General features: G+C 34.7%; 3 protein-coding genes across 6 annotated transcripts in view; 1 reads left to right on the forward strand and 2 right to left on the reverse strand.

The window, feature by feature from the left end:
* Window positions 1-12,096, reverse strand: part of LOC149786205 (uncharacterized) — a 47,560-nt gene extending 35,464 nt beyond the window's left edge. The window contains exon 1 of the mRNA XM_089976572.1: window positions 11,871-12,096. Within this exon, the coding sequence (XP_089832698.1) occupies window positions 11,871-11,872 (2 nt within the window). The 5' untranslated portion in view covers window positions 11,873-12,096. The remainder of the gene's footprint in view (window positions 1-11,870) is intronic.
* Window positions 12,097-38,348: 26,252 nt separating this feature from the next.
* On the reverse strand, window positions 38,349-75,798 carry LOC149786206 (putative neutral sphingomyelinase). 2 transcript variants are annotated; one of them, XR_016424890.1, is made up of 8 exons: window positions 75,674-75,798; window positions 69,978-70,080; window positions 64,864-65,127; window positions 56,346-56,549; window positions 53,998-54,127; window positions 50,056-50,172; window positions 38,937-46,924; window positions 38,349-38,888 (listed from the first exon to the last, which is right to left on the reverse strand). XR_016424890.1 is itself a non-coding variant. In XM_089976574.1 (7 exons), the coding sequence occupies exons 1-7, from the start codon at window positions 75,712-75,714 to the stop codon at window positions 46,596-46,598; spliced, it is 1,188 nt and encodes a 395-aa protein (XP_089832700.1). In that variant the 5' UTR covers window positions 75,715-75,798; the 3' UTR covers window positions 38,349-46,595. The 2 variants fall into 2 exon arrangements, 1 of the variants encoding a protein (XP_089832700.1); XM_089976574.1 differs by having other exon boundaries at window positions 38,349-46,924.
* A 13,757-nt stretch (window positions 75,799-89,555) lies between these two features.
* LOC149786207 (uncharacterized) lies at window positions 89,556-104,678 on the forward strand. Of its 3 annotated transcripts, none has more exons than XM_089976577.1 (2): window positions 89,556-89,901; window positions 103,154-104,678. In XM_089976577.1, the coding sequence occupies exon 2, from the start codon at window positions 103,157-103,159 to the stop codon at window positions 104,357-104,359; it is 1,203 nt and encodes a 400-aa protein (XP_089832703.1). In that variant the 5' UTR covers window positions 89,556-89,901; window positions 103,154-103,156; the 3' UTR covers window positions 104,360-104,678. The 3 variants fall into 3 exon arrangements, with proteins under 3 accessions (XP_089832703.1, XP_089832702.1, XP_089832701.1); XM_089976576.1 differs by lacking the exon at window positions 89,556-89,901 and adding an exon at window positions 98,056-98,112; XM_089976575.1 differs by lacking the exon at window positions 89,556-89,901 and adding an exon at window positions 99,756-99,907.
* The last annotated feature ends 33,004 nt before the right edge of the window (window positions 104,679-137,682 follow it).

Genomic DNA, 137,682 nt, shown 5'->3' on the forward strand with positions numbered 1-137,682 from the left:
ACCAATACTACTATTTCATATTGCACTAGGTGTTCTATACAGTTATATAACCAATACTAATATTTCATATTGCACTAGGTGTTCTATACAGTTATACAACCAATACTAATATTTCACACTAGCACTAGGTGTTTTATATATTTATACAACCAATACTATTATTTTTTTCTAACACTAGGCGTTCTATACATTTATATAACCAATACTAATATTTCATAAAAGCACCTGGTGTTCAATACATTCACACAACCAATTCTGTTATTTCATGCTAGCACTAGATGTTCTATACATTTATACAACGAATACTATTATATCATGTTTGTTGACACAAGTCTTTTTAGTAAGACTATATAAACAGCGAAATTGACTCTCGTTTATTCTGCCAAATTTCTACTAAACTTTTTAGTACTTATAACATTCATCAAATGAACACACACCAGGTGCATGCAGATACTCCTAAACAAATAAGATACAGTATAGTAGTTATTGAGGACCGGATGGATCCTGAAATGCTGGTATAACTGGTACGATCAGTTGACTTTAAAACTCTCTCTCTCTCTCTCTCTCTCTCTCTCTCTCTCTCTCTCTCTCATCATTTGGTCGGTTTGACTTAGCTTTTACCATCACTGATATGTTCAGAGACAACCTGGGATGACACAAACGAAAATCCTTTACGCTCTTCTTTTCATAGATTTTCGCCCGTATCTTGCTACGATGGTCCAGAGAGAGAGAGAGAGAGGCCTTGCGACATTTTCATAATTAATTAATACTTTTATAAAACATTATAATAGGTTTAAGAAACAACAACAACAAACATTAAATACATCACAGTATGTGTACCACGTAACCGAGAAATTACGACAGGGTTTGCAGCTTTGTAGATGAATCCCTAGGAAAGTGCACACATACCATTACAATGAACCATATTCTTGTAGGTTAGTTGGTGTAAGTTCAGTTTCAAGATTTTCACCCAACCCAAAACCTATTTCTCTCTCAATCCCGATTTGTGCGTAGTTTTTTCCCGTTATGTATGAGATGGAAGGGGGAAACAGAAAACAAACGATTGCGATGAAATTGTGTACCATATTAATTTCATTTAGGAAACGGGGATTATTAACACTTTTTGTCGTTATTTTCATACATCACTAATGATTAATGTGTGGAAATTCATTATTGATTTAGAATCAATAGCACACGGTTGTAAGAATGTTTATATATGTGTATTATTGTGCAATGGGCGGATTACAATTTGATATACCAACAGTACTGGTATATCAATTTGCTTTATACCAACACTTTAAATGCCATGTTTTTTTTAATGTATGTTGTGTGTATATATATATATATATATATATATATATATATATATATATATATATATATAGACACATACACACACACAGAGCTCGAGAGGAAGAGCAACAAGACACTGTCACTTGCTCACTTGTTTCAACTAGTATTAATTCCAAATTACAATGGGATTAAAACCAAATGGACTTCAATAGTTTGTTTTCTATTTAAGCTCATATTCGTAACTTCATTTTAATATCGGTATGTTGTGCTGTTTCAAATGTAGATCATTGTTCATTGGTTTTACGCTATTCTTAAATTAGTTAAAGTGCCCACGCAAAATCGAACATTTTAGTTAGTGATAAAGTACATGTTGTACTGCATTCTTGTTGATCTCCTGATTGAATATGCGAATATTTTTCTCGTAACATGTTTATTTCTGATAACCACAGTAGCTGTGGAGAGCAGAATATCACAAATTTGACTCTCTTCGGCAACTTTTTATTATATGTGAATAAACTTGATTTCGGTTGGGTAGCTAAGAGCACAAAATTACATTTAAATTCTTCTAAATTTCTTGTCGCTTTGGTAAATTATGGTCTCCTGTTATTTTATTTATATCGATTAGTTCTCATGCACTGTTTGTTTGACAGACCTGAAACTTTATAATTAGATAGGTATTGTGCTGTATAGAACACCAATATCATGCCAAGCTGAGCTTTATTGTATTTTCCTCTGTGTTGCAGATTGTTTTATTATTTGGCTATTACTGTCTATTTGAGTCTCAAGATCATCTGGATAGGCAAACTATTTCAAGGCACAATGCGAGGGTGCAGAAGAAGAGGCAGACAAAAAATGAGGTGGGAAGACAACATTAAAGATTGGACAGGCATGAGTTTTGGAGATTCCCAAAGTGCAATAGAGAACAGGAAGAGATGGAAAGAATTGGTTGTGAAGTCATCTACGGTGCCCAAACGACCTCTTGGGTTACGGGATTGATGATGATGATGATGATGATGATGATGTTCATTACCAATGCAGAGCATGGTGAACGCAAATGCGGGAAGAAAAATAAAATTTTAATGGACGAGTTTTCAATAGGTTACCTCCATTTAGGAAGCAAACTATTAAACACGTGTTTAGTCTGATCATCCATCATCACCTTCTGATACATATCCTTCCATATAAGAGTGAATATTTCGTCAATCGCCTATTTGAGTCAGCTACACAACCCGACTTCAGAGCCTGTAGGCATTTGAAATCCAGCTACACAACCCGTCTTCAGAGCCTGTAGGCATTTGAAATCCAGCTACACAACCCGTCTTCAGAGCTTGTAGGCATTTGAAATCCAGCTACACAACCCGTCTTCAGAGCCTGTAGGCATTTGAAATCCAGCGGATCTTAGACCAAAAACTGACAACTTAAATAATAATACGAGTCCACAAGATAGAAGAAACTTGGTCCAACTGCCTATACTGCGCAGACTGAATATCGTCCATAAATTTTGAAAAGCACAAAAATGCGGTATTGCTTGACAAAGATGATATGTAGTTGGCGTATTAAAAAAATATTGTAATATTCCTAGGGGATTGGTTTCATTAACTCATTAAGGCTACAATGGCTAACGAGAAAAATGTGCAGCTTGCATTAATGTGTTGCGGATTGAATACACGTTTCATTAAAAAAAATTGACATAGATATGATAATGACTGATCACACACACACATACACAGATGAAAAAGCAACCACACTGAAAACTACCCGTTTGAAAACATCATACAGGTATTTCTCTACCCTACAGACGTACTCAAATTTCAACTGTTCAGATAACTTGCGCTTTTTTTCTTTTGAAAATACATTGCATAACTAAAGTATTAGATTATTAATGATATCGCCCAATCCTATTCCGCAGGTCAAAATATACAAAACTTTCTCCATGAAAACTGCTAAAGTCCCTTTTGACGAGAGAGATAGAGAGAGAGAGAGATGTATCATGTTTCAATGTTTAGAAATAAAGAATAAACAAAACTAATTAAGATTAAAATTGAACTTTTTCATCTATATGTTTAAGAACGAAAGATGCCACAGATGTATATGTACTAGTTCGTTCAGTCAACGAGGTGAATCATTTTGGAAAGTATACATTGAAATGTATCCAATATACGATACATGTAGAAATATACGATTGCGATATATTTATATATAGCCACTGTGTTGCCAAAGCGACATAACTAGGCTACGTCTGCTGCTCGTTCCAATTGAAAGTTTACTCTTAAAAATCTATTTTGTCTGACGAGAGTCATCAAGTTTTATACCAACTAATATTTCCAAGTAATTTTAAGAGGAAAGGGGAGTTGGATTGTTTTTGCTATTATCCTCAGAGCTGTTTTCCCTATGCCATATTTACAAACATGTTTATTTATATCTCAGTATCCCATTCCATATATAACAAAAAAGATAAAGACAGCCTACAGAAAAAGCAGTTAGTATTTTGTATTATCACTGTTACAGTGTACATATAACGCACTTTGTATTATCACTACATGTTACAGTGTACAGATAAAGCATTTTGTATTATCACTGTTACATTGTGGGGACAAAGCATTTATTATTTATCACTGCATGTTACAATGTACAGATAAAGCATTTAGTATTATCACTGTTCGTTACAGTGTACAGATAAAGCGTTTTGTATTATCACTGTTACAGTGTACAGATACAGCATTTAGTATTATCACTGTTCGTTACAATGTACATATGAAGCATTTATATTATCACTGTTACAGTGTACAAAGTATTTAGTATTTATCGCTGCATGTTATAATGTACAGATAAAACATTTAGTATATCACTGTTACCGTGTACAGACAAAGTATTTATTATTTATCGCTACATGTTACACTGTACAGATAAAGCATTATCACTGTTCGTTACAGTGTACAGATAAAGCATTTTGTATTATCACTTTTACAATGCACAGATAAAGCATTTATCATTATCACTGCATGTTATAGTGTACAGCTAAAGCATTTAGTCTTATCACTCTTCATCACAGTATACAGATAAAGCATTTTGAATTATCACTGTTACAGTGTACAGATAAAGCATTTTGCATTATCACTGTTACAGTACAAAGATAAGCAGTTTGTATTAATACTGCCTGTTACAATGTACAGATAAAGCATTTTGTTTTATCACTACCTGCTACAGTGTACAGATAAAGCATTTTACATTATCACTGCCTGTTACAGTACAAAGATAAGCATTTTGTATTAATACTGCCTGTTACAGTGTACAGATAAAGCATTTTGCATTATTACTGTTACAGTACAAAGATAAGCAGTTTGTATTAATACTGCCTGTTACAGTGTACAGATAAAGCATTTTGTATTATCACTACCTGCTACAGTGTACAGATAAAGCATTTTGCATTATCACTGCCTGTTACAGTACAAAGATAAGCATTTTGTATTAATACTGCCTGTTCCAGTGTACAGATAAAGCATTCTGTATTATCACTGTTCGTTACAGTGTACAGATAAAGCCTTTTGTGTTGTCACTGTTCGTTACAGTGTACATATAAAGCAGTTATTATTATCACAGTTCGTTACCGTGTACAGATAAAGCATTTGTATTATCATTGTTACAGTGCACAGAGAATGCATTTAGTATTAGCACTGTTCGTCACAGTGTACAGATAAAGCATTTTGAATTATCACTGTTACAGTGTACAGATGAAGCATTTTGTATTAATACTGTATGTTACAGTGTAATGATAAACCTTTTAGTACTATCACTAAATGTTACAGTGTACAGATAAAGTATTTTGTATTATCACTGTTACAGTGTACAGATAAAGCATTTTGTACTATCACTGCCTGTTACAGTGTACAGAGAATGCATTTAGTATTATCACTACATGTTACAGTGTACGGATAAAGCATTTAGCGTTAGCACTGTTCGTCACAGTGTACAGCTAAAGCATTTTGAATTATCACTGTTACAGTGTACAGATAAAGCATTTTGTATTAACACTGTATGTTACAGTGTAATGACAAAGCTTTTAGTATTTATAGGTTACTGCATTTGTATGGGGAAAATATGAACGAGTTTTTTGGATGGAATACTGCACGACCTTGGGAGTACAGTATATCCTTCCGACAAAACGAGTTCATATTTTCCCATACAAATGCAGCAACCTTTTTATTATACGCTCATTCTTTTTATTCTACCTAAGGCTTACTTATATAAACAAAATACACTACAAGAAACAACGTAAATGAATGCATGCCGTATTTCAAACTAAATATCCAAGCGCATATTTATCATTACACAATAACTTTATTACTGCGCACATAACTCCGCCCAGATAAATTTGAACTTAGTCGCGCGCTCGACATAACTTTCGAAAGAAAAAGGCGTGTCTAGTTAAAACTGAAATTTGGAGTCATATTGTGAATGAATGTTTATTGCGACAACTTTTCCATTTGATCTGGAATGGATAGATTTTAGTATTTTTCTCGATGCTAGGAAATTTCGTGATTATGGACTGGATTTGTATGTGACAATACCATATGAAATACATTGGATTGAAGAAGCTAGGGAGAAGCGTGTTGACATCTGCAAATGTGTTTATGTTTCTGTCATTGAATGTTTGAAAAAATAATGTAGGAAAAATATGAAGTCTTTCAATTGCTATTATCAAAAGACGCTATGGAATTTAATGCTTATTTCATTTTGAGTGCAGTAAGGAGGATGTGATTGCACTTATCATCGAAATTACAGTACAATTCCGAAATGTGTAATCCAGATTGAGAATCTATGGCACGGCTCATGTAATTCGGATTTGCAGAACAAAGAAAGTACATTTTGAGGAAATTCAGGATATAAAACTGTAAGTATATTTTTTGCCATTCTAAAGAAGACAGTATATGAATTGTCACTTGTATGTTATTTGTAAGGACCTTATCTTGCGTCTGTTATATATTGTAGCTAGCCTAAATCCGAAACATTGTATCAACGCGGAATGCGCCAAAGCAGCTGGTATGTGGCAGTCCACGAAACGTCTGAGTTCATTCAGAAACAAATTTGAACAACCACAACGTAAAGCGCCTCTACGCGAGTGTACATGATTTGTTTACAATTCAGAAGTGCTGGCGTCTGCGTCCATTGTTTGTTTACAGTAGAAAGTAGTTATTTTATGCACGTGAATGCTATATGTGTATTGGCGCGCGGGTTCAATATCGGGTAATATTGCACGATTCTGACAATGTAAAGTTAACGGGGGAAAAATGAGCATATAATAATATCACTAAATGTTACAGTGTACAGATAAAGCATTTTGTATTGTCACTGTTACAGTGTACAGATAAAGCATTTTGTATTATCACTGCCTGTTACAGTATGATGATAAATCATTTCGTATTATCACTGTTCGTTACAGGGTACAGATAAAGCATTTCGTATTATCGCTGTTCGTTACGTTGTACATATAAAGCATTTTATGTTTATCACTGTTACATTGTACAGATAAAGCATTTTGCATTATTACTGCATGTTACAATATGAAGATAAAGCTTTTTGCTAATTGTATTATCACTGCCTGTTACAGTGTGCAGATAAAGCATTTAGTATTATCGCTGTCTGTTCCAGTGTATAGAAACAAATTATAGTAGACAATAGCTAACAGATGTTTTTAATATAAAAGCATCTTCTTAAACAATCGAACAATTCGCATTTATCCTAACTGTAGAAACAAAGAGGTGAAGTTAGAAAATAAGTTACCCTCACACTCTCTTGAAAAAATAAATTTCGAAGGAACAAGTTGCAGCATATGATGAAATTTGTGGGCGTGTGGGTGCGTGTGTGTGTTTGTGTGATTATGATTTTTAACGTAGCTTTAACAATTGTTCAGTCATATCGCTACGATGTCTGCAGTGTAGCAGTTTATAGTGATGTCTAGCATGTAGCATGATGTCCCACCCAGTCACATTATCCTGACACCAGGCCGACCAGTCCTAACACTAACCTCTTAATGCTGAGCGCCTAACGAGGCAGCTGTTAGTACCATTTTTTAAGTCTTTGGTTTGACTCGGCTGGAGATCAAACCACAACCTTCCGCTTCCGAGGCGGACGCTCTAACCACTAGGCCACCAGAGCGGTCGATGAAATTTGCATTTTGGGGTTAAATATATTCCTGGAAAGCCAATGAAATAAATATATAATATATTCATGCATTGAATTGATTTTATTCTGTAAATGAATGCGATCATGTTTCGGGGCCTCCTTGTTCAGGGTCAGGTGTGTGCCAGCATAGCTCAAATTGAGCTTTAAAACTATAGGAATGATGGCTCTATGGGTATACTGAATCTAGCTTTGCATTTTATTTTTCCTGTCTTTGATTTCCGTTCCTTTCTAAGATGCTTTCAAAAGAAAAAATGTATAAGTACGAGATAAATCACCAGTTCGAGTTTTTTATGGAATTAAAAGCATACGCGTAAGCCTAATTACTAAATCCCGTAGAAACCGTGCCCCAGATTATATATTCCACTTAGACCACGGGCACCACAGGCGTTAATCTGGGCTAAATGGATAGTGCCTTCTTCGTTAAAATTAGCACACCTGTGTCTTTGTGTATAAACGCAATGTTTCTGTGTCGTTTTGGGTTGGAGGTGTTTAGTACGGCACAGAAACACAAGCATTTTCCTTCAATTTCGAAACTCTTCAATGTGCTAACAGTCAGAATCAGGTGGTATTTAGAAAGGCTGACGTGACCGCAATCGGTAAACAAAATTGATTGCATTTGAAACCAAAAGACTGAAATCAGTTGCTTTATGCAGATTTTGCAATTTTAAAGCGCTTGGAACTAGAACAAATTCCTATTATATTTTCCAAATCGATACAGAAAAACTGTCAATCTATCCCCAACCGCCAGATCGCCCTGTTTTGGCAACTCTGCCTGAAGTTTCAGCAGCTATTGTGGATGTCAAGCATGTATTTTAAACATATACTTCAAATAAGCGCACGAAAAGCCATACATTGTAAGAAAGTATAAGTGCTGGTAGTAAAATGTTTATGGTATTGTAATTACGACTGGATACAAACATATTTCATGAACTGCCACTAGAATACATAGCATATATTTTGCTACATTTTTAAACTTCACAAAATCTACGATAGTCAAAAACGTTTATATTCATTTCTGAATTTCAGTCCTTAAACATGTAAATTGTAAAGCTGGGGTTACACACCCCACCCCCCCCAACATTTTCGAGATGAACACTATGGAGTGAAGACCTTTTACATCTGCTCTCCTGTATGGTTGTAAGGGTTGTTTCCGAATACCTCGAAAAGGTTTTGAACTTTACTAAAGTTTTAACAAGTACAAATTAAAACAAGAAATTGTTTGTTGTAGTGGTAGTTTATTAAATAGTTTTACTTGTAAGCGATAATTATAATATAATCTAGGGACCACAAGCAGTAAGAAATAGCTATAGTGTAATCTAGGAACAACAAGCAGTGAGAACTAACATTAATGTAATCTAAAGCGCTGAGAACAAACTATAGTGTAATCTAGGGACCACAAGCAGAGAAAACTAACTATAATATAATCTAAGGACCACAAGCAGTGAGAACTAACTATAATGTAATCTAGAGTACTGAGAGCTAACTATAGTGTAATCGAGGGACCACAAGCAGTAAGAATTAACTATAATTTAATCTAGGGACCACAAGCACTGAGAACTAACTATAATGTAATCTAGGGACCACAAGCAGTAAGAATTAACTTTAATTTTATCTAGGGACCACAAGCACTGAGAACTAACTATAGTGTAATCTAGGGACCACAAGCAGTAAGAATTAACTATAAAGTAATCTAGGGACCACAAGCAGTAAGAATTAACTATAAAATAATCTAGGGACCACAAGCACTGAGAACTAACTATAATGTAATCTAGGGACCACAAGCACTGAGAACTAACTATAATGTAACCTAAGGCACTGAGAACTAAATATAGTGTAATCTAGGGACCACAAGCAGTGAAAACTAGCTATAATGTAATCTAGGGACTACAAGCAGTGAGAACTAACTATAATGTAATCTATGGGCCACAAGCAGTGAAAACTAACTATAATGTAATCTAGGGACCACATGCAGAGAGAACTAACTATAATGTAATCTAGGGTCCACAAGCACTGAGAACTAACTATAATGTAATATAGGGACCACAATCACTGAGAACTAACTATAATGTAATCTAGGGTCCACAAGCACTGAGAACTAGCTATAATGTAATATAGGGACCACAAGCAGTAAGAATTAACTATAAAATAATCTAGGGACCACAAGCACTGAGAACTAACTATAATGTAATCTAGGGACCACAAGTACTGAGAACTAACTATAATGTAATCAAGGGATCACAAGTAGAAAGAATTAACTGTAATTTAATCTAGGGACCACAAGCACTGAGAACTAACTATAATGTAATCTAGGGACCACAAGCAGTAAGAAGTAACTATAATTTAATCTAGGGACCACAAGCACTGAGAACTAACTATAATGTAATCTAGGGACCACAAGCAGTGAAAACTAACTATAATGTAATCTAAGGCACTGAGAACTAACTATAATGTAATCTAGGAACCACAAGCAGTAAGAATTAACTATAAAGTAATCTAGGGACCACAAGCAGTAAGAATTAACTATAAAGTAATCTAGGGACCACAAGCACTGAGAACTAACTATAATGTAATCTAAGGCACTGATAACTAAATATAATGTAATCTAGGGACCACAAGCAGTAAGAACTAACTAAAGTGTAATCTAGGGACCACAAGCATTGAGAACTAACTATAATATAATCTATGGACCACAAGCAGTGAAAATTAACTATAATTTAGTCTAGGGACTACAAGCACTGAGAACTAACTATAATGTAATCTAAGGCACTGAGAACTAACTATAATGTAATCTAGGGACCACAAGCACTGAGAACTAACTATAATGTAATCTAGGAACCACAAGCACTGAGAACTAACTATAATGTAATCTAGGGACTACAAGCAGTGAAAACTAACTATAATGTAATCTAGGGACCACAAGCACTGAGAACTAACTATAATGTAATCTAAGGCACTGAGAACTAACTATAATGTAATCTAGGGACCACAAGCATTGAGAACTAACTATAATGTAATCTAGGGACCACAAGCACTGAGAACTAACTATAATGTAATCTAAGGCACTGAGAACTAACTATAATGTAATCTAGGGACCACAAGCAGTAAGAACTAACTATAATGTAATCTAGGGACCACAAGCATTGAGAACTAACTATAATGTAATCTAGGGACCACAAGCACTGAGAACTAACTATAATGTAATCTAAGGCACTGAGAACTAACTATAATGTAATCTAGGGACCACAAGCAGTAAGAACTAACTATAATGTAATCTAGGGACCGCAAGCAGTGAAAACTAACTATAATATCTAGGGACTCCAAGCACTGAGAACTAACTATAATGTAATCTAAGGCACTGAGAACTAACTATAATGTAATCTAAGGACCACAGGCAGTAAGAACTAACTATAGTGTTATCTAGGGACCACAAGCATTGAGAACTAACTATAATGTAATCTAAGGCACTGAGAACTAACTATAATGTAATCTAGGGACCACAAACATTGAGAACTAACTATAATGTAATCTAGGGACCACAAGCAGTGAAAACTAACTATAATGTAATCTAGGGACCACATGCAGAGAGAACTAATTATAATGTAATCTAGGGTCCACAAGCACTGAGAACTAACTATAATGTAATATAGGGACCACAATCACTGAGATCTAACTATAATGTAATATAGGGACCACAATCACTGAGATCTAACTATAATGTCATCTAGGGACCACATGCAGAGAGAACTAACTAGAATGTAATCTAGGGTCCACAAGCACTGAGAACTAACTATAATGTAATATAGGGACTACAAGCAGTGAGAACTAACTATGATGTAATCTAGTGATCACATGCAGTGAGAACTAACTATAATTTAATCTAGGGATCACAAGCAGTGAGAATTAACTATAATGTAATCTAGAGATCACAAGCGTGAGAATTAACTATAATGTAATCTAGAGATCACCGAATTTGCACGTGCTGTAAAATTGATGTAGCCTATATACGAAAATTAACAAGCCCGTCAAGTTTTGACCCCCCCCCAAAAAAAAAAAATTAAAATGACGTCCCTGCTATTGCTATCTCTCTCATCTGTTACTCAGCCAGAGCCAGCGCGTTGATATTTGCCTAATCAAGTCCCCCCATCCTCCATCAAGTTGTGCCCCCCCCCCCCCCGAGAAAAGTTGAAATGGCGTCCCTGGATTTAAGTGATCACCAGCTTTCGACTCCGAGTATGCAATATTCGTCATCCAATTAAAATGTGTGTGTGTGTGTTAAGTCTTCATCTCTTCATCTAAATTCATTAAAAAGGAAAATCACCCCTGAAAATGACTATGATATACAAAAAAATAGTGTAGAATTACAACATTACCAATGTAAATTAAACTGTACTTACATATGCTTGATTTTCCTGTTTCACTCTAACCCGTTTTAGCTCGATTAATTCGGTCAGGAATTTCCATAGTCACTACGACTGCATGATTGTCTAAACAGTTTTGTTCGTAGATATTAGAGACTTGTAAAAATTTGCACAAAACCCTTGGCTGTCAAACCTAAAAGCGCCTCACTACATAAAATTAAATCAATGAAAAGAAGTATATTATTTCCACACCTTCGAAAGTCGACAACTTTGATAAAATTCAAATGCACTGAACTGAAACTTGCTTTCCAATAGACTATCTTTCTAGAGTTGTAAAGGAGAAATTCGATACTCTTTTCACCACATGCGTGAAAATAAATTATTTGTAACGGGGTTTCCAATATCTATTTACCGTTAAAGTAAAACATACTTGACGACAGATGCGTTTACCATCTGACTTATCATACACTAAAACAATCGTAATTATTATTCATAATTTGCTTAACCATGGTGTTTGTTTGACTTTGTTCTTGTCCCATTAGGTAATATTTACACAGATTTAAAAGTAAGTTTGATAACCAGAGTGATATTATTTCGAAAATTAAAGTTAAACTCGATTACAAGCGGACCAATTAGTATAACTGATCACGTAAACTCAGTTACAATACGTGATATATCAGTGTTTTAAACAATGGTACTACCTTGTTAAAAACCATAGTATACGAGGCTTCCTAGGTGAAGAAAGTAAACAAGGACAAATTAGGAATCAGCTTGTCAAAAAATTAAAGCCCACGGATTTAAATTAGATGACCATGACAAATGCCGATTGTCGATAGGGTCGTATCTTCACTACAACAACAACAACAACTACTACTACTACTACTACTAATAATAATAATAATAATAATAATGGGGGAGGGGACATGCAACAGAAAGCTTTAAAACGTTTCAGAGGCCATTGCACTTGCGCCAAGAGGCCTACATTAAATTTATATGTAGGTATTTAATGGAGCTCCGAATAGGTAGATACGATAAATGATCATGGAAATAGTTTCAAGTCCAGGCAGCTTTATATAAAACACAACATTTTCGCATACAGGGACTACAAGGGGGGGGGGGCAACCGTGAGGGGCCAGGACCGAACAACACTTATTAAGTTTATAAAAGACAAATTTTTTTAACAAGAACTAGGAGAGGCCTGGGTGTTTCTTACCCCATTGCTCTTGGTCGCTCTCTACGGCCCTGTCCTCATATTATGAGACGAAAGACCAAGAATCAAAAGTATAATGATATTATTCTCTCTCTCTCTCTCTCTCTCTCTCCATATACTTTGATACCAAGCCAGTGTAAGATGAAGCAATGTATTCATTAACATTATTGAAAGAAGGCATTAAAAAAGACATATTTAGCTGAATAATTTATTATTAATTAGCAGCAGACCTAGTACAAACGTCCTGCATCTATTAATTCTGAAATGACACAAATACAAATAGTGGGATAATCTGGCCACAGCTCGATAAATCTCAATAGTTTAATAATGTAGAACCCAGGAGATGAACTGAGAGCATACACTAAGGAAACTGGACACGCAAGGTACCAAGGGTCACCAGTCAGCCATGGTGTCAGGCATGACCGGCCTTAGGCTAGTTGGACCCAAGTTCACAGGAACCGGCACGTTAGTCGTTTTTAAAAATATATCTTTAGAGAGAAAGTAATTTTTAAGCGACGGAAGAAATTTTAAAGTTCAATATCTTATGCAAGTTGTTTAAAAGCTTATTTCCAAATTCCGTACTCACAGGTGGCCCCGCCAAAATGATCCTAATCGGGCCCCGCGTTTGCTAGGGCTGTTACTGGCGCCAGAGGTTGTACAGGATCAAGACGTGCAAGTGATTATCATGCCCCGTTAAACAACTGCCTGTTATGCTGCCCTTGCAGGCAGGCAACTCTCCCCGGTACCAGAGGTAGAGAGGGCTCGAATAATAATAAAATACACACGTTTTAAAGTACTTTAAGTGTTTCTGAAAACTTATTCATAAATGTTTGATACTGAGGGTAATTTAAATTTATCTCCTCGTAAAAGGATATCATTAGTAATTAAGGCACACACGCACTTTTTAAGTGCTGGTTCTATTACTGACATGTTTACATAAATATGATGATTTCTTGACGTCAAACATTTATATTGATTTGGTGATGACCCTTAAAAGCTTTTAAAATGGCCGGGACAAACAGCACATTTTTATAATGGCTGTATCATGCATAAAACATAATCCAAAATAAGCGTTATCTACACCGTAAATTTTGAGTAGCATGTAGTACTAATATTACTACCCCTACTCCTACCTCGTGGACGGGGTACTAACATGAGCATATGTGTGTCAATGGAGCCAGCCGGGTGTGATTCAACCACTGGATTTGGAAAGTCATTGACTTTACCTTTTCTCAACAAAAACTGGTTTCCACAATTAATGCAAGTATCCATTCTCCGTCTTCGCGCGTTATGTCATTCAAAAATTAATAACATAGCGTAGAATATCCACATATGATCTGGCAAGCCTTCCTTAGAAAAGGGGTCACAGCGAGAGTTTCGCGTTATCTGTCATGGCGGAACGGTGAGGTTAGTGTTACCAGTCCAAGTTTTTTTTTTATCGTTTAAGGGCTTAAAACATTCAAAATAAGCCAAACTTCTTTCCCCAACACGATTATACTTATGTAGTAGATTTCTACACTATTTGTTTTTCTAATTTAGTGATGATTTTTTTGGGCTCCACTACACGATATGGGATCAGTTCGTAGCCTCAACCACAACAAATCATGTTGAGGTTACGACATCGTAGCTAAGTAACACGGGACTTTAAAAACTTGCAAGTGGGAATAACTTGTTACTTTAGAAACGTACAAATGGGAATAACTTGTTACTTTAAAATCGTACAAGTGGGAATAAATTGTTTAATTCTGCAAGAGATTCTATCAGATAGTACAACTTTTCCTTTCTCATTCTGTTTTGTGTTATTCGTTCTTTTTCTTTTTAATATCAACACTGAATACTACATTCCATGAATCCTATAGATTTCAGGAAATATCAACTTGAATATTTTTTTCCTCTCCAAAAGCCATCTCTTTTAAAACCATGTTTTTATTTTTATTTTGACACACAGAAACACGATTTGAATTTGAGACGAATTATTTTCACGCATCGCGCTTATTTCATCATGTTCGTAGCATGCAGTATCGTTTGGACCAACGTTTTAAGTCTATTTTTGTACTATACGAGAAGTAAGAAAATCTATGACGTTATTTTATTCTTCCCCAAAACTTCAAACTTATGTTCTGACTACAATAAACATCAAGGCAGATGACAACTTCCATTTCCCATTATAAGCGTATGGTTAAAAAGGAACGCAAAACGTGACATTATCAGGCCTGCTAATGGTGCCCGCGCGTTCCTGCTCAACAGAACCAGAAAGGTATAAGGATGAAATATTTGTTGTTTAATAGAAATGGTTTTTGTCAGACATGGAAGAATGATGTCGAAAAATATTTTGAACCTTTGCTCGGTACATGATCTGATGATTTCATAACAGTGATTGATGTTTATGGTGATACCGTTTATTAATTCATATGGAGTCCCATTGGCTAGCGTGACAGAGTTGCGATCGAAATGATGCGGGCTCGAATCCTACCATCGGACTAACCTGGATCAACTGCCGTGGTGTGTCCTTTGGCCAAAACGTTTTATTCCAATTACCGGGAAACTAAATAATCACTTGTGTTGCTGTGCCGAAAAACACCAAAACCAAACATCAAATCATTCATCTTTCCTCGATAAGGAAAGTTTCAGAAATATAATGGACATTTACAGTTAGGAAGGGAAACAAATATCAGCATATGCAAGAATTAACTCAAATAAATATGTACCGTATGTAATCGGTTATAAGTCGGGTCCAACTCCTCAAAGAACAGAACCTGATATGCCTTCGCGTAGTGTGCCAGTACATCTGGATCTATGTTATTTGTTCCAGCACATTATGACGGCAGATCTGGGTCTGTGCAGTTTGCAGTTGGATCCGACTTATAAGCGAGCAAAGACGGTAACAGAACCTGGAGATTTTAATCAGGAGTGATGAAATTATTCTGAAGAGATGCTGGACAAAACACAGATTAACAAAATTTATTTGATTCCAAATGCGTGTTCGAACACGGTTTATTTAATATTGTTTACATATTAAGTATTCTTATTTATTTTTTTATTGGTTTACAGTCTGTCCACAAATACGGATTCCGAAGATAAGAGTAATGACGAATCCCCCATTAAGGTTCCCATAAAATACTGTGTACAGTTTCTATGTGTCCACTAGTACGGATCCTAGCACTAGTATGCATCCTCAACATACTCTTCCCAGTGAAACAGTCACATCTAAGTGTTCGCTAGTACGGGTTCTGATGACAGAAGTAATTTTGTTTAGTGTCATTAAATCATTAAATCCACTAGTACGGGTTCTAATGGTGTTACTAACGTTTCCCCGTAAAGAGGTCCCATCTATATGTCCACTATACTATTCGCCAACCACTCTGGCAGGTGTGTACCCCTCTTTCGATTCTAAAAGCCAAAAGCATAAAGGAAATTAAAAAGTGCACAAAGCACCCATTGTATTCATTAATTTCTAATTTCTAATCTGATAGTGGCCAGAGAGACCCCAACTCTGTGATCGTCTTTCGATTGAAACTAAGCGGGAGATTTTTTTAGACAAATATGGCGCCTATATTTACGTGGGCGATTCTCTTTTGATGAATCTGTACAACAAAGTTACAATTATTCAAACTACTTACTGTGCATGTTTTAAATTTATTTGGTTTTTATTATTTTCAGTTCTTTTTATGAAATATTTGATCCATATATGAAAAATACTGGATGCAGACGGCACAGGGACTTTTTCTCTTTTTTTAATCGGAACTTTTCCGTCAAGTCGAAAAGAAACCTGTGATGTAATTTGCTGCCTTTGAAAACTATATTTGGAATCATTTTGTTCACATGGCTCAACATGGCGACGGAAAGAGACAAATTCACAATCGGAAAATTGTTTTTTTTTCTTCTCTCTTTCTGTCGTAACATATGTGGTGCACTCAGACTTAGGCGAATCACCAAGCCATCCAGTTGATGTGTATTCTTACAACCACTTTCGAGGTTATTTCTCAACTTGACGGAAATGGCCGCACGATTTGACCGATCGCATTTTCTGTTGAGCCTCCATACTTCTGTTCGTCCTAAAGACGTTCTGATTCCAGTCTGGTACGATTACACAAAAACCACATGACTTAAACAAATTAAATTTTTTCGGTACAGTATATGTTTATATGGATCCTTGTAAATAAAAGAGTTTACAATATCCTTATAACGTTAATTCGATTGTCTTTTTCTTCAGTTTTACGACTTTTCAACGAAATCCTTTTAGCACGATGACCCAGACAACAACTGATTCAATTAATTAATTGGGTAAGCATTTTCATATATATTTCTAGATGACCGGGTAAGAGCGTCATTCCATTTAGGCTTTATTTTTGTATTTTAAATTAATGTGTTTCAGCTTTTATTGAACTTGGATAATTTTAGTAAAACCTTGTTAGCTCATTTACTTATAAACCGCTTGACCAACGCAAATAAACACCGGAAAGCCTGTTTATATGATTACGTACATTTTATTATATTTGTTTGCCATTTCAATAAATTGTTTCGCTTTTTGTTTTTATTGAAGTTTTGATTCCGGACATTTCCAACTTAGGCCTTTTTTTTACAGCGGTGTCGGACTACGTGTTTCACAAACACAAACCCGGATTTTGTTTAGATATATCTGTTAATGTATGTTAATTTATACAATGAAAATCTAGAAGATAAATCTGACAATTTGTACAAAACCCAGTGAACAAAGAGAGCAGTAGACAATGGATTATTCGGCATATAATGGACAGATTTCGATACCTTGATTGTCTACATTTGTTAGTAAGTAACAAAGATTCAAGCAATCATGCATGCCTGTCAGATCGTTTGCCATAAGCACATGGATTAAAATGTAGATTGTTTGCATCAAGGTTGTAGAATATGCATAAGTATCAAAGCTGTCCAATATGCAAACGTATCAGGGTTGTCCAATATGTACATGCTGTCCTATATGCACACGAATTAAGTTTGTCCAATATGCCCGTGCATCAAGGTTGCCCAATATGCATATGTATCAAGGTTGTCTAATATGCATATATATCAAGGTTGTCCAATATGTACACGTGTCAAAGTTGTCTAATATGCACATATATCAAGGTTGTCCAATATGCACATGCATCAAGGTTGTCTAATATGCATATATATCAAGGTTGTCCAATATGTACACGTGTCAAAGTTGTCTAATATGCACATATATCAAGGTTGTCCAATATGCACATGCATCAAGGTTGTCTAATATGCATATATATCAAGGTTGTCCAATATGTACACGTGTCAAAGTTGTCTAATATGTACATATATCAAGGTTGTCCAATATGCACATGCATCACGGTTGTCCAATATGCATATGTATCAAGGTTGTCTAATATGCATATATATCAAGGTTCTCCAATATGTACACGTGTCAAAGTTGTCTAATATGCACATATATCAAGGTTGTCCAATATGCACATGCATCAAGGTTCTCCAGTATGCACATATATCAAGGTTATCCAGTATGTACGCGTATCAATGTTGTCTAATATGTACATGTATCAAGGTTGTCTAATATGCACACGTATGAAGGTTGTCTAATATACACACGTATCGAGGTTGTCCAATATGCACACGTATCAAGGTTGTCTAATATGTACATGTATCAAGGTTGTCTAATATGCACATGTATCAAGGTTGTCCAATACGCACATGAATCAAGGTTGTCTAATATGTACATCTATCAAGGTTGTCCAATATGCACATGTATCAAGGATATCCAATATGCACACGTATCACGGTTGTCTAAAATGTACATGTATCAAGATTTGCGAAAGACATTTTAGCTATTAGTTGAGTTATTATTATATAAATTACTTTGATCTCAGCAAAGAGAAGGAATCGGTACGTAAGATTTTTTTTTGGTCCGCACTGTGTGGCCTATTTTCCTAAGTTGATTCGATTTAACTTTAAAATATTGACTTGTGCCACAGAATAGCGCATATTTTTCTTAACTATTTAAACAAATTTAATACTTACAACTCGTCCTTTCAATGCGCAGCTACAGATGTCCGAGATCTTTCTTGTAATACAAGTGTACATACAAAAATTCTCCCTTTAACTACATATCTAAATGAAGTCATTGAAAGACTAAATGATATAAATCATTACGGTAATCTTAAAGAGGTTCAAAGTGTCAGCATAGGCACTCATTATCCCCTCAAATACACCATTATTCGTGGCACGATCATACAATGTAATGGAGCATCAATATAATTATGAACACGACCTTGCCCTATTTTAGATCAAAATAAGTGTAAATTGTACAGTTAATATGTGGTCTAATTAACATATACATGGACAAATAGATTTTGCAGATGTTGATTTTATCTTCGATATGTTTGCAGAAATAAAAGGATATGTTAAAGTCAAATATTTTTCCATGAACAATATCGACCACCCTCAAACATATATGCTTTAATTGAACTTACACAGGGAATGCAAAGCAGAGATCAACCGCGCGATTTTAGGACAAGAACAGCAAAAGAATGGCATGGACATAGGCACGTAATCGATGAATACTCTGCCTCACTTTCTTTGACTTTGCGATGGCTTATTGTGCATTTATTAGACTATGAATAAACTTGATTTCGGGCTTTGTAGACTTTTCCTTCAGTTATGAATTTAAGTAATAAATTAAATAATACATTTCTACTGGATTCTATTAAACGGCTAAAATAACGATTATGAATGAAGTACATATTTATATTCTTTACACTTCTTCTCATTTATACGTATCGGTGTGACCATGGTGAGACAAAGACGAGTCTTTACCATGACAAAAAGGCGAGCAACCAGCTTAGGCTTTGCAGTGAAAGATCATTCTGCTTAGTATAAAATCTTTATATCTTTATTTATCTTGGCTTTATTTACAAGTCCAACTGCAAACAGCATAGTCACTGAGCAGTCGTCGCAAAATGCGCCTGCAGATCAGGTTCTGTGTTGCTTGCTGTACTGATTAATCCTAACAAACTACATTGACCTATATTTACTAACTCATTATGCGACGGCAGATCTGGGTCTGTGCATTTTGCAGTTGTATTCGTCTTGCAAGCGATTAAATACGGTAATATTTGATGTTATCAGATGTCTTCAAATAAAAGACCTTCAAAGCAGAGTTGATATAAAAAACCTTGATACTCGAAACAGCCCGTTGGCTTTGAGGTGCAAACTCCAGACCCACCGGTTTCGAGTCGGACGATCTGTCTGCTGAACCAATTTTGTCTTCATATAGTACGTTGTACAAGTAGTAGATGTTTATCGACATTCTTTTTGTTCTAATTTAAATGCTGACAGAGATGAATTCAAAGTAAATGTTTCTGATTTGGCGTAGGGATGGGGGATACTTTAAACGGTCAAAAATTGCGGCAAATTGCTCTACTATCAGACCTCGTGCATCATCTTATTTTATTTACAAAGAAAATTGCAATAAACGGGCTAGTTCTCAATTGTAAGAGAATGTCATACTCTGTTGACGTGATCTGCTCTCCTCAGTACACAATCTAAATGTGGCAATCCATTTGAAGTACTATTTTCCAATCAATCATTCAAATGTCCCACGCGATATGCATATCGATAGTTTCCACTTATTAACTACCACCATGGTCACCATATCGTATCGCAAAGTTGATTTAATGAACAACTGGGTACTAGGCTAGTGCTTTACGTACACAATTATTGTTAGAAATGGAGCACAACTGTATCATTCTATTTCTTAAACTCGTTTTGAATAATATAGTGCATTCCAATCTCGCAATTCTCCTGCAGTTCCAAGAAGTTACTGTAATTATTTATTTTAATTGTTATGACGACCCTGGCATTTATTCAAAGAGTGGAAATGTGTTAAACATGTGTAGTTACATTTACCCCAGTACAGTATTGTTCTGATCAAAATATTAAAAACACAACCCGTACAGGATGACAAGTAACGGAATCCCTTTGATTCTAATTCTGTTAATCAAATGTTTTTTGACAGACAAATTTAATATTTTAATATTTAAAAATGATTTTAATATACAATTTTGTCAATATTAACTTTTAATATCAACTGTTTTAATTTTAAGTTGTTTTTCTTTAATTTTAACAAATTACAGCTATATCCCCCTTAGAAAGAACACGTTGTTATGGTCATTTGTTTATTCAAGTATTTTCCTGTACTTGTATTTTCAGTAACCCTTTACTAGGTTCAACAGTGGAGCACATTCTTCTCACCAGCGGCTCTTGTCGCAGAACCCCTCCTATCCCGCCATTTACATAAGGGGCCCATTTTTGGTTATATTTTTGGTTACTTTCTTTTAATCATTACTTATATTTTAATAACCCCATTGATTAGTTCATTTCATATTTAGAGCATTATATCGTCGCATACTCGTCTTTTGTTAAGTATCACTCCTATTCACGGAATCTACCTCTAGATATGGACATGGAATCAACAACTATATTGTAGCCAAAGTTTTTTTAATTTAAAATCCAACACTAGTAGCTTTGTAACCCCTTAACAAATTCATGTCATATCCGGTATATAATATCATCGCATATTCTGCTTCTGTCATTACGCCTCATGTCCCTGGGTTCGGTCTCTTTAGTGGTCATGGGGTCAAGACTTATAATGTAGAAATTTTTAATCACTTGTTTTTCCATTGCCTCGTAGTCATTTCTTTTCATTTTGTGAACATAATATTATTACCTACCCTCCTTTTACCAGTATCACCTCCGTTCCAGGGGACTGACCCTGGCTAGATAGAATGCGCCTTAGAACTTAATTTGTGAGACATATTGATAATTGATTAAAAAAAGTTTCTTGTAGTTTTGACTCCTTACCTAACTTACTAAATATACGGAATATAGTATCATTACATGCTCCCTTCCCCCAGGGCCATTCCTGTCCCTGCGTCATCTCTTTGGGTGGAGCCGAAGTAAAGAATTACATGGGTGACACGTTGTGGTTACATTATTTTGCAGCTTTTGTAGCTCCCTAATCCCTCGCTTGATTCACTTAATATTTCGGATATGATACAATTAATATTCCCTTTCCCTTAGTACCTTTCCTGCCCCGGTGTTCTGCTCTTGCATGGGGCCATGTGGTCCAAAATTATACTGGGGACACATATTGGTTACAGTTGTTTCTTCACATATTTCCATAATACCTCAATAAACTTCATGTCTGGAATATGACCTCATGGATTGCACTGCTGTTACCACTGGGTTTTTATCCCTGATTGAGGCTATGCGGGCTAGAATTGGGCGTTGAGTTGTTTTGTTTATTACTTATATATTTAGAACTCCTTTACCAGTCCACCTCATATTGAGAATGAAAAATAACACATTATCCTCCTCACTTGACCACACCTACCCCTGTGTCAATTCGCCGGGTAAGGCTGTGGGGTCAATATATAGATCACTTTAAATTTAACCATTTTGGGATTTAATATCTTATTTTAATAAACGTTTATCAGAATTTGAATATCATATGATCAAAAAATTATCTTTCTCTTTATACTTCTGTTGTCCAATGATTATGTCTCCTGATGCGTCCAATTTGTGATTTTATGTCCCTGAAAGGGTTCCATGGGTTTAAGAGATAGGACACGTTTTGAATATACTTTTTCTTTTATGAGTTTATTTCAATAAAGTGTCCCATAATTCAATGTATATTTAAAATACAACATTATCTCCTACTTGACCGCTCCGGTGCCCTAGTGGTTAGAGCGTCCGCCCCGGATGCGGGAGGTCGTGGGTTCGAACCCCGGTAGAGTCATACCAGACTTCTAAAAATGGTACTAACAGCTGCCTCGCTAGACGCTCAGCATTAAGAGGTTAGTGTTAGGACTGGTCGGCCTGGTGTCAGGATAATGGGACTGGGTGGGACATCATACTACGTGTCTGCGGCATGATGCCCCAGTGCTAGACATCACTTTTTAACTGCCACACTGCAGACATCGTAGCGATATGACTAGAAAAGTGTTAAAGCTACGTTAAAAATCTAATATACACACACACACACATTCTTAATAGGACCATTGAGTCTGCAAATTTTATTACAAATCTTACTTTCGAGATTCAGATGCTCTGGTCTCTAACCTTTTATAGAGTTTCGTTGACATGATGGTATTATTAGGACAGAATTTTTTTAGTACAAGTAACAAGAATGAAATTTTCTCTAAATGGTATTAAAAGTAAGTTGATAAATTATATTGAAAGTAAATTTCTATTAAAATATATTGAGATTGAATCCATTTATTTCGGTATTACAATTATATACTACTTAATACAGATTGCGCCCTTATGATCAAGTACGAACCGTCTATACATACATTTCCCTTGTATCCTAAAGTCGGCACACAAAGAAAAACTACATGTAAAGTACCGCATTGCGGAAACCTAGAAAAATCATAAGCTATTACTAATCGCGCTGACGTTGTAGAATTGTCTGTCTAATGACGTACATAAATCTAGACGATAATCTGTAAGAGACTACGAAGCCTCACTTTGAGATTCTGGCCAACGCAAGAGCTAGGAGCGCGCCATATTTGGCGTTGTCTTAAGAAACGGGTATATAAGCCCCAGCCACGGGCTGACATCAGTTTTGCTGGCCAGAAGCTCAAACAGACTTTTGTCTTTACAGGTAAGATTATGATCTATGTACAATTTTTCATAGCATAAGACTTTTAGTGTTATAAGAATTTTTAGTGCTAAGATGTTAACCTAATATCAGTATGTTTAGATTATTTTAATATTTCTTTACTATTATTTAACATAATGTATTAGAAAGTTAATGTGATTGAAGAACTTGTATTTGCTTGTAATTATATTATTGATTATAGTAAAAGCAACGTTCGGTACCAACTTCATACTCAGTAAAATATATTTCAATTACGGCATTAGTCTGAAATATTGAATTTTAGATTCTTTTGCTATTGTGAATTTATTCGATATTTAATTATCTGTATTACATTCTAAAACGGCAGTTATTATACAAGTATGATGTTGGTAAGTGAAAGAATATCGTAGTTTTATATGTATTTCTTATATCCGTAAATTGAGCTTGTTGTAGTTTGATATTGAAATGTAAGTTTATATGTTGAGTATTTCAATAAAGTTTTGCTGGCCAGAAGCTCAAACAGGCTTTGTCTTTGCAGCTCGACCCGTGTACTCTCTCATGCCAAGCTTCCCCAATATGTAGCTGTATTTCCAACATCATCAAGTGACACCTCTTTCAAGAGGATTGAACTTCCTTTCTTTCTTCTCTCTCTCTCTCTCTCTCTCTCTCTCTCTCTCTCTCTCTCTCTCGATTTTTGGAAACAGATTGACTTAGAGTTTACGAAGCAAATCTCTTCGTAAAAGTTGGCGGAAAAACTTCATCGTAAAAGTATTACTGCTTCATATCGTTTGCGTAATTCTTGTTATATAAGTAATTTAACGCTTGTAGATGATGACTATTATGCATCTTTCATTGGTAAACATTATTAAGATCATACAGAAAATAGACAAACCTTGGTATAACAATCCATCTCTAAAACGATTGTATGCTCGTAGGTGAACACAATCATTTTGTTATTCACAGAGTTGCATTATTTATCTTCCGTGCGCAGACAAGAAAATACATATTATTTTTACTATTAACATTTATTTATGGGCGTGTTTCAATTGATGCCGTAACACTCGCTTATAACACGAGTCCAACTGTCAACTGCGCATATTCAGATCTGCCGGCGCATGCTGCGCCGGAATATCTGGGTTTGTGCATTTTGTTTGAGCCGCGAGTTCAGTAAACAACATAAACCCTGATCTGCAGGTGTATTATCCCATGGCAGATCAGAATCTTTGTTGTTTGCAGTTTGACTCTATTTATAAGCGAGTACATACATGAACGGCGTTTGGGGTGGCAAGTGGGGCGACCGCCCCAGGCCCAGCTCTTAAGGGGGCCCCACGCTTCAGGCCTAAGGTCGTCATGTTATTATTTTGATTAAAAAAACTCGTTGTCCACAAACAGGATTTTTTAAAACGAATAATGAAAAAACTAAATTCGTGCGCAAAATCGAGTAAGTTGAGATAGTCTAGACATAATCAGTGTTTGCAGCAGCATACCAATCGATATACCGATACTCTGGCCCCGCGCGGTCATGATCGGCCCTAGGCTCCGCATACTCCTAACGCCGCCTCGGAGTACATACGATATATTTTGACAAACTCTCTTTCTCTCGTAGGTTCGATCCTCGGCCGAGTCATACCAAAGACTTACAAAAATGGTACTAACAGCTGCCTCGCTTGGCGCTCAGCATTAAGAGGTTAGTGTTAGTGCTAGAACTGGTCGGTCTGGTGTCAGGATAATGTGACTGGGTGGGACATCATGCTACATGCCTGCGACATGATGCCCCAGTGCTAGGCATCATAATAAACTGCCACACTTCAGACATCGAAGCGATATGACTGAAAAACTGTTAATGCTACGTTAAAAATCAAAATCACTCTCTCTCTCTCTCTCTCTCTCTCTCTCTCTCTCTCTATATATATATATATATATATATATATATATATATATATATATATATATATATATATATATATAATTTTATTATGGGTGGCCAAGTGCACATTTTACAAACTATTTAATCTCGAAAAATGCAATGCAAATTACATAACTGTGTTCTTAAATCGTTCATAAAGCAGCACAGCTCAGATCTAAATCTAATGGGTCTGCCATATTAAGTGGGTCCTGAATCGGCGCAAGGCGTAGTCGACATTGGCAGTGAACAGTGACAATTATTAATGAAAATATCTTAATACAAAATGCTACTAATAGTCAACATCAGAGGTTTCTGTGTTCACCTATTTTGTTAATCCTTCAGTCTAAAAAAAAAAAAAAAACCTGCTTCGTTGTTTGTATACAATTCTGATAATAGCCTGTATTTGCTACCTTGAGAGGTCACACAGTTCAACGTTCTCCTTAACTGGTCCAGACAATTATGAACTCATCTGATTTGAAGTCATTCTTAGACATAATACTGTACACTTTATTCAGAATTGTTAAAATGTTGTCCTTCACTTTCACTGATCGCAAACAAGCACCTTAGGTCGGGCTGGACATTTTTTGGGGGTGAATTTTCATCTGACAATGACCTATTATATAAATACTTTACATTAAAGATGCAAAAAAGCTCAAACAAAAACTAACAAACGATTTTTGTAGAAAACACTTGTGAGATTTTGCTTGAGGTATGCAGGTTAATTCCTTATACAATTGGTGGATTTGATACTGAACCGACACTGTCGTATGCATGATTGAAGTTCACTAATACCGTAACAAATTAGGATACTTTTCATCACCCATCAACCATCTCGATTTTTATATATTTAGGGGGCAGGGGGCAGTTTTTATGTACAAATTTAATGCCGCTATCAGCGACCTAGTATAAAAAATCATAAAAAATCAAATACACAAATGAGTTCTAAAAGGTCCATAAGTTTAGATACCTATATTAAAACAAAGCATAAGAATATTATTCACTTGACCAGAGAAGTCAATGGCAGTTCATAACAGAAGTTTATGGACCCCAACCCCTATTTTAGACATGCATTTTTCACATCCAAAGGCCATTTTTAGCAGCATATGGTGCTCACAGTGCAAACGCAGGCCCTTTCCCTGGATGAAAATTTTTAAAAATATTGTCTACTAAGCAGTTTGATACAGTTCAGAATAGTTGTCATCCAATCCGTTTTTGAGATATTCTACTTGCCTTGAACCTACGTGTCTACTGCTATGGGAGGCTAGCTCTTCTTCTTAACCGACTATTGGTATTTCACTATCAACATACTGCAGAGCAACTATGGAAGGTGTACATGCCTGACAACAATTTCAAACAACACAAGCCCGAAACACCTAGTTCACAAATATATCCATATCTATAAATAGTAAACAATAATAGCTGAAAAAGTCACACTATAGCCTTAAGTTAAGAAATTTGACAGGGGCCAATTTAGGAAACTGGACCCTGCCACCTTACCTCTGTAGCAGACATACGTGAATACGTAAGCCATGTCGGCTGTTCATTTGCAGCCGATTTTACGCATTTGATCTCAAATGCTATTCTAACTGTGACAGGAAGTCACCAAACAAGCCAATTCAATTTCAAGCCTAACTCAGAGTAAATTACAGATTTAGCTTTTGTGTGAATTTATAAATGCTAGGCTTATGATAAGTAGGCTCATGCCTTATATCTTCAAAATTAGGGAGGTGAGGACTCAAAATACAAAAATATCCAGTGAGACTTTTGAGGTACTGCCACAAATGTGTTACTCAGTAGATTTCTCGGCACATAGACAATATATGGTTGGCTGTCAAATGACGTGCATTTGATTGTAGCACTGTTACCATAGGAACATTCTCTGCTGTTTCTACGAAACAAATATATGCCTCGGATGTATGTCGATGCACTATGTTTCAGAAAAATCATATTTTGTTGAACGAAATTTTTTCAGCAAACAAAAGAAACCTCACTGTATTAGGACCACGTTGGCTTTTTATATGCGTGGATTGATTGTAGGATTGACCGAGAGGCTACGAATGAATAAATAATTCGATGCACTCCCAACTTTTCACAATCGGAACGTTTCCGTCAGGTCGTGAAATAACATCGGAAGTAGTTGCAGCCGATTCTCCTCTGGCGGAGTGCACCATATATTTTGCAATCCAAAACCGATGTTATTCCGATTTTGACTTTGTGCCCTTAAAATAGTTCAGAATATAGTTTTAAACGGCGCCGAAGTACATCCGAGGTTTATTTGGCGACCTGACGAAAATGGCTGGACGATGTTTCTGTGGAAATTCTCAGTAAATTCTTGTCTTGCGTACCTTCATAAAGCGTACGTTCATAAAGTTGTATCAGGTATTATCTCCTCCTGATACATGTGCTGATATGACACATCAGAACAACCTATATCACCCAGAGTAGAGATGGCAGTGTAAAGGATTCGCGACAGTATATGCATTTAGCAGTGATCTTGTTGAAACTTAAGAAAGTGAAACTGCAAATGTTACACATGTCAACATAGTCATCGATGACTACAAGATTTTTGTTTTTAAAAATTGTTAACTGACGAAATAGAACCATCTTCGTTATAACGAAAACTTTGCATTCTAATGTATCAGCGCAAGATATACTTTTCTAAAGGATGTACTGTCTTACCTCTGTATCAGTTTATAATCTTGGCCTTTTTATGATGCATAAATCAAAAAGAGAAAAAAATACGTAAAGGGCCCACTTTTGATAACAATTATCGACAACGAGCAAATTCGGTGAATTTTTGTCACCAATATACTGTGGCAAGGTCACTAAAGCAATGCAAAGAGGGACAAAAAAGTGAGGTAATCTGGCATTGATTCTTACAACAGAGCTGCATAGTTACTAGCTAAAAACAGTTTCATGTCTTCGGCTCAAAAGGCATTAGAGGAAAAGTACAGAAAAGGGGAAGGAACCTTAGTGACCTTGACCTTAGAGGTAAAATATGTGATACATGAGATGTCATAAATTAGAGAATAATAAAATAAAATAGAGACAAACAATCATACATATAATTATACTGTTATAAAGTATATACAATATATAAATTTTTAAAAAATTATACAATTTTATATAGTGCATTGGCATTAAGGCCATCAGGATAACTTATGACTCCAGTAAGTTTCTTTTATGAGTCTATTCATGTCACCATGCATAATATATATTGGCATGAAAGAAAAATGAGTAGAGAGTGATTATTGGTGTTAAAGTGTGTTGAAATATTAGAGGAATACTGAGGATCTCTATAATTTTTAATATGAAAGCGATGATTATTCATTCTCTTAGAAATTTGTGAAGTGTTTGTCCAACATATTGCATGCTACATTTTTTACAGGTTATCAAATAAATCATCCCAGTTGATATGCAGTTAGTGTTATCACGTTGAGAAAATACCTCTTTTGTATTAGCGTTACTGAAAGAAATACTTTGTCTTATGTTTGTACATTGAGAGCACCGGTGTCTGTTACATTTAGATGACGAAAATTGTCTTTTTTATTTTCGGTCTGTTTAGTTCTAATTAGAAAATCTTACAAATTCTTGGAATAAATTAGAAAAACCTGCGTGTATCATGGTTTCAGCCAAAGAACTTTTAGGAGGTGATGCAGAAACAAAAGCAAGCATGAAGTATATACACGTGACCTTGAAGGCAGGACCCAAAATTTGGAATGCGACATATCTTCTAGCGACATGTACAACATTTAATTAAATTATATTAGCTCAAAAATATTATAATGGAGCGAAAACTGGTACTGAAACCTACAACCTTGCCTTGTCATCTTGACCTTGAAGATATGACAACCGTTGTGTTACATAACAAATATGGCAAGTTTAAAAAACAAATCTCCAACAGCTTCTGGTGCTAAAGAATTCAGAGGATAAAGGAAAACTTAAAATTTCGACCCATGACATTGATTAAAGAGATTAGACACCCAATATGATATGCAACACACCTGTTAATAATGATATATAAGCAAACCCCGTTTCATGTCTTCATCTCAAGAGCCGACCTTAGGCCGATTGGACAGAATTGGCAAAATCGGGCCCCTCGCTCACAGGGACCCTGCGCGTTAGTATTTTTTTAAAACAAAAATATATCTACAGATAAAGTAATTTTAAATCAATGGAAGATTTTTTTTAAGTTTAATATCATATAAAACTTGTTTAAAGTTTATTTCCAATGTCGTGCTCACAGGAGGACCAGCGCGTTAGCAGCAGGGGACCCCTCCACAATGATCCAAATCGGGCCCCGCGTTTGCTAAGGCCGTTACTGTTGATCTCAAACGGTTCTTAAATTATAGGGAAGAATGGAACGTGTGAAGGAAAATGTCAAATATTCACCCATGACAATAACCATAAAACTGTAACCAGTGTCGTATTTGAGACACTTTCTAATGTTAATATACACGCATACATGGCGTCATCCCTACAACTGTAACGGTCCTTAAGTTGAAGAACAGGATGGAAAGTATGAGGTTAAACTTCCAATAGTGACATGTAACCCTGATTTTAAAGATAAGACCACCGGCATAGTATAAAACACACACACACACACACACACACACACACACACACACACTATATATATATATATATATATATATATATATATATATATATATATATATATATATATATATATATATATATATATAGATATAAAGTGATATATAGTGATATAAAGTGATATATATAGTGATATATATATATATATATATATATATATATATATATATATATATATATATATATATATATATATATATATATATATATACGAGAACCAAGTTTCACCCATAATCTCTTAAAGCTCTAAAGTTATAGACAGAAATGAAAAGTGTGACGAAAAATGAAAATAATAAGTCGTGACCTTCGTCTTGAAGATATGGTGCCTAAAATAATAGACAAAATGCCCTCTAATAAGGATGAGTACGTATGTAAAGTTTCAACCCTTAATATCAAACAGTCTAACGTTACAGTGTGGAAAGTGTAATGAAAAACATACTATATTTAGATGTGACAATGATCATGAAAATAGGGCCCCTAATCTGGTATGCGTCATACTTTCTAGCGATAATATGCAGCTATACCAATTTTCCTCATGTAATCTCAAATCGCTATATAGCTTACATAAATCTAGGTGAGGGAAACCTTAAAACAGTGAGCCGTGACCTTGACCTTAAAGAGTGACCTACCAATAAGGTTCGCGTCACACCTAATAATGATAATGTATACATATTCCAAGCTCCGTTCCTTAATCTCAAATGGCTTGAAAATTATAGAGCTTTAATGGTAAGTATGAGATGTCAATATTCAATATTGAGCCGTGACCTTGACCTTGAAGATGCAACCCAAATGTAGCATGCGATACACCTGCTAGTACAAGATTCCGTTCCTATGTTTTGGAACACTGCTTAAGTTGGGGAAGGCGCTGTGTAAAGTTGCTTGCTCTACAATTCTTACACTGTACTGCAAACTTAACATGCACTTACATATCTGTCACTAATATGCTTTGACAGTTATTTTTCTTCAGTGTTACGAAAATCATGTATAAGACCTCATCGTTCAAGTAAAGAAAATTGCAGATTCCATAATTTCCATTAGGTTCCAAAATTCTTGTCAAAAACAATGACTATAAGTGGTAAAAATCCGTGAAACTGTTCTTCGAATTTGGAACCCTGCGCAACGACGCGTAACTACGTGACGACCAGCGGAGTCATTGATAATGTATAAAGTATACCATGTTTCAATCTATCATTTTATTTGTTACAGAGTGTGAAGCAAAGTAATGGACACTTAAAAAGTGACCATTGACAGTAACACTGTAACTTCCCATATGGTACATGGCACAGTTTCTAATGATGTTGTAGCAACATACAAAACTTCACCCTTTTCAATCTTAGATGGTTTTAAAGTTATATCGCGGACAGGAATTTGTGAGGGGGAACACAAAATATTGAACCGTGACCTTGACCTTATTGATGGAACACCCAATGCGGAACGCGACACACTTGCTAACGATGATGTATGGAAATATACTAAGTTTCATTCGTGAATTTTAAACTTAAAATATTGAGCTGTACCAAGTTTCATCCCTTAAATGGCTTTACTGATGTGGAGGGAAAATAAATTGTGACGGGAAAATGTAGGAAACGCGGATATTGTGTCTCCTGCTCTTCGCAAAAACTTTCTGAGAGTGCAGTGCAGTTTAGATAACGCACCCCACCCCCAATCCGTTTAAATGTTACTTCTTAGCTTCTAACATAACGTTGATACTGCTGTATATTGCTTTCCGTTTGTAATTGGTAAAACAAAATATAAAATAAAAAAATTACCTTTCCATTTAATCAGTACTCCCTAAGACTAACCTATTGGCGTCGGAAACTCCTTATCTAGCCTTCCAAATATCGCATGTTCCCATATTGTTATGTAAAATATACTCCCGGTACACTGTAACATTGTAACATGGATCTGTTCAAGGGGCCAGTAAAGTACACACATGAGATATATGTGTAAAACGTCACTGCTCCTATAGTTCATTATTAACATTGGAAATAAAGATATCGTTTAATTGGCAAAAGCTTTTAGGATGCATTTGTATAATTTATTTGGAAATTGAACAGAAGTCTTTGGAAAAATTAGAAGTAAAAGATGCATTTTGAAAATTGGTCTCATGGCTTTTTTGTAAACCACTTTACAAATTAGAAAACAAAATATACGATATAATTTACATTTATTAAATGCTCTCAGCACATCGAAAAATGCACTGCTACTAATTTTAACTCAGTCACGTAGTCCATTAACCCATTTTGATACTTTCAAATTGAACATCAACGTTAATTCAAGAGTAATAAAAATAGATCTTATCGCTGATATTATCTTTAATATTATCATGACATATCATTACAGATAATATCAGAGCCAAGATCTCTTTCTAGTACTCTTAATTTAACTTTGATGTTCAATTTTAAAGTATCAAAATGGGTACACGGACTAAATTATTGAGTTAAAAGTCTAGCAGTAGTACATAAAACGAGATCTTATCGTTTATATTGTATTTTATACCATCATAAAATTACCAAAAATAAATTTATCAGAATGGGGGGTAAAGGTTCATGTTTTTATCGGCACTGATATTTGTAAACTATTAAATCTTCATATAATATAGGAATAGTAGAATATGAAAATTGGTTTACATCAGAACACCGTTCCAGTTAGCCTCGAAATGTAAATGTGGTAAGCAGGGCTAGGTTTCTAGTCTGAGGGCTAATTGTCCCGGCATCCACCCCCACCCCCCCACCCCCCACCCCTTTGCCTTTTATCTGACTGCGCAAGGGACCACACTTGGAACTTCATCAAATTGGAACGCGTGATATCTGGCAGCTCTCTGAAGTTTACAATCCCTTGTATGATATACAATCATTGCTATGAAAGGGGTGAAACACTTTTAATAAGTCGGGGAGGGAGGTTCATGTAGATAAGTACTCCAAGTAACTGTGTCACCCTCTTTAAACAGAACAATAAGTAGTAAGTTATGTCGCATCGCACACCCAGGTTAGCTAACTCCTTTTCACTTCATTTCTATAAAGAAATTGGCCGTTCAGGGCATCCAAGAAGGGTTGTATTCAATATAAAAATTGAGTTGCTCATTTTTAACCAGTTTAATCCTTAATGCTGTCATGAATGAATTTTTTGTTTTCAAATAGCACTAAAAACATTGTTTTATATATATTCTTGCAATTCAAATATGTATTATTTCAATAAAGACTGTAGATTTTATGTAAGAACTTTAAAATACATTGCTTAGTATAATCATATGGTACATTTCTTACTATATTCTAAGTCAGCGAATTCAATATTCAGTAACGTTAATACAAGAAGACGGAAACTGAAAAAGCGCATAGTCAGGCGATTATAAGATGAGGGATGCACCGAAGGATAACCCTTTTTGGTATTGAGTTATGCTCTCCACATATAAATAACGCTGGGGCTATGACGTGCTAGCTCGATTCCGTCAGACTTCATGATAGTTCACCTTTCTTACAGGTACGACACTACCATCTGTATTTATAAGATTTTCTGTAAGGCAGCAATGCAAGGATTTGAATGTCTTTAGACGTTAGGTTTGATATATTTTGGTAACTGTTCTATCTCGACATATTTGAAACATTTTGTATTCTTGGATACATATAATCATGTACTGGAAAATTAAGTTGTAGTAGGAATTTATATTTGTCTGTAATGGTAGTATTGATTTATTGTAAAGACGACTTCGCTTATCAACTTCGTGCGTAGTAATACTTAATTTAGAAAAAGGAATTTGTTAAGCCATACAACATACTATTTTAGGTATTTTAAAACAAACATTTTAATTGCAATGGCCACAAATAAACTTAATGTTCATTCTTGAATCAAAGCACTTGATAATTTTGTGTAACTCTTTTGGCAGAACCCTCATGCCAAAATGGTCACCGTGCCCTACACTTCACATTTTACTAAGTCAAGTTCATGCATTTGCCTCATGACCACGTGCTTTGTTGCCATTCTTTGTACATTATGTTGCATGTAGAATGACGAAACTTGGTGAGGGAGGAGGGGGGCATCTTGATGACCAGTGCTCTTTCATTTTAGTAGAAATCATCACAGCTCATATTTTACACTTTTCTGACATGGATAAAATTTTATGTTTGTTCATTTTTCAGGCTCTATTTTTATTAGAATTGTAAAATTGAGGATGATATGCATCTCTGTAGCTTCCACACCCTTGCAACAAAAGGAGTTCACTGAGACCTATATATTCAATCTTATACTGGTTTTGACTAAGTTTATGCATTTAGTACATATTTAATCTTATACTGGTTTTGACTAAGTTTATGCATTTAGGTAATGATCATACGAGTTTCTGGCACAATATCTATGTAGAATTATGAAATTTGATGAGTGAGTGCATATTGATAATGTTCTAGAATCCTATTGCAAAAAGAGGTCTCTGTGACCTGTATTTTATGCTTCAGTGTCTTTGTCAACATTTTGTTTTGGGTGTTGTTTATGTCTGAATCATGAAGCAAGATAACTGGCTGCATCTGTTGCAACCAATGAAGGTAAATGAGACCAGCATTTCATGCTTTACTAACATGGGATAATTATATAAATTTATGACCAAAGAAATTCTTCCATATTTAATACAATCAGCCTATGAAGAAGACCCTTTCTGATTAGTGCATTGATTCATTCAATGATACAATTTTCATATTAATGATTTTACATTGCATACTTTGACTGGTCACTTTCAAAAGGTTAAATGTGTATTGAAATGTACATGTGTATTGAAATGTACATGTGTATTGAAATGTACATGTATTGAAATGTACATGTGTATTGAAATGTACATGTGTATTGAAATGTACATGTGTATTGAAATGTACATGTGTATTGAAATGTACATGTGTATTGAAATGTACATGTGTATTGAAATGTACATGTGTATTGAAATGTACATGTGTATTGAAATGTACATGTGTATTGAAATTGGGCGAGTGAACTGCATGCACTTAGAAGTTACTCAAACCACTGACTTCAACCCAGTACAGTCTAGGGATTGACAATGCTAACAGGCGAGTCAACTGCATGCCTTTCATGTCAGGCCTCAGTTGTAGTGGCTAATCAAGTCACACCATGTGACATCCACCCAATACAATCTAGAGTTTGACAATGATAATAGCTTCTTAAGCAGATTTTAACGTCAATAATTTAAATACAAATTTAATACAAGACAGACCAAGAGGATTTTTATCAACTAATTATAGTGCTTCTTCTTTCATATAATATAATTGCTCAGATGCTAGAATTATGACTGATACACTGAGAAAAGAATAAAGCAAGAACTGTTGTTTAAAAAAAAACCCACAAAAAAGCAAAATGATATGCCCTCTATACAAGCTGTCAATATATGCAAGGCATATCCCCATGGAACCCGATGATCCTACCCATGGGACAAGTCTTAGAGGCAAGAATTCTAAAGGTAGAAAAAGAAGTATGAAATCTTGCTATGTTCCAAATATTGTGTAAATTAGATGACGAAACATTAAGTACAAGGAATGAAATAAGAATAGAAAGGACAATGGCTTGAGATCTTTCCACTGGTTGACATTTTCCTATGGCCATATGCAACAATTGTCAGCCAAGAAATCTGGTCAGGAGAATGCTTTAAGTAAATATTTGTTTTAGTAATGGCAACCTTATTTTCATTGGAACAAAACTGAATGGTCTTTATGCCAGGATGCTTTGTGCCAAGATCTGGTGGTTTTCGATAAGTTTAAAATATGCTGAAGAAATACTGCATGGATGGGGCACATTAACTGAATTTTACCATAAACTCTCTTGAAATTATGGCCAGGGGATCTAAAAGTCTCTGGTTGAAATTCAACCAATTTTAAAATTATACCAGTGTGTGATTCAGTTACTCAAAACATTTGCCCATCATAACCTGAAAAGATATTACATACATACATACATACATACATACATACATACATACATACATACATACATACATACTTATGTACGTACGTATGTATGTACGTACATACAAACATACATACATAGATACATACATCATACTTATGACTGATCTGGTGGTCTAAGTGGTTAGCACATCTGCCTCAGATGCATGAGGTTGTGGGTTTGAACACTGGCCAAGTCATATCAGACTTGTAAAAATGGTACTAGGCAATCAGCATTAAGAGGTAAGTGTCAGGACCGGTTGGCCTGGTGTCAGGATAATGTAACCAGTTGGGACATAATGCTAAATGTTTATGGCATGATGCCTCAGTGCTAGACATTACTTTAAACTGCCACACTGCAGACGTCATAGCGATGACTAAACATTGTTAAAGCTAATTAAAAAATCTAAGTCACACATACACACGCATGCACACACACATACATACATATATTATTAAGGGTATTGTATTAAAAAAGTGCAGTATAACATTCATCCTACATAAATTCTACAAATGTACCTTCAAATTAAAATTGTCCATATTCCATTTAACAAATACAGCATATCAATATCTCCCAAAGTGTGGTACGTGAAAGGGTTTCAAGGTTTAGGCGGCAGAAAAATAAAGCACTAACATTTGCACTAAAAAAACCACTATGGCACTGAGAGAAGGGGTACGCTGATAAAACTGATGTCCTAAAAGGGGTATGTGAATGTTATAAGTTTGGGAAACACCGCAGTATATGGAACACTTTTTCTTCCTTACCTCACTCAAGAAAATGTTGGTATCATGTAGACAAAGTTATTATAGCAAAACAAATACGAAAATCACACTGACATGGATTATGTTCTGCCAACCACATGTAAATAAAACTATTTATTTTGTTAACTGTGATGGCAACATTAAGTATTAGCAGACTTAAATATGGAAAACACATAATGTATACATGTATTTTGAACAGAGATGGCTTTGAAAATAAGTTACTACTCATACAAAATTGTTTTTAAAGTACATTGTGAAATACATATCAGACATCAACATTCTTCTGCATGCATCTATGTAAATTATACTGTATCAGATTTTACTGTGGGCATACCCTTAACAAATTGCACCAACCCAGATCTGCAGGGACATTATGCAGCAACAGATCTGGGTCGGTGCAGTTTGCAGTTGGACATGACTTACAAAGTGAATATACAGTTTATAAACTGGGGAAAAAGTACAAAAATAAATGGATGCTAGCATGCCTACTTTACTAGTATGGATGAACACTGGGACATGCAAACAATGGAAAGAAAAATATTGTTCCTATTATTTTAAAATTCTCATTTAGATCTGTATCCTTCATAACATTGATACACTAAGTTAATCTGGGACAAGACTTCTAACTGCAAGTGCATACATTAAGTTAATCTGGGACTAGATTTCCAATTGCAAGTGCATACACTAACTTAATCTCATGCTAGACTTTAATTGCAAGTGCACATACTAAGTTAATCTGGGGCTAGACTTCTAATTGCAAATGCATACATGAAGTTAATCTGGGGCGAGACTTCTAATTGCAAATGCATACATGAAGTTAATCTGGGGCTAGGCTTCTAATTGCAAATGCATACATGAAGTTAATCTGGGGCTAGACTTCTAATTGCAAATGCATACATGAAGTTAATCTGGGGCTAGACTTCTAATTGCAAATGCACACATGAAGTTAATCTGGGGCTAGACTTCTAATTGCAAGTGCATACACTAACTTAATCTGGGACTAGACTTCTGATTGTCTTCAATCCTAATTGCATGTGATGGCGATAGCAAAATTAAGTCCTGCATCTCTGGAAATGCAGTGTATTAATACCATCACTCTGACATCAGTGTGAAAATGTCATATTTCTGAGATTTGTCATATTCATTTGTAGCCATTTCACAGTCCAGGAACAGAATTTAGGTAAATATTTTTTATAATTCACATCCTGAACATATTGTACTTCAAAAATGCAGTAAAATCTGGCGAGTAAAAGAAAAGATTCACCAATATTATTCTATTCCAACACTGTATTTCACAAAGTAATCAAAGCGATCTACATTTCCTGTTGGTCTATGATCAACATTTCATTTGACCTAAATTGTCCAGACAAGCCAAATGGCAAATACATGGAAGAAGGAAAGGCGGTAACATTTCTCTGAAAATAAATATGACTCAAGACTAAAATATTTTACCAAACTCTTTATTTTAAGACCTTCTTATATTTAACTGACATCATACTTCCTTATTTTAATTTTGTTAATATATATGTGATGTCTTACAGAGTAAAGAAACATTCACAAAATGTAAGACCATCTCAAAACCTCTCCAGGGTCAATCTCTCCTAAAATGACTTTCTTATGCTAACATTTTTTTCCTGTGTCATTTTGTTAAACTGACTAAGTCAGAACCAAAATATCATACATTGCAAGTATTTCCAAAACAAAATGCATGTTGCACAAACATATAAATGTACATATACACTCCCCATAACCTGCAACTGATTGAAATAGGATAAAAGTGAATCCAAACACATTTTTCATTATTATATATAGATGAAATATGAAAAAAATACAATCTCACAGAGGTTACTATAATCTCATGGAATATTTTGTCACATTTTATTACAATCTCACAGAGGTTACTCTAATCTCATGGAATATTTTGTCATATTTCAGAAACTAATACTCTGAAAATATCAGAGGCATGTTGTAAGATGACAGTAACCTTTGTATATAACTGCAAATATCAGGCATGTTGTAAGATGACAGTAACCTTTGTATATAACTACAAATATCAGAGGCATGTTGTAAGATGACAGTAACCTTTGTATATAACTGCAAATATCAGAGGCATGTTGTAAGATGACATTTACCTTTGTATGACTTCAGAGGCATGTTGTAAGATGACAGTAGCCATGACATTAATTAAAACATTCAATTTATATCAGTCCCAAATTTATCATGTATATGTTTAACAACTTTTACATGCTCTGACAAGAAGTTGAGTGAATATGTTTTACCACTGTCAAGCATGGTGAGGTAAAAACAAATTCATAAAAGTGAAATCTGATGATGACCTTTAAGACATAGCTGTAATGTTAGAGTGAAGACATGGAAAATAACCAAGTCTTCTTGCTCTATCCCAAAGGAAATTTGAGAAATGACAATGAAGGTCAAAAACTGACTGTTATACAACAGATGCCATCAAACTGAGAAGAATTTATCCCTTGTACTGTTTTAGTGATGTAAACCAAGAAGAAGAGAAACCTTAAAATACTGACCGAAAACTTAACGTTGGGTACAGGACCATGTATCTATAGGATACCAAGCTTCACCTATGAATCTTAAGCAAAATGGAAAATGTGACTGAAACCTAAAGTGGTGACCTGTGACCTTGACCTTAAAGATAGTACCCCCACTGTCATAAGTAACACGGCTTTCATTGATTAATAGAGGATCTCAAATGGGTAATGATCTAATATTGAATTTATGACACTTATTGAATAATGTCCAGCTTTTGGGATCCTTGGTTCACAAAAGCTGGACATTATTCAACAAGTTTCATAAATTTAATATTAAATCATTACCCATTTGAGATTCGTATTGTCAGTTTCAGTAGAAATTGATTAGATAGAAAGAAGAATTAATAATTTCATTCATTCTGACAGATGGTGCGCTTTTCATTTGTTGTGCATAAAATATAGTCCCAAATAAAGTTGAACTAATACAAGGAGATTGTATTTTTTTACAAACTTAAAATCAAAGAACAAGCGTCTATCCAAATAAGCAGAACATTTTGTAACGACAAAATCATTTTTTAAAAATCAGAAGGATCAATGCTTGTGATGTCACACTGATACAGTCCACAGCATGTCTAGAACATATGTTTACCCTAAAATGTCACTTTCACAACTAAACATTACATTGTTGTAATTTTTATGTGTAATATGATTACTGGATGTAAAATATTCCATATCTACTCTAACATATTTATGACTGGATATTTGACTATACAGAAGACATAGGTTTCTTTTTGAGTCAGATTTCCATCACATATATACTGCGTAAATATGCTGTGATTGGATAAAGTTATGTAAGGTGGGAGACTGGTTTATATCCATATTCTTCTGTGAACAGAGGTGAGTTTATTTACTTCTGTAAGTTAACATTTAAACCACACTTGTATATAGGTTGGATTCTATTTCTATGTTTCAAATATACCGCCCCTCTCCCCCCACCTGCTGTCAAATGAGCATTACCCTTAGTTTTACTTCTTCTTCTTGTTCTTTTCTTGGAGTTTGACACCATTTTTCTTATGATGATATAGTTATACATGACATAACAAACCCCTGTGTGGGTAAATTGTCCATATTCAGACAGCCGAGATAATTTTTCCTCAATTTTCTTTCGCAAGTCGAGTTGAAAAATGGCCACCAAAATGTTCATTGAAAGCAAAATATTCCAGAAGGTGGGGTTAAAAAAAAAATCCCATCATCGCTGCCAATCAGTAAAGAGAATACTTCACAATAATTTCATGGGCTTATTTGGACCAATTAGAATCACATAAAGTGATATGTTCACATGTTATAATATTAAAAATATTAAACTGCACACACTTTAGTCAAAGTGTACTGACTATGTGATAATATATATTTAGGTATACCAAGTTTCATCTCGTCATCTCAAATGTCTCAAATGACCTTTAAGTTATGGAGAGGAAGGGAAGGTTATGAAAATGTAAAATATTGAGCCACGACTATCATTACGATATATGACACACCTTCAAAAGATGATACACAAGTATGGTATACCAATTTGTATCCTATAACATTGAACAACTTTAAAGTTATGGAGCAGAAATGAAAACATGATGGATAGATAGAAACATGGGTACTATGTGCTCAGCTTTTCTTCGTAAGGTGGGGGATAAAACTAGGTTAAAAAAACATGTATATTCCTTTTTAAGAGTAAAAACACAATACAGAAAATTATACAATAAAACTTCATTCATGGTTCCTCAATTCTACATAGAAAAAACTATCTGACCAAATTATCAAATAATGACATTTTGGTTGTCAAAAGATGATTTCATGTTACCTTTCTTAAATTGTATAAACTGAGTACAACTCAGCTTCCCACACAACATTTTGTACAAAATACTAAAAGCAAGATCTGAAATTGACTAGTTTAAAATTGTTTTCAAATAAAATCTGCAATAAAGCAACATGGTCCCTGTGTTTTTCTCATTGCTTTTGACTCACACACCCCCAGTCCTACCATCTTCCTTCCCACACCTGCTCCCAGTTCTACCATCTTCATCCCCACATGCTTGTAACCACACTAGTGAATCAACAATTAAGCACAAGAAGAAACTATTTTCATAGATATGTCAAGTTGTAAACCTCTAACCAAATGATTGCAGGAGGACTTGCATGATAAAATGCAGACATACAAATTGGAGATCCAGAAGTTCTGATTGCTCTTGTCTGACATTTAAGTCATGAAAATTAATATGGCCGTTGGACGTTTGTGAACACTGTTACTGAATACATTAAAAGGGGGTATAAAAAGTTTAAATAAATAAAGAAACCACTGATATACTTAATTATTAAATGTACCAGGAAAATGTTATTTTTGGTTCTGGATCAGCTATACTTTCACATTTGGTATCATCCTTCCATTCAACACTAGTCTTCTACCAAACTTTGAAAAAAAAGATAATTTTTTTTCTTTCAGATATCAATACCATAGAATTGCACCCTAGAACAGTATTATTTGCAACTTAACTGTTTTAAAAGTTTGTGTCTGGACAACAGACTTGCCACATTAAAAATATGTAACACTTAACTCAAGGCCAATGCCAATCAAGTCCAAAATATTACCTGCCCAGGTCTTCAAACATGTGCTTGGGGATGATAATAAAACAGTTGTTGTTGCTAATGTACTTCTGTTGTGTATATTTTGGTTCTAAAGGTCTGCTCTGTGCTGACACAACACATTATTAAAACATACATGGTATCTGGGAGTGATAATTAATTGTACTGTCTTGTATATCTTTTTATACATGTTTACATTTATTTGGAAGGGGTTAACCTTCCTAAAGTATTTGTATAATCCTTAATATTAAAACATTATCTTTAGTTTGTAGCACATAGCCACTATTGTGCCAAGGTGCCAATACAACAATGTCTGGCAAGTAGTGAATTCAGGATCCCTTACATATAAAAAGAAAACACACACACACACACACACACACACACACAAATGAATGATGACAGCAATCAATCCCAATTTTCTCAAGTACAAGGCTGATAAATTAAATCTATTTCAAGCAAAAATACCCCCAAAAAGTATCATTATTTACAAAAAATGGGAATAAGACTTTATTCCAGATGACAAAACCTGGATAAAATTGCACTGATGGAAAATCATGGTTCCCACAGGTGATCAGACTTAAATCAAAGGTATTTTCCCTGGCCAACCAATGGGAAACCAATGTTTCTAGTTAGACATGTTTATTCAATAATACTTACTCTATCATAATACCTTAGGAGAACTACTATTACCTCACAAATCCAGCCTTCTCATGTTAAAACGTCTTTTCTAAAAAAATCTAGGTGTCAGAGTGATCTCCCTCTGACACAGGGACTGGCACTAAATCCCATGAATACTACATGCTCTCTATATGGATATAACTATGGGGAGGCTGGGAGGGTGTATGTGTATTATGATCAGGTAAATATTAAGAAAAAGCTAGCGGAATTTTTTTTCCTTCTTTTCAAACACATCATAATAACTTAGGAAAATAGGTAAACGGTTGAGAAAGATACATATTCTTACCCCAGGAGTGACCATCTCCAGTCCCCTACCGTATATGAGATAGCTTCTATATAACCTGACTGGAGAACAGACTCCATATATTCAGGAACGACTTCGAGGGGAAAAATTTCCCTTCCACAAATCCAGTGGAAGCCATGAAGCAGCATCCTTATGAAGCTGTTGAATGACAGGAAGGTAACCAGTTGCACCATGGCTATAGGTCCCACAAGATAAAGTTTAACCTTTTAGGCTGAAAAATCTCAGAGATAAGATGGAGAAGTGGTCTCTGATCTCCATCCCATGGCATGGTTAATAACAGAATTATTCCATTTAAATGAAATGTTTGTTGTGACTGCCCTAACTTCATGAGCAAATATATGAAGCAAATTGATTTGCTCTGGGGTTATTTTTTCATATGCATGATCAAAAAGCCCCTTTATCAAGGATGAAAGTATCTGTACTAAATGTCATCCTTTCCCTCTCTACGTACATGATTGTGGTGGACTATGTACATGATTGTGGTGGACTCTGTACAGCAATAGAATTGAGTTTTCTGTAGCAGACATGACAGAGACACATAAAAATGCACCACTGAAGCAGCATTATTGATAAGTGGAAGCTATTATATCGATTGTAGGACAGTGTTTCCTCAAGGAAAGGTCAATTCACGGCCTATACCGGTAAAATCAGTAAAGAATCATGTATATGACTAAAAAGTGGAAGCTAAGACTAGATTAGTATAGAAAATCTACCTGTATGTATCCAACCAGTGGAAATTTATAGAAGGAGTATATACTTCCCTTTTTTTAGAAAAAACACTCCTCTAACATGCTTTAAAGTAGAAAGCTTCCAAAATACTAGCATGGGGATTGTGAGGCCTCTCTGTCTGTCGAGAGTGTGCTACTCTGCACAAGTAGAAGTAGTAACTTAAGTATTCATGGGATTTAGCACCAATCCTTGTATTAAGGGGAGAACATTCTAACTGCCACCTTGGTGGGCAGAAAATTTTTAACTTTTTAGCTAAATGGTTTAGTCTGGCAGGGCTGGATTCATGAGGCAGTAATAGTTCTCCTGAGGTATTATGACCGGGTAATGTATTTAAAATAGATACCTGTATATACTAATGCTCATGGTGATCAATTTCAAATAAAAAATACTCTAAAAAATCACTTCAGGTTTGCTTGGCACCTTTTATCAATAAAAAGAAAGTAATAATACTATTAAAAGTTACAAAGCTGCAACAACAACATGTTGCCCATCATGAAGTTATTCTAGTCACCAATCATACTCTGGACTAGAGTAATGCAATGCATTGATGAAATTCAGTATTCATAACAAAGAACTTTTAATACAACTCTTTGATCCAGCAATGTCACACCTTGATAGGCATAAGAAGTCATCGCTAACTGCGACTGAACCAGGTTCATATTTTATAACAGGAAAAAGGCATGCATACCATGACACAGCTCATAAATTGCTGTCAATATTGTGATTTTGACTACCTCCAGGTCTCCTTGATTCACAATATGGCATCAAGTATGAAGAATGTCCAAAGTATGAGCAAATAAAAAAACTGTGACCTGAATCATCATTGAGAATAATCTTGACCCCTTGGTAAAAACCAGTAAGTGTTTCACAGAAATGATTGTCTTGCTTCATAATGGAATATTCCAGGTTGTAACAAAATCCATCATATGGCTTGGAAATACATTAATCAAAGCCGCTACTCAAGGACTATGACTTGGACCTGAAGACAAACATGGTCAAGTAAATGTGTTGCAAATAAATTGTCTTTGCTTCTGTGTGAAATATCCCAGTTTAATGAAACACTAATCAAAACCTTTAACAGTTGACAGCGCTGATGTAAAAGTTAACACAGCTATATCTCACTTTCTACTAATTTGGGTTAAACAAAATCATAAAAATCTATAAAAACTCAATTGAAACTATGAGCATTTAACTACATATACTGTATTTCGTTCTTAAATACAACAAAAATTTACCTAAAATATACCCTAAATACTCGCTTATAAGACAAGTCCAGATCCAAGCTGCATATATCTAGATCTGCCATTGCATAATGCACCTGCAGGTATGGGTCTATGCAGTTGGTTGGGAGTAATCAGTAGAATAAACAACATAGAACCTCCCTGATATGTCACTGCATTATGTGCCAGCAGATCAGGGTCTATGTTATTCACAGTTGCACTAGACTTACAAGCAAGTATGTATGGTATGCATAGCTAACAGAAAAATGTTATTTTTGATTTCAACAGAATTATACAAATCAAGATATTATGAGTGCCACAAAGTGACTAGAATTTCAATTACTATTTATGCTAATCTACAAGTCAGATCAAACTGTAAACAACATAGGCCCTGATCTGCTTACACTATGAACCAGCAGATCAAATCTATACTGTTTTTCTACTGACCGATCCTACTAAAGCAGATCTGGGTCAGTGTTGTTTGTAGCTGGATATGACTTAAGTACATATGGTATGGTAAAATACTACTCAAATTATTTATATCCAAAAATCATTACTACAGAAACGAAGTAAAGATTGGATCATAACAAATACATCAAAATGAGAACAGTGGGGCATCAATGAACCAGTTTTGTCACTAAGGACATCAGTGCAACGTGCCCCCCCCCCCCCCACAGAGCTTACACTGGATCTTATGGAATTTTGTCCTCAGTAAGAAATTTTTACATTTTATCCATTTCTTACATCGTGACATTTTAAATAATTTACCAAGATATCCTGAATGGTACAATGAAATACAAGAAATGAAATCTGTGTCACAATGCTAAAAATAAAACAAAAGTTTGTTTTGGCAAAATGTAAATAAAAGTGTATTGAAAACAACAGAGGTAACAAGAAAGAGTGCTGAATTTTCTTTATTTCCTGAAGTATACTGTATATACTTGTTACAAGCTGAGACCAAATGCAAACTGCATAAACCCAGATCAGCTGTCACATAATGCACCAGCAGATCTGAGTCTATGCACCTTGTTACGAATAATCAGTAAAACAAACAACACAGACCCTGGTCTGCTGGTGCATTATGCAATAACACAGCAGGGTCTATGTTGTTTGTTTTTTAACTAAACTTGTATGCAAGTATATACAGTAAGTAACATGATCAATAATTTTCCCTTACTTTAGGGTAAATCAATTGAAAAAAACAAATTTACAAATGTAATTGTGTAGAGAAAAGCTTTGACATTTAAAAAATGTGCTTTCCTAAAAGACAGGCACAACTTGGGACCATTTTACAGTTTGCTGTAAAATGGCAACAAAAAAGTCAGGTTTAATTCAAGGATATATTTCATTTATTAATTAGTTTATGTTTGTAATTATCTTCTGTCGTGAACTTAAGGGTTAAAATGCATTTGTAAATGTTTCAGTTGTGCTATAAAAAATGCAGTAAACTGATCATTTGCGAGTATACAGGTGAGACAGGTGTATTTGAGTACACAGGTGTGACAGGTGTATACAAGTATACAGGTGTGACAGGTGTATACAAGTGTGACAGGTGTATACAAGTATACAAGTGTATACAAGTATACAGGTGAGACAGGTGTATACTGACCTGCTACCTGTGAAATCTATTTTGGAAGATTTTGCAATAGGTTATTTATATCTTCCTTTGATGACATCAGCCCATTAACCTCCGATTTGTTCAGGACAATGTTATTAATAATGCCATATCCTGCTGACACTGTCAATGCAATCTTAAAAAATGTGATGATGAAATCAAACGGATATGGTATGTGAACCACTCCAATTACATAAAATAACAATGCACATATCAAAGCTAATGTGATGAAAAAATGTTTATCATTTTTGGCTTTTTCTAGCCCTTTGTTCAAGACTACTATTGATTTTTGTAGCAACTGGTCCAGGTTTTCTTCAGGTTCAGATGATGGTAATGGATCTGAAAAGAAAATACAGAGAAACATTTGTGAAATATATTAAGATTGAGAAGAAAAATATTTAGGATAACACGTGTCGTATATACTCACTTATAAGACCAGTCCAGCTGCAAAATGCACAGACAGATCTGGGTCTTTGCAGTTTGTTAGGTGTATTCAGAAGAACAAATAACATAGACCCTGCTCTGCAGGCACATTGTGCTATGCCAGATCAGGAACTTTGTTTTTTGCAGTTTGACTCATCTTATAAGCAAGTATATATGGTACACAATTTTTTCCTCAGATATATACAATATAATTATAATTAGTCTTGTGTGTGTGTGTGCGTGTGTGTGTGTGTGTTTGTGTGAGAGATTTGGATTTTTTTAAAATTCAGTCACATCGCTACCATGTCTGTAGAGTGTCAGTTTACAGTGATGTCTAGCACTGGGGCATCATGCAGCAGACATGTAGTATGATGTCCCACCCAGTCACAATATACTGACACCAGGCCGACCAGTCCTAACACTAACCTCTTAATGCCCAGCACCTATCGAGGCAGCTGTTAGTACAATTTTTTAAAGTCTTTGGTACAGATCGGCCAGGATAATTATTCTTATCAAATGAGAGAGTGATGTATATTGATAACGCAATGTATCAGAATTCATTAATACTATAAAATTCTTGCCATGGGGCAGTTAGTTTTCAAACACTTATAACATATACTTGCTTACAAGGCAGCACCACTCTGCTACCACAAATGTAAACAAAACCACAAAACAAAAAAACCATCTTACTTGTTGGTCCATTCAATAGACAGGGAAGAACAGTGACTATAATCAACCAATTCCTTTTTTAAAAATGTACCCAGATAAAATAGTTTGCTGAAATTTCAAAGAAAACATTACTTTGAAGCACCATCTGTTATGAAAACGTACTAAGCAAATGGAAAAAAATCAGTCTCAATCATGCAATACAATAATTTGATATTGCCACCACAATAACAAATGGGCATTTGTTTGGTTCTCCAAAGCTGTCCTTTAGCAGTGACTTCAATAATGCATGCACATTTCATCAAAGAAAGCCGTCTACAATCTTTAATATAAAGAAAGAACTTTTCTTCAAAGGAAGTCAGTACCAAACTTAAAGCAATGGAATCTGATGAATTTGTTCATTTTCCAACATTACTGGAACACATTTACTGTGCCTCAAAAGTTTCCTTTTTTCAGGGAAAAAGTTTATGCTTATGAACGCTACCAGTGGCAGCTTAAAAGGCGAACTAACTTTTACTGACCTTGGACGTACTGAAAAGTAAATGTGCTTCATTATTCGTTACGTGATTGTGTTATGTTTATCCACTGAATTCAGACTTATATATGACCTGTGACAAAATTATTGAATATTTTAAATCTGTGTTTGTTTATATTTTTGATGGAATTACTTTTGTATTGTGGATTCAATGTATGTGATGAGATTCATGGGTGAGTACACGGTGTTGATACTCTATTCATGCTATACATTAGATATGTAGTTATAAACAGTTACAGTATATGTACCAATCCATGGTTCTCTAAATAAAGTAAAATGTATATGCCTTCTCTGTTTTTACTACAGGTGTATTTCCCATTTAATATGCATCGATTTAAGATGGTAACTGTGCCAATGAAGCACGTATTTTACTGCCTGCATTTATTACCTACACCACACCACCCCCACCCAACACAATTTTTTTTGGTACATAAATCATTGTCTTCAGCTAACTGACCTGGTTGCTTATAACACAGTTTGGTCTATAACATGGTCAGGTTCTATGGCTCCTAACTACTGTGTTATAGCGGGGCTCACACTGTACCATCAATCCATACATATAAACCTCCATAAGAGATTGGGCATCGTAAATCAAACTAATGACCAAAAATTATTATACAAATTTTGAGTAACAAATCTTAATCAAATCACATTTTGTACTTGTGAAACATCTTCATTCATGTTGCTAAGAATGCTGCATTACTAAAAGTTTCATAATTGCTTTAAATATTAAATTAGCACTCAAGATCAATGACTGAAGAAAAAAAAAAAAACCAACATAAAATGTTGGAAATATTTCCAAAATATAAAGTTCATTAAACCTGTTATAGCAACCACCTTCATATAATGATATCCTGTAGCCATAAGAAGTGGTTAAATTTTGAAAAAAGTGGATGTTTGTTACATGGGAGTGAAATGATTCACCTATGTATCGATTATTTTGTGGCCTTTATACAGACATTAATGCTATAGGTGGAGAATCAATTCAAAATGTTAAGTTGCTGTTAATCTTAAATGGCCATGGAAATCATTTGTCTCTGTTCTTGATGTGTATAGATATGTATCAATCTCACAGGTTGTATACAGCGATGTGAATCAATATGTGGCACAGATTTATCATTTCACCACTACTGAGTTTCCATCTCTAGTTTTAATTTCATGATATCATCTATTATTGTTACTGCCATTGTTAATTTTTCCAGTTAGTTTTGGACATATCAATGAGATTGCATAGAAACTTTTAAATAGAATTCACCAACCTAATGACTTTGGCAAATAATTATTAATTTTATTAATGAAATAATAAACTGGGAGTAGTTGTTCATGCACTAACAGCGTAAAAGACAGAATGGCAACATAACGGTAGAGTTTCTAAACTTAACAATGCAAGACCAATGATCTTCAAAGACTTAGAAATTGCACAGTCGATTACAATACTGAAGTGGTGTTTCTTTAAAATAAAATACTACTATTTAAAGGTTCTGTTAACAAGCATGTTGTTTAAAGATAACCAGAATAGTTTAGTATTATCAGTAAATTAAACTGGCAAGCAATGTTGCACAATGTGTGCTATAACCAATTCTCTTCAACTTCTGCTTTTTGTGACACAACATTCGATGTGAAGATCACAGATACATATCTTACAAAATGAATTAACAGAAAAATACTACAAAACAACCTTCTTATGATGGAAATATATAATTTATTTTGAAAGGGTAGTTCCTTCCACCAAAAAAGCCACATGCATGTTTGTTTATAGCTTTAGACAGAATGGTGAAATAAGGGCTTAGTTAAGAGGTATTGAGAATGAAGTTTAGCAAGGATTTTTCAAATATACAAAACTCACTCTTTTTATCTTGTATACAAATGTGTGCCATCACCCCTTCATGGTCGGAGTAATTGTAAGATCGACCGGAAATTTTTCCCATCACTAACGAGCACTCTTTAACTTCAGCAGACAAGCCTGAAAAAATGGTGTGAAATTTGTTTAAAGCAATAACTTTCTAAATTAAATTAACTTTATGAAGAATTGCTTAAAATACTATTTTCTACAGCGACTTTCCTTGAAATATTATTTTCTACAGCTGACTTATCTTATGTTACTTTTTTAGGCTCGAATAAACAGTAACAAAAGAAGAGTGAAAACAAGCTTTGAAAAATTTAACAAATAATTTATTTTATCTTGAAAAATACTGTAAAAATGAAAAATTAAGAATTTACGGTTTTAAGAATCAAATCCAAAAATAATCGAAGAATAATCCACAAATCAAATTTTAGAAGTCCTAATAATGTAATGTTCTAATGAATTCAAATTCTAGTCCTGATGAAAAATCCAAGATGGAAGGCGATGACGTATACTGTATCCTTTGTTGTGTTGTAAAGTCTACATTTCTGTGTTATTCACAAACAATAATCTGATGTCTGAGTTTCCCAATAAAATATAATGAAATATCTTTGTCCAAGAATTATGTATGAGCACTCACATTTTTTCCAGGAAAAAGAATTATCCTTTAGAATCCATATAATTTAAACAAACATTAAAATGTAATTCCCAAAATGACACAACAAAAGAAACACCTTTATGTCCCAGTGTTTAGAAGCCCAACTGAGAAAAATTTCTATAAGAAAAGATTATACAGTAACTTGAAATGCATAACAGAATCCTGGATGAGGGTCAACTTTCCAGAATCTTCGAGAAGTATTTACGTCTAAAAGCATGTAGCCCCAGAATGACCATGACAAAAAACAATATTTTTACTCTGAGAATAAGATAAAAATAAAAAGTTGTTTACTTCTCTAACTGATTTTAAAAAAGGTCGAGAACTAGGTCAGCTTTGGGTGTTTACAACTTTTGAGTCAAGGTCAAACAATTTTCTGAAAAAATATCAAGTTCCTAGTAAACAAAACTACATTATTTTGATATATAATGAAATAAAAAATATAAAGATTTTAAAACTTACAAACAATTAAATTAAATATAAATTAAATCAAATATACAAAACACTTACAGCTGGTTAAAAACTTCAGTAACACATAAATCAACACTATTTAATGACACTATATTTTTCTTACTTACTGACCATCCTTATTAAACTGCCCTGAAATAAATTTTTGTTTTGGTTGGTTCTAAACATCATTTTCTCCAATAATTATGCTAAGAACTGAACAAGAACTGCATTGTCCCTAAGCTGAGCTGTGAATATATCCAAAGGCAAAACTGCATGATCCCATGGTTCCAACCAGAGGCATCGCCAAACTAGTCTAAGGAATGTTATTATGCTAATAACTACAATTTCATCATGAACTGTGTTGAAAGAAACATCTGATATGCCCCTCAGATGAGCTGTCCATATATACAAGGCCATAACCAAGTGATCCCAATGGGCCCCAACCACGGTATGACCCAAAGGGAGGAAGTCACAAAGCTAGAGGAAGTGATGGAATTTTTCACTGCTGATAAATGTTGAAAAAATACCTATATTATGGTAAACCTTTTAATAAATAATGTATACCACCTTAATACATCCAAATATATCAAAATCCTCAATGGATGGACTAAAAAGTAGCACAATCTCCAATGGATTTTGGGAGGTGAAGTGAATGATGCTGTCAGTTCACAAGTCAAAGCTTAAAACTAGCATCACCAGTAGGTGTCAAGGGGAGGTAATAGGCAAGAATTATTGCCCCTTGTCTATATAACATACCAGAAAAAAAAAACATTTCATTTTTGGAAGGGCTGAATTTGGGAGGTAGTATGGCTTATAACCTCATGTAAATGGGATTGGAGTACATATTTGAAGGAGAAATGTTCCAGTGAAAACCCATGCTGATATGACTGTATTCAACAGGAGCAACAATACCAAGCTTTTCAAGATGGTTCATGTGGTGGCCATTATTGGATGTTCGATTAGCACCAATTTCATGCTGAACCAACTAGGCACCATAAGAAGTCTTTCTGTGATAACCCCATGTTGATATGAATATCAAGCAACAATAACAACATTTTCAAGATGGCCACAGTGGCTGACATATTAGATATCCCGGCAGCAGCAATTTAATCTTGGAACAAAACATTGTAAGATGTCTTCTGACTAAAACTCCTTACCGATACGACTTAACAGTCAGAAGAAACATCAACAAGATTTTCAAGATGGCTATCAAAGTGGCCATTTTGGATACCAGATTGGCGCCATTTTTATTTTAGACCAATCAGACATCGTAAGAAGTCTGCTAAAGAGACACTCATGTTGACATGGCCATCAGTTGAGGAGGAGTGGCAACAGCAATAATGTCAAGGTGGCAACTGTGGTGGTCATGTCCAAGAGGAACTAAGGTTCAAGATACGAACGGCATACAAATAAACAGCTGAAAATGTGAAAGTCTTTCAAGCCTGAAAATTAGGTCAAACCAACAAAGTTTTTACATTACTGAGTTACTTTGATCAAGAAAATCACATACTAATTTTCAAGTATGTAGGCAAAATTGCATCCAAGATATCTGGGTGTAGCAAATGAGTAGAAAATACAAAAGCCATTTGGTCTTAAAAATTAGGACACACTGATCTAGTTTTGGTATGGCTGAGTTACTTTCAGCGAGAAGCATCCTCGTGCCAATTTTTCACGAATGTAGGTGATTTTGGGTCCAATATATTGGGGTGTAAATTCAAATGAACTAATGAAGAAACAAGACACTCATGCCTGCAAATTACACACACTGACCTAGTTTTAATTACACTGAGTTACTTTCATCCAGATGTACATAAATACCAATTTTCATGAGTGTGAATGAAAATATGTCAATCAGATCCGCAAAGTGGGTCAAAGTGACCCAGCAGGATGGCTTGGTTACTAATTCTGAGATGCATCCACATACCTTTATTCATAAGTATAAGTGCAACATGGTCCCACATATTGATGGGATAACAAGTATTGAAAGGATAACAAACAAATATAGATAAGTAAATGAATGATTAAACACATCAACAAATGTGGAATACAACACATTCTCTCCAAACTTTGTTGCCAAGATAAAAAGGGCAATAACTCTTTCAAAATCTGACCTGAAAAGATGAAACATTTTAATGGCACATCTGCATATAATAAGCAATTCACCCACCAAATGAAATCAAACTATACGTAAAGGTTGCAGAGCTTTTCAAATTACAACAACATCTCATAAGAAAATATGAAGTTAATTACAGTAGGCATTAACTCTATTCAAAATGGATTTGACAAAACAAAACCCATAAAAGGCAAATCATGGTCTATGAGACAAAGGACACACCAAATTGCATGAAAATATGTTGAATTGTTCCTGAGCTATGCTGGTTACATGGTTCTGTGATAGTAGAGATGGAACACAGATATAAAAAGGGGAATAACTCTCAAAATTGGATCTGAAAAGACACCTTTCAAAGAGCACATATACATGTAATAGGCAAATCACCTACCAAATGGGGCTATATTGATTACAAGATGTGTGAATGGATGGACCACCAGACATGAAAAGTGAAATTACAAAAGGACTTGCACATCTTGATGATGGGCCCTAATTATGTAATTCATTAAATGGACTTCCTTTGTTAGAAAAGCCTCTTACTCTCCTACAAACAGCATAGACCAAGATCTATCATCTTACTATGTGCCTGCAGAAAAGGGTGTACACTGCTTCTTCTACTTTGGATTCTAACAGAATAGACCCTAATCTGTTGGCACTTAATGCCATACCTGGTATGAGTCTAATGTCTGCATTTGCAGTTCCTAAATAGATGAGAAAATATTATAGTTACTCTCTCTGGCATTGTACAAAATGTAGTCAATTCTTTTTCCATTTGGAAAATGAGTCAGACATTTTGGATCACAAAAGCTATTGGATGGACGGTCACAAGTCATTCCATCTTCAAGTCCTCTTGTACTTTGCTGAAATTTGGAAAAAGATTGGTACAGAATCTTAATGTTGACTATTATGATCCTATCAATGCCAGAAAACTGGTACCATAAAATGAGTAATTTAACGAGTCAAATGAAAACGGAATGCAAACGAAATGCAGATACAAGGCTAAAAGTATAAAAAATAATTCAAGAATAAACCAAAGAAAAATATAATGAAGAATGAATGTCAACAAAGTGATGTATGCGTTTTTTTAAAAATGGAGAGAGCAAATGCAAAATGACGAATGACAACAGACTCAAATGCATTTCATGAATAGATTTGAAAATATGTATTATTTTCAAGCTGCCACTAAATTTCCAATTTAAAACCCCCCTTTGCATGATAATCCAGGATCAGATTAGTTACAAATGATAATCCAGGATCAGATTATTTACAATGACAACCAATTATTCCACCCTTACAATCTAAGAATTCACCAATGCTTACAATAGCTACAAATCATTTATTTTAACAAAACATAATAAGGAATAAAATTTGCTTACAAATACTCTACAACTATTTTTTTACACTTATTGCTGTTGTAATTACATTTTGAATTACAATAAATTCAATGCTCTTTCTTGATAATATGTATGCAAATTTATAGATATTTTGTTAAATCACAATTTTAATAAGACAGGATATGAATGCTATGGTCATCTCCCTTTAACACTGTTTGCAACTGGAGAACCCAACTTCAGTAACTGGATTTCCATTTGATTCCAAATGGAATCAGGTCACAATTAGTACTTCCAGTTCAGTAACCATGAATGTAGTTTTAGTCTATTTTTAGAACATATTTTCCTCTCTCATTTTGATGGTGATAAAAGAGTTATATTTATGCATTTTTGGTAGGGATTTAAAGGTTACTTTTTATCCCTGAGAATATGAGCTTAGGGTGTGGTGTTCCATGTGTATTTTGGCGACAGTGCACAGTGAGTAATAAGGCCTTGGTGATGATCCGGAAGTGAAATCTGTGTTCTGTTTACATGCTGATCTGTTGACAGTCCAGCCTCTCAAAATAATGCAGGTCAACCTTTGACAAGAACTTCACCGTGAAGTCATCTTTGAAGGTATTTTGAATTAACTTATGATTTGTATTGATTGTCACAAAGTGGAAAGGTCAGAGAACGTATAGTAAAATTAATTGTGTTCTATGTCCAAATGAGAGTAAATGAAAGGAAACAATGGATAAAAGCAATACAAACAAAATATTTCCAAGACCATAAATTGCTATTGCTGTTGTCATTACATTTTTATTTACAATAAATTCAATGGTCTTTCTTGAAAAATTTTATGCATATTCATAGATATTTTGTTAGAGCACAATTTTAATAAGACAGAATATGAAAACTATAGTTATCTCCCTTTAACACTCTTGCAACTGGAGAACCCAATTTCAGTAACTGGATTTCAATTTGATTCCAAATGAGAGTAAAAGAAAAGAAACAAGGGATAAAAGCAATACAAACAAAATATTTCCGAGATCATAAATCAAAATCAAGATAACTGATGAAACACAAACATGAATGGGATTCAAATCAAAATCCAAGATTTGGTAAAATTACCTCTTTCAATTGTTTGAACATGTCTCACTCTGTGTTAACATAGAGTAGAAATAAAGTCAACATATGAAATTTCAACATACAATTTTTAAATACTAGCACAGGGGTCATTTTTAAAGTCTGATACTTTGATTAAAGACACAATAGTACAGCTGAAAACAATCTATGTGAATAAAGTAACTTCCAGCGCAGAAAAAGGAAACCAATGACTGCACATGCATACAAATGATTAGGCATATCTGTAAAACTTCCTTTGATACCAGATTCAACCATGGCTACTGACATAATATGAGCACTGCAAAATCCTTGGCTGCAAAGTTACAGTGGAAAAATAACTTATTTTCACAAACAAAATATTTAGTTTAGCTTTCTAATATCAAATTCCTGACATTTTATGACAAAATGAAATTTTCAATGATGTTCCCATGATATTTTTGTTGAATTCAAATTCCAGTTGGATTCCAGGACTTCTTTAAAAATCAGAGAGTACAGGAATCCTCTTCACAACAAAAGTTAATGTGATGCTTCCGCTATACAGTGTAACTGACAAGATCTGCAAAATTTCAGGACATAATCGAAGTTAGTTGTGATATCTTATCATGGTATGGACTGAACCACCACACACATCATGTATACTAACTTTTTCTACCCAAGCATCCCTAAGTCCTGTATTGACTCTGATAAGGTTGTAACCCAGGTCTGTTGGCTCCAGGTTGAGATCTCCACATAGAATGGTGACATCAGCAGCACTGGAGGTGTATTTTACAAACTGGCTCATATCGAATGCCTGCGACACCCGGTGGGCTAGATACTCATCATCATCATGGGAATATTCGGCATGAATCTGGGGAAGATAAATCATAGAGCACCACAAAATAATTATAATGGTTCTGTGTGCAACAGTCTTCCATCAAATAGTACCATGGTAAACTGGCATTGACACAGTCTGTCACTGACATGGCATAAAAGTGATACCATGTATTGATATCTGCAACATGTTTGAAAACAATACAATGTAATCCTTTGCAACAAAGCACTGCAGTATAACATGGTCCCTGATGTAACACAAGTATTGTAATGAATCCCATTTTTGGATCAACATTGTTTTGATATTCAAACCTACTTCTGTATAAGGTGATATTGCTTATAAGGTTCTGTAGTTTCATGAGTAGTGCTTTAATGGGGGACAACTAAAGCTATTGATGTTTATTGCTGTTTTTTTTCTTGTTTATTTTATACTTTAAATCAACAATGTACAACAAGGTTTGGAACACAATACTTTATACACAGACACAATGAAGTGAAAATGTTATCAGTTACACCAAGCCCAAAATTAATGGAATTTATGGTTCAAACCAATATATATGTCTCTTCTTAAAATTAAACTAGTTTTCCTTTACTGATAATGGTGCACATGACTTAATTTAATCATTATATATATATATATATATATATATATATATATATATATATATATATATATATATATATATATGGTGTAGCATTGTGTCTTCTTTGGTGGTCATGTAGTTCAAGAAAAAGAAAAAAAACTGTTGACATTGATGGCTAAATAAGTAATAATACATAGTTAGTATGCTGTATGTTGTTCTGCCTGAAGTGTAAGTGTCACCTATTCAACTGTGTTTATTCATTTGACAAAGATATAAATGTAAACCTATCCCTCACTAACCTGAAAGTGATGGGGTCATTAAATATCTATTGAAGCTGAAGCAAGGGTACAAAACAGTGAGGGAATCTCTCAAATGTTTCATTAATATTTGAGGGAAGGGTGCTCCCAAATTCCAGTGATATGAGAACAATTATCTCCCTTTTCCTACACATATCTTTATCAACTTGATTTTAGTATTAATTTATATAAAATCTTAAAAAGTCAATAAATACTAGAAATCAAGTTTGCATATAGTACTCACAAATTCATGGATTGTTTCCCTTTCAACATCAGCACACATGTATTCATTGTAAGTAAATGCAAATTAATCATATCTTCATAAGCAATGTACTCAGAACTGCCAGAGTTGAATCAATATGTTGCATGGAATAATTCCTCAAGATAGTGATTTTAAATTTTAGCATGTACTTTTGCAAGGATAGCAAATGGAAATGACTGAATACAACTCAATGTTGTTTATACTAGTAGTCAGCAAAATACAGTTGCACATTATCAGAAAACTACACCTGGATGAAATTAAAAAACTGACAAAAATTCCAAGAAAAACAAAAGCATGTGCCTTTAATTAAAACATAAAAGTATATTCCAATGTACCACTGCAAATTCTGAAAAACAATTTAGAGATAAGCCAAAAGCAAAAGCTTGGAGAAGGGGTGAAACGATACACCTGTGCTGCATAAAAAAATAGAAATTACAAATTTGTTCCCCATGTACAATTTAAGGAGAGATGATGACAGGATTTTATCTTAAAGGAGACTCCATCCCCTTTATCAAAGAAAAAAAAGGGAAGAAACAGTCATAGATCAATATTTATCTAAACTTCAATATCTGTCTCTTTCTTCCTGCTCCCCTTTCTTAGAGCTCAACTGAAATCAACATCTTTGACAGATGTCACCTCTATTTGTATAAGCATTAATCTGTTATTTCTGAGCACACTCTGCTTCTTTCCTCTGTATCAATATTGTTCTATGCTTATTTCTGAAGTAGCATATACAATGCTAGCTTTGCCAGCCTGAATATGTTGGGAAACTCATCTTTATGACTGTTATGTACAATTTTCCAGAGCTCACAGATATTATCTTTTGGATACATTTGCTCCAAAATAGGATTTTTCAATAACATAAAGTTCCTTTATTAAATCTGTAGTTTTCTGACTAATACACCAAATTTCTTATCTGCGCCATAATGCTGTATTAAGTCTATCAATGGTTGTGCAAACAGAGGTATTAAAATAAATATCTTTACTTATTAATTAAATTTTTTACCCTTATTTCAATTTGTTTTAACCCTGTCATGGATACATGTGGTTTTGGAGCATATGATTCACAGGGCAAAACTGATTAAAAAGATGAAAACTGCATTATCCTTTTAAATTGTTTGTATTTTAATTTTCTGCCCTTTATACATTTAATTTCAAAATACCACAGAAAGGGTAATGCCATCTATTTTTTGTCAATCCAGCATGTACATCTGACTTGTATTTAACACCATTTCGGGCTCAAAAAAACTCACTGGTATCTCCATTAACATTTTCCCATCTCCAATAATACACTCATAGCTTTAAATATTATTGTCATCATCACTCTCATCAGCAAGTATTTGCCAAACAAAAATCGGAATGAACCATACCAGGAATCATACATTTTGGGTTTTCAAGGTAGGGCGTATTTTAAAAACGCATTTGTAAAGCTTTCTTCATAAATGGTTCAAACTACGACATAATGCATATTCCTGGGCACAATGTTCTAATTAAATTCAGTCTCACAACTATTCATGTTGTGCTTGAAGAACTCAGATGTAGAACAGATGCTATCAGAAAAAATAGATGTCATGACAAGAACAGATAAATAAAAATGTATACATCACAGAGCATATTTTTATATGTGGGACTTTCAACTAATTTGTGAGAGTTCTCATGTTTCACTGTTCTCCAAGTGCACAAATTCGTAAAAACTTTGCATGATGCGTGCAATGGCACACCCTAACAGCATCTCCACTTAAGGTGGCGCTCACCAGATAATATGTACTTTTGAGAGAGTGACGTATGTAAGGTGAAGTAGTTCAAATTTAAAACATGCACAGTGGAGAGAATGTTTGCATACCTCTATGCTACATTAATGTAATGTGGATGATATTTCTTTTGGATATTGTACTTTTGGAAATTTTACATGATTTAAGCACAATGCTAACTAAAATGACTGCTCCCTTGTGTTAAAAAATCAGTCTGAATTAGTCTAAAGTACACTATACATAGCAGCTATTAAAATAGGGAAAATGAATTTTGCCAGACTAGACAATACCAGCTTCTGAAAGTACAATGAATGAATTACCAAATATATAAAATGTAAAAAAAGTTATCGGCTCTTTTTTATACAATTGACCTTTGAAGTTCAGGAAGTGAAAATGACCAAGTAGAGCTAGCACTTTTTTGAAAGGTGCACATTTGAAGTAAGGCCAAGCTGTATACTCTATAACCCATAGTACACCCATCAATCATACACCAAAATAAAGGGAATTAAAGGTTCTTTGCATTATACCTAAGATATACAAGGTCTTTTTTAAATAGCCAGTATAACCAGTGAGGAAAGCCGGGGACATTCTTTTTCTTTAAAATCCTAACCCTATGCAAAATGCGAAACTGTATAGCGCCACCTAAGTACTTGACATATCTAAATGACTTTCCTGCAAAGTCTCTCTCTTGATCTGCCAATACTTCCTGTTTGTCACGCAGAGAATAAGCTACATTGACTTCTGATTGGTGGTTATTGTTTAACCTCTACCAGAAAAGCAATAGCCACAAATGATAATTCAGTGTATCCTATTTCAACAAGCAACACAATAGTAGCATAGCTTTCAAACTGACCAAAAAAGTCAAGATACAATTCAAAGCAGAAACTTCGCATGAATGTGGTTACTAAATGATGAGTAAAGTACTTGATTATACACGTGAAAAAGGTTTGGAATGTACAGTATATGTTGAACATACTTGTAGGTTAAGATAATTAGCATGGAATGGGGGGGGGTAGTGCCAGATTACAAACCATGTCACCTTGTTAACTTGCAGATGGCGAGTGGGTATTCTCAAACAGTCTTTTTCATCTCTACATGAGTGCCTGTGACTGGAAGTGCTGTTTCAGATGGATTATAATTTTACAGAATAACGAGGTAACTAATAATAATTATGTATGACTGCTGAAAACTAAACTAAATTGCATACGGTAAGTATCATTTTGTTCGATTCTCCATCTTTTGTACCGATGTGTATCGTATCAGCAGAAGTATCGATGCATTGATATATCGATGATTTATTTCACCCCTAGCTAGGAGCCATCTGTGGTGTGATTTTAACATGAAATTAAGCTGACTCAATCAACAAAATATAATCATTTGCATACTGATATGGTCTCATGTATTCCCTATTAATATAAAAACATAATAGGGCATTTCAACAAATTGCCAACTTAATGAAATATGGGATCCATTGATTTTAAAATGCTAAAAGGCATTGGAGTTATCCAGGTGTGGATTACCAAAGGAGTCAAGGAAGCAGTGCATACAGATAAAAATGTTGCAGATTTAAGCTGAATGATCTTTTTACCTAACATAATCAATGGCGTCTTTGGTGAAGTTTGGAAAACCTCTAGAATTTCGAGGAGGAAAGAGTAACTTTTTTATTATAATACCTAAGAAACATATTACGATATTTACTAGATCTGTCAGGGAGTGAATGCTTATGGAATAAACACAAATATAAAAGATATATACAACCTAAACACTTAAATCGCAAGAAAGAAGTTTTATTAAAATGCTGGTATAGCCATCCATTTCTGGGAAGTAACTGTCTTAAAATTATTTTTTTGGGGCCCCGAGTGGCCGAGTGGTCTAAAACGCTCTCAGTTACGGATCACTGCCATCTCACCTCTGTCTGTGTGGGTTCGAGTCTAGGATTCGGCCAATGTGGGTATGTGAGAAAGCTTGCCAGTAGCTTCTCGTGGGTCGTTGGTTCTTCCCAGGGTTTTCCTGGGTTCTTCCTCTACCATTAATACTGGCCGCAATGGCGTCTTTGGTGAAGTTTGGAAAACCTCTAGCCTATCATGTGCTGAAAAATGCTGTTTAGCCCCACAACAACAACAGCAAAATTTTTCCAGTTCTGGAAGGTCACATTGGCATCATTTGTATTTAGGATCAACTACAAACATTGAGAAGTGTTTTAGTGAAAACCTCATGTTGATATGACCATCTCTTCAAATGAAGTTGTGGCACCAAGATTTTCCATATGGCCACCACTGTTCAGCACAAATTTCCTTTAGGATTAACTAGATATCACAAGCAGTTTCTTGGTGAAAACCCACATCTATACAGGACCATCAGAGGTAGCTATACCAAGATGTGTAATATCACTACAGTGGAACCCCGCTATAACGCGCCCCGCCATAACGCGAATTCGGATATAACGCGGTCGTAGCATGGCTCCCGAAATTTCGTATATTCATTCACACATGGAGAAAAAAAATTTGGAGAAAAGTAAAAAAAAACAAAACAAGAAATTAACTTCATTTTGGGCATGAGATTAGTTGTGACTTTTAAAATAATATGATCGTGGCATGGTTCCTGAAATTTGAAATTCATTTACGTGTATTTTTATCGGACCGTGAAAATATTTGTTTAACGTACGAGAAATAGTGTGTAAAACGTTTATTATAATTTGGTGGAAGAATTTGCGTATGACTTTTAATAATAAATGATCGGAACTTAACAAATTATCCTGGTTCTTTAAGTGATTTTGGAGAAGTGATCGTGTATGAATTCTAAAATAATACGATATATATAACGTACGAGAAATAGTGTGTACAACGCTTGGCTTCTGAAATTTATCAATTTGAACAGGTTGTGGTGAAGCTCCGTATTCTACTCTAGAAGAGAAAACTGGTTTCATTAGGTTTTTGAATTGTTAAGCCGAAGTAAACATTATCGGAAGTGTTACTTATTACGGATCCATGAGTAAAGCCAGTAAATCGTCTTTGTGATTGTCTTCCATGAATTCTGTATACAGTCGTTGCTCAAACAATAGCCGACATGGGCTTCTTATTTAACTGCAATCACAGCCAAGCAGCAGACAAAGTTGTGGTTGATACAAGAAGTCGCACAATTTAATAAACATCAAAGGACGAAAGCCGCCAACATGTATGCTGTGCTTGGCGGTGTGATCAAACAACAAACAGTTGAAAGTAAATAATATCCACTTTATTATCTGTAAATTAAAAGGGTATGAAATTGTACATCCGTTCAGCTTAATTTTGTTTTATATAAAAAGTGATTTGTAACCATTGCAGGCCTTCATTACTTAGTTATTGAGCTTTATCTGTGTACGTTGTTTGCTTATATAAAAAAAATATTTTACTGTTATGGAAAAGCAAGTTCAAAAACTTAAGTCGTTTTCTGCTAAAGAGACTGTATGCCCTAGATCAACTAAAGAAGGGCAAACAACATTTCAGTACACTAACAGCAAGAATGCTTGGATGAATAGCTCCATATTTGACGACTGGTTTCACAAAACATTCGTTCCAGATGTTCGGGCTCATTTACAAAAACTCAAGCTGGAGGAAAAAGCTCTCCTCCTGCTGAATAATTGCCCTGCCCACCCCCCAGCGGAAAATCTTGTCAGCAGTGATGGCAACATCAAAGTTTCGTACCTCCCGAAAAACACTACGTCAGAAATCCAGCCACTTGACCAAGGCATAATTTCCGTATTTAAACAAAATTATCGCCGTGAAATGATAAAGGGAATGGTAGCAGATAATAACGCATCCGTCGACACATCATTGGCATTACTCAACTTAAAAGAAGTATTAATTTAGCAGTTTTCACATGTTTCTTTTGATGTTCACAAAATCTGAAATAAAAGTTATTTGCACGCTGAAATCATGCGTTGATTGTTAATTATTCTTGCAGTTGTCGCATATGATAAAATTTTAGCGGTATGAAATTTGTACAGACACCGTATGTAGACCCGGGAATAGCTGCATGCAATGACCGTACGATATCAGACGGCAAGTAAATGGTTTCAATATTTTGTTCATCCTATATTTTACACGACGAATTCAGACTATTACAAAATTATTGAATATTTTAAATCTGTACGATTTTCAATGAAATTACATCCATTATGGATGAACTGCATGCCACGACGGCACGGTAGCATACGGTGTTGATACACTTTTCATGATATAGCGATAGTCTGGTATTATCGGTCAATCTGTATTATCGTTCAAACAAATAAAAATTAGTAAATGTTTTTAATGCACAGTAATAACCTATAAATATATTAACCTTCGATTATTTTGAATATATCTTAATTAATGCATTCCAGTTAATATTCATCTGATGATAAGCCGACTTTTGATCATTGTACATGTATACACGTATATGTTCTCGGAAAAAAAAGTTAAATATTGTAAAACCCCGCATTAACGCGACCCCGCTTTTAACGCGATCCGATTTTATGGACCCCGATCATCGCGTTATAGCGGGGTTCCACTGTACTATGATGACCATACTGAAGGTCTATATTTATCTTGAGCCAACCACATATCAAAGGACATCTTGTAGTGAAAACATCACATCACTTTGACCATCAATTCTGGAGATGTGATGATTACAAGAATTATATGACAGTAACTATGGCCATGATATTGGATCAGCACTGTTTTTATTTCGGACCAACTAGTCTTTTAGAACAACACATGCTGATGCTTTCAGAAGGAGTAGCCTTAATAAGATTTTCAAGATGAATGCCATTGCACCCATACTGGATGTTAAACTGGCACAATTTTCATTTAAGACACAGCATCATGAATGACCTTTTTGTTATATTCCATGTCAAAAAGATCATTTATTCGGTGGGAGTAGCGATTACAAAATTTTCAAGATGGCCACATAGCATGAGAAATTAGCACCATTTTAATTTAAGACCAACTCAACATCATAAGAAGTCTTTTTTTAAAAACCCAATGTTGATGTGTCTATCCATTTAGAAGGACTAGTGATAACAAAATCTGTAAGATGGCCACCATGGTGATCACGTTGGATGCCAGATCAATACCATTTTCAGCTAGGACCAACCAGTCATTCTTTAAGTCTTTTAGTGAAAACCCTATTTTGACTGTACCATCCATTCTGGAGGAGTTTCTATTACAAGATCTTCAAGATGGCCATAATGGGTGGTCACGAGGCACCATTTTCGTTTAGGTAGTAATACACCATGTAAATCATCTGTGTGTAAAATTTCATGGCAGTGATCCAAGTCATTCAGGAAGAGTAGTGCTAATCAATGGAATATGAATGGCAGACAAGGTACCACACCATAAGATCTTCTGGTCCAAGATTAGCAGAAGTAAAACAAAAACTTATCAAAGGTCAAAAGATCACAATTATTTCCATATTTATTATGAGAAAACAGGAGACTCACATGAGTGATATATAAGTACACAGCAAGATCCTGTATCTTCAACTTGCAAAGCCCTACCCCCTTTCCACCAAACCAGTCCCCATGGTAAATCTTGTGTGGGTAGCCATTTAACTGGTACTGGTAGTAGATGGAGTCCAGAATGGTAAACTTGGAGAAGATACACATTCCACTACCGACATATCCACTGTAGAAGTAATGGGCATATGGATAAGATTTGCTACAGAGTTTACTCTTCAGGATCTGGTAGTCTGCTTTGAGCCAAACCTAAAAAAAAAATTGAAATTTTACATGAAACATCTTTTGACATTCCCATTTAATCTTAAAAATTTCACCTGGTGTCTGACTGATACGGCTGTTTAATAAACATCTCCTTATCACACACGCAGGGGCCCCGAGTGGCCGAGTGGTCTAAAGCGCTCTTCGTTACGGATCACTGCCATCTCACCTCTGTCTGCGGCAGTTCAAGTCTCGGATTCAGCCAATGTGGGCATGTGAGAAAGCTTGCCAGTAGCTTCTCGTGGGTCGGTGGTTCTTTCCGGGGTTTTCCCGGGTTCTTCCTCCACCATTAATACTGGCCGCCATGTATAGCCTATCATGTGCTGAAAAATGGCGTTAAACCCCACAACAACAACAACAATTATCACACACCCAGATTCAAGCTACACAGGTGTCTTCTCTGATGTCTGTGCATACACATTTTTAGAAGTGAATTTGTTCTGATTTTCATTCATAACAATATAAAAAGTATTTAGAAAGTGGCAAAAGGGGATAGGTAATAAATACAAAACTGCATTCACAGTTAATTATGAGTCACAGTAAATTACTTGTTTGATATGGTTTATGAATATGTTCTGGCCTGATGGCTTCCATGTATTTTGATACTACATCAAACTTGTATTTTTTTCCCACCAATTCTGAACAAGAGGTATATGCAGTCTTGTGAAAATTATTTTGTCCGTTCAAGGAAGTGGATCACTGGGTTCCCCATCTTCGCTAGCCAAGGTTCCAATATGATAATCCTATCTATACATTGGCAGATTGAACCGTATTTTAGTGCTTTGTTCTAGTGACATCTATTGGCTGTCATGAGTTGCCTCCCTTAGTATGAAATGCCAACTAACCAATAGTGTGTAACAGTGGTGTATTGTACATCTGCCAACAATGATGGAGGTAACTGACCTAAAATGGATACTTTGTAAGTTTAACACAGAAAGTATGAACATGTACCAGAGGGAAGCCATTACAGGCATATATGAATGAAAGGTATTTGTATACACATGGACCAGCAGTGGAAAATTGCTTATTTATCAGTCCATTTAAGCTGTGTGCTTCCCTTATCTCAATCATGTGGGTACAGTGTTCAAATTTGAACAACTTAATTTTGATTGGATGTGGTGGTTTGCCGCCGCAATCAATGAAATTCACAGAAATATCTGCTTGACACGCTAAGGTGAGAATAGGGTTATCATATCAGAACCTTAGCTACAAAGATGAGGATTCTCATGCTTTTTATAGTACACCTTTCCCAGTCTTTTCCAGGAATTTTTCTTGGTAGAAACTAATATTTTCAAGGATTATGTATGACCCTTACTGAACAGAACAGAAATATTCTGGTTTAGAATACATGCATTTTTAAAAGTCAAAAGCCATTTCTATTTTGAGATCTCTATCACATCTGAAAAAGACATACAGTATGATGATGTACAAAACACAGGATGTATCATATACACAAGTATTGCTAATGAAATCCAAGTCCGAATATAACTCATTTAAATTACAGAATCATTAACTTTTCTCTGCTTAACTGCATATGTTGGCATTAAGAAAATCTTTTAGGCAAGGGTCGTTTTGAATTTGGAGAAAAAAAACTTAAAAATCATATACCTTTGAATAAAAGAAAGGATGGATTTTTTTTAAAGCCAATTTATGTCAAAGTGGTGACCTACCATCTACTTTCAATGCAATCTATGGACTGTATATTTAATGCAGTCATTGTCAGGGACATCCAAAGCATGGGATTCTCTATTTAAATTTTCCTCCATAGTAAGTGGATTTCTATGTACAGGGATGATTTTGCTATATTAATTGGGACTACTCTGAGGTCCCAGAATTTTTAGTTTGAAATATTCCAAATGAATGTTAGTAAATCTTGCTTGCCAGAACTTTTACCTCTTTCCATTCAGCCTGGCACTGATTTTAAGTGCATGTAATCATAATAAGTCATAGTTCAAAGCTGAACTCCAACATTTGGGCAAAATTAACTTTCTCCAGCTAGAATCGAGCAACATTGACAAAACTACTCATTTCAGAATAGTCATATACAACTAATGTTTTGCATATTTTCATGTCAGATCATTAGCTAACGAAATAATATTAGAAGTTTGTAAAAACTAGTAACACTTATTTAATATTGTCAATACAGTTATTGTATAATATAAAATGGCAACCTCAAAAATATGTTACAGTAGAAAATCAGCAACTACTTCCATAACAGAAGACCTCTTTTCATATGCATGTATGATGGATTATTGGATAAAAAGATTATTTATATTACTAATATACCTGGATACATCCACTAAGTCATAATTTGCTTCAAAATGGGCTACTCAAATTCATTTTTCATGTTTTTCATGGACTGTGTGTGAATTTTTGGCAGGAAATCCATAGAAAGCAATGTCATTTCTGTATTTATGATCATCAAATTAAAACCAAAACTGACTTAAGAACATAAAAATTCCTCTTCTGTATCTCCACTTCCTTCTTTAACAGAAAATTTATTTTCAAAAACGTTGACATTTTAATTTGATTATTAACCCTTTACCGCATACAACCGTCTTTGGACGCCTCTACAAAAGTCACATCGAGGTAAAGGGTTAATTCACTACACTGAAACAAAAGGGGGTGAAGGAATGTCTTGATATCAATACAAGACAAAGAAAACTTCACATTTTGGGCCTGTTCAGGTGAAATGATATTCTAAGGTGACTAATTTGTCTGAATATCACCTCTAGCATGAACCCTGTCAGTGTACCCCTAGCATGGACCCTATCAGTATTTGGATTATTCACTATATGTGAATTGTTAATGGCTGACAACACATAATGGTAGCAATTGATATGCACATTTCAGGCCTTGAATTACTTAAATGAAATACAATGTCCAAGATTCATTTTCCAAGATATTCTTTTCAGTCAGGTGATCTACTATTTTTACTAATAATGAACTAGATCAGGTATTTCCTTAACAAACAACAAATTTTTTTATGACATTCTATTTCATGCTTTTTGCACTCTAAATGGAATTTTGTTTTTAAAAGTGTTCAGAATTCTAAGCTATTGATGTGCATCTGATTGGTAAATATGCTGCAAAGATTCCTATCCTTTAAAACTGAACAGAACTTTAATTTAATGATAAATTAAGGGTGCCACATAATCAAAGGGCTCTTTATTCTCTTAACACCGTAAGTAACATACAAAAATTATTATAATGCAGCCTATAATTTATATTATGTTAGATGAATTTACAGATAAATCTGTTTCATATTAAGGACTTTTAAAAAAAAAATCTATTTACATGCTATGAACACAAAAACAACATCTACTACAACTGCTATTTAAGAAGGCAACTATTCTATAAAACAACAAAATAATGCAATTAAATTTGGTTTACACTATACACAAATCCTTATGACAGTCATTTTAAAAGGGACATATGAAAATAAATTGCAAAAACAATTGCAAGTAATCATGGATACGTTAGAAACCATGAGACTATGTCTTAACAATTTTCCAAATACTAATTTCATGCAAATAAATGATCAATTCTAAGGATAGGGTCCCCAAAATGTTATTGTTCGAATCATCCCTTAATTTCTGGGGCAAGGTCTGAGAGTAAAATTCACCAGAAAATGCATCACCATTGACAATAATGCTTAATATCATGTTCCCAGTGTGTGAACTACCAAGTAACAAGCAAAGTTTTATCAATGATAATACATTTTTAAAAGGAGAACTAGCAGAGGAAAAACTGTATTACTTTGCTCTTACACTCAACAGAATCACAAGTCACAGCCATGTTGACATGCTGCAACACTAGACCAGTCTTTGTAACTTCTACATAAAAAAAAATAAATGATACTGACGTGGTACAGAATAAGAAGTATCAAGTCTGCTTGGCCTATCAAATCGCCTGAGCACATAGACTGAATATACAAATATGTTTAGGGTGAGTATCCAACTGATTTATGGAGTATCCCAACATAGTGAATAGTTCAGTCACCTCCAAATCTGTTTATTTGTCTTAATTCTGTGGGGCGTTTTCTACGATCAAGTGAAAATTCCTGGTTTTTTGGCCTGACTTTGATTAACATTTGAGAAATTATAGGGCTTTTCTGGCAGCCTTTTCTCCGACTATTCAATTATGGTACTACATGAAATAATAAACTGAACTACTTGCAAAGTTTTTTTTCCATTCCTATCAATAATTCACTTTATGCATTTAATAACTGAATAAGAATAGGAAGTCCAAGTTGCACCATCCTGTACTTAGCTTAATATTCATACCACGTTCTTCATAATTCTCATTTGGGTCATAAATACTGTCCCTATCACATATATGTACTTACTCAAAAAGAGTTAGTTCCCTTTGTCTATGTTGAGAACATGCCACTTTGGAGGTTCATTCCGTCTCCATGCATTGTGCCCACTAAATTCCCAAGTAAGATCAATATTTTATTAGCTGGTGCAAAGTGAAAGTTTAAAAGAAAATCAATCATGATGTTCAAGACAGATTTTGTATTGCATATGCGGCATGTTGAAATTAAGACATAATCAATCAGAAAATTTCTTTTGTGAGTTCTAAAGTGCATGTACCTATAAGGCATGTGTGGGTACCATGTCAAATACAGTATAAATGGTTGCTTAATATAAAACAAACCCTCAGCTATCATCAAACTCAAACTGAAAACCGAAACCAGTCAATATCATGGTCCATTGAATTAGGATATCAGAAACTTAAGTCTTTAAATTTTTCAAAATACGTAGAATGTGGTGTGAAGTGATTATATATGTATTAAAAATCTACATGCTAGTGTTACATTCTCATTACTGTTTTACCTCTTGAAGAAAAATGATATCATATTCTCCCGCTGAAAGCTCTTCAGCAATAGCATGCATTCTCTCTTTCCTCTTCTTACATACCACAGGCACAGGAACACCCCTATAATCAAATGGAAAATAATTCATAAAACCAGGTAAGTTGGAAAATCTTGTATGCTGGATAACTTACTGGGTTCATGATCAATAATGTTTTCTAACATTTAAATTAAATGAGTTCAAAAGTCAACTCATAGATATTAGAAACAATGTAATGTGAATCTGGTCTGGATTTAAAATGATTCAATGTCTCAGCATCTAGCATCATCATCCAGTTTATTTTGCTATAACTAAATATAAATAACAATTTCAAGGATCAATTACTGTATATAACAAGAGCATCATAATATGTCTGACATACAGCAGACAGTATTATTATACTTATCTTACAGAAAAACCCTCTTTCATTGGTTGAATTTTTTTGCTACTTTTCACTTGACCTTCTGAAGCTCAATTCAACAGGTTTCTTCTTTTTCCTAAATAAAAATGATCTACAAAGTCTCAACAAGGCAAACTTGACTTATTTTGCAGATACCATTTTCTTTCTTGGGGTTTCTCTGACCTTGTCTTTTAAATATTTTATTTTAACCTTTAAACCACAAAATCAACAGGTGAATATCTCCAGAAAAGCCAACAATGAAGTTAAGTTAAGGCATGTGGTACAGAACTTACAAAGTTTTGTGGAAATCATTAATATAAGTTTTATCACATTTAATTTCACAATTTACATTTGATTTTTAAATGAAAATATTAAAATATTTTAAATTTAGTTACGCCTTTCTTATTTCATATGTGTAACTCATACCTGTGTGATCCCCTTTTGAAAGATCACCCCCATGAAAGACCACTGTGAGGCGGGAAATTTCTGTCAATCTATGAAAAGCACATTAGTTTGAGCCATAGAACAATTAATTAGACTTATGGGGACAGGCGCTTGTTAAATCACTATACTGCAGTGATTCCAAATGTCTAGTCGGTAGAGGTAGAGATTTTTAAATTAAGCATTCGTTTACTTAACCGCGAGATGGACTATTTGGGACACGACTAACTTCAATTTCATAGTGGAACTATCAAACTTGAAAAATTTCCAGAAATGTTAGTCGAAAACCTGAAAGGTCAAGTTGACCCCAATTTTGGCACCTAGAGGAAAAGGTGGTAAACATATTTCATCCTGATTAGTTACGCTAAATAGGGGTATGTTTCCCACACTAAATTTCCTAGCTGTAAATATTCCCCCAATTGAAAAAATCTAATTAGTCTAAGCTTTGCTGCAAGAGTAAAGGTACAGGGGACTCCAAGAGTAAATTTGGAAGAAATTCTCTCATAAAACATTTGTCCAAGGGACCAGATGTCTGGAGGGTCGACGGACACAATTTTGGCGGTATAAAAATGAACATTGTTTGAATGTACAAAAGGGGAAAATAGCTCTTTAGTCGTATTCCCAAAAGTATCATCAGATGTACCTATGCACTGACGTATCCATGTATCTGTGTATCTACATGCTTACATATCCACCTACCCAAACAAAGTTTGAGGGTCTAAAGGAGGCGAGACAGTAGGAAGGTTGTGAGAGAAAAAGAAAGGAAAAAGGCAAAAGGACAGAGAACTCATACAGTGGAATTGGAGTGAACCAGAGCTAAGCAGGTTATGCAATTGTGCAAGGCAAAAACTTTGATTGTTCACTTGATCATATGATGAAATAATTCTATCAGTAAAACAGATCAGCTATTTTTATAAATATATTTGTGTTTTGAAATTTGGTGAAAGTTTTATTCCAAAAAGAAGTATATCTTCCTAATATATTGTTATCACCATTGTTTATGTAATTGATTAAATTTTGATTTTCCATGTATGGGGGCTCGAGTTGTTCTACTCTATATATCTGCTCAGATCTCTATTTATTCTAAATATAAGTTTACTCGTTCCGGGCAATAACAACGAGGGCGATCATCTCCTAGATAATGAGAACCGAATAAAGAGGCCACCTTGAAAGAAGGTACAATCTGCCAACCCTCACCCTTTACAAAGAGAGGGTGCACTTACAACCACCCATCTTGAAAAACCACCTCTACCTCTCATACAAGGCTATTTTTCTGCTGCGTAAGGAGTGAACTTATAATAAAGGGACCACTATATCATGGCTTCTTGAGAGCAAGGAGAGTGGATTATGCACATACGGAAAAATGGATCTTATCAATCACAATCTATTCACAAGAATGCACGATCTCCATGGCAATGGTGATTTGTTATACTATTTATAACATTCATCTGGCCCATGGTAGCTCAGAGACAGTGGAAAAGGTGTTCGACAAATGACCAGAAGAAATTATTCATAGCTCTCAGCTACAACTAAGGCTGCAAAATTTACGTGTGTAAATGGCTTAATTACATTTACTGCCTGTAAAATAATCTGCAAACATGTAAATGAACATGAATGTGACTGTCACTGATGTAGGAATAATCTTTTCCAATGAAAATATATATTACCACATTTTCGCTTAAGATACTTGTTTAGCAGGAATTTTATTTGAATTCTTTTCCTAAAGCATGTAATCGGACACTATTTTGTCCGAAAGCTCCATTATGAGATAGGGCCTCATCTGGTTGATCTCTGCTACCAGAAATGTTGAAAAGAAAAGTGCCAAGATCTCACTGCATAAGTAATCAGGCCAGATGTCAGAATAAGCAGATTATGATATAACAATGCACTGTTAAGATGGTTTCTCAATATGAACAAAGAATTTTGTTTATCTAACAATAAATTCCAGTGCATTTTATATCACGTTTGTGGCTTCTTTTCATGATGCCTCTGAATTTCTTCACTCCAAACCCAAGGTTGTATACACAAGTTTCAAGTCAATAATGTCTGGAAAAAATCGCCAGATGGTATATTTTGTCGCCAGTAAGGAATAAAATCGCAATTTGTGATTGCGAAGCCCAGCATGATCCCTGAATAAACTTTTTACACGTTATTTTTTTGTACCTTTAGGAAGAAAAACTTTTTTCAAGTACAAGAAAAATACATGTATATGAAATTCCAGGAGTCATGCCACGATTGCCTTATATTAGAATAGATACATGATCTCTTCCCCCAAAATGATATACTTTTTACATGTTACTTTCTGTATTTTTAAGAAAGATAAAAAATAAATTAGAGTATGAGAAACATACATGTATATGAAATTTCGGGAGCCACGCTATAACCATGTTATACCTGAATTCATGTTATAACGAAGCATGATCTAGTGGGGTCACACTGTAGATGGATCAAATGTGGTCCATGATGGTCTTTGAGTCTTTAAATAAAAATCTGCCATTTGGGAGGTGATATTAAAAGAAAATAATGGCTAATTGTTTAGATACAAGATGTTTAAAGTTAAAGAATAATAATCAACCTGTCACTCGTACACACTTACACTAATGTAATGCAACAATGCCTAAACATTAAGTGGCATCTATGAACAACATGAAAAGTGTAAGGAAAAACTGTTGACATTTAGAAACTGTATAAAGCAAGACACGCATTAGATACTAACGAACATTAATACTGTTGATCGAGTGTGCAAGATGAACACTGGACGATGATGTGCATTACAACATGGAGGAAAACAGTCAATATCACTATAATTCTTGAGCTGTTTTACTGAAATTGTCAAATATATTCAACAAGTCTGAAACTGTCATAACACAAGGTAAACGATATACAGAAAATGAAAGAACTGCACCATATACATATTATAATATCTGTTCGCTGTTTATTAGGATTGGCAGTTAGGCAGAGAAAAGTTGAGTTTCTAATCCTTTCAAATAAAGGGCATAGTTCCAGTTACTGTAAAACATGTACATGTTTAGACATTTTGGTAAATGTTGCAGCCTTACATACAACTTATGTGATGTTTATTATGTGTCCATATGTATATGTAAAGTCAGGTACAATTATGTGAAACTATATAATGGTATATCTGTGATATATATATATATATATATATATATATATATATATATATATATATATATATATACATGTGCTGTTGGGCATTTCTGCACACCTAAGGTTTCCGTCACCAATACTGAAGCAAAATGCATACCGAATTTGACCAATTGACAAAATAAAATACTGCAATGCTTACCATTTGAAAAGAGGCAATTGTCACCAGAATATTCTGTTCAAAATTATATTAATTTTGGACACAATGGATACTACCCCTCTGTTTTTTCGTGACTCACAATATGTTGGCTGATTCTGTACATAGCTTTGAAAATATGTAATGTTTATTAATCAGGCTATAGAAATGAAATACATTACTTTGGACTGTTTCTTTCAGCATTTCAGTCAAGTAATAAGGTTAGGTTTACAGCTGGTTTTACAAAATTCAACATAACAATGCCAATAAATGGCGAGAATATTAAACAAACTAAACTGATCGTATACAAAAATTAGTAAAATTAGTCAAGTTCAGCATTTTATAACAAAAATAAGCTGAAGAGAACCAACACTGAATAGGAATGTGTTTACAACTTCTCATTTACTAGGAAAAAAATTTACAAACGAAATTAGAAACAGACTAAATGGGCCAGAATTTCTTGAGAATCCTGTTCTAGTGGCAAGTTGACATGCTGTATAGCAGATGATAAAACAATGAGTGAGACAACTTCTTGCAAAATTGGAAACTTTGATTAAAATGCAGTATTGTTTTAAGGTATACATTGCCATCTTTTATATAATGTATTTATATTTTTATTCTAAAAGATACAAAGTAAATAGGATTTTCTGGGTTACAAGTTCAAGAAGGTCATGGAGTGGATCTTTATGTTGGCATTTAGAAATCACATTTTCATATGCAATTAGAGTAAAACTGGGATATTTCTGTATAGTTTATGAATATCACTTCCTTGATAAAAGGACGATCATTCTTTCTTGATACAAATGGGATATTTGAAGAAAAACAACACGATTCAATGTTTACAGGAATGCTGTTGTGCAGAATTACCTGATGCAATGAATTGGCGGACATGGTGATATATAAATAGATTTATGTGTATGTATTTATATATGGGGGTGAATGCTTGTGTAGGTATGTTGTTAGATGCATGTCCCTCAAAATATATATATGTATACATACCCTTGTTAAGTCCAATGCAATTATGTATATTACTGTATCAGTGTATGCACTATTTTACTGATTTTCATGAATGTATTTAATTTGTCTATGCATATAATCTGTTAATATATCTACTGTGGTGCTGATCAATAACAATGTATATTTTTAATTTGCCTGATTCTTTTTATCATGAATGTTATCTGAATTGCGTTTTAAACAGTCGGTGTTAAAAGCTCTTTTTGGGGGTGGGGACTTTTTTGTGGGGGGCGTGTGCTACTATATGCATCAACTTTAATAAATACTTCGAACTCGAATGGAACTGATTTGATTCCATTAGATCTGTCCCAATCGGTTAACACGGTGTTACTTGGGCAAGTTTACTCTACTCACCTCGTTACAACATAACATCCACCACCACCCCAATCTTATCTGCAGCACATATAAAAGAAATCTAGGGGGCAGGGACAGGCGTGTAAATGCAGATTCGTCTCCAATACAAGTTGAGATTTAATACATTCATAAACCAAAACGCTGCAAGAGAAATATGAAACGAACCAGCAGTTTAACGTGAAAATCTTCAGATTTAGTGGCTCCATTATTTCTGGTGCCGATGTCGTATTCTCAGTAGTTTTCTGAGTGGACTTTGATCCAGCTTCCTTACCGTGCCGGTGAAAGTCCAATGTGACAATATTTGGGTTGAGAAGTATAGAGTTAAGTCCCTTGAAACGTAAACATCATAATCGGAACATCGTTGACATTTTCTTTCAAGTCAACTTGCACCGAAAATGACAGGGGACCAGTCTGAACTTTCTCTGCAGAAATTAAGAGGACAGTAACATGTTTTTGGCACAACAAAATTAATAAACAAAAGATTTTTAAAAGTGATGTATAAATTACTCACGGATAAAAGCCATGTCGCAAAAGTAAAGGTGAAAAATAAGCATATATTATGTTTTATTACATGCTAATTTTTTTTCCCGTTAACTTTACATTATCATAATCTTTCAATATTTTACGATATTGCACATCTTCATATTGCACCCTCGCGCTGGACACGTGTGCCCAATAGTGCATTTGGATCTACTTTGTAAACAAATCACGTACATTCGCATAGTATGCGCAATACGTTTTGGTTGATTAAATTTGTTTCTGAATGAACTAAAGCAGATGTTTCGTGGACTGCAACATACCAACTGATTCCACGTTAACTTGTTTCAGATTTTGCGATAGACACCAGATTTCATAAAATTGCTTGGTACCTACAAATAACATGCAAGCTATAAAGGCATAAACTGTCTCCTTTAGCTGGTAATAAGAATGGCAAAAACATATACTTACAGTTTTACATCCAGAATTTCCTCAGAATGTACTTTCTTAGTTCTGCAAATCCGAATTACATGAGCCGTGTCATGATGAGTTCTCAAGCTTGATTACACAATACACATTTCGAAATTGTACTGTAATTTCGACTATATTCCAAATGCAATTACATCTTCCTTTCTGCACTCAAAATGAATAAACACTAAGTTCAATAGCGTCTTTTTGATAACTGCAATTGAAACAATTCATATATTTCCCACATCATGATTTCAAATTACAGAATAAACACACTTGCAGATGTAAACACGCTTCTCCCACGCTGCTTCAATCCGATGTATTTCATGTACAATTTGCACAGATGAATCCAGTCCAAACTCACGAACTTTCGTAGAATCGAAACAAAATACCAAAATCTATTCATTCTAGTTCAAATGGAGAAGTTGTTGTAATGCGCATTCATTCACAATCTGACTCCAAATTTCAATTTTAACTAGAAACGCCATTTTATTTCGAAAGTTATGTCGAGCGCGCGACTAAGTTCAAATTTATCTGGGTGGAGTTATGTGCGCAGTAATAATGTTGTGTAATGATGAATATGCATTTGTGTATTTAGTTTGGAATGCGGCATACATTTAGTTCCTTTGTTTCATGTAGTGTATTTTGTTAATATAATCAAACATTAGGTAGAATTAAAAAAAAATTAGCATATAATAAAAAGGTTACTGCATATATATATATATATATAATTAAATTGTTTACTATATGTGATTGCTAGAATTGGAATTTCAGTTCTATGCACATTATATGAAATATGCAAAATAGTGCTGAGGAAACTTTGCTTGTTAAAATGAAATGTAATTAAAAGTTACGTGCCTGTTCAGAAAAAATTATATTAAACGTATTTATACGAACTTATATGTCAAGTCATTAATCTATATTTGCTCTCTTTTCATAAAACACGCCAAAACACGAGGTATCCTGAACTTTGGCTATTTCATCAAAATATTATTTTTTTAAAAACCAACACTTGTTCTTAAACTTAAAAACAAGAGAGATATTGCAAGTGCACTCAGCCAAACATTACAAATAATATTACACAACTATAGAGGCATCATTGCATATCATACATACATAGATTCATATATAGATATATATACATACATACGTACATACATACATACGTACGTACGTGCGTGCGTGCGTGTATGCATGCATGCATTTATACATATATGCATATATACATACATACATACATACATACATACATACATACATACATACATACATACATACATACATACATACATACATACATATTGTGAAGTGTCGAATTTTGAATTGCAGTGAACTTTAAAGTTTAATGCAATGAACATTAACATTTTATCGCATTTAAGCCAGAAAAGTCTTTGTGAAGGGTCACTTCGACCTTTCTTCGTTCATCCCCCACCATGTCTGTGTAAACATCAAAGGGGCAGAATTCCAACTCAGTGAAATTGTTACGCACCGTCGTTCACAGATTCTGAGCTTTCTAAATCTGATGAAAGGAAATATTTCTTTCGGAAAAATTAGGGACCGCTGCCTATTATTGGACAGAATAAATTAAAGCGTAAAAAGAAAGACAGGTTTTAGTGCTAGGACGCACAAGTTCTGAAAAAGAAAAGCAATAAGGTACATAATTTTAGTTTCACCTAATATTCTATTATTTGATTTTTTGTTTTAATGAAATATGTTTGCTATGACTAGGTTCCATATTATGTATCGTTTATTCAATTTCATGGAAATGTGTTGATGCTAGAGTTTGTATGCATTTTATTTATAATCAATCTCATTGAAAGTGTTGATGCTAGAATTGTTATGCAATTTACCTTTTAATTTTACAGTTATTAGTTCATTGGTAGAATTGATTGCATGCGATCCAAATGTTCATATGTGTAGGATTTCATAGGGTTATATGAAAAAACTTTCTTTGTTTGTTAGGACGATACAGATTATCATGAGTTAACGATACTTACCTAATTATATCTGATTTTGTGATGTTTGAATAATCTTGTAGGTTAAGGAGTGCAGTGAGTTACAATCTGTGAATTTCATGCAATAGTAATCGAAAATGTAGCAGCATATCTAAAAGAATACGATATTTTTCGATAGACGCTCACGTTGTAATTTAAGGCCTGCCGTTGGAAGCGAGGTCAATGTCCTACCGTACTATATCAGAATTTACGCAGTGTGTGGATAGCCAACATGCTCTGAGTAACGTGAGGGAATTTTATGTACGCCTAGAGAGTGGGGTATATATAAATTTAGGGCTAATTTTGTCCTTTAAGGAACAGCTTTCTGGGAGAGAGACGAGACAGTCTGAAGACAGAAGTCCGAGGAAAATTGAAGGTCGAGGTCAGAATAAAGGACCAGGAAGTCCATGAAGGGACAAAGAGTAGAGCTTAGGAAGTCGAAGAACTAGGAAGATGATACACGGTAAAGGAAGGAGGGTGATGCAAAACAGTGCGCTCTTTTCTTTTATAATGATGAAATAAATCCAAATTGGACACTCCTGTTAAATTATATCTACATAATCTAACTTGAATTTGTTCTGATTAAATTTGTTATTGTCTTGTCAAAGGGGGCTCGTGCTTTATTTCTTTCCAGTATTTTCGCTCAGTCCTCTGTTGAAATTCTATTCTTCTTTCATTCCCTCTGGGCTATCATATCGAGGGTGGTCATCCTCTAGATAACGCCAGCCAAATCCAAGTAACCACCCCTCTTACTAAGAGGGCGACGTTACATATATACATGTCACAGTATATACGTCATATATTCTAAAAGAATGTAATGAATAAATGCAATAAAATATTATGAGAAACATCTTTAAACAGCAATGTTCAGTTTAAAGTTTATCTTAGGGTAATCACCGTATTGTTGGTAAAACTTAGTGTAACGGGTGTTAATACAAAGTCTAACAGACCGCTCCGGTGTCCTAGTGGTTAGAGCGTCCGCCTTGGATGCGGAAAGTCGCGGGCTCAAACCAGACCGAGTCATACCAAAGGCTTATAGAAATGGTAATTACAGCTGTCCCGTTAGGCGCTCAGCATTAAGAGGTTAGTGTTAGGAATAGTCGACCTGGTGTCAAGATAATGTGACTCGGTGGGCATTTAATCCAAAGCACTGAAAAACGCACACAAAGTACAATTGTCGCGGTTCGGCTCTTCTACATTTAAGCGCACATGCCACTAGACTAAACGGTCACGACAGGGTAGACTGGTTAAAGGTCAGTACCAGGTAGACTGATTGTTAAGTGGTCTTATGCATCTAGACCGTCACACTCCTGTCCCTCTACCGCAACATTCATATTCAAATGTCAACCACATTCGCTTATCAGAACTCTCGAAACATATTCCAACAAATGTGAGCCTGACGGTTCTCCAAAGCAACTGGATGCGATATGAAAACATAAATCTCCCAGTCGAGAATCGAACCCTGTTTGTCTATTTGACAGTCAGGCGCACATGCTACAAAACTGAAAGGTCCCCGTTGTCAATTCCTTATGGCTATAAGTAAACCTTGAACAAAAATCAATTTTATCCACCAAATAAAGGGAAAAGACCAGGGGCCCTTCCTTGGGTAGAAACTGTAAAAGTGCTCCATCGAATTCATGGAGGAACACGAAACTCATCTCAGCAGCAAATGTTAGTTACATATTCATTTATATTGTCGAATCAAATGTTTAACCAGAGTACGCATGTCTGTTAGGGTTTAAAATTACAAAGCACATGCCTGACTATATAGTGCCAATAAATAAAAAAAATGCTGAAAAAAGTTCTTTTTTTAAGTTATAAAAATAATTGCTACAATCTTCAGGAAGACATAACCCTCCAAGGAAATGAAGCATGTATCCTTTCAAAACAAACATATACATTTTCAAGATAAACATTGTATTGATTAAAAGACAACATAATGCTAACATTCTTTAAAATGTATATGAAATCAAAGATAAATTTCAAAAAGGAAAATTATACAACAAAGTATGAATCTTTTAGTTTATTGTGCTTAGGTTACCCGGAAAATTGTATCACGAAATATTCTTGCTTATGAAACTGAGAACAGCCTAGACTAGTCGTATACATGTCAAGTGTATGCGGATCAAGGTCTAGCCTCTTTGTTCTGTCTAATATTTCAACTGCACCTCGTAAACCCTGATCTGCCGACACATTACGTCACAACATATCTGGGTTTCCGATGTTCGCAAAAGGGTATTGTTTCATACTGCCCAAACTTTATTTGCATTTAGATTTTGCAGATGCCATTTTGGAGAAGAAAAAAAATTAAATCTGAGCTCCCATTGAGGATTGTTTGAATCAAGCATGTTGTGTTGTGATCTCATTTAATAAGCATTGTTAACAAAATCGAGTTTATGACGTCATTGTTTGCATCTTTCGAAACATCCTTGTTTTCTCCCGACGCGGATGGAATAATTTCCACTCACTGAAAGAAATTTTCCAACAAACTACTATCTCGAAGCTCACAAGAAGTTATGTAGTGCAATATGGGGTTCATGGGAATTGTCATTTCGCAGTTTTAGGGGACTATGTTTGTTCCAACGATAATGTAATATTAACTGCTTTTTGTTTTGGCGGTACGCGAATTGAACATGAATGGGATTGTGTGTAGCCCTGCATAAATTTAACCTTATGGCGCCCATTGGTTTTGGTTGGTTTGACGTTGTATGGAAAGCAACATTATATATGCCAAAAGGGCAATCTATGGGAATTTTAACAGGATGGATAGACATTAAAATATTATAATGGATGGGATTCCTTTTTATAAACGAAAGTTAGAACATTCTTTGTTTTTTGTTGTTGTTGTTGTTGTGGGTTTTTTTGTGTTGTTTTTTTTGTTGGGGGGGGGGGGTGTCTCAGACCCCACCTCAGGAAATTAAAAGGTTTGTGCTTAAAATTGTATTGTTTGCTCATCTGAGTACTTTGATGAATTCAACGTAACCGCATATACACATTGTGTTAAAACGTTGGAATATGTTATAAATTTGATGTAATTCTAATGCGTAGCTAGACTCACTGTTACAACTATTGATCGATCGATCGATCGAGAATACCATTAGTATACATTTGTTCACTCTGCTGAACCAATAGCCACTAGGAATTAGCAACTCCTATTCAGCATGACCATCACATATTCTGACTGACCTGAAGACCAATCAATACGTATTTTGGCTGCCCATCACCATGTCTGACTGACCATTGCCTATTCGGAATAATCAATACAAAATCTAACAGATTAATACCTACTATGACCAAAACCCTAATCTAACTAATCATCGTCTATTTTGAATGACCAAAACAACCTTTGACTCAAAACACCGGATCTAACTGACCTGCATCTGTTCTGACTAATTTATATTCTCAATGATGAGTGCCTATTTTGACCGACCAATGCTAGTATGACTGATCTACACCAAATTTGACTGATTAACACCTATTCTGACTGACCAACACCTATTCCGATAATGTTCAAACAAAACGATGCAGTTTGCCATTGTCGCCACTCTTAAATACTGTTTGATGGAAATTCCCATTGTGTGTTTTAAAAGAACAATGAGGATGCTTGCATTGTTCCATGGACGCTATTGTGACATCGTATAAATAAACTTTGTCAATAATTTAGTGGATTTATTTGGACCAATCAGAATCATATAAAGTGATATGTTCACATGTTATAATATCAAAAATAAAATACTGCACACACTATAGGCAAAGTGTACCGACCATGTGATAAGTTACATAATGCCACGTCAACAAACACTTATAGTGAGGTTAGGCACGTTCCTTGCCAACGTACGTTTACATTATGCCACAATGATAAACATTTACAGTCTAGCAGTACAGTGTTATCGACTGTGCGCTAAATTGGTACGTTCGTTACGAACTGTGATTTGCATTATGTGTAGTAAATACTATTTGAGGATTGTGAGATACATAATTAGCATCCATAGATGCTTACGTTGCATTCAGGTAAGTGTAATGTCAACTGTACGCTAAACTATGACGCGTCGATAAACACGTACAGTGCAGTTTGTTAAGTTATACGTGTGCTACATAATGAAGCGTTGATAAGCGCTTAGAGTGTGAAAAGTAAGTTTGTTCTCGACTGCCTGCTACATAATGCTGCATCAAAAAACATAAAGTGCTATGAGTTAAGTTCGTTGTCGACTGTGTGATACAAAATGCGGCACCAATAAATACTTTGAGTGTGAGAGTTAAATCATCTTTTAAATGTTTTGCAATGAATTCGATGACTTGTTTCATAATGCCGATACAATTTAATATTTATATTAAATTCATTTTCGGATTGCCGTGGAGTTATTGGGGAACACGACTAACTGAAACAGTTGGCGATTTGCATCACCTCCTGAACGAAGTGAAAGTGATGAGAGCATTATATCGAACGTCTTTGGATAAAAGATAGACAAGGAGAAGGCTTACACCTCCTAAAAGATCTAAACCATCAGCAAGAACCACCGCAAGAACGAAAACATAGATAACAATGCCAACGGAGTTTGAGTCTAAGAAAGGAAATGACTGAGGTATTTGGAGTTACTGATGGAAAATCCATGGTTTTCTTTGTATCATTATCAAACAGCCGTTACCGGAACACATATATATATCGCCGGAAAGAGGCACTAGTATAGGTCGCCAAGTCATAGCAAAAGCCTACAAAGCTTGTGTGTGCGTGCGTATGTCTGTGTCTACGTTCACGTACGCATATGAACGAAAATCACCCATGATCTTAGTAAAGGTATAACGATAAAAATTAAGAAAGTTTGAAGTGAAGTTCTGAGGTCATGAAATTGCTAAATTGGATCTACATAAAGCTTAAAAGAAATAAAAAGCAGATCTCAGACTAAGGTCCACAAAATACGAGAAATGTCTTCTGTCTCCAGATGTTAAGCGAAAACGTGACAGAGTTTGAGGGAGGGATAAAGCGTAAATATAATTTTCATTTGCACCTGTAGAAACTGATTTAAAATATTCCATAAAATAGAGTCTTTACTGTGGTGACTATATTGGATAATAATTAAATGATCTACGCTAGAATGATCAACAAATGTTTGGAAATAAAGGACAACGGATACATACACACTGAAGACGTGTATTCGTCATGCATTTTTTATTTCAAAAGCGCAAGAACATATTCAAATTGACTTATATAGCATATCTAGGAAAACAATTATTGTGCTGTATTTTCTGTATTCATACATTTGTTATGTAGATCTATATTATTTGTGCTAATTTTTATGATTATAGATTGTAAGGTTCATTTTTAACCCCATTACATTTGATGAGAATTGTGTTTAGGCCATGTGTTTTCCCCAATAAAAACCGGGTGACCTAATTTCTTACTAAACACCAGTCTTTGTGGAATAATTTAGCTGTGCTCATTTGAGAGGAATTAATTTTTTTATTTTGTTTATTCGATGGAATTACAAGATGCTCGTAAACTTGGACTAAATAGCTCTTTTGGAATTACTGTTAATTCTTTTAAAGACATTTTAGATTATGTCATTGTGATACATCAAGACTGTTAGTACATCATACTATTCCAGACTTTTGACACATCAACACAATATATTGGACTTCATTCGGAGCACCACTGGAATTCATTTGGAATGCATGCCATTGTCGGACTTGCGACAGAACTTTTAGGAATATTTAGGATTTTATTCACAACACTCCAAGTTATTTTTAATTTTTCACTTTGTATTCTATGAAAATAAATTATTTGTCGAATTTTACAAAACTTGTTGGTTTTGACTCTTTTACGTTACTTAGTTTAAGACCATAGAGTCGTAACCATTGGACTCTGAAATTTCAGCACTGTTGACTCGTTACATAAGCATATATACAAGTGAAGTTACGTAACATAAAGGTGGTAAGTATGATGTAAGTTTGACGCGTTAAAATCTATTCTGTAGCTCTGACACATACAGTGGTAAAGGATTTTATTTGTTTAAAATTTTTGCTAGTTCAGACATGTCCACGTGATAAAGGATATTTGTTAAAATTTAATGTAATTGTGACGTATACACGTGGTAATGGATTTTTGTTTAAAATTTTCTATATCTGTGACGCATACCTGTTATAAGGGATTTACATTTTAAAATCTTCTGTAGCGGAACAGACAGTACAGACACGATTGTAAGGACAGAGTGTAGGGACAGATTGCAACAAATAGACCTCAAGAATATCGCATCATATTTTTGGAATGCTTGGTGGCGAGGTGCTGTTTTTACAATCAGGCTTTAAATATTGCTAGAATGCCAAGTCGTCACCAATGTCTTCTCTTTTCGCAATGATATATTTTTGCATTCACTTTTTCGTTTGTGGAAGCCATTATTGAACTGAGATCTGCTATATTATCTACGACACGAAGTTCTTTGAATAAGCCATAAATGCATTAAGTGGTCCAGCGCATACAAACCTTGATCTGACTGACAATTTTCACAAATGTGATATAAACGTATCTATATATAAACGTATCTACACAAGGCATTATGTTTTGAATATTTGGTTCCAGTTTATTTAAGCAGGCTTGTGTTGCTATTCCAACGCCAGAAATAATCAGCGTGAACGGGTTTAGCATACCTCCAGCAGAAACAGTGCCAGTGGCTGCGAACGTGAATGGAAGCGTTGTCAGAAAGAATAAGATGCGACTGTGTTGTCTGCAGGAGCATTTGAAGCAATTGCCGCACTTGTACATTTGCATCAGTAAGGTAGAGAAAGTAAGGGTAACTTATCCTCCAAAATATTTTAACAATATCGCTCTATCATACATACAAAATTGCATAAGCGAAAAGTTAGTAATATAAATCTTTCTGCTTTAAACTTTTAAGATTTAAATGTCGCATGTGCAAAATGGGCACATATTGATAAATATTACGTGTACATTAATTTTCTTTTCAACTCACTATATTCACTCTGCATTTTCATACAAAAAGTAAATTTTGTGTAAAATTATTTATTTGACTATTATTACTAAAAAAATTGTAAGGGTCTGAGTGCGTGAGTTATCTGTTAAGGATCGTTTTATCAGTGTATTTGTTATTTAAATATTTTCTTGATGATCCCCGTTAATTTAACAGGTCCAATAAATTAAATCCATACTCTTAATTTCAGGCTGTTAAGTTTGAAAGAAAGTCGCAAGCGATTTAAATATTTGACCTGATACTGTCGTTTAAACTCGAAAAAGCATTTTTTTTAAAATGAAGTCGGTGATAAACCTGACTAATTTCTTTGCGGGACCGTCAGACGTTAATTGCGTAAATCTGAAAGTCTAAGTAAGAATAATGCTCTCGTTCGAAATTTCTCAAAGTCAACTAAATCTCTGGTAGTATAAGAAAACAATCCTCAGGTACTACAGTGCGACTTTCACTTTCGGATGATATATGTTCTCTTGGGCGTAGGTATAGTGGTGGTGATGCATACGGATCAAGCATCTCTTTTTTCATATTATACTCACTCATTGTATACAGGTTTCTTGATTTTACCTCTCTATTTATAGGGACCTGATGTTAAACGTTTTATCGATCTTTGCATTTTATTGGTTTTGTTAGAACGAGTATTGTTAGAATGAGTATTTGCTCTCTCTCTCTCTCTCTCTCTCTCTCTCTCTCTCCGTGTTTAATGGACCATGCCATAGATCTTCTCTTCCTCTTATAAGTTTAAGACCCAGTACTTTGTCTTTTGTTCGTAAATTCATTTACTCTACTCTTTTCGTCCATTCATTAACTCAAATATGAGTTAGTGATTGAATGGACCATAATACCCTTCTCTTTTTGCCCCAGTTAGGATAACATTATTCTTAACTTTAAAAACAGACACTCAATGCACATCAGCAATATTCTTTGGATTTGCTGTTTTAGAAATAAGGTAACTGCAACTCCCCATTTGACATAAAAGACACTTCTTCAATTTTTTTGGGACCCAAGTTTGAGTCATCTTGATTGTTTTCCTTGTTATTTAGAGACAATGCTTAGCGATCTCATGACAGAAGAACTTCACTCGAAAATCTTAAATTTTATTATTATGTTCTCAGCCTTTTCTGCCTTTACGAGATAAAAAGATCTCGGGCTACTCACAGTGGGTTATCTCCCTTCGACGCAAAAAGATGAAAATTGGTTGGTAAAATGACCTGTTCTGACCTCTGTGTACAGAAACGTCATTCAGTGAGCTATGTGTACAATGTTTGTAATTGCCACATAATCTCTTTGAAATTTGGAATAAATAAGACTTTGACATTCAGAATAAATATAACTTTATATAGTGTAATTGTTTATTTAAACTCAAAGACTAATGAGCTTTGTCATTATAGCAGAGTATATTATATGGAAATAAAGAGTTTTATGTAAATATATGCATTTCCTTGAAATTTCACTAATAACGCGAACACATTTTATACGCTACCGCGCGCTTTCCCCTATACAGTTAAAGAAAATCTGGGCAGATCACTGATTAAGAGCAACGGCAGGAATGGTTTGAAGCTTAGGAAACAGCGATTTCATCTATGTTGTGTTATTATTTTTTTAATAAAGATATCTCACATATTTAATTATCCCAGTAAAATGCCACAATTTATTGCAATCGTAAATGGTACTGCTGAACTGAATATTTTGTTTTCCTGACTGAGAACTTTCATATTGTAAAATGATATCGATTATCGATTCTTGCATGACACGCTTTGTTATACTCTTATTCTTTTCTGTTACACTACATCATATATTAACATAAACATTACATAAACCGTTTCTGATAAAATCTAATTTAATTAATTTTTCGGATGCGAATTTCCTGTTGTAATCAAATCGATTTATTGAAACCAAATTCATTGGTCTCTGAGAATATGTAGGTTTAACCACATATTTAAATTTGATAAGGGACAATATTGATCTTGGCATGGAAATCGAATTCAACATTGTACAAGAGTAACATCTAATCTTTCAACTTATAAATGGGCACAGTAATCGATTGGAACTGGTTAGGCGCAATGTCCAACGCCTGGTTTGATCAAATTGATTGCCTGCCTGTATATAACAGAAAATTGACGTTTTTATCGCTGGCCTTATAACCTTTGTACTTTATTGGCAACTTTGCAATGTTTTACACACCTTTTCTTCTTGCTACCAATTTTTAGGTGTAACACAGAGAGCAAGAGTTCTCCCTAAACTCTAAATTGTAAAAATAAAGCATTGCATGCGAAATTATATTTTACTGTCATCAATATTAGCCTATTAAATTAAGCTATTTAAAAATGTTTAGAAAACTTACATTTAGAAAATATTTGCTCTGTTGCATATTCATCAGCAATTTATTACTGTTTATTGTTGCTGTTGTTCTTTCTTCTTCTTCTTCTTCTTCTTCTTCTTATTATTATTATTATTATTATTATTATTATTATTATTATAGACATTGAGAAAGCATCGCGCCAAGCCATGCAATAAATATTGTTGTCCGTCCGTCCACGACAGGAGTACCCGTTCGAATCCCACCGTGGAATGCAGGCAAGGCACTTTACTTCAGTTGCTTCCGCACTAAATAATCCACATAATATTTGTAATATTTGTTGTCTTAAAACACACACACACACACACACACACACACATATATATATATATATATATATATATATATATATATATATATATATATATATATATATATATATATATATATATATATATATATATATATATATATATATATATATACATACATACATATATACATACACACAATCAAACTTGTTTTTTAAAAAGGAGGGTTTCAGTGAAAATCAATAGTGAAATTATGTGATATCTTGTAGTTGCGCTCTTCCGCAACATACTCTGATAAGCAGAACGTTTCCATTTTTAAATAATTTTTTAATATTTTTTCGTAAATTAGTTTTCAAATAAAGACAAATAAAAGTTTCAAGTTGTAAGTCTTTCTTTTCTTTACATGTAGCAAATCTATGTCCGAAAGCTGGCAACTTGAACTTATGCAATTTTTTTCGCGTTTACTAATTATCAGATCGCTAATTGCACCATGAAGGAACCTTTTTCTTTTCTTTCAGAAGATAAATATAACGTCAATCCATTATTTTTGATCACCCTTCATATAATCTGACGAATAGTTAGTTACCTGTCGATGACGATATCTGACCCTTGAAATATGATCTTAGAATACAAATGCTCCGCCACCCTAGCTTTTGCAGCCCATTAATTTACTGCCCAAATAGCTCATATTTATAATTTATCTAAGGTCGGTCAAAAACGAAGTATAGGTTGTTGTGACCAACGTTTGACAGAAGAGTGGTGTACCAAGACATATCAACATACGGTGTTGCATATCCAGCACGCAACCAAAGCACAGGAAATTGACTTAAACTCAAAACTTAATCACAATCACCTCTAGCGTTTAAATATAAGTCACACTAACTTCTTTTTGGTGGATAGGTGTTGTACACATCTGAAGTGACAGCAAACATATATGTATGATATACAGCTAAAGTTTCACGATAACTGGCCTAAATGTTAAACTTAACCAAGCTTCCACGGACAGACGGACACACAAGAGTAGCAATATATGCCATCTCGTGTGATTTTTCTACCATAGTTTTATCCCCTCATCTAATGAGAGAAACTGTAACTTAAAGAAACAACAAGCACGATTATCACTTCAGGAAAAAGAGATAAAATTAATCGTATATTGGTTTCCAAATGTTATACGTTTGCTCAAAGTGGTTTTTAGTCGATTTAAAGTTGAATAAAATACGGACAATAAATGCGCGAAAATGTGCTGTCTTAAATTATCTTGACATTGTAGTTAACCTTATTTTTCATAATTTATTAAAGATAAACACGTTGTTAAGCTTGTTCATGTTGCAAGGTCACTTCCATTAATGTTGCACATAAGCAAACAAGACTTTATTGGAAATGAATCGGCGCAAAAGTCGAAATCATATGGCATTTCTTAATATTCATTCCCTGGATTGCTATTTAACAGGTGTAGGTGGTGCTTACTCGTTTGTGTTTTTCATACCTTACACAAGGCGGAACTCCATATCGGTAACAGCTGGTAGTGTTAATATTCCTATTTGTCTGCTCTGTCGTTGGTTTTCACAGTGTGTATAATCTCATATAGTCTGTTTGCTAAGCCCGATACATTAATTTGCGATATCATTAGTTATGCCAATAGGACTTTTGAAAGACAGATCGCCTTGTTTCATTTGTATTTAAAATACTCAATTGTGGGTAACCATTTGATTCGGTTCATACCTGGGCACGCTGACACTACAATAGGCCTATACCAGGATAGTCTACAAGAAACATCAACAAAGTCTGCACGACTGACATCACCTTGCAGCTTGGTGAATTCACAATTTGATGTTCAGTCGCCTTCAGTTAATTCTGATTACATTCAGTAAGTATATTCACAGAAAAGATAGAAAAGCAATGTTACTGTAAATTTCAAGGATGTCAGGTTAAGAAATTAGCTTACCGGTTTCATTTCCAAAGTGGGAAATAAACCATGTCCAGTTAATTCTAATAGTATTTACAATGGTGGGAGTGGAGGTACCTTCTCGTTTGTGTTTTTCATAGTTCATCACAATACTTTGTTAATTATCTACTTAATCATCATCATCGTCGTCTACGTCCCCACTACCGTCATCATCACCTTTATTATTGTTATGATGATTGTCACGACAGCGAAATGTTTAATAATAATCACATTATCTTGACTCCAGTCTGACCCAGTCCTAACACTAACCTCTTCATGCTGAGAGTAGTTGCAGTAGTCGTAGTAGTAGTGGTGGTAGTATTAGTAGCAGCAACAGTAGTAATGATTGTGGTATTGGTAGTAGCAAAAGCTGGTGGTAGTAGTAGTAGTAGTTGTGACTATTGTGTATAAAGCGCTAGATCGATATCATATCAAGGCTGAGCACACACTTCGTCTAATCTAAGCATATTGTTAAAATGTATTACATGTATCAAAATTAGATCCAACCCATTATGTACTTCTTTGTTCACTAAACACCTCTATGACAAAAGGTAGATGTGTTGTGTGGTGCAATACAATCTTACTTATTATTATTATTATTATATATATATATATATATATATATATATATATATATATATATATATATATATATATATATATATATATATATATATATATATATATATATATGCAGGTGTCCGTAAATCTAACAAAGTAACATTGTAAGTTTATTATTCCCACGAATATCGATGGCGTCGGGCTGTATTCACCTGCTGATTGTGACGAATTAGAATATTTAGTCTGTTGCTTCAGTATCTGTAAATCAATCCACCATCCGTCCGTCCGTCCATCCATCCGTCCGTCCAACCGTGTATGCATCCATCTGTCGACGATTTTTTTTTTCCATCCAATTACAGAACCGATAACATTGTCAAAACTGCATCATTGCCTGACCAATATGCGTTCTCACTTTAAACATAATAATCCTTCAAACTGCAGTGTGAAACGTCGTTATTTCATTTTAAATGTACACCCACACATAAAACTACGTACAGCCTTACATGCAGTTATACAATTATACATACCTACAATTATACATAAAAAAGCAACAAACGAAAACCAAATGTCACATGAACTTTATGAGAAACTCCAGCTATATTGTAACATGTAACTATAGAATAATCGTCTGACCATTTTTATTTTGATTGGCAAGATTTGTTTTCGGCGACCAAGTCAATTTTAAATGATCGATATAAAAACTCTGGTATAAATTGTTTTCTCCCTTGAAAAGTTACAATAGATTCTTTGGGCCTTTGCTTCATTAGTTACCTTTTATCAGAAACCTTACCTTGATATTAAATGAGTTTAAACTGCGACTGTTCAATTTTCTTGCTTAAAATCTACAAAGGAATTTGATTTTTATCTTTATTCGAAAAATCTCTAATAATATAAAGGCAATATATTGTATGATAAGTGTGTCCTTGTACGGAGTAAAACTGCCTTATTGATCAAATGACCGATACGTATCCACATAGTGCAACTCAGTAAGAAACAAAAGCATATCATAATGTATGTATGTATGTATGTATGTATGTATGTATGTATGTATGTATGTACATGTATGTATGTATGTATGTATGTATGTATGAATGTATGTATGTATGTACATGTATGTATGTATGTATGTATGTATGTATGTATGTATGTATGTATGTATGAAAGTATATATGTATGTATGGATGGATGGATGGATGGATGTATGTATGTATGTATGTATGTATGTATGTTCCGACATACAAGATGGATAATAGGGCATATTCTACATTCACAAGGCCAAATGGATAGCAGCTGTATGTCTTACAGAAGCAAACGAATAAATAAATTCAATAACAGGAATGACAACGAAGATAACACCAACTAAAACAAGATGCCGTAACAGTAGTTTAAGTTGGGGTAGTAGTAGTAGAAGTAGCAGCAGTAGCGGTATTATACTAGTTATTATTATTATTATTATTATTATTATTATTCATGTTTATATTAATAATAATAATAATAATAATAATAATAATAATAATAATAATAATATTATTATTATTATTATTATTATTATTATAAAGATTACTTGCCTACATATAGCTAGAAAGAAAGCTAGAAAGACCGTCAATTAGATAGATAAAAGATACGGAGGTTGGTGGAATTATATGTTGATTTCAAGACATGGAGAATCAATGTTAATTGATGCTTCATCTTCCCACAAGGCTATTGTTTTTTTGGCCGTCAATTAAATTCGTTATCGATGAATTGTATCGACACTTTTGCAAAGAAAGATATGTACCAACACATCGTTATCAAAACAGACTTTTCAAATTAAAAATAGATTACTATTTATACAGGAGAAGTAAAAAAGCCACGTTTGTAACATTAAATATCAGTAGGGGGTATAATTCTCCAGTGTAAAATGTATGTTCCAAAGATATCTTGATTCGAACTCGAAATTGCCCAAATGAGCCTTAACCGTTAATCTTATAGGTCAAGGTACAACAAGTCAACCGCAGGCAAAGTCATTTTCAGATCTTAACATGATTATTATTAAAGCTAAGTTTTACCACAAAAAAATTGTACCACGGTAAACTGCGGTATTTCTGAACATACCGTGATACGTACCACTGTATAACGCAATTATAGTTAGGGGCTAACAATTTAATGCTTGTGGGCTAAGGGTCTGACACGTGGTTTTTTAAATTTCCATCTGTCAGTAGCTGAAAAAATATATATTGCTCTGATTTAAAGCAAAATAACGTCATATTATATACATTATTTTATTTGAAAAAAATAATAATCTTGAGATGAAAGAAAAGAAAATTTCTCGGCTCAAAATAAAGTGGCAGTCCCCACCCCCATTAAATGGTCAGTATGTTCTAGTAGATGAATTTGACTTGTTAAGGCTGATTGTTGTATAAGTTGTCATCTAACAATGCAACTCATGTTGTATGATTAAACTTACGCTATAGCTGACACACTATAAAAGACATCGTGCTCAGGTTAGAGGGCTTGTTGATAAAAAAATAAGAAGAGTTGACACTGAAATCTATACTTCATTAGCTGTACTACTGATATAATAGGCAGGGAAACATTGAGTGCGATGACAACCAAAGAAGGTCAGTAAACATAAAACACACTTAAGAAATTACGTACAATTCAAACTCGAAAATCCGATTTTATTTCATCTTTCGGTGATTTCTTAAAGGATCACTCTGTACAAATTGTGACACATAAGATATTTATACTTAGCATTTTATTTGGACGAATGACGGTAGCATATTTATATGGAGTTCTAGTGTAGTATATTATTTGGCCGTACCTGGACAGTAGTGAGGTCTAGTGTGAGGTTATATTTGGCCGTACCTACACAGTAGAATACATATAAGGAGGTCAAGTGTGAGGTTATATTTGGCTGTACATACTCCCCATGTACCTCTACAAACTTTCTCAGTCTGATTATCCTATCATTAGATGCCATTTTGTATTCATTTTTTGGTATCTTTTTCATCGGCGCAGATTTTCATCTCCTGATAACATATTCGCTTTACAGTCTATCATCCAGAAATATGTATAAAAATGAATGTTGTACTGTTTGTATGTAAATTGTAGAAGTGTCTAGCCTCAAAAGCCATCAACAGAAATTTTTAATCATCATAAATTCAGTGTACTTGAACAAGCGGTCATATATCAAATCCAGTAATTCTTAACCGAATACTTTGACTGTAGACTGGGGACTAGGCAAGGTTGTAATTTTAGTCCACTATTATTTTCTATGCTTATTAACGAATTGATTTGTTGATTATGTAGCTAATTAAGCGGATACAACAATATCACCGCAACAACAGTAAAACATAATATAATACTGTTGTACTACCACTGGAATTGTAGTCAACTTGAACAAGACAGAGATAATTGTGCTTTACAATTGTAGATCTTTAAGAAATTATGAAAAGTGGTTTTAAAATGGGCACAAGATGATACAGTTTTATAGGTCATGTGTTTATATACAAGTTATCCTTTACGAGGGCGAAAGGAACATTAATAGCCCAGGGTATCAAATATATTATGGCTATCTGTTATTACCATAGGAAAATTGGGTATTTTAATTGTTGCTTTTAAATTATTTGATAATATAGTAAATCTTATATTATGTTATGAATTCTGAAATATGTGGGACAAAAGTATTCAGAATGTATTGAACGAATTGAAAGCCGCTTCTGTAAACAATATGTATTTCACGTCATGTGAAATACATATTGTTTACAGAAGCGTGTGTGTGTGTGTGTGTGTGTGTGATTAGGATTTGTAACGTAGCTTTAACAATTTTTCAGTCATATCGCTACGATATCTGCAGTTTATAGTGATGTCTAGCACTGGGGCATCATGCCGCAGACACATTATCCTGACACCAGGCCGACCCGTCCTAACACTAACCTCTTAATGCTGAGCGCCTAGCGAGGCAGCTGTTAGTACCATTTTTCTTAAGTCTTTGGTATGACTCGGCCGGGGTTCGAACTCACGACCTCCCGCTTCCGAGGCTGAAGCTCTAACCACTAGACCATCGGAGTGGTCTCAGTTTTGTTATGAATTTAATGCCATTAACAGCATGTTTTCTGTTTACATGACAAATTGAGGCAACAAATCATTATTTGTTTTTACAAAACAGTTGTAGTTGTCAAAAACTATTTCTGAACATTACAAATATAAATATATTCATGATTATTTATTCACATGTGTGACACGTGCCGCGTATGCCAGTGGTTGTCAAATGTAATGAAGTGAAATATATTCGGTCCAAATCCATTTTTTTTCAAGATGAATTTTGGATTATTAGTTATTTTCTATCGTAGTATAGCTTCATCAAGTCACTTTAGTTCCAGTTGTTACAGTACAACTTAGCAAATTCATCTACTATAAGGCACTGACCATTTAATTCGAGTGGGGCTTGCGACGACTTCCTTTTCATCTGATATAGTATTGTTTCTTTTATCTCAAGATAATTATTTTTAAAAAAATTTATTCTAATGGATATGATATGGTGATATTTTGCTATAAATGAGAGCAGGATATTTTTTCATCTATTGACAAGCGGAATTATTCTTTCAAATAGTATCTGGCTCCTTTCTCAGGATATTAACCTTTTTGTCCCTAAGATAATTGCGGGATACCGTGGTATGTATCGCGGTATGTTCATAACTACTGCGGTATACTGCGGTAAAGATTTTTTTGTGGTACAATGCTCTAATAAATAGCATAGCTTTATTCGCTAGCTAAACGGCAACTTGCGGCAGATAAATAACTCCTCACAAGGAGGGAAAAAAATAATATAAGATCTTAGATACTTCAGTCCAATACATAATTTTATAACATACATGCTGTGCATCATTAATTGGAACAACCTTTGCAGATAAGAATTCCAAAGGTAGGTCCAAATATACTGATTTTACCTGGTAGCTTCTTTATGACATTTGACATGTGGGTAAAAGGCCTTGCTAACAATGCTAACAATGCCGTGGTAAATATTTTTTGTAGAATGCGCATCACCATATCCTATCGCAGTGATTGTCTTGGTTACCTAATTTAGTTAGAACAAATTAGGCTTAAATGCATTTTGAGAATGTTATGATTAGGGGCACTAGCACTGAAGCTATACAGTTCGCAATCTATGGTTAAGTTTGGAATAACGTTAAACATTCTGCCTGCAACAACAGATCGTCGTCAATTATATCCTTGTGATCTTTATCAGAATTTCATGTTCGATATGGCACTTTCATGGGCATCTGAATCCACCGAAAGTCGAAACCAAGACAATGAACTTGAAAACATTTGGTTTCAGTAGAATACGATTAACTCTGCATCACCTGTACAATCAGTGAATGACAGATACGAAATGGAACTGGCTTTTGTATGATTACATCACAAGAGAGATACTTTTTGACATTCAACTTTAGCAAATCTCACACTTAATTCTCTCGTAATGAGCTTGAAAGGTGTTTTTGCTACTGTGTAGAAAGGAGAACGTGATTGAAAGGCGCTTTTGCTACTGTGTAGAAAAGAGAACGTGATTGAAAGGCGTTTTTGCTAGTGTGTAGAAAAGAGAACGTGATTGAAAGGCGTTTTTGCTAGTGTGTAGAAAAGAGAACGTGATCAAGAAAAGTTGAAAAACTCATCGATAGAAAAGGCCTCAGACACTATAGAAGGCTTGCCAAACGTGATTTGTTCATAAATTTGTCAACTGTTGCAAGAATCTGCAGAAGCCACTTAGTATATATTTGATGAACAACAAATAGACAAAATATACACATAAATTTGAAATGTAAATGTAAATATTAAATATATTATTTTTAACGGAAAATGATTGTACCTGGCTTATTTTACGAAACTCACTCAAGAAATAAATTGCATGGTAATGTGCAACAAGGTCTCTCTTCCCTCGCAGATCAACATTAAGGAAAATGGTGATGCTGACTGAATGTATATTTATCTTATTTTCAAATGCAAAGTTAAGCGTTAAAATGAATTAGTTGAATCAATACTGTTATAGGTGTGTAGCACGGACGCTATATGTTTGGTATATTTGCTTTCTAATCTTATTTTATAAACATCTGTCTTTTTTTAAACGTAATGATGCTTTCCAATATAATAGTTAAGTTATTAGATCCAACACATAACACTATTATTAGCATGTCAGTATTGTCAGTTGGTCTTTTTTCCCATTAAGTAATTTTAACTGGTTTGATGCAGCTTTTCTCAACTTTATATGACACAAATCTGATTCAGTGCCTTTTTTTTATACCAGATATCTATAAAACGTATTGCTGTAACTATTTAAGAGCATCGTAATAGCCAATCTGCTCAATCACTTGCTGTCTTCCTCAACGAATAGAAAAACATTTACCCGTTTTTTTTCTTCTTCCTTTTATATAAACTTTTTAACAAAACCCAGTTGGGCATATGTGTCTCAGTTTCCCCTGATCGATAGAAACCTATCTATATCCTTTTGCTTATTCCCAGTTCAAATATGTCAATGTGATGCTACATTGTCAGGTAAACCATTAATGGTTTCCCCCACCCAAACACTCTGTACTAAGTTGTATTTCTGTAAAAGAATCTCTAAATATTTCTTATGAGTCTGCTTAAATTTTGTCCATTGATATGTCTTTATAGTTTTCTAAAGGTGAATATGCCTTTTTACGTACTTTTGTATTGGCACATCAAATAATTAACTGTTTATTTTCATTTATTTAATAAGGATCCATTTTATATTTGACTACTATATTTCAGAGATGCAAAAGATACTTTTTAATCATCTTTACTTCTAATATCACGACCTTTGACCTTGACAAAACTCAAGCAAAAACGTGACGGGATACTTGGCCCTTTTGGTTATTTTACTTCTTCTGTAGTCCAATGAACACCTCTCGTCCTTCGTGCTGACTTATTGTTCCCTATATAATTACCTGTACCGCATATTATGTTGAAGGTATATGTAAATTTGCATATATTTTGTTGATGTTCTCATTTGAACTACATCGTAATAGCCAAAATAATACAGAACTGTCGCCTTTTGATAATTGTATGTTACCGAGACATTCCTTTTGTGTACTATTGGCTATTACACACATTTTCTTAGCATGGAAACTCGTATATTACATATATATAAATTTTGTGAATATCTGTTTTTGTAAACCCCACTTTATTGTGAACAGCTTTATAAAAAACGATTCCTTCAATTTTGTGACATTATTTAAGATGCACAATATATTTAAATTAGTGTCTGATAATTTTCTTCTCAATCTGACTGCTTCTATAATATTTTAATAATTTTGTAAACTAACATCCTGGAGTTTAACTGGTCTAAAAATTAATTAATTTGCTTTAATTGTCATGTAGGCCGATACTAAATTGTGATACAAAACAAAAGAATAGTCTAGTTATTGTTAATTTCGATTTTCAAAACACTCTGGATACTTACTGGTCTAGTACTGTTTTAATTTTTATTTTTATTGTCATCGGATCCCTATTGAGGATGTAGAAAACCATAACATAAAAAAAATGATCCAAATCGGGGATATGTATATTATTGTGGTGAGTATCCTTGGAGTACATATATTTTGTTATATTATATTATTACGTTGTCCACTGAGAGGAATAATGAACCTCGATATGAAATGTCAGTATTTGTTTTGATTGTGTTTAATCCAGTATTTTACCACCTTGGGTCCTTATGCGTCATTTGAATTTATAATTCCCGAGTAAATTACCAAGCATGACAGGCAAATATGTGTTCTGTTCGATACGAAATGTATGTTGACTGCGTCTTGATTTATGATCGACAAACTTCTAAATGGACAGTCATTTGTGTATGTAATCACCTTTTTGAAAAGGATTAATTGCTCTTTAGATTATAATTAAATAGATATCTAGATGGAAGGTCGGTGCTTTAACTGAGATAACTTTGTACGGGCCAGATTTAAAAATCTCTCTGTCTGTCTGTCTCTCTCTCTCCATTTATTTACATTTTGATGTGTCTCTCTCAGTGAGTTTCGTATTATCTGCATATCGGACTTTCATTTAAAACCAACAATGAAATAAACATTCTATACGGTTCTTATTAGAACACTGGTCAATTCTTCTGGTCAATTTTAACGACCATAAGGATACTATATTAGAGCAATTATGTACTAATCAGTACAAATTTAATTATTGTAAGTTGTAATCTTTACATGTCTGTGGATAACTTCAATTATGAAACTTTAAGTAAGATAATGCAAGTCACAATAGTTTCAGAGTTCAGTAACCTTGTATATTGTATGACAAGGCAAGTCGTACATTTATATCGATTGTCTCATCTAGAGATTGTGGCAATTTCATCTAGTCAGTTAAGTTCACTCTTCACCGTGGAGACATCTTGTTTAAACAAAGACACAGTAAAGTATGATTTCTGTGTGTCAGACACTTCATTTGTATACAAGTTACCTATTATACTGGTACGCTGTGTGGGTCGGACTGGCATCTGTTCTTAGTAATTAGATCCACTGTTTCCACAAGGTCTACTTTAGAAGTGGAAATTGTAATATAAATTGTTTGCTGTGCTACACTTACCAATGATATTTATATATCGAGTTTCTTTCGTTTGATTTGACCTTATTTTCACGGTCAAGGTTTGAAACATACTGGCTCAAAATATATCCGTCAGTCAGATGTACACTTACATATATATATATATATATATATATATAATTTTTGTATACTAAAAATTAAATATGTAAATAATAACATTTTATCATTAAAAATGTTTCTAAATATTTCGTTATTTGCCTCAAGGTGTAGATTAATTCTTTTGTGACTGCATTAGTCACCTGTCATGTATTTGTTTGCGAAGAGCCTACGGACTGCATTACCCATCACAGGAGACTTCTTGTCACGCAATCTCATGCAGCAACATTTGTATAACGTGTACAAGGTCAGACCATGTTTTCTTAAGACGCCCAGAGATAAGTATGATTTGTTAACGTATTAAGTGTATCGACTATCTGTCAATATCAAAGAAATATTTTAATATCCCAGCGATTACTAACAAGGAGCAAACACACTGCATACCCTATATGACCTACAGTCACTGTTTTTAATAATATTTTGAGTCGAAAGTATCGATAGCTGCACAGATAAACCATCTACAGTGATCAATAAAGTTTATAGAGGTTTTAAATCATTCTAGCTAGAGTCGTTAGGCAATATGCAATTATAACAAGACACGGTGCCATGCATCATAACGCTTAAAGATTGGTTTTCGTCCGCTCTGGGTGGAAGACATGTGGTGACAGGCTAATATCGTAACATAATGGCAGTCCTCAGTCGGATTGTACTACATCATTATGGGGTAAATACCAATTTATAATTTTCGCATTCGACCGAAGAGAGGGTTACTTGCTATATTGTATTAGACCAATTAATAATATGCGCTAAACCGTAACTGGCCGAACAGTATCGCATTGAATCTCGGCGGTGCATACCAACATCGGCCTAATGCGATACAGAGTGAACCGTCATTAGTTTCCCGCCATTTTTGTTACTTTCTTGGTCAAATGCAATATTCGCAACTGATCATCGCATAATCGAATGTGCGCTGATCCTTCAATTAGAATATATATATATATATATATATATATATATATATATATATATATATATATATATATATATATATATATATATATAAGCGTGACTGACTATCGAGTATGCATGAACTTTTTTAGTATATAAAAAGCAGCTAAAAAGCATTATTGCTCAGTTTTATTAGCATTTCGTCAGAAATATTCAATTTGGCCACTCTTCCACAAGTCAACAATATTGTGGGAGCATTCTGTGCTTTTTCTAAAAGAAACATTGGCTGTAAATTGATTCTGTTCAGAGATATGTTGATAACTATTTTCGACAACAGGGTAAAATACGGCGGTGGAAGAAAACACCTGGGTGACTTTTCTATAATATTCCATTTTGGAAATACTTCGATGGATTGAAACAACTTAAAAAGGGGAACATGTCCAGAACATGTCAGGGAATTTATTCACGCGATAAAATACGATTGACAAAATATAGCCATATCAAAAACATTATGATACCTTTAATGGAATTATTTACACAAGTTTAGTTAAATGAAAGTTCTCTACAGACGTGAAGCTTGACAAGAGAAATTGGGAATATTTCGGCCAAAAATAAGTCGTATCAGTTGAGTCGTCCATAATGAAAGCGTCCACACAGTCTGATGTTCACATGACGTCGCTCGGTAAACAATGTACAGGTATATGCAATCGCCGATCTTTGTAGTATTCTAGTGATCTTTTCCGATTATTGGCCGAAAGGACAGTATACGTTACAACTGGAAGACAGAATGACAAAAAGCGAATCACCCAGAGCCACCAAATCTGACGTTAACGAAATGAGTGATTGTCCGATTGATCCAAAACAGTGATTGAATTCGGATAGTAATATCACACACACACACACACACACACGATCCATGTACAACGTTGCGGGAGCAAGGATCACTTTCATAACGGAAGTTTTACTATAGCAGAAGGAATGATAGAGTATGGATTATGTTCACTATCCAGGTATATTTTTTGTTGGTTTGACGGTACCGGCCGAGTATTGTTTTGATTCTGATTTGACTAAAATCCTCAAGTTTTGAAGCTGAATAAACATGCATGTTTGGTCTGCTTGCATTACTGTTCTTTTTTTAAAAACAAAAGTCATCTGAATTGCTCTATTGTGTGTGAAAAACTTGCTTCCTCACTGGCAGTACAATCAATGAAAGGTGATGATTCAGACTGGACTATTCGGACAGCTGACTAATAAAAGTCATATCTCGGAAGTTATAATAATAATAATAATAATGAGGACTTTGTATAGCGCCTAATCTTTAGAAGCTCTAAGCGCTTTACAACATTAGACAACACCTATAACATAAAAAAACATATATAATGATATTATTACATAAAAAATAAAACAAAAAAGAACACCATGAAAGTAGAAAATATAAACATGCTGAAAATATTTGAGGCAGGAAACATTATTAGGTCTTTAAGTTTGTTCTTGCAGTCGAAATAAGTGAGTTTTAAGAGCACTCTTGAATGGGATCACTGTGTCTTTGTGTCTAAGTTCAGTGGGCAATTCATTCCACGTTGCTGGCCCTGGTATGCAAAAGAACGTTGTCCATATGATTTTGTTTTCGTAGTGGGAATAATGAGTATATGATTGTCCGAAGAGGAGCGTAAGTATCTTGCTGGTGTATACACATGGGTGAGGTCGGATAGGTATGTTGGACTGGAGTCCGTCAGTGAAACGTAGCACAGAGAACAAATTTTGTGTTCGATTCTGGATCGAATGGATAGCCAGTGTAGGGTACATAGCAGCGGGGAAGTGTGCTCTGATCGTGGTACTCTAAGTATGATCCAAGCAGCTGTGTTTTGAACTTTTTGAAGTTTTTGAATATGATATTGTGATGAAGAAGACAGAATTGAGTTACTGTAGTCCAGTCTTGAAAGTACTAATGAACACACACGTATTTTAGTGGCATCAGCTATACAAATATATTCAGTTTGATCTGCTACATTGAAGTATAGACCCGTATTCCTCATTTGATATTAAATCAATAACGTTGCAAACAGAGCTATGATACAAAAGAGCTAAGTAATCAATATTTCTATAAATAATTGCAACACTTATCTAATTCCTTTGTATACTGGAATAAGAATATGATACATCAGTTTTAGAAAGCAAACAAAACTTCTGTGCCTAAGTGTGCGTTTCACAAATAAATACATATCGCCTTGTTTTGTAACAGAGACAAGATATTGATTCAAAATACAACCGTGGTAAGTCTCGAGTTTTATTTTAGTGTATATACCTGTCTAGATGTTTAGACTGATGCAAATATTTATTTGCTTACTGGAAATATGTGCTCAATGGATACTGACATTTTATAAAACCCTTTAGCACATTTATATGAAGAATTATTTGAGACCTTCATCTGGATAGCCATACGCTAGCTTTCTTGTCAAGCATCACGAATACTAAAGAACAAGAGCGAATAGTCAAGAGTATCGTGGTACCAAAGCATCTGTGTTTTTCTTTTGCCCATAAACATTAACAAAAGAGGACGTACTGAGACAATTTACGTGGAAACGGTAAAACCAAATATATAGGAAAAGTAGTTAGCAAAAGGTAAACCCCGTTCTCCATAAGTTAAAGAGTATGTCCCTCGAAAGTTTCAGTGTTACCCGCAATGTACCAGTGAATAGGTTTGTGTTGCCCCTATTCTATGTCATATTGAGATGCAAATAAGGAACTAGCTAGCATTGTGGAAAATCGTCTGCTGTGTTGAGAGTGACAGTTATTTACTTACAATGTGTAACTTCAACTAACATACCTGCTGGAATCCGTCTTGATTACTTTATCATATCGCTAAGGGAATTCTGTAGCGTTGCTACAGTTTAAATTTATGATGTACAGTGGCGAGATCACGTTTTGTTTATTCAAAGGTTATATTTTTTAGAAGTGACAGTATTTTGCAGGATATATCGCATCCCAAGGCATAATGTCTGACTGTGTTGTTCTTTTTTAGGCCATGCTGACGGGCTACCCAGCGACATTCGATGATGTGGGAGAGCGAGGTCTAGCAGTAGACGAGTACATTAGAACTACTACCCCGATAGGTGGGGCTGAAGCCTACAGATGCCCGGTGTCAACTCCGGCCAATTCCAGGCGCCCAGCAACTCAAAAGTACGTCAATATTCCTGATGTAAACCGATACAGCTTCGACTTCTCTACTAATGCGTATATCCCAAAGCATGTAGTGACTAAACCAAAAACAAATCAGCAGAGGAAACCTGTCAAAAATATTCGCCAAAGAAGTTTTGATTACTATTACGTGAAGAAAAAGGACGTTGGATTTGGCGCTGTTACAAATTCATCTTGGCTGAACTCCCTATGTTCTCAACCGGTTGTAGAAATCTTCAAAAAATATAAACGTCGTTTTGAGGCTGAAAAGATTCAAGCAAATTTAGAACGGTCTAGTTCTACCCCTGGTGAAATAGCCATTCACAATGCGTGGACAAGTAATTCTTCAAACCGAAGCATAGAGTCGCGATCAGACAGGATCTTAACATCAGCAGATTCCAAGGATTACAGCAAAAGACTTCCGAATGAGGAAACTTTCAGTGAGTATTCGATGCCACCACAATTTGCTCTCCTTCCAGTATCTTCTATTAGCAAAGTTGCTGATTCTTCATACGATAAACCCAGAGCTAGAAGTCATGCGCACATAAATAGCAATCAGTTAAAGAAACCGACGGCAAATATGCCCCTAAATGGCGTGAAATTAGCCATGGTTGATAATACATATTATGATCAATTCCAGAGAGACGATACAAGATTTCCTTTTGCACAGGTAAGGAAAAGAGTCTCTAAGTCTGGAAAATTGAAGAAATTTGTATTTGAAAGTAAGGACATGTCTTCCGTCTCCACTGTCATGACACTTAATGGCGAAGATACCTTTGTTCAGAAAGGTTCCTGCGGAACGAGAAAAGGAAATAGTCAAGCAAGCAGTCTATATGGAAGAACAAAAACCATATCACCGGATACTATATCCATTCGACAAACACCAGAAGGATCCACTCTGCGCTCTTTGAATGGGACAACGACTTGGAACACGCCGGAGCTTACGTCTGTTAGGTTAAGTCCGCAAAGTCCAGACGCCGGACGACCAAGCAGGTGTTCTTTCTGTGGAATGAATGAACCTAAGCTGCCCGTCATTGCAAGTAGCTGCTAAGGATACACATTATTGAACGAACATACATCTTGGTACAAAAACGTTCATTATGGGGATACATATCAAATAGATCCGAGTCTACACTAATAGTATTTTCTTGCATTTTAATCTGTCTGTAAACACATAGTACGTTGCATTGTCTTCCTCATTATAGTTGTACCAACTTCAAGGGAAACATGTATACGTAAATCAGATTAAGCTCTTTTTTAGATATGTTCTAATATAGCTTCATCAATGGACACTAGACAGGGCTTTCTCTGTCTCGGAAATCACTATTTATTGTGTGGATTTTTGGGAAAAAATAAAATTTGCAAGCGTTTTTATGGCATGAGTTTTCAAGGAACGCCTATGCTTAGGAAGCAAAATAATATATATGTGGTTATCCCGAGCATCCATCTTCACTTCCAGACAGCTATCGTTCTTATCCAATCCAAACATTTCTCACAGTAGTCTTTTTTTTAGGCAGTAACCCATGCCACCAGCCAAACTTTCTAGACATTATGCATATCTCGCGCCTAATACTTACTTCCGATCTCGTATCACAGCTCTTACGGGTCATTGATTCCATGTTAAGTGATATAGTACTGTACAGCCGAATGTACAATGTCATAACCCGTATGAGATCTGACCCCTGATGGGAGGTAAACAAACTTAGGCCTAAAACTGAATGTAATGCTCCATCTGAGCTTTGACGAGGTATCGGTGGTAAATAACCTTTACTATCATTCAGAGATACATACTATCTATCGGAAATTTGGTTACGCTCCACGCTAGGGAAATTTTTTCTATTCTGACACGCATTTCGTCTGCTAGCGGTTCATACTTTGCGAAGAAAATGGATGTAACTTCGACTCTTTTAATATCATGCAATTCAAAATACAATTGTATATCACTTTAGCGTTTAATTTATCGTATATTTAAGTTAAACTTATTTTTCACCCGATTAAATCTAACTGGTAAAGTAGCAAAAAAGCTTAAAAAATAGTAGACATACAGTAATTAATTTTGCACTGCTACTGATCTAACAAATGAATGTTTCTACACCTAATCTTGTATGAAGATATTAATACCTTAACTCGCCTTTATGATGACGAAATTGTTAAAAAATCTGTCTGGGTGAACGTTTTTAATTATTTTTGCTTTATGAATTAGGCATTCATTCTACGTGTATAGTATTGCATTCGAACCCTCTGGTACACAAACACTGCGTCATGTTATCATAGGCATTTCCCGCTTTGTTCTTTAAATAACATATGATTCCACAGATCAGATGTTGGGACTCAATTTTTTAAACAGTGAACCTTGTACAAAACGCAATTTTCGAGAGGAACCTTAAATACCATTGAGAATTCCGTTAGTTTTATTACTTGGTCTTTTCTTGCTTCGTTTATGTAAATTCTCATTTCTTTCTGTAATCAGAGGATTAAAGGTTTTCATGTATTGATGAAAACTATCGTTCTTAAAAGAAATACATGTCACCCATTCGACTGTTGTAGGATTATGCGGAACAAGCATTATTTTATAATGAAAAATGTACTACGATGCTCATGCCTTCGTACAGTAATATACGTGTATAAACAAAGGTATTATTACAAGCCATGGTTTGATGTCTGAACATAGCTGCAGGCTAGAGTTAATCTCTTACGCAAGGTTACCGCGACCAAAGAGAAGATCCGGCATCTTGAATCGGCACTGGCGTTAGATCGAGCGACTTCCCACCTATCTGCTACAAAGATCAGATTAACCGTGAGAAAACGGGGCGTCCCCACATTGACAGACAGCGAGAAGGACATTGTCCGCTAAGTTTGGTTGGATCGAATCAAAGCAATATCCAATCGAAATTGATCTAGAGGGTGTGCTAACATTGTCGAACCGAATTATAACTTCTAAATAGCAAGCGAAAAATTAGTCTCGCCTAGGAAGATTGCTGAGCAATATAGGGTTACTCAGAGAGAGCCACTCGTAATTTGGCGGTAAAACTTAGAGAGGAGATTCTAAGGAAAGACAGCTTCGTAAAGGTCAGTAAGTTATTTGCTTGATTTTTGCAGAATATTATGGCATTGTAATTGTAATTATGTATAGTATGTATACTTAATTAATATGATCTTTTATTATGTATAATTACCTTTGTAGTGTTTTCCACAAAATGCATACGACAAAAAAATACCTATAACAATACAGTAACCTTAAATGCATTAAGGAACATTACTTCAGAAATTTTCATAAATTTTACTGTGCACTGTTTATTTTTCATGTATGATTCAAGCAGCTGATAAATCTGGTAATTCAATTTTAGTTCAATTTAAAATGCCAGACGTTCGCAGAGCTTTCTTCCACTTAAAATAGAGCTCAGCAACGCGAGACAGGGTAAGGTATTGTGACGCCTCTGAGTGGTAACCCCAGTCTCGAAAGGTACGTGGTCCCCGTGAGAGCGTCAGTTTGTTTACACAATAATTTGTGCCATAATAAAGGAGGCGATTTATTGCTGTCGAGGATGTGACGAAATACGTATAATGCACAACAATGTACTTTGTCAGAAGCAAGTCAATTTATTTGTTGCGTGATGGGATAGCGTGGCTCATCTTCAATTAATTTTGGCGATGGAGATCTGGCAAACAAACTTCATTTCCTTATTTAGGAAAGATGCCTAATAGAAAGTAAATCGTCAACACCTATAACACAAGAATAAAATGTGTTGTGCATATCAATTTACATTAAGTAAATAATCACCCTGTAAATCTGTGAGGTCCATTAGAGATGCTGTTGATTTGATTAGACTAATATTAGGTAAACATTTTATTTAAGAAAATCAAAATACACATTATTTCTTCACAAAAAACCCCGCATCTTTTCATCTCATCCCGCTTTAATAAATTCCGTACATTTAACAAGTTCCTTAAAAAGGTACATATTTATTACAGTCGTTTCTTCATAAAATGCTAAAACACGCCAGAAATTTAGACAGTGTGGAATCCGATGTAATAGGTTACATAAAAATTCTAGACCATGGACACACGCCCATTGAAATTGGTATGGCAATACAATAAAGTTTATCTTTAATAGGTGCATTTCTGTCAAAATTATTAAAGTTATCTTCAACTCTAAAATCAAATTACTAGATACGTTAAATCGGAAAGAAACTGTTGCAGCATAGGATCATGGAAAATTTAGACTCGTAAGTTGAAGCAATTGCCCCAGTTATTCAGATTTTGGTCCTAGCGTTTACAAATAAACATTGACAAAATTTTAGCGTTGTAATTATTCATGCTACACATTGCCTAGATATCTTATGTCTAACTCATGAAAAACTAAAGTTGTTAGTGAATAGGACATGAATCAGAATCTGGGAGTGTGACCAAATTACCATAAAATGAAGGTCACAACAACCGAGTTTTGTGACATAACTTAATTCCTGCATGCAATTGACATAAACGTTGGGTGGCAATAGGTCAAAAGCATTATATCATAAGCACATATTTTATTTTGAAGTGTTTAATATCCTGGGAATTAGGTCATAGCGATCAGGTTTTGATAATAAAATGTTTTCATTCAACTGTGCTTTCTTATTGCAATTTTGTACCAATAGATGAAGAGGCTGTGAATTCAATCCAACAAATAATTGTAACTACTTTTAAAATAGTACTAAAAGAGAGTCACAGTGCTCCAGTTTGAAGTGTGCGATACAATCCTAGTCGTTCCGTGCGATGAGAGGGGTATACTGTAAACAAATAAAACATTATGTCAGTAAAACTTAAATTAGAAGTACATTAAAATTTTGATGAAAACTTGAGAATATCGTTCCAACATTTTTCAGTTCATTAATTATAGTGAGCCATGATAGTTCAGTTGGTAGAGCGTCGGTCTCATAATCTAAGGTCACGGGTTCGATACCAGCCCAAGGCGAAGGCGTGGATCGACTGCTTCGGTGTGTCATTATAAAAGGCACTTAGTTCCATTTTCCTCCACTGATCAAGTCATAGTGTATTAACAGTGCCGTTAATACCAACATAAGCAAACACAAACAGCATAAGTTTAAAAAAGTATGCTCCGAATCTATCATCATTTTTTATTTTTATGTTTTACCCTAAGGGATTAACATTCTTTGCGTAACCTTGAAGTAACAGTTACTGTATAGTTGCTATTACTGTGTTTCAAGCATAGACACTAACATCAAGACGTTACTGGAAAAGCAAGCTGGAACGTGGTCTTTTCTATCCATATACAGATATAATGACCGTATCTATTGACCGATGTAACGACCGTAACCATAAACATATGAAATGACCGTATAAATATAGAGGTGTTATGGCCCTATCAATATAGAGATGTAATGACCCTATCCCTATAAAGGTGTGATGACCCTATACATATACAGGTTTAATGACCTTATTCATATACAGATGTAATGACCGTATCCATATAAAGGTGTAATGACCCTATCCATATAAAGGTGTAATGACCCTGTCCATATAAAGGTGTAATGACCCTGTCCATATACAGGTGTAATAATCCTATCCATGTACAGGTTTAATGATTAGATTTATATACAAATGTAATGACCCTATCCATATACAGGTTTAATGACCTTATCCATGTACAGATGTAATGACCGTATCGGTATAGAGGTGTATTGGCCCTATCCATATAAATGTGTAATGACCCCGTCCATATACAGGTGTAATAACCATATCCATATACATATATAATGACCCTATCCATATACAGGTGTAATAATCTTATTCATATCCAGGGATAATGACCCTATAACTATACAGATATAATGACCATATCCATATACAGATGTAATGACCCTATCCATATACAGGTGTAATAATCCTATTCATATCCAGGGATAATGACCCTATAACTATACAGATATAATGACCCTATCCATATACAGATATAATGACCATATCCATATACAGATGTAATGACCCTATCCATATACATGTGTAATAATCCTATTCATATCCAGGGATAATGCTCTATAACTATACAGATATAATGACCCTATCCATATACAAATATAATGACCCTATCCATATACAGATGTAATGACCCTATTTATATACAAGGTGTAATGATCCTATTTATATACAAATGATATCATGACCGTATCCATATAGAGGTGGAATGATCCTATCCATATATAGGTGTAATGACCCTATCCATATGTAGGTGTAATGACCCTATTTATATACAAGGTGTAATGATCCTATTTATATACAAATGATATCATGACCGTATACAAACAGAGGTGCAATGATCCTATCCATATATAGGTGTAATGACCCTATCCATATATAGGTGTAATGACCCTATCCATAACATATAATAACACGCCTTCAATCAAAAGCATGCAATTGGATATTGGATTACCGATATTCATGTAAAATATTCAAATCTGTAAAATAAAAATCCGAATGGAAGTAAGAGTATGTAATCTCGTGACTTCTACAGACTCGTTCGTCTGGAGGTTCGAATACATTAAAACAGCCAACAAAACATCCAGGTCCACCCATCCGTCTAGTCCGCACAAGCTGAGGGGAAAAAACCGTTTTGTTTTTTCTCGAATATATAAGCAATCTCAGTCTATCTATCTATCTATCTATCTATCTATCTAAGTTAGATAAATAAAATCTATTTGGAATAGAATAGTATAAAATCTATTTAGAATAGAATAGTATCACAGTAAGAGATACAATAGAAATAAATATAAGGCGACTTAATAATGGGTAGAAATATGCTTCTGTTCTAATGGGTTACCGCCCTTTACAAGTAATATCTGTACAATACCAGGGCTGCAACAGTAATTTTAAACCTTTGAGGGAATTTTAACATCCGTCAGAACCATTGACATGGCGGGGGATTTATATTCTTGTTCAAATGGCGCTCTACCTGCAGATAAAACGGTGTGGCTGGATGGACGGTGTGCTGTCTTACGTATACCGAGTAGTTTATATCCGTATGGTCAGTTATGCAGAAAAACGTTAAAGTAGTTTATGTCTTTGCAGAAATTATATGAAGATTAAAACCCCGTTTCTTGGGTAAAATGTACCCCAGTATAATTTCCAAAAATGCCAAAATCATTGAAAAGTTTAATTGTTCACAATTACTGATAGCATTACTGGTCTTAAGTAAAACTCGGCCTGTGCTGTTATGAGTGACGTCATTTCTAGAACGAGAAAAATCGTCATAAATATTTCGAAACGTTGAAAAAAAAAATGGATTTCAAACTATCATTTATGCAGTCATGGGGGTACTATGAAAAGCACGAGCACGAGAGAGAGAGAGAGAGAGAGAGAGAGAGAGAGAAAGAGAGAAGATAGACTATTGTACTACCTCTGGCGTCAGCATCCGTGTCTTCACGTATCATAAAACAATCTATGTATGTACAGCCACGTTGCATCTCAATCATTGTTTCTTACCTGTATCATAGGCAATAGCTTGTAGTGGTTTACATAGTTAATACTCTCAGGGGATGTTGGTGACTTTATACACACATGCATATTATTTGTACAGTCCATATTAAGCCTTTGTGCGTTTGTTCATGTTTTTTTTTCACCCTGAACGCACGCTATTATATTTGGAGTCATGACATTTGATGAGGGAATGCATCTTCAAGAGTACCAATCCACCATCAGAAATGCAGATCACTAAGACCCATATTTCACCCTTCTCTGATTTGGTCTAAATCATGTGTTGAGCAGGAGTTAAAACCTTACCGCTGTGCCACTTATTTCTTCCCCATTTATTCAAGATTTTAGTCATTGTATTATAAAAAGAACCACATTAAAATGGATTTTCGTTACAATTTTTCACTTTGTTTTAGCTTTGTTTTGTAAAACATTGAGGTCTTTTTCCTCACCATTTATTAGATCTAGTATAGGCTTTACCAAAACACGGTTTATAGAAATATTTCATCCAATATTTATCAACTTTTACCTAATTTGTACGGATTTAACGGTCAGTTATGGAAAGACGTTTGTGTTAGGACACTGGTCGTCAAAATGTTCACAATAGCAATTATGGTAGGCAGGCTATGTGACAGACACTGTATAGGTGATAACTGTTCCCAGGATTATATCAATAAGAATAGCAACAACGTAATTATCTGATAATAATACATTTGGTGCTGAATCAGTCAACCAGTCTTACAAACAGCCCTTACTAAAATAATATTAAAACTGTTTTTGATCATCCTTGAATGATGACCATTGTATCACTGACTGGTTTGGATGCTGTAAGCATGTGAGTGGCTGATGAGGCCAATTTGTCATCTGAACTGTCTGTAGAATATTTCACTGAAGATGCCACTTGTTTGCTTGATAAACAGCGGACGTGCTGCTCTTCGGGGATGTACGTTGCTCGCGCTTCTGTACTGCCTCTGTAAAGATGATCAGTACAAAATATGTAGCTCCCGAGTATGGACGAAACTGAGCTATGTGAAGCGTGATTTCCCAATGCTCAGGGTCGATGTTGAAGTGTTTCTAGGATGATTTGATCGAATCTTTGAAGCGTTTCTTCGGACCACTTGAGATCGCTTTCATTCTTCCAGCTCGCTTCTTTGGAAGTAGCTTTTCTGAACTACTGGTGATGTGGACTGCCCATCTCATCTTTGATGTCATCAGCAGAGCGTGGATGCACGAAATGTCTGTCTGTGTGAGACCCTCAGTGTCTGGGACCATGTAGTGCAAGCATATACTCATTAATATTCCTAGGCAGCATGTGTATAAATGATTCAGCCTCTTGGGATGACGTCTGCACACCGTCCAATTATCGCATGAATTCAGTAGGGTCGGCAACACAGTTAATTTTGTAGACCTTCAGTTCTGTTTGCAGACTGATGCCTTTGCGACCCCGCACATTTGCGCGTAGTCTGTCAAAGGCCACACTTGCTGGAGCAATTTTGGCAGTTTTTCATCATTAATGTGGACTGCACATGAGTATCTGGCCATTTACTGTGATGGTAGACTATTTAAGGCGTTTCAAGTACTGATTGGTGCATCGCCTCAGTCTTCTTAATACTGATTGTGAGACCAAAATTGTCGCAAGCTGAAGAGAAATGGTCCATAATCTGTTGGATGTCAAACTCAGATTTATCATCCAGGGTAGGATCATCAGCAAGTAGAAGACCACAAACCGTCACTTCCTGTAACTTCGCCAGTTATTGACAGCTTGCCGTCAGTTGGGTTGTTGATGTCGATCCAGTGTCATAGTCGCGGAAGGCATCAGTAAACAGAGAACATAATACTGAAAAGGGTTGACGCCAACAAACAGCCTTGCTTGCCTCTATAGGTGACTGTGATTGGTTCAGATTACTCACCGTAATTCACGACATGAGCAAACACGCCATTATGGAATTGCCGAACCATCACCATGAATTTCTCTTGGCAACCATATATTGCCACGAGCATCCAAAGGCATCACGGCTTTTGACAGGTCAAAAAATGTCGTGTACAGGTTGGAGGTCTGTTCTTGACATTCGTCTTGGAGTTGACGAGCTGCAAACACCATGTTTGTGGTCTGTCATTCTTTCATGAACACATACAGACTCTCTGGCAGGAGTCATTGATCGTTGAGATGCAAAAGACGATTTGGTAAAGTTGTGGCGACGATTTTGCCGGCTATTGACATCAAGGAGATGCCTAGGTGGTTGTCGCAGGATTGTATGTTGCCTTTCCACATGTATAAATGGACGATATATGCATCCATGTACTCCTGAGGAAATGTTCATTGAGCCCACTTTGACTTGAAGAGTCCAGCCAGTTTCAGTACCATATGCGGGCACCCGGCATTTTAGACTTCTGTTGGTATATCATTTACTCCAGGTGATTTGTCTTTTGACAACAGGTTAATTGCTTTCTCAATTTCAGACAGCTTTGAGGGATCAGCAAGTGATAATTTGATTTCCACTTAGGGGAAATCTATCATTTGCGTCCTCAGCGACAGATAACTGATAACTGAGGATGCTGCGAAAGTGTTGTGTCCATCTTTGAAGTAACTTGTCTTTGTCAATGAGCGGTGTGATGCTGTCATCACTCAGTATTGGAGATGTTCCCGATGATCGTGGCCAGTAGATTGTCTTCAAAACATCATAGAAGTTCTACAGAGAAGTTCTTCATGTCATTCCTATCTGCGTAGGATAGAATATCATGTGTCTTACTGCTCGTCATGAGACTTATACTTGTCTGAGTTTTCATTGGACTGCCCTCTTTATGTTGTCGAATGCTGCCTTCTAATATAATGAAGTGTTGTCTTCTAAACAGACCTTCTTTAACCGAGTGTTGTCTTCTAAACAGACCTTCTCTAGCCGATGTTTATCACTCAGAAATCTCTGTGTGGCAGCATAGTTCTCATCAAACCAATCTTTATGATTAAGTGTGGTGGAATCAGGGGTTTTGGATGCAGTTGAATACATAGCCTCTAGAGGATGTCCAGTTTTCCTCGTCATCCTCGGAGTTCGTATCGATTGTTTCTAGTTCGCTGCACATTTCCTTGCCAAATGCCAGTTTCATATTCTCCTGTCTTAATTTTATTTATAGACACTAAAATTTATGGGCACTTTGTTTTCATTTTAGTCGTCCGCTAGACTGAATGTGGATATTGAGTTTGGAGACTATGGGTCTATGGTCAGTCCAGCATTCTGCATGGTCTTCGTCACTCAGACAACCAGCATGTCTCTTCTCCTGATGATGATGTAACCACAAATATGCCAGTGCTTCGTGTATGTGTGAATCAAAGACGTCTTGTTTTCGTTTGGCATGCAGAAGACTGCTGTTGATCTGGAGGTCATATTCAGTGCATTTCCTTAGTAGGAGGGCTCCAATGTTATTGCATTTGCCAAAGCCATTCTTTTGTCATGACACCCGGCTATTTCAGGTGATCTTTGCCAGCTCTATCACTGTAGACACCGAGGATGATAAACATGTCTGCTTTCGGTTCTTCTGAGATAAGAGACTTCAGATCTTCATAAAAGTTGGCCTTGATCTCATATGAGTTGGTCATGGTTGGTGAAATGGAGCTGTTGATAGCTGTATGTCTTTTTCCAGGCAGTGGGATTCTCATTTGCGTTAGCCTGTCATTCACACCCTTTGAGAGATTTGTAAGCTTGCTAACTACCCGCGATTTGATGGCAAACTCAGCACTAGCATCATCTCGCTCTTCTTTATTTCGGATACTCCAGAAGGAGGATACATGACTGCCTTTCGTGTTGTAAATTAAATAGTATTATTATTGAAAACCTACCATGGCTTGCTTGACAACACTATGAAGAACGTAAAAAAGAATAAGATCCAAATAAGACCCAAATAACAAAGCTAAATTCAATTAAACGATTTTCATTAGAACGTTTTGAAAGTAAAAGAGCACAAATAGTTGGCCATTTAGCAAAAGTACACAGTGACTTTTGAGAAACTATACACTTCCCATTAGTGAAAAGTTAAAGCAGCTGTTCAAAATAAAACCGGTAACATAGCTACTGTTTCCACACCTACTGGTATTAAAGTGAACACTTTAGCCTAATCATAGCAAATATTGTAATAGGATGAACAATCGTTGGCGGAGGTACGTGATTGTGGAGGTGGTGGTGGTGATGCAATTCATCACCAAAGTAAGTCACTGTGATCCACATTTCACTCATCAATGCATTTTTGGAATGCTATGTGTGTGGTGTCTTTCCTAGAATCACGACACATTGTGACGGAATTCACTATGATAAGTTCAACACCCTTATAAAAATCGGATATCTCTGTGACCTACATTTTGTATTTATGTGACTAACATTTTATATATCCGTGCCTTTGCTGACATTTTAAAGTTCATTTATTGGATGTTGTTTATGTTCGAATTGTGATAATTGATAACTGAATGCATGTCATGCTTTATTAACATATGTCAAGTACTGTATTTAGTTCATGACCATTAGGATTCTTCCGTGTACTTCTCAGCCTGCATAGAAGGACCTTTTGACCAGTGCACTTGAAAGTAAGAATGCGCATCTTTATTCAGTGCTAAACTTTCCAGATTAATGACTATACCTTGTGTATTGTGATAGGTTAGCCTAAACAGGTTAACCGTGTATTGTGCACGTGACTGAGTATATGATTTAGCTGAGTGGACTATATAATTCTCATGTAAGGCTTCAGCTGTAGTGGCTAATCAAATTAATTATAATGCACGAACCTTGTTTTTGATAATGTATGTCACTCGATAGCTTTTCAAAGCCCACGAGATTAACCCCGTAAATTCCAGCTTCTAGCAGTGAACAACGACAACAGCTACAGACTTTAACGATGTCTTTTGTTTCTTTTCTTTCTCAAGTGTGTTATTTATAACTCATATAGTACTTCTACAGTAGTAAAATATGTGTCCTCGTATTGGTGAGTTAGTGACGTCATTGTCACAAGTGTGACGCCATTTCCATGATTGCTCGTTTAGAAAAATCTCCGTCTCCAAGCTACAGCGATCGATTAATAGTTTCTTATCAGCGCAAGTACGTCATGGGAAAATAAGCTCAGAGATTCTGTACTAGATAGAGGATGATAGTTATACGCGACTTTACGAGCCCCGAAGACCGCTCCGGTGGCCTAGTGGTTAGAGCGTCCACCTCGGATGCGGGAGGTCGTGTGTTCGATCCCCGGCCGAGTCATACAAAAATGATACTAACAGCTGCCTCGCTTGGCGCTCAGCATTAAAAGGTTAGTGTTAGGACTGGTCGGCCTGGTGTCAGGATAATGTGACTAGGTGGGACATCATGCTACATGTCTGCGGCATGATGCCCCAGTGCTAGACATCACTATTAACTGTCACACGGCAGACATCGTAGCGATATGACTGAAAAATTGTTAAAGCTACGTTAAAAATCCAAATCACACACACACGCGAGCCCCGGAAGCTCTTCGACAGTTTGTATCATGCGCCTAATATTAAGTTGCTTACTACTGCATCGCGCGTCAAGTATCATAGGTCTCATTACATTTCAAATTAGGCATTGTTTACAGCAAACATGTGTTTTAATCCTTTAAAAATCCGTTAGTGTAATCCAAAACCTGAATAGCAGAAAATCCCTCAAAATGGTCGATGTGTTGAATGCTTAGAGTAAGTCCGCAATAATTGAGACCTTTTATGACGGACTGAAAACGGAATGGAACTCAGTCCTGGAATATATCATACTATAGTTTAGACCTGACTGATTGGAATATCCTCAGAGAATCTCCGATATAAACATATTTTTAAATTTCTTCCACTGTGTTCTTTGAGAGCGATATAACAAGTTCACCGATACGGTCCAGTAAGGGGGAATAACTTCGGCAAAGAAAGACCTGATTTTTCCATAAATCTTTATACCCCCTTGTGTCATACTGTACTCACATAATAGTCTAACTTATGTAGAAAATAAGCTGTACAAGTGGAACAAAGTCAATGCAAACTTACTCCCTTCTGTTGAAACGTGGTCATTATAACTAGAATCCACACATACAATTTAGAAATAAGGAAATAGTTCTGACATACATGTGCTCGATCGATCGAGAGAGCATTAATTGATAATTAAAGAGATGAAACTCACTGCGTTGTGAGCTGCATATTATGGACCTTTTTTTTTTTTTTTAAACAAAGAAACAATTCACGCTAGTGTGAATAATAAAAAATAAAAATAAATTGTAGAATGGAAACTATTCGGTAATTTTTTGATAAAATTAGATCTTTGAAAAACTATTGAAAAACATAATATTAACGACATAATTCCTTATTCGACTCTTTCATTAATTTCAACTATTTAATCCTGCACATATAAATATATTATTGTTTGTTTTTTTTAAAAAAATGTTTTTACGCCATTTTTCAGTACATAATAGTATGTATATGGCGGCCAGTATATTTGGTGGAGGAAAAACCAGGAAAACCCCGGGAAGAGCCACCGACCCACGGGGAGCTAATGGTAAACACCCTCACATAGGTCTACCAATGCTGGACGGAAAGAGGAGAAATGTCAGTGATCTGTGAACTCGAGCGTCTTAGGCCACTCGGCCACCCGGGAGTCCTAAATATGATTGAATCACACGAGAGACAGGAATGCTACAGCACATATTTCAATTAAATCAAATCAATATGTAGCTTGGCTTCATCCTCTTCTTTCTTTTTCTATTCTTTAATTATTATAATTTGATTAGTAGTAGTATTAGCAGTTCACCCTGTAGTAGTAGTGTAACCTATGCATAAATAATAATAATAATAATAATAATAATAACAATAATAATAATAATAATAATAATAATAATAATAATAATAATAATAATAATAATAATAATAAATAATGATAATAAAAATAATAATAAAGAAGCAATAAGAAGAGTAATGAAGAAATAATAATAATAATAATAATAATAATAATAACAATAATGATAATAATAATAAATAATGATAATAAAATAATAATAAAGAAGCAATAAGAAGAGTAATGAAGAAATAATAATAATAATAATAATAACAATAGCCGTAATAAAGAAGCAATAAGAAGAAGAAGAGTAATAAAGATACATTAATAATAATAATAATAATAATAAAGCAATAGCCGTAAGAAAGAAGCAATAATAATAATAATAATTATAATAATAATAATAATAAAGAAGCAATAAGAAGTAGAGTAATAAAGAAGCAATATAATAATAATAATAATAATAATAATAATAACAGCAACAATAATAATAATAATAATGATAATAATGACAACAATAGCCGTAATAAAGAAGCAATAAGAAGAAGAAGAGTAATAAAGAAGCAATAATAATAATATTAATAATAATAATAATAATAATAATAATAATAATAATAATAATAATAATAATATTAGTAGTAGTAGTAGTAGTAGTATCAGTAGTAGTAGTAGCAATGCAACCTGTAGTAGAAATATTAGAACAATCTGTAGTTACATAAGCAGTAATGCAACCTTGTAGTAGTAGCAGTAGTAATAGTAGTAGTAGCATCAGCAGCATAACCAGTAGCAGTATGAGAAAAAGAAGACGTACAAGTAGTAGTAGTAGTAGTAGTAATAGTAGTAGTAGTTATTGTTGTTGTTGTTGTGAAAACAAGGTCAACACTTTGATATTGTTGTAGAGTACAACCAGGAATACATAATATGGTGGCTGAATAATAATAATAATAATAATAATAGCAATACTAATAATAAATAATGATAATAATAGCAATACTAATAATATCACTACCACCTATTATTATTATTATTGTTATTTAAATTTATTTTTATTTTAAAAAAGTTAACAATCGATTAGTGCAAGTTTGACATCCACTCATAATGAATGTTAACTTGAATGACAACTATATACATAGTGTATTGAAATGTCATTTTCAAATTTAGACTCAATACCCGTGATAAAAAAATGACATTTTAGAAGTGGCTTTGTCACGTTAGAAGAAAAACCCATTTCAACTTGATGAGAAAGGTAAACATAGTAAAAGTGGCAGATAAGTGGTTGCTAAGAGACTTTACAAAAGATCAATAAATGTGAACACAGTTTCGTTGAGGTTCGTGTTTGTTTAGATGAAATATTTTAAACCACTCTTCAAACTCTCATGAAATATACCACTGTTTATTTTCCTTTCACTGGATCTGTAGAGCTTTTAACCCTAATTTTATAACAAGACGGGGATTTTGGTCAACGACTCCTGGAACCACTCAGATGGAGCATCAAAACCCTCTCGAAAAACCTGGATCAATAAAGGAATAATTTGAGAACGCAGTGAACGTATCGATATCTTCAGGCATTTGATTGGACTGATGCGAAAAATCTATTAATTAAAAATGGTACCATCGTATATTTAGCTTGCCTTCACACACACACACACACACACACACACACACGCACACACACACAGGTATATGTGCATTATAAAATGCAATTTTATATTGAAATCAATTATATTATTATTATTATGCACAATACCCGCGTAATTAGTCGGATTCACTGTAACACATTCTCACATAGTAGCGTGATCACTCAATGTAAAATTTATGTCAGTGACCAACCTGAAATAAATCTACTTAAATTAAGAATAATAATTTTTATTTATTTCTGGATTTTTTTGTGTTAAGAAATTTACGATTTCCAATTGGATTTTGTAAATGAGGCCGAAATTCTTTTTGCTTACACATTCAAACCTTTCCACCCTGGAAGCTATCTGCCACCGTTTTCTGCACCTATATTTATAGACTCCAGTTCACATCACATGATCTCAGATCGCCAATCGATGATCGTCAGTGTCTGGGCCGGCTAGGACAATAGCCAAGTCAAATCTTTTAACTGCACAGAAAAATGCCCATTGAATACAACATCTAGAAAGAATTAAGTGGTCCTAACAATGTCCGTGACAGGCGTATTTACCCTTAATATTATTTGTACATTCAAACGTGATTCAGTAATAATGACCAAAACGGACAAGTGAATTTCAACGCGAATAGAGCGAGAGTGTAACCTAATGATGAGTCGTAATGCGGTTCAAAATAGTCCTTATCATACTTAAACAATTTTGCACATTAGGATAAAAAAAAACAACAAGTTCTCCATGGTAAAGAACTTACAACAATGAACAATAACATGATTTCTAACTTGATAAAATGAAAAGTACGACAAAAATAGGATTCTTTTGCTGGGTATATTGATTCTATTAAAATCCTGCGTCAGACAGCTACTGTAGCAAAACCCTGCCGGATTCACTAATTTATAGGTTAACATAATATTTCTGGCTTTGATATTCCATCTTTGAGAAAGGTAATATAATTAATTTCCTAAAATATTCATGAGAAATGTTGGCATGGCACACATATGGTCCAACTTAGAACGAATAGGGCACAATAACTTCAAACTTGTAAACCTTTTTTCCGCCTATTGTATATTCTATCATGCCAAAAAACATGAAACTTGGACGGAGGATGCATCTTGATGGGCACTTGACGTTCATCACAAAAGTAGTTCATTGAGACCCATATTTCATGCAAAACTGACTTGGGTTCAGTTTGTGTTTCAAGTTTATGTCTCATGCCTTGTTTGTGCTTGATTCATCAATCTAGATGTTTGCATGCATATTTGTTGGTACCACAACTTACAACAAAAGAAGGTCACTGTGACTTGGAGTTCAAGCTTTGCTGGCTTAGGCTAAGTTTATAAGTTTAGCTCATCGATCACGTTGAACGTTTGCATCTTGTATACATAGAATCCTTTATACCAATTCATGAAACTTGCCGAGGAGATGCGTCTTGTTAAGAAATACATCCAGATTGCAGAATTAGGTCGTTATAGTCCCTTTCACACTTCATTAACTTGGGTTAAATTTTGTATTTGTTGTTTTCTTCTCAGGCACTGCTCAAGCTAGAATCATGACACGAATGATTATATGTATATCTGTTATTACCACACATTTGTTACTAAACAAACTCACCGTGACCTACATTTGATCTTTTGCTGACATTGGGTAAGTCATTGCATTTAAATAATGACGTTATATTTGTTATACTATCCTTCCTACTATCCTACGACTTCATAAATACACCGTACTACATCCTTAATTCAAAAGATATTTCATGTTAAATTGACTTTGTTGAAGGTTTTGTGTTCAATGTTTATTTATTTGATGATGTTTATGTTCGACGCATAATAGAATAATTGAATGCATCTGTGTTAGTAATATACCCTTACAACGAAACACGGTTATAGTGACCTACATTTTATATTTTGCTAACGTAGTTAAACACAACGTTTAGCTCATAGCCACATTGAGACTGAAGTGGCTACTCAAGGCAAATTACTGATGCAGGAACAGTGTTAACGACAGCTTTTCCATTGTAAAATTACTTGTGGGTGTGTATGTGTGTGTTTTGGCTTTTTATCGTAGCTTTAACAATTTTAATATCGCTACGATGTATGCAGTTTGTAGTGAAGTCTAGTCACATTTCCTGACACCACGCCGGCCAGTCCTAACACTAACCTCTAAATGCTGAGTGCCTAGCGAGGCAGCTGTAACTACCATTTTTAAAAGTATTTGGTAACCCGCGACCTCCCGCATCTGAGGCGGACGCTCTGTCCATTAGGCTACCAGAGCGGTCAGTAAAATTATGTGTATAATGGGTAAAATAATACTAGCTTGTTGAATAGATTTTAAGGGCAATAATATTAGGATGCAATATTTTGAAAATATCAACTCTTTATAATGCCGCTACTTTGATACCAGATAAAAGATGTTTTAATTCTTGTAACAAATCTATACTTTGTGATATACATGATGCATGCATACCTGCTAAGGGATATCCAGACTTCTAAGAGTTCTTTTTAGCTGCTTGTACCTCATGTATAGTAAAGCGTAAATACATTTTGATCATATATGAAAAGTCATGATTATTAAAATGGTTTTAAAAAATGGTTGATTTTAGTACCCTATCATTTCATATGGCTGACCATATAAGATAAGATAAGAATTCTTTATTTCAGACTACAAAGTCCATATTACAGTGAATCGATAATGAACAGCATGTTACATTATCTCTGAAGTTTCTTAGCTGATATACTTTAATTGTACACTGAAATAAATAGACTGTCTTTTTGTGTAGGTTAATAGTTGTGTATAATTCGTGACCACATAGGTCCTGCGCATACTGTGAAATACTATATTTTCTGAACTATGAATCGTACCGAGAGAGTAGATTGCATTTCAGAAGTTAGTCATTGTGGCTCGTATTTTATGCTTCACTGACTTGTGCTAACTTTGTGTCTTAAGTTCATGTTTATGCACTGTTCATGCTAAAATCAAGAAATTGGTGTGTATCTCTGTTAATGCCACACTCACACAACAAAAGAAGCTCGCCCTGGCCTATATTTCATGCATGATTGACTTAGGTGTTTGTATTTAGCTCATAACCACTATAGTCTTTGGCATGCCATATTCATACCATCCTTTCTTGAGTCATGACTCACAGTAAGGGGAATCATCTTGATAGGTATTGCACCCGTACTGTAGAAGGAGGCCTCTGTGATCTGTATTATATGTGTCAGTAATTTTGCTGAGATGTTGCCATTAGAGTGCAGGAAAGTGCTCTCTGTTTAAATTTCTCAAGACCACTAAATACGTTTGCTTCTTTAGTGGGTAAATGTTTTATGTTTACTGGCCTCTCTGATGAATATCTTGGCTGTGTGTTGGCTTCCACTTAATATTTTACTGCCTGTTATATAAATAGTGTAGCTAGTAAATTGTGTGCTAGTGGCTTTGCCACCGAGAGTGCGCAAATGCGTCTAGTGGATTAGTGCAGTTGTAGTTAGTGCCTGAACATCCACTGGCGAATAGGGGAGCCGATTGCCTATGCCGCCCCCCCCCCCCCCCCCGCCAGTGCGAAGCCTCTTCATCGCCAAGACTCCTGCAGTGCCTCCTCGTGTCAACATACTGTAACTGGGTATAGTTCGACCCCAAGCTGAACAGAAGGAGATCTCGGAGCAGCAGTGAGCCACAGAGGTGTTGCAATCAGGCCCACCGGTGTGTAGATATGCCCTGGCGTCACACCGTCTACTGTCCCACCTATAAGTTACATAGAGGGACCTGCCTACCCTTCCAAGTAAAGGCTGATCCGGCTGACTGGGCGGATGAGATGAGAGCATAGTCGACTCAACGGCAACGACCTTTCCACTTTAAAACCTCTACTGCTCAGGTTTTGTTTTGCAACCGATGATTGACTGTACTGGTCTTGTGCTACCTTGATGACCATTTACATATTCTTCAGTATTACTTTTTCAGAATTAAATTTCGTAGTTTAACTTGACTGGGATTATTCTTTATTCAAAAGAAAAAGAGTTTCCTGTGAGAAAAGCATGATTAAAAACACTTAAATCCATGGAACATGAACACCATCCCGCCACTTACCTACAATGATTCTATAGAAAGAAAAAGTTATGTACACTACACTTGTTCACACTAGTCTTAAGTCGCATGTTTAGGCTCTAATAAACAGTAACAAAGAAAAAGTGTAAACAACAAGCTTTTTAAATTTAAAAAATATTTTATTTCCCTGGTAAAACTCAAGGTAAACATGAGAAAATAAGAACTTACGGTTTTAAGAATCAAATCCAAAAATAATCCAAGAATTCAATTTTGAAGTCCTTGTAATGAATTGTTCTAATGAATTCAAGTTCGAGTCCCGACGAAAAATCCAAAATGGAAGGCGATGACGTATACTGTAGCGAGCATAGCGCTGATGTGTTTACATTTCTTTGTGAACCACAGAAAATAATATTCTGGTGTTTTATTTCCGAATAAATTTAAAGAAATGTCTTTGTCCAAGAATTCTGTATGAGCACTCCACTATTTCCAGGAAAAAGAATTTAGAATCCAAAAAATTTGAATAAAAATTAAAATACAACTCCAAACTGGTCATAACGAAACACTTTCTTGTGCCCAAGGTAAAAGCCCAAACTAACTAATTTCTCTTTAAACAAAGGTTATATAGTCAAAAAAGGCGCAAAATATTATATCCGTATGAGGGTCACGTGATTACATTCCAGAACAGTTTAGAAGATATTTACATGTCTAAGGTCACGTATTCCAGTACAGCCTCGATTTCACTGTTGTCATTCACACGTTAAGAATGAATTAAAGAAAGAAGCTGTTTACTTGATTCTCAATCAAGGCCAGGAACTATGTCAGCAAAAAAGATACAAAGTTCTATTTTTAGATGTTTTCAACTGAACAGTGAGGTCAAACTAGTTTCTGGAAAATATCATATTCCTAGCAAACAAAATTTCATTACTTTGACATGTAATGAAATTAAAATAAAAAGATTTTAAAACTTACAAGCAATTAAATTAAATCAAATATAAATCAAATCAAATGTACCTAACACTAGCAACGTGAGTAATAGAAATAAATAGATTCAAAACATTTACCACGTAAAGGTCAGATGTTTAAAATTTATATCACGTTGTTACCATTGGGATCAAATCTCAAGGTCAACAGGATAAAATATCATAAGCTGCAAAAGGATGACACCTCCCTATTGGGTCAAAATTTGAGGCAAAGCACCTGAGTAAATTGCTATTTATGTACACCTGAGTAACTTGCTATTTATGTACACTTTGTGAAACACCTGAGTAACTTGCTACTTTTGTACACTTTGTGAAACACCTGAGTAAATTGCTATTTATGTACACTTTGTGAAACAGTTTTGTATTTTATGTTCAAACTGGAAACTTTGTATTCAGTGGACGTCTTTGTTGGTCCTCATTGTTGGGTTCTGCGTCTTTATTGTGCAGAATTTAATGGTGAAGTTTCACATACGTGGGTTTAGAACTGTAACCAAATGCACCTCTAATTGATATTGTTGGTGGTCCATAAGGAGCTGTTTCTGCATGCATAACTAAACGTATGTACCGTATTATTAATAATCAAGAAGAGATGGGGTATTTGTTAACCTGTCGTACTTTGGTTAAGGAAGCACTAAAAAGATTGGCACGATTAATCATCGAGTAAATACTTTATGACGGAAGTGATATACTTTATTTTCATTTTCTCCTTCGTTATCTAAAGTGGTGTCAAGAAGGCATGATTTTATGTTCTATGCACAAGGGAAAGATCCTAGTGCAGGAACATATTTGTGCCCCAGTTCGATTAGTTTTTTGCCACCGATGTGTAAAAAGACCGTCCTTGCTTTATGGTTATGTGTTTGCCAAAAGTTTTATTTAGAGTGATTGGTGGGAAATCATGGTCAACATTTTTCGTTGATTAATATATTGGACGCAAATGTCACCGCCTTATGTACAAAATAGCTCAGGTTTTGTTCAGTATATATTCTTTGTTGGCTTGAAACTTGCGACTTGTAGAGACTTTTACTCTTCGCGAGGACATGGGGGGAGAGAGGTTGGTAAAATCTAAAGGGGGAAATACAAAATAATCAACTTACCCATGCAGATCACATTTACTGATTCGGTTTCTCAGTTCTCTGCCAAGTTTGAAATGCATACATGTTGATGGATATTGGGTTTTAGCTTGACAGTGAGTGGCTCCAGAGGTTATAGGACACATCCTCGACCGCGGTTTAGTGCTACAACAATTACGCCATCCAGACCTCAGTAGATATGACTCCAATTCCAGCAAGCGATCCAACTAATAAGTACAAATTACGGATAAGTTCGTTTAGTGAGTTGACAACAGATACCAATGCAACACCGAAATAAAAATCAATATGTTGGAAACTTAGTTTTTCAAAATATATATATATATATATATATATATATATATATATATATATATATATATATATATATATATATATATATATATATATATATATATATATATATATATATATATATATATATATATATATATTTATATATTTGTAAATGGGTACCTACTTAATTTTACAGAAGAAGTATTTAAACTTACACAAGTAAAAATAGGTGACACTGTAATTCACAAACTGGAAGCTTCACAGAGAGATAATGTTGACCAGATAATTTAGGAAGAATTGTCGCTCTACGACATAATTTGACTTGCGAAAGGCTTAAAAGAATTTGAAGTTCAGGAAAATAAACAGTAGAAAAACTGCCGGCGAAATGGAAATGGTATAGTGTTTGTTTTAGCAGTTGGTAACATGCTGAACTTATTGTTTCGCTAAAATAAATGGAACTTAAAAAGATTGGTCATTATAAAAATTCAAACAATTATCAATGAGTAAACTTAAGGTAGTCATACTAAAATACAGAATATTATTACATTTTTGTAAAGAAATAAGTTCGGTTGAAACAATTTATAAAAAAAAACTGCTCGTATTGTAACTTAGTATTTGGACAAGAATACAGTTTCCATTATCACCAGTAATAAAAAAAAATATTGGATATTTCGGCTCAGACATTTGTAAGCCGATACTGATAGACTTAGGAAACAAGGTTATAAATAATGCTTAAGGAAAAAAGGTTATTATCTTACCAATTGGTATTTAAAAATAAGTCTGAACAGACCAACGTAAATATGAAAATTCGCGATTTGGAATCTTGATATAAGGTTTGTGGAAGGATGATAATGGAGAGCAACATCAGCATCAGATTCATCTGTACGTGTGTGTGTGTGTGTGTGTGTGTGTGTGTGTGTGTGTGTGTGTGTGTCAAAAAACGTCAGTCAACCGGATGGAATGGCGTAACACAAAAAAAAAAAAAACCAAGATGGAAATAATGCATTATTTTCGTGAAATCAAACCGGTATCGTAATGGGAGGTATATACAGGTGAGAGAAAATAGTCTGAAAAGAATCACTCGTGGATTTGGAACGGCTGTATAACAGGATCGATGTTCAATCACAAGAAAAATACATTTCATACCAGCTTATTGAATGGTACCATAACCAATAAATTTCACCCCAATTCTAAAATACCCCAAACTTGTAAAAGGAAATTTATAACCCCCTTTTTCCATCTTAATGTGAAATTAACATAACGAACATAAAAAAATAGAATTATCACCAGAATGCTTCAGAACTCTTTTACAATTTTGAAGTTATCAAAGTAGTTGATATACGACTTTTGCTACAATAAGCTAAAACCAGTATGTAATGATTAAATGAGGTTATTAAATGACGGAAATATATTTGCTATGTTTTCAAATAGAGACGGATGACTATTACGCTGACATAAAAGATAACGTGCAGCTTTCTGACCCATGTGCTTAGAAGAAAGATAATTGATCCAATGCCTCAATTGAATACAAAAAAAATAATCCATGTCTTTTCAATGATTGATTATGCGGTGTACCAGCGCATTAATTGTGTGGTTTTAGAAGTAAGCTCTATTTTTATGTATGACAAAGATCATACGAAGGTCGGTAAGAGGGTAAATAAATATGTACAAGGATTGTCTTCCCAACCGAGCTGTAAATTACCAAGAGACCTAATTTGATACGGTTGTATGGTCATAAATTATACCGTTTGACTATAAATAAGGATGCCTTAACTTGTCATGCTGACAAATGTTATTTCATTGACCTTGTAACAAGTGGAAAGTCCATATGAATAGAAAATCTGTTTCTTTTGTTTTATTCAACGTTTTTCCAATTATATCTTTTTTCATAAGCATTGCAATACAGGGTTTTCAAAAATCGCAGATACCTTATTTCTAGAGTAAAAGACTACTAAAAGAACATTCTCACGCAGATCCTTTATAATAGATATATATTTTTGAACTAACTCCCACACATTTAGTATGTAATATTTACCATTTAAACACCCACACATATATTACGTAATATTTACAACGTAAACACCCACACATATGTTACGTAATATTTACCATTTAAACACCCACACGTATATTACGTAGTATAACCCATTTAAACACTCACAAATATATCACGTAACATTTACTAATTGAACACCCACACATATATTACGTAATATTTACCATTTAAACACCCACACATATATTACGTAATAGTTACCATTTAAACACCCACACATTTATTACGTAATATTTACAACGTAAACACCACCTATATATTACGTAATATTTGCCACTTAAACACCCACACATATATTACGTATTATTATATGCTCATTTTTTCTCCGTTAACTTTACATTGTCAGAATCGTGCAGTATTTTACGATATTGAAATCACGTGTGCTCAATAGTGTATTAGGAACTATTTTGTAAATGTTATGTATATTTGATTTAATTTATATATGATTTAATTGTTTGTAAGTTTTAAAATCTTTCTATTTTGAATCTCATTATATGTCAAAATAATGTAGTTTTGTTTACCAGGAACTCATACTTTTCATGAACATAGTTTGACCTTGGCTGTTCATTTTTGTAAAAATAAGGCTGGCCTGGTTCACGACCTTAATTCAAAATTAGTAACAGCCACGTGAACAAGTTATTTTTAATTTATTTTTATTGTGGGAATAATAAGGTTGAGATCGAGGCTGTGTTGGATACATGATCCTCGACTTGTAAATAGTTTTTAGTGAAGTAAAATGATTGGTTTTTATCAAGGACATACAGGGGCTACGTGATTTGTTTATATGTAAACATGTTCACGTGGCCCTTATCCGGGCATCTGTTCTGCGTAAAATTCAAGTTTTAAACCATCGTTTTAGAGAAATAATCTCAGTCGGGCTTCTAAACACTGAGCCTAAAGGTATTTCTTTTATTGTGTCATTTTGGGAATTACATTTTAATGTTTATTCAGATTATTTGGATTCAAAAGGATTAATTCGTTTCTCTGGAAATATTTTGAGTGCTCATACAGAATTCTTGAACAAAGACATTTCTTACAATTTTTGTTCGGATTTCTAAAACCGGGGTGATATTTCTTGTTTCTACAAGGAACTGTAGACTTCAACACAGTACAGGATACATCATACGTCATCGCCTTCCATCTTGGATTCTTCGTCGGGACTCGAACTTGAATTCATAAGAACATTTCAATAGTAGAACTTCTTTTTAAAAAAAATGGATCATTCTTGGATTATTTTAGGATTTGATTCTTAAAACCGTAGGTTCTTATTTTTTTCTTTATTTTGACAGTATTTTCCAGGGATAAAAATAATTTGTTAAATTTTGCAAAGCTTGTTGTTTTCACTCTTTCCTGTGTTACTGTTTATTCGAGCCTAAACACGTAACATAAGAATTGGGTAGCTCGTCCCGGAATTTGAATTTCGGCTAAAATATTTCAGAAAACTTTGTTTTTTTTGAAATTTGAATTCCCCAAGTTTTTGAAATCTTCAGTGAAATCGGCAAGCTTTTTCTAAAATGTCATGAAAAGTAGAGAATTGTTTTTGAATTTTACTCAGGAGTGGTTGGAAATTTTTTAAATGGAATTACAGCTAAAAAGGTTTGAATTAGAGATAAGACAGGTTCAGTTTCAAATCGAAAAGATACAAATGAAAAGAGAGATGGAAACAGGTTCAGTTTCAAATCGAAAAGATACAAATGAAAAGAGAGATGGAAGTAAGACGAATGGAGTTGCAAAAAGAGAGTGAGAAGGATGAAAGGGAATATCAAATTCGGTTGAAAGAATTAGAGTTGTCAAGGGAAAACAGTCCCTTACTTTTGATGTTTTAAGAAATATTAAGTTAGTACCGCCTTTTCTGGAAGAAGAAGTAGATAGATATTTTCCTTATTTTGAAAAAAAATTGCTCAGAGTATGAGGTGGCCAAGAGAATACTGGACTCTATTGTTGCAATGTTGTACTCACTGGTAGAGCTCGTGATATTTACATTTCACTGTCACTAGAGTAGAGCACTGACTATGATATAGTTAAGGACTATATCTTGACGGGTTATGAGTTAGTCCCTGATCTTATCGGAAAAAATTCAGAAACTAGAAAAAAGAAGCTGACCAGACCATGTCGAATTTGCATTGGAAAAAGCACGACAATTTGGTAGGTGGTGCTCTTCTAGTTGTTGTTGTTGTAGGGTTTAACGCCATATTTTAGCACACGATAGGCTATACATGGCGGCCAGTATTAATGGTGGAGGAAGAACCCGGGAAAAACCCCGGAAAGAACCACCGACCCACGAGAAGCTACTGACAAGCTTTCTCACATACCACACATTGGCTGAATATGAGACTCGATCCCACGCAGACAGAGGTGAGATGGCAGTGATCCGTAACAGAGAGCGCTTTAGACCACTCGGCCACTCGGGGCCCCGGTGCTCTTCTAGAAAGGTTAATAAAGATTAAGAACGTCTCAGACAACTAATATTGGTTGAAGGGTTCAAGAACTGTGTCCATAGTGACATTAGGGTTTATAATGTCTATAGTTTGCTTTTGTCCTAGCGTTCAGAAACATCGTCAAACTTTACTAAGGAACATTTGTTCTAACGTTTAGAAACATCAGCAACATATACAAAATAGCAGCATATACAACCAAACAAACTGGACATCAAGCCCGTTAATACATTTTTAAGTATACCTTCATACTTTCAGTTAAACGGTGTATGTAAATTACATTTGTGTAAATTATTTTTTTGTAGTTCATGCGAAGTCTTGAGTGGTTGTTTTTTTCAACATATAGGTAAAGTAGTACGTATATGTACAATGGTGCATGTGAACGGGGTATTAGACTCAATTTTAGATGTGTATGTACAATGGTGCATGTGAACGGGGTATTAGACTCAATTTTAGATGTGTATGTACAATGGTGCATGTGAACGGGGTATTAGACTCAATTTTAGATGTGTATGTACAATGGTGCATGTGAACGGGGTATTAGACTCAATTTTAGATGTGTATGTACAGTGGTGCATGTGAAAGGGGTATTAGACTCAAGTTCAGATGTGAATGAGGTTTTAGACTTAAGTCTGGACTTTCTTTACTTTGGAATAGATTGCGCGCGATATTAACTTTCATAAAGCTAGAACGGTCGTTTTTGTCACTTTTTCAAGATAGCTTTTTTGTCCCCGTTTATCCAGGGTATATTGTGGATTAACCTTTTCCTGCATGCGGTCACATGAAATAATGAACAAGACGTCAGTTTCAAAATTAGCTTCAAATTATTGTTTTGGAAATATTTTCAGTATGAAAATTAGTCTAATTTTTCTATATCCTATACAGTTGGTCTCTTTAGTAGAAATTGCTCTCGGTGACTAATTCAACAAAATATAAAAAATATCACTTTTATGAGTAAAGACATTAATATTGCTGCTTCCATTCTTTATATTCTTTTGATGGCAAGCTTTCCTTTCTTATCACAACAGCTCTCAGTCAGCCAAAAATCATCGGTCATACCCTGTACTTACTTTTTTTCATCAACACAAGATTTATCTAGTTCCTCCATACATATTAAATTTGGTATTGACATAAAGCCCAGTGATTTACCACCGGATTGATTAGAAGCAATATCGATTTTGATACGGAAGTTTACTCTGCAAACAAAGCGCAGACATTTTTATTCAGGGTGGATATATCTAGAGCTCGGACTTACTACTGAGAAAAAAAGGGCGTGTTCTCTTCAGACATCAGACAAATGGAGAACAGATTCCTTGTTTCGACTATTATGTTTAATGACGTGCATCCGATTGCTCAAGAACAGCAAATTAATCAAATCTAACTCTGGCAGTACGATGGATGATATATCCGTCTCATGTATACAAAATAACCTTTGCGCGTAATAAGAATCAAAAACGAAAATGTCCACGCATGGCATTAACAAAAATAATAAAACACTCAACTTAAATTTTGTTACATGACGTGGAAGACTTTTGTTAAGTCAAATCTGAAGATCAGCAGAAAAAGAGGTCTTGCTCGCAAAATGATCTATGTGCAAATTATTCCAACGTTCGATCAATATTCGCTAAGAGTTTTAAAGCCAATTCCTCAAACTAAAAACGTTTGAGTGCACTGACGTATGTGTTTGTATGTGACATTTATTTCAACTTTTACATGGAGTACATCTGAGGGTAAACTTTGGTTTGGATTGGTGTTTTATGGCACAGTAATGCATTAGGGTAATTGCTAGCGTCGTATAGTTGTAGAAAAGTTCCTTGTCCAGAACATCGCAGTAGCCAGACCTAACAGATCCTATGGCAGGTATCAAACCTGCACCCTCTCTGTCGCGAGTCTGGCACTGATCCACAGTGGCTCCGATGGCAAAATATAGAAAAAAATAATAATAATTTGTTTGACAGATTTATTCGCAATTATTAATTTTTCTAATGCCATGAAAACCTTCATCTGTTGCTGTTTTTTTTAATTAAATTAAGTTTGGTTGTTGCTGTCTTTATTTTATTAACGTTGCTAATTTGTCAGTACACGAACAGCTTTATTATGGGGCAAAGCTCGGCTTGGCAGACACTCGCCAACACTGTGACCTTTAAAATTCATATACTTTTTCAAAAACTTAAAACATTATACAAATTTTAGGATTTTTTATTGCCATTATATTTCTACTTTTATACAGTATCGTCCAATGTATACAAATCCAGATAATCCTGCATAAGTTGAAAGGATTATGTGTGTGTTTGAGTGTGTGTGTGTGTGTATGTTTTAATTTAATTTAACTGAAACAAAACAACCGGGGCCCCGAGTGGCCGAGTAGTCTAAAGCGCTTACCGTTTCGGATCACTGCCATCTCACCTTTGTCTGCGTGGATTCGAGTCTCGGGTTTAGCGAATGTGGGTATGTGAGAAAGCTTCTCGTGGTTTTTTCCCCGAGGTTTTCCCGGGTTTTTCCTCCACCATTTATACTGGTCGCCATGTATCCGTTGTTTTCACGTGACGTCACAAAACGCGTGTACTTCCATATCCGCTATTTTGATTCTCTAGCCACCCAAACTGGCACCTCACAATATTGTTCATCCCACATAATTATGAGGGCATGTCTTATTTTGTGCGCAAGGATATAATATAACATTACACTCTCTTGTGCATATCAATTGTACGAGACCAAATGCGTGACTTTTTTTTTTTTGTACAAGTAAAACGTTGAAATGTCAATAATCTTTGTCATTCTTTTTTAAACAAATAAATCCATCAATAAACAGACGCATAAACAAATGGATACACAAACAAGTAGAAACATGTAATAATTTTCAATTTACATGGGCTGAAATCAATCATTATATTATAGTTCAAGTTAAAAAGCCAATTGTCAATATATATTTTCATATTTTAAAAAGGATTTCAAGAATAAACGGTTTTGACATTCGGTACAAAGTCATGATCCGTTAGGCAAATGTTTCGTTTTAATACACTAAAGACGAAATTTCTTTGAACGGTTATCGTTTACATTCAATATCATCCATCCTACGTCCATAATCTCCACCACAAATACAATATCTGACCCTACTTATTAAAACTGGTTTGTCATCTGTCTTTGGCACATGCACGTGTTTGCGAAAAGCATTTGTACATACAAATTTTGGCATAATACACATGCTATGAAATTTTATTTCCGTAATTATTATTGTATCCCGTAGATCATTGTCCAGAAATACTCTATCAAGATGACAAGCTTAGGAACATCACACAAAATATTTTTTAAAAGACAATATTGTCTGTTTGCATTCAAAATAACTGCATTGCTATTTGATAGCAATATGCTTGATTACGATTCAACGGTAATTGAGCTAAATGCAAAAAAGTCAATACGGTAATTGTAAAAATGCTAATTGTAAAATGGTATGGCGCGAAACTGAACGAATTTTGTTTTCAACTGTTTTAGGAGCTGATCAAAGTCGGGTGCACATTTAGCGCGTTGATATGTGTGGACCGTTATTATGACTCTACTGAAAACAAAAGGAGAATAAGTAAATTGGCATACAACGTTACTATTTGAACTGTCTCCATAAAAGCAACACTCATCAATCAATCATCCTGACTAAAACAGAGATGTATACACTTTCTTATTTTCCATTGGTCAATATGCTTTGGGGGCCTAGAAACTCGTCTATTATTTAATGCAGAATTCAAATAGGCAACTACCCAAATACCTGACAGGACTTTTAAGTTTTACCTTGTCAGCAGGCTCTTGTGGCATTTACAACAATCTCCCGACATTAATGACTTTCTTTAAGTGTTACGTGACTCAGCTGAACAGGAGATTGTCCCGACAAAGTATTTGGAAACCACCTCTGTGACCGCATATGCACTTGATTGGATCAAACTAAAGGTGTTTGTATTTGACTTCGTTTTTCACTAAACATGAAAAATCGATAACGTTTTTCAAAAATACTCAAAGTGTATGTATGTATGTATGTATGTATGTATGTATGTATGTATGTATGTATGTATGTATGTATGTAACATTATTCAAAATTACTGTTTCCTATCGCTATTCTTTTCTTTCACTCCAACCGAAGAAGAATTTGTTTTACTTATTAAAATAGAATGAAAATGTAATGCTCGATATTCAGAGGCAATACTAATAATACTAATACTAATACTACCACTACTACTACTAATAATAATAAATAAACAGATAAATAAATAATCAAATTTCGAATGGGGAGTTTATATATATATATATATATATATATATATATATATATATATATATATATATATATATATATACACACATGAATATGAAGATTGCATTTATGCGTAACTTAAAACACAAAAAAGCCACCCCCACCCCCGCATTAAAAAAAAAAACGAGCAAACTTAGCTCGCGGAATATATCACTTGTTGAACTGGATATAAAATGGTAAGGGCAGTATAAACAATTTTAAGCAAGATAAATGCAGAGCGATAAATATCGCTGTTCCCAAGGCGGTGAAAAGCTGACAGCAAGCGTTGGCTTATATCGTAATACTGGTTATACAAAGAACAATGCCGCATGATACGACACGTGTAACAGTACTATGATGATGTTTCGTGTTGTACGGCACAGCAGCAAAGTAGGATATTTTGTGCTGAGGTGATTCGAGAACTGCCGTGAACAACACAGCGCAAAAGCCGACCTGTGCTGATCCGATGGTATCATTCGAACCCTCACCAATTCGGTTGCAAGTCAGCGACCGCGGCTGTCCATGTTTGCAGAAGAAGATTACAACCATAAAGGTATCTCATCTAGTGCATTTAATGCACACATTTAATACGAAGGATATTTCCGTGGGTCAGTCGTGGATTATCACAAAGCAATAGCTAATGACCCGAGTATCGTCTGGAAAGAAGAAGAAGGAAGAAGAAGAAAAAAACTAGAAAACAAAAACATGTCAAAAAGAGACTGTACTTAGGATGTCCACATATTTCCAGAATCAGGTGACAAGAGAGAGAGAGAGAGAGAGAGAGAATTTCTTTAAAAAAAGAACAAACGATTAATCAACATACTCGTATCTTCTCCATCCACGGGTTATCAAGCCACTTCCATCCAAATCGACGATGTGGCAATGACAATTTCATGATTAACGAAGATGACGAACACGGCGTGGAAGTCGCTTACTGAAGCCCCTAGTATAGACCTAATGCCACTTTGTGCAAGTGATGTCCTTCTGCGTAAGGCCAGGGGTCATTCAGAGTAGAATCACATTATAATCAATTTATGACAAAAAATATTATTTAAGAAAAAATGCAAGAATCTATTCCATCTCAATTTACAGCACACAAACTTTCATATAACTTGTGTAAAATCTGTATTATTTACAAAAATAACATTTCTATGGACACTTTTACTCTGAGTGACCTCAGACCTTCTTCAATGCATAGAAAGCAGCACTATGGGTGAGGTGTCAATACATCTATTTTGAAATATACGTACACTACACTTTACGTACACTAACATTAAAATTTATTTATGTAACAAAAACAGGAAAATAAACAGGTAAATGACAAACAGCTGCTTTAAAAATATTTTCTCTCTCTCTCTCTCTCTCTCTCTCTCTCTCTCTCTCTCTCTCATTAAAGTACATACTTTACTCTAAGTTAGCACTATAACCCTTAAAATCTATTCTGTGTACGATCTATTTTTGTATTCTACATTAATTAACACGTTGATTCCAATATCTTGATATTGGTATCGCATTTACATGATACCTTTTCAAACAGATCACGTATTAGCAGGGATTATATTCGACACATTCGCTTACAAAAAATGTCGAAGCCTATCATATAAAATTTCAAACAAATCAAATGATTCAATTACAGGAAAACTGTTGGAATGGATGAGCAGTTAAATTCCTAACGATGCGTTTGTCATTCGAGGCTGAATAATATAAATGTCGTATCTACGTTTATGTCATCAAATAATGTAAAAGAAAAAGCAAGGAAAATTTTTAAAATAATACTGTTGAAATAATACTGTTAAAATAATACTCACTTTACATTATATTACGAATGAGAAATGAATGATCCTGAATTTAGTCCTGATTAAACTTTAGATAATGCTTTTCAGTATCAATTTCTTGCTTTAAGTTGTATTCAAATTGTATAGGATTACTCGATTATTTCTTCAACGGTGTGAAACAAGTTTATAAGCTTCTATTATCAAATCCTAAGGAAGTTAGCATTTCACATTAACTCGAAATTTAGTGATTCACAAAGTTTTAATTTTGTATTGCTGAAAGAGGAACTAGTGTCATTGCTGACAGTAACATGATTACGTTGTAGATCCAGTAAACTTTATGTATCCGAAGTTTCATGGTACATGTTCGCAGTTTCATGGTACATGCTCGCAATTTCATGGTGCATACTCGCAGTTTAATGGTAGGCTATCGCTGTTTCTGGTACATACTCACAATTTCACGCAACATACTTGAAGTTTCATGGTACATATTCCCAATTTCATGGTACCTAATAGCAGATTCGTTGTTTGTTCTGTGACTCGATATCTTCATTGAAATCTCTTTTTGCTAAGATCGTTTGGCATATTGTCATTTTCTAAAGTCAACGAAACGTATTTTCTATGGGAACAGTGCAACTCTTTTAAAGAATTTATTTATGTTACTGCTAAAATATACCGAAGAAAAGCATCGAATCGTCTACAAAATAATGAAATATATACTTAGCGGGAAACTCGGTGAAAGCAATGATTTTTAAAATCCTTAAATATTACGTCACGTCATCAATTTAATACAGAGATAAAAAGATATAAGCTGTTTTAATAGCGACATGAATAAACGTGGTTATCGACTTTTTATTTCAAATCTGCTAGTCTCTGGAATCAAGGAAGGTTCCATTTCATCAAGATCAAAATCCTCAAACAAAGTCTTAAATCGCACATTCCTTTTGCATCTGGACTCAGAAACTCTGGAAATTCGTTTGTTGCGTTTAATTGTTGACCGAATGTTCTTTAAATGTCGCTGAAAATGATCGAGTTCACTACCACTGCTTAGAAAATCGGAAACTGTGCTTTCTTTTGCTTCTTCCAAACTTGTTCTAGCTCTCTTGTCCTGACATTTCCCTAGATTTTTTGACATGCTAGTGGCTTTGGAAAGATTTAATCTCGGTGTATCTACTGCACGAGGCACTTTGTGCCTTGCGGTTTTATATTCTTTTTCTAGATCACGATTATTTTCAACACGTGAATTATTCCTGCTGGCTTGAATCCGGAGATCCCATATGAACAATTTCTCTTTCGAACTAGCCGAGTCATCATTTTGTCCATCACTTATTTTCACCTTCCTTTTGGTCCCAAAATCCGTAACCCAAGACGGATCATAACTTCTAAAAAGGACATCACGTAGACTCAAGAAAGAAACAAAACTCGTCTGTTTTGGGTGTCGTATACTGTCATCAAACTGTCGGCTGCTCCCCCGTAACATGGATTGTATTTATTCCTTATCACAACTACCGTTGTATGCGGTTCCTCTACATGCAACTGCAGGGCTGGATCTTTTGAT

This window comes from Sinohyriopsis cumingii, chromosome 12, assembly GCF_028554795.1.
Source record: "Sinohyriopsis cumingii isolate HCF-2022 chromosome 12, ASM2855479v2, whole genome shotgun sequence".
In the NCBI taxonomy this organism is placed as follows: Eukaryota; Metazoa; Mollusca; class Bivalvia; order Unionida; family Unionidae; genus Sinohyriopsis; species Sinohyriopsis cumingii.

Excerpts from the sequence above, each read along its gene's own strand:
- LOC149786207 (XM_089976575.1), top strand. The coding sequence starts at position 99,869 with ATGGCAGTCCTCAGTCGGATTGTACTACATCATTATGGG. Across the intron at positions 99,908-103,153 it reads TTGTACTACATCATTATGGG|GCCATGCTGACGGGCTACCC; the intron begins GTAAATACCAAT and ends GTTCTTTTTTAG.
- LOC149786206 (XM_089976574.1), bottom strand. The coding sequence starts at position 75,714 with ATGGAGCCACTAAATCTGAAGATTTTCACGTTAAACTGCTG. Across the intron at positions 70,081-75,673 it reads ATTTTCACGTTAAACTGCTG|GGGTGTTCCTGTGCCTGTGG; the intron begins GTTCGTTTCATA and ends ATTTGATTATAG. Across the intron at positions 50,173-53,997 it reads TTTGTACAATGCCAGAGAGA|GCTTGTCTGCTGAAGTTAAA; the intron begins GTAACTATAATA and ends CCATTTTTTCAG.